The sequence below is a fragment of the Marmota monax genome, unplaced genomic scaffold (genome assembly GCF_021218885.2).
Source record: "Marmota monax isolate L192 unplaced genomic scaffold, Marmota_monax_Labrador192_F-V1.1 WCK01_AAM20220418_F8-fsc00016, whole genome shotgun sequence".
Classification (NCBI taxonomy): Eukaryota; Metazoa; Chordata; class Mammalia; order Rodentia; family Sciuridae; genus Marmota; species Marmota monax.
Window position 1 is genome coordinate 1,404,578 of NW_026695209.1, and position 144,179 is coordinate 1,548,756.

Consider the following 144,179-nt stretch of genomic DNA (forward strand, 5'->3'; position numbering starts at 1 on the left):
AGTGAAAAGTAGGGGCACGGTGGGCTGATCCAACTCTGATGGAGACTGGATATAACCACAGAATTGAGCCTGCAGGTTTTATTTAGATGGGCAGGAACACCAGTGGGATTCAGAGTGAAGGACTTTCTGAGGAAAACTGGAAGAAGATGGCAAAGACAACTTGACTGGGGCTTAGCAGGTTAAGTCTACCTCCTCTACTTCTGGGCTGCTGTGGACCTAGGGCTGTCTGAGCCCTAGGGCAATGGGCAGGGTGTCAGCATAGTCTGAGCAGTCTCCAATTGGTGGAATTTCACCAAGAGTTCTCAGAAAAGCAACCCTCCCCCTCCCCCCCACCCCCGCCTTGAGATGGCTCCAAACCCATAATTCATTCATTGTGCCTGACAGTACCTGATGAAAATAATCAATTTCAAATGAGGGACAAACATAGAATACAGTTATATTTTCAGAGTTCTATCTGTGACAGGAAATGGGAATGAAATTATCTAGGCATTTTTAAGTAAAATGACAGTAAAATAGAAAGATAAAATTTGATCATCATCATATCACAAAATGCAAGGGTTGTGTCTTTATTTAGGTTCATTTTGATTCCAACAGGATATTCTTTTTCAAAGTCTGTAAATATTGTTAATAGAAGCATACATGTAGACTAGGAAATTTACAGAAGATTTGAAAAACTCCTATAGGGTTTGAAAAACATAGATAAGCAGTGTTATTTTGGGGGAACTGTTTCCTCAAACCATTTGAAATATTGACCTCAAAAAAAGGCAGATGAATAAAATTAGTTAAAAGATTTGGTTCTGTAAAATGGGGGCGGAGATTAGTTACCTAGATAATAAAATATGATGAAATATATTTTAAAGGTATAATAAGAATATTTTAAACCATGCTTTGTCTAACTTTCTTAAAACTAGAAATATTTTGGAGTATTTTGGAAGTTATATAAAATATTAATTATATATATGTCTTTGTAGTTGATAGAGGCTTTCTTTTTTCAAATTTCTACCCAATTTAGGGGAAATCAAAAATGTCAGTTTGTACTTACTCTTTTTATTCTAATTCCTTATAGATAGTGGAACTAAATGTACCAAAGACACATTTATAAAAATGTCCACTTTGTGAACAAAATATAGTAGAACTGGATTGGTGTGATTTACTTTCTAATATATCTCATAATGGAGAAGTTGCAATAGATCTTTCTGGAGTGCAAATGGAAATATTGTTTAGTACATTATAGGAAAGAAAGATAAAAGATAAGACAATCTTGAGGTTTGTTTATGTACATGTTTTGGTGGTTCTGATAAATTGGCAGAAAGGCAATTAAATACAAATCTTGGGGCAGGGAAGAGAGAAAAATCTATGGATGATGATTCAGAAACAAATTAGAAAGCAACAAATTTATTTTTCTTCCAAATCAAGCAAATTCAGTAGTAGCTTAGAGCTAATAAGAATAACAGGTGTCTATGTTTAAAGAAGTGCATTTCCAATGAGTTTCCCATTCAGGCTTCTATTACTTTTCATCCTGGTTTAGGACATCTGCAACCACTTATTTCATGTCACCCAGAAAACATCATAACAATATTTTCTCAAAGCAATGGTTTAATTACTCAGATTAGTTATTTACTCACTGCTTCAGCTTTTCACAGATTTTATTTTGTTTCAGAACATTTATTTCAATATGAAACCTACCTATTCTTTGGTATGGCACTTGAAAAGAAACTTCAGTCACCTTGAATGTGGTACCAAATTTTCTGGAGCAGTCACACATTCAAAGCAGCAATCTGAGCCCAGGTCTTGTCCACTGCAATAACTGGATTCTTTTTCACTCAGGAACTCCTTACTTCTCCACTGGCTGGCTGCCACACAGATTTCTTAAAATGTAAATATAATCATGTTACTCACTTTCAGAAGATTTTTAGTGAGTCTTTATGATTCACAATAGATTCAAACAACTAAGCATGTGGACCAGGCCATGGCTACCTGCTGAACTTCATCTCCTTAGTTTGCTCTGCACTGTACTAAGAAGTCTGGCATTCCCCAAAGATACTGTGATGGGCACCTTGGCTGGGGCGGGTCTTCCCATTGCTGCTCAGTGAAGTCCCACTCTCCCTTCAAACAAATACGTGAACTCTCCTTGTTGACTGAGAAATGTGATTAAGTACTCCTTGTATTCAATTCTTTGATATCTGGTGTATAACTCTGTTAGAATATCGGATAATATAATTTGAGGTTCTTTCTAATTCAGCACTTTTGCATACAGGTATTTCAATAATTGCTTGCTAAAAGACAGAATATATATATATATATATATATATATATATATATATATATATATATATATATATATATATATACATGGATGCTCAGTAAATATTAAAAATACCATACTGTTTTATCACTGTCACCAACCAGGCTGCTGGATGGCTTTGAGATCATGCACATAATGTAGTTGAAATCTGCATAAGGCCCCAAATTCTACAACTAGGCTATCATCCTACAGTAGAAAGTCCTCTGAAGAAAAATGATTATGGAAGGTGTGAGACCATTTTAAAATGTGAGTAATACAACCCCTTTATTATGGTCAGAAGAAAAAAAAATCAAACCAGAGAGGTGAAGGAAATTAGCTGTAACAAAGCTGAAATAAAGTGGGAAGAACTAAACCAAGGTATACAGATACCATATTATTATAAAGTGTTGGAGTGCCTATTTTATAATAATACAGCAAAATCTTTACTATGAAAATATATTTAAAAACCACAAGTGCTTCTTACATTATTTTTATTAAACTTACCTATTTAGTCACTAAGTAATATGAAGTATCTGTTTTCATTATGTTTAAGATACTATGCTAAAGTGATATGGATATAAAAATAAACATAACATGGATCCTGCCCCTCAAGTGTTTGTGCTTGGTCTCCAGCCTGTCTCTTTTCTCTCCCCTTGGATTGCCCTTCCTCTTTGCCCAAATAGACTCTATTGGGTCTTGAGATAGGTATCAGCTAAGTTTCTGTCAAGTGAATGGAGTGATAGAGGAAAATGGGCACAAGATTGGAAATTCCTAGAATCAGGTTGTGGATCAAACTCTGTCTCATCTAACTTTTGAGGTCTTAATAATCTTTATTTTTATAAGTTTTGGTTCCCAGCTGAAAGGAAGTCACAGTGATCTGTACTTGTCTCTGTGATGGACAGCTTTAAGAAGAAATAATGAGTGTTTCATTATGAAGCATTGGATTTAAAGTCCTGACTTTGAATCTCTGCTGTTACCTGTTAGTTGAGGGACTTTGCTCTCTCTCAGAGTGGGGCTACAGTTTTATTATCATTAGGATTCACATGATTATAAGCAAAGATTATGGTCCGACATGTAGAACATTCTCCATCAATGTAAATCTTAGTCATTATTTTGAGGTGTGTTGGGAGTAGTTCATCAGTTCTATATTTCTGTAGATACCTTAAAACACCCTTTCTCTCCAGACATTTGTTATCTGGAGCCTGTCATTTCCAAAATGACTGGCCAAGCTTCCTTACCTGAACACTGATGGTAATAGGATTTTTTTCCCATAATTCCACACCTTTGTTACAAAGCCCAGCAGCAAGGTTCACTGCACAGCAATGGGCTAGGAGCCTGAGGCTCTGTGAAATGAGGACTCTCTGGATTAAATTGTTGTGTTCAAAAAAATAAAGAGTGAGTCAGACCATGCCTAATTCCACAGGAAAGAGATTCGTTGCAGCAGAAAACATGTGGAGTTAATTTGGTTAGAAAGGAAATATTAACATCTTGAATTCCACACAAAGACTCCTACTCCTTAGAGTGTGTTGGATCACTTACAGAGCCCTGTTCTAACTCGGCATGAATGTAGTAGGTGCAATTATAAAAGGGCAAATCAAGGATGACTATTGTTACAGTGAATGTTTGTGTTTTTTAAATCTTCCAAACCTCACCCCTCATGTGGAGCCTCTACTGATATGGGACCTAGGGATTTTGAGGGAATTGAAGCAAGAAGTGATATTTACATAATGTTCTCTCAAGTTCCATTTTGGCTGAATTTTGAAGCATGATTTTAGAATAATGTATACTTGGAATGAGTCAGAAAAATATACTTGTTTCAGCAATATGCAAGTCAGCTGTAGTTTGCGCAGAAGGGATCTTTTGTTAATTTAGTGTCTCCATTGACTGTAATTTTTTTTGTCATTCAGAACTTGAAATTTCTTTGAAGTTTGCTTTCTGTGATAGTTCCTGCAATTGCTATGAATTTTCATAGTTATGTAGATCCTTGCCTTTATTACTTTTATTTTCTTTTGTATTGGACACAGGAAGAATAGAATTTGCTTCTGTCCGGTACTCTTTGTAGACTTGTCCCTACAACTCTCTCCTTTGTCATATGTTTTGGGACTTTTCTTTTTCCTCATTCTCAGACACAATTTATCCTTCCCCAGGCATGAAATTCATTGTTGTGTGCTTGTGTATATATGTATGTTTTAAAGAACCTACTGTAGATGTACAGGGGTATTTATAGACCCAATAGTGAAACAGATAAAGGATTCAGGATGTCCAAATCAGGATTAGTATGCATTAATTTAGCTCATCTAGAAAAAGTACATAAAAAGTTTGCCTAATTTATATTTACCCAAATTTTACCAAAATTTACCCAAATTTTCAGCATATCTGAAGCTTCTAAGGTTATGGTAGATCCAAAATAGTAAAATCTTTATTTTTTGAGATCTTTTGGTGTTTTTCAAGAACACACTTTATATTTGTAAAATGCTCTTTTGTGAGTACTTTGAAATTAGTTTTGTTATAAACAAGAATTTGAAACTGCCTAAGTGTCCATTGACTGATGAATCGAGAGAGAAAATGTGCAGTACACACAATGGAATACTATTTAGCCATAGAAAGATTGGAAAACTGTCATTTATGCCAACATAGTTGGATTGAAGTTAATTATATTAAGTGAAATAAACCAAATATAGAAAATAAGTTCTGTGTGGTCTTATTCATATGTGGAATCTATACAATTTGGTCTCATAGAAGTTGGGAATAGAACACTGGTTACCAGAGCCTGGGGAGAGTGGGAGAAAATGGAGAAAGTTTGGTCAGTGGGTACTAAGTTACATTTAGGAGCAAGGAGTTCTGGTGTACTTGTTACACAATATGGTAATATAATAATAGTGGACTGTACAGCTAAACCTGGAAGAAAGGATTTTGAAATATCAACCAAAAATTGGGGCCTGGGAAGGAACTAGAGCCACAGAACCAGCAACTATAACCTGGGACACTCAAGGAAGCAGGAAGGAGGGAATGGTCCAGTCACTGGTTCCAGCCACCCATTTCTGACCCCAGCTGGTAGTTAACAGAGCAAAGGCTCCTAAAAATTGTGATTTCATCTAAAATGTGAAAGAGACCTGAAAATAAGATAGAATATAGATCTCAGAGAGTAATGTCCAGCTATCTTCTTTCCACCCCAGCCCACCGAAACCTAACAAGATAATTTTGGAGAGATCATTGAACTGCTGTGAAATTGTTTCCTTACATAGAAAAGAAAAAAAAATATTCCACGCTATTTCTGGCCACAAGAGTTTGGAAAGAAGCAAATGAAATGGTAAGTATGAATGTTATATCTATATGGTAAGGTCCAATATAAATATAAATGTCTAGTATACTTATGTGCAAAAAACCATAAAAGTTCTTGCTCTTTGGTTACTGGATATGAATATTTTTACAAATACATCTGTATTTGTGTTTATTCATTCTATTATAAAATGGAATAAATCTATATGATATTGACTAAGCACTTCACTGATGTATTCACACAAAGTGAAGGGTTTAAAATCTTACTTTTCTAAAAAGTGGGATTTCCTGAATAGTAGAAAGAGTCTACTGAATCATGAATCTTATCACATTATTACCAAGTAGAAAAGTAAGTTTTCCTCAGAGCAGTTATTCCCCAAGGCACTTTTTTAATATGAATATGTAAAAGGTAAATGTAAAAATTCTTATTATCAGCCCCCCCCCAAATAAACTTACTACCTATTATTTAATTCGTATTCCTCACTTACCTCACCCCCTAACACACATTATGGAATTGCCTAATCTGAACAATTCATACACACACAATCATACAATGGGTGGTCTTTCAGGACTGAATTCTTAGACTTAGCATAACATTTATTAGTTTCACCCATATTAAAAGATGTATCAGTCTTTCAGCCTTTATTGCTAAATAACAGTTTGTCATGGGATATCACGTTTTGTTTACCCATTCATCACTTGATAAGCATTTGATGAATTATTTCCACTGTTTGGCTATTATGAGTAATGCAGCTATGCACATTAGTGCACAAGTGTCATGGACATATGGACATATTTTTATTTCTTTTGGGTATGTACTTATGAGAATTGCTGGGCCATATGGTAACTGTAAGTTTAGCTCTTGAAGAGTGGCCAAACTTCCCCAAAGTTATTGCACCATTTTATATTGTCATCAGTAATATACACTTGTTTTAGTTTCTTTGCATGCTTGCTAACCGTTGCTATTTTGGGTCATTTTATTAGAGCCATTTCACTTGGTCAAGATGTGCAATCCTTTATATTTATTGTGGTATTTAGTTTGTTAATATTACTTAGAATTTTTTAAATCTACATTCTGAAGACTATAAGCATTATTTTTAGATGTCTGTCTGGCTTTGTTATCAAGGTATTATAGGCTGCACAGCATGATTTGGGAAGTAACTTTATATATTCTGGAATGCAAATTATTTGCTAATATTTTATAACATTCTGTGGCATGTGTGTATGTATTTATTTTTTGCCACATCGGGGATTGAACTCAGGGCTTCGTACTTTCTAGGCTAGGACTGAGATATATTTCAGTTCTTCCCTACTTAAAAAAATTTTTATTTTGATACCCAGTCTTGCTAAGTTGCCAAGGCTGGCTGTAACTTGGAATTCTCCTGTCTTATCTTCCTGAATAGCCAGATTACAGGCATACACCATGGCGCTCAACTCTTTTAATTTTCTTGATGATATTCTTTTACACTAAAATCTTTAATTTTGATTGTTTTAAAATTATAATTTTTTCATTTGTTTTCATACTGTTGGTGTCATATCTAGGAATACGGCCCTATTCAAAGTCATGAAGATCTATGCCTAATGTTTTTCTCTAATAATTTTATAGTTTCTGCTTTTATATTTAGATATGAGTCATTTGAACTAATTTTTGTGTGTGGTATTTGGCAGGTGTACAACTTCATTCTTTGGCATATGCATATTCAGTTATTCCAGAATTTTGTTAGTACTTGCTGAAAATCAATGGACCATAATGTAAGGGTTTACATCTGTGCTCTAACTTCGATTCTATTATAGAGTAATTGTTTATTCTTCTGCCAGTACCACACTGTCACATACTGTAGCTTTGCAGTAAGTTTTAAATTTATAAAGTGAAACTTTTTCAACAATCTTCTTCCTTTTAAAGATTGTTTTGAATAATTTTAAGTTTCCATATGAATTTTCATATCAGGTTGTCATTTTTGCAAAAAAGCCATCTGCAATTTTGGTAGACATTGTTGAATTTGAAGATCATTTGGAGAGTAGTATTATTTTCATAATATTGTCTCAAGAACAAAGGTTGCCTTTTTCAGTTATAGCCCTTTCTCAATTTCCTTCATCAATAGAATAGTAGTTTTTACAATATACATTTCAAACTTCTATTTTGCTTATATTTCTAAGTATTTTATGCTTTCTGATGCTAATGTAAATAAAATTATTTTTGAAGTCTCATTAATATTATATTTTTCTTGTGTATAGAAAAAATTGATTTTACTATACCAATGTTCAATTTTTTTGATCAAATTAATTCCTAGAGATTTTATTGTATTTATACTATTTTAAATGGAATTGTTCATTTAATTTCATTTTTATTTTTCATTAGTAATATATAGAAATAAAATTCAGTTCATGGATGTTATATTTGCAACTTAGCTGGAGTTACTTTTAGTTTTAGTGGTGTTTATAGTGAATTCCTAAATATATACCTGTTCAAGATCTAGTATGGAGGTAGCGACTGCTAGTGTATATGAATGTCTGTTTTCCTTTCTCTGCCTGAATCCATGTCTAAACTGGGTTTCTCAGGACTTTTACATTAAATGAGGTCATAAGATTGAATTATAAGACCATGGAATTTGGATAGAAGTAATACACAATACTGTTAGATAGGATCTAGATTTTTATAACCATCCTATACTACTTCATTTTCCTTGTCTATAGTTGATGATGAGCATGCAGAAGAATTTTCAGGTCTGAAGAAAGTGTAGATGGCACACACATTGAAGATACAGAATCTAAACTGAATAAGTAGACTCTTCAGAAGGGAATTGTGCTCCCTCCAGATTCACATATTGAGGCCCTGCCCTCCAGTGTGACTGTTTTAGGAGATAGTTCAAGTGAGGTCTAAAGGTGAGGCTCTTGTCTGATAGGGTTGGTTGCCTAATAGGAAAAAAAATGAATCTCAGGATAGTTTTAGTTTGCATTTCTATAGTTGCTAGAAATGTTGAACATTTTTTCATATATTTGTTGGCTGTTTGTATGTCTTCTGTGAAGTGCCTTTTCAGTTTCTTTACCCATTTATTTATTGGGTTTTTTGGTTTTTTTGGGGGGGGATGTTAAGTTTTTTGAGTTCTTTGTAAGTCTTGGAGATTAAGGCTCTATCTGAGGCATAAGAGGCAAAAATTTTCTCCCATTCTGTAGGCTTTCTCTTCACATTCTGGTTTATTTCCTTTGCTGTGAAAAAGCTTTTTCGTTTGAACCCATCCCATTTATTGATTCTTGATTTTACTTCTTGTGCTATAGAAAGTCTGTCAAAATGGCAATTATCAAAAATACAAGTAACAGTAAATGTTGGTGAGGATGTGAGGGAAAAATGTACACTCATACATTACTGGTGGGACTGCAAATTGGTGTAATTATCCTGGAAAGCAGTATGGAGATTCCTTAGAAAACTTGGAATGGAACCACAATTGAACCCAGTTATCCTACTCCTGGGTTTATACCCAAAGGACTTAAAATCAGCATACTACAGTGAATCAGCCACAATTATATTTATAGCAGCTCAATTCATAAGCTATGGAACTAAACCTAAGTGCCCTTCAATGGATGAATGGATCAAGGAAATGTGGCATATATACACAATGGAGTATTGCTCAGACATAAAGAAGAATGAAATTATGGCATTTGCTAGTAAATGGATGGAACTGGAGAATATCATGCTAAGTGAAATAAGCCAATACCAAAAAACCAAAGGCAGAATGTTCTCTCTGATATGAAGATGTTAACACATAATAAGGGTGGGGGAGGAAAGAATAGAAAGTCATTAGATTGGACAAAGGTGAATGAAGGAAAGGAAGAGGAGATGGGAATAGAAAAGACAGCAGAATTAGTTGGACATAACTTTCCTATGTTCATAGATGAATACATGACTAGTGAAACTCCACATCATGTACAACCTCAAGAATGGTATCTTAATTAGAATAAATTATACTCTATGTGTATATAATATGTCAAAATATACTATACATTCATGTACATCTAAAAAGAACTAATTAAAAATAAATTAATAGCATCTATTTCTATTGCTTATGACATACAGTATAATTTGAAAAACTACAGATGGTATATATTCATTTCTGCCTTTATTTGGTTAAAATAGATTGTTATTGAGAATTTAAAGAAAAATAATAAGAAAAGTAGAAGGACTTCAATGTCCAACCCCGAGGGCATAAAATGATGGCAGCCATCTATTATCCAGGAGGAGTAATCCTACACCAAAAATTGAATTTGCCAAACTGGTTTTGGAAAACTAACACCTAGAGCTGTGAGAAAGCCAAGCGACTATTGATTATTGTTTGAGTACTCACACTGTTAATCTGCTTTAAAAAAGAACATCAATGAACACTATTGTAAAAAACAGAGGCAGTAAAAATTGGAGTTGTTTGTTAAAGCACTTAACCTGCTGTGATTAATATAACATAAGACAATATGTGGGAAGATAACGAATACAGGTTTTCCTAAAAACTGCCATAGATGTCAGTATTTTAACTATAAAAAGAACCCCTTCAATGAAGCTAGAGTTTTACCACAGCGTTTAAACATGCAGAATATTATCATTTAGTTTCCTGGACCAACTATAATAAAATTAAATAATTATTATGTTGTCTCATAAACCTGAGAGGAAATAATGATCTCTCTCTCTCTTTTTTTTTTAATTTAGAAATTCTTTGAGAAGAATGTCCTAACCATATGAAAGGCTGAACCTGATTTAGCAACTATGGGGACAGAAAAGCACAAGTTTTGTTTGTTTTCTAACAGTTGTTAAAACAAGAAAATCAGTGAACTATGAACAGAAGGATGTAGTCTAGTAAGTACACTCATGTTTTGGAAACTGAAACAAAAGCAGAAAAAAAAAATTGTCTCACGTATTACACACAAATTCTTCAATGTGAAGTCCTTGTCTGCTAAAGAAAGTTTAAACCATGCTGTCATTTTGACTTGGCAAATCTCTTTATTTTTCAAATACGAGTATGTGTTCAACTGTTTTATTTTGAAATATGTATAAGTATGACACATTTGACCCATAACACATCTGTCAAGGTCTTCTTCACATTAACGTTTTGGTAAAGAAAAACTTGGTTAGCTTATTAGTTACAATTAGGAAAAAAAGTCTTAGAGGTTGCACAAATCCATGTTTGTTATAAAACATTGTACCCCAAAGGTGTCTGTGTCCTAATCCCAGGACCCATGAAGATGTAACCCTGAAAAAAAAGAGATTTACAGATGATATTAAATCTAGAGTCTTGAGACGGGGAGATTTTTCTGACGTGCCTGGGTGGGCCCACTGTAAACACCAGGGTCCTTGTAAGAAGGAGGCAGTGAGTCAAATCAAGCAGGAGATGAGACCTGGAAACAGAGGTCCAGGTGAAGCAGCTGTGAAATAGAAGAGCAGTCCACCTCTGGAAGGTGAAAGGAGTGAGCAGCATGTTGCCCCCACAGTCCTCAGAGAGTCTGTGGGTGGGCCTGCATCTTGATTTTAGCCCTGTATGTTTTCTAGAACTGTTAGCCAATACATGATTTTAAGTCCAGAGACTTATGATAATTTCTCATAGCAGCAATAGGAAATGAACACAAGAAGTTTACTCTTATTAAATCACAAAATAAGTATAGAGATGGTTGTTTTTCTCTTGGTGGTCATTCTTGTCTTAAAACAATCTCCGTTCCCCTACCTATTGTACTATTGAAGCCAGAATTAGAGAGGAAATCAGTGTAGATAGGTAAATCAAGTCAGGTCGGATCTAGGAGGCCAATTTTGAGTGAATCTGGGAAGTTGGCGACTGTTCCCTGAGGGATCTTAATCAAGAACCTGTCTCTGCTCCAACCTGTTGCCAAGATAACCTCCTCCCTACAGGGAGCTATAAGGTTGTTAATATGTCTTTGGCTACTCCTTCCTGCCCATCCCACTGAGCATTCCTGGGCCTAGTCACTGTATACAGGAAGGAGAAAGATGAGCCAGAAAAGGCAGGAGAACAAAGGAAGCCTAGGACATATGAAAAGGGTAGAACACCTCCCCTCTTGGGATACCAGGATACCAGCTATGGCCCCCTTCTCCCTTGCGGGAGAAGTCTATGTTACCCCTTTTTAAATAAGCCCTGCTTTCTATGCTTGCCTGGGCTTGCTTCTCTAATGTTCAAACTTCAACATGTGGGGAAGCGGTATCACTATCTCTTGTAATTTGATCTTTGCTATGTCTTTTCTCTACTTTCTGAGAAATTACCTCAACTTGATCATAAGAATTATTTAAAACTAGGTTTCCACATTGTCAATTATATTGTTTTTAATAATATAAGTATTAAATTCATTAGGTTTAATCTAAGCACATACAGAATAGTGATGTTTAACTGATCTCATTATAAATAACTAGCAAAAAATAAATAATTCATTCTTTTTATATGAAGATAAAATTAAGTAATATATGTAAAGTACTCTGAAAAGAAACTTACATCTCAGAATTGGTTGTTTATTTAAGTTCTTTGCACCTGGGATTGTAGCAATATTGAAATTTTTCTAGGGATGGTGAGGCAAAGATTAATTGGACACTTTTCTATCTTTGAAGTGCAAAGTTATATGAGAAAAAATGGCATTTAAATTGATAGTTGCAAGACATAATGTAGGGTATGAATTTGAAGAACTTACACACACACACACACACGGCACAAGCACACATATACCCTACCAAAAATGTTAATGTCTAAGTCAGCTAGATTTAAAGTAAGGTTGCTAATGGTTTGGTTTGGTTTTCAAAAGTTTTTAGCTGAAAACTTTATTCAGTGAGATCAGCATTTAAATGTAGCTGAAGAATTTCCATTTGAGTAAACACTGAACATAAAACTTACAATTCATTATTCAATATCCAGTGTTGTTACTTCAACATTTGTGGGTATTTTGATTTTGCCAAAACATTAAAGCATTTTATTTTCACTAATTATGATTTAATACAATTGGCAAACTGTAAAGTGGAGTCTAGTTGAGCCTATATATAAATTGGGTGACCCTGTTCCACTGATTCTAATGAATGTGCCACTTTATTCTCTGAAGCACATGGATAAACATTGAAACCTGATTGCAAAAGTGTCATCTAGCAGTCACCTCTTGAGAAGAATTTTAGTTTTGACACATCCTATTTTCTCATGTGGTATATATTACAGAATTTAAAACTAGCATTATTCTGATTATTATGTCTTGTGACCAAGGAAGTATTTATATAACACAATGTTAAGGTTTTAATATAATAAAATAACATTTTAAAGAAGAAATGTCCTAAAGCATTTAAATAAATCAGATTTTTCTATGATCTTTGCAGATTTATTTTATATAGAATTATTATTTTTGATGAATGAAATTAAACACATTTTTATAATCACGTGTAAGATCTATGTCTTTTCTATTTTTTCAGATTAAACTACAGCCATTATGATGTCTGCTACGTGGACATTAATTAACAATAGCAAATGGCAGAAATCAGGTTTTAACACATCAGACCTTTAACTTTCATAATAATGATAAAAATGAAGTTGATAAAATTAATAGTTTTTGAAAATAACAGTTAACATTTGATCATCATTTTTAAATTTTCAAAGAAATTACATATCAATCATATCATTTTCTCTTTACAACTACTCTAAGAGAAAGGAAAGGTGTTAAACTGCTGTTTTATACAACAGGAAAGTTAAGCAACTTCACAGATTATAAACATGCTAGTTACAGATTTTGGAATAGAACTACTTTTGTTTATTTCAATATATAAAATAAATCCATTAGTCTTTGGCAAAAGTTAGCTCTGAAGAATGATGAAGATGTAACTTTCTATGCAAGTTATGGTTCTGTCATGTTTGTCTCAAAGCAGTATTCTTAATTCATCTCCTTCTGATTTCATTGTTCCTGCCACATCATAAGATATAGTCCTCTTCCAGCTGAGTTCCTCACAACTGATTCTTCCGTAAGACACCTAGAATGTTCACATCAGTTCAGATTCAAGTATATATTTCCTATACTGCACATTTAGCTTTATAAAAAACTACAAAGCTCTTTTTTCAAAGCTCTTTTTTACATTTTTACCAGCAATGTGTAAAAACTGAGTGTTTTCAAATCTTTAATTATAGTATTGTTAATATTTTAAATTTTAACCATCTTATATGTTTGTAGTGTTCTCTGATTTATGTTTTGAGTTTTTTATTTATTGTTTTTACATATAAATGACAGTGGGGTATATTTTGACATATTATACATTCATGGGTTGCAACTCATTACATTTTGATCCCATTCTTGTGGTTGAACATGATGTGGAGTTACACTGGTCATGTATTTATATATGAATATGGGGAAGTAATGTCCAATTCATTCTACTATCTTTCTTATTCCCATCCCCCCTCCCTTCCTTTATTCCTCTATGTCTAATCCAGTGAACTTCTATTCTTCCCCTCTCTTCCCTCCCCTGTTATGGGTTACCATCCACTTAACAGGGAAAACATTTGACCTCTGTTTTTGGGGGACTGGGTTATTTTACTTAGCATGATATTCTCCAGTTCCATCCATATACCAGCAAATACTATAATTTCATTTCACCCATAAAAATACTGAATATTTCTTCACATGCTTTTCCCCAATTGTATATTATCTTAGTGCACAATCTTTATAAGCACTTTGTCCATTTTTTTGCTTTTATTATTGAATTTAAGGACTCTTTATATATTATAGATACAAATTCATTGCCAGATACATATGACAAATACTAAAAATAGTTTATGCAAGTCTGTGGCTTTTCTTTTCATTTTGTTAACAAAGAGTAAACATCTATAATTTTGACCAAGTCTAATTTATCTTCTTGATGATGTTGTCTTCTTTTATTTGTGTGTGTGTGTGTGTGTGAGAGAGAGAGAGAGAGAGAGAGAGAGAGAGAGAGAGAGTTTTCCCTAAGGAATTCTTGCTCCAAAAATTTGTGCAAAAAGAAAAACTTTCAAATATTACAAAACAATTAAATTGATGAATCTTTGAACCTGGGTTTCTTGGTGTAGATTAAAAGAAATAAAAATATATGGATAGTAGTAACTACTTAATCTGAAAATAAGTTAATCCTTTCTTTATTCTACTCAAGTTAAGCCATTTTGATGAACAACTTATACTGCTATAAAAATCTGTGTTAGTTTATGTAGGCAGTGTTTATTTTTCTTAGAAATTGAACTTTCTCTTTTTCTCATATGTGTTGAGAAGAATTTGAAGGAACAAAGAAATTACAAAAATCCAAAGAAAAGCAAATAAAATGACTGTAGTAAGTGTAAGTCCTTATCAAGCAAGAAATACACATTCTTCTCAAGTGCACATGAAACATTTTCTAGGATAGATCGTGTTAGCCACAAGATAAGTTTTAACAAATTTAAGACTGGAACTATATCACATATCTCTCTTGACCACAATGGTGTGAAGTAAGACATTAATAATGGGAGAAAAACTAGAAAATTCACATATACATAGGAATTAAATAGCATATTCTTGAACAATTGAAAATTCAAAGATATCAAAAGGGAGGTAAAGATATACCTAGATAAAACAAAAATGGAAACACAACATAGCAAAACCAGTTCTAAATAAGAAATTTATATTAATGAACACCTACACTAAGGAAAGGAAAGATCTCAAACAATCCAAATTTACAACTCCAGGACCAAGAAAAAAGAATGAAAGAGCCCAAAGTGATTAGAAGAAAGAAAATTAGGAAGATCAGACTAAATATAAATTATATAAAGAACAGAAAAATGATGGAAATGATCAATGAAAGTGAAAAACTTAAGCAAAACTGACAAGTGTTTAACCAAGTAAAAACAAGAAAAGACACAAAGAAATAAAATTAGAAATCTAAGTGGGTACATGTGAATAAAACCATAGAAATACAAAGCATCATGAGACAGCTATGAGCAATTATATGCCAACCAATTGAAAGATCTAGAAAAATGGGAAAAAATCCTGGAAATATACAAACCGTCACAACTGAATAATATAGAAATCTGAACAGATCAATCATGAAACAGGACACTGAACCAGTAATCATAAATCTCCCAATAAAGCAAAACCCAGGACAAGAAGCCTTCACTAGTGAACTCTACAAAACCTTTAAAGAATTAGTATCAATCCTTTTTACACTCTTCCAAAGAGTTGAAGTCATTTTTGGACGCCTTGATTTACAGAGACAGCTTTGCTTCAGCTACACTCCTTGCTTATACTGGGCACCAAGAGAAATCATGTCTGTAATACTTGGAGTTCTTTTTTAATTAAAAAAAGTTAAATTTTTTATTTGTTCTAATTGATTCCATGACAGCAGAATGCATTTCTATTTACTGTACACAAATGGAGCACAACTTTGCATTTCTCTGGTTGTATGTGATGCAGAGCCACACCATTCATATAATCATACATATACCTAGGGTACTGATGCCTGTCTCATTCCACCATCTTTCCTATCCCACGCCCCCTTCCTTCCCCTCACTCTCCTCTGTTCAGTTCAAATTTCCGATATTGTTCCCATGCCCTGCCCCCCCCCCCATTATGGATTAGCTTCCACTTATCAGAGAAAACATTTGGTCTTTGGTTTGTTGGAATTGACTTACTTCACTTAACATGGTATTCTCCAACTTCATCCATTTACTTGCAAATGCCATAATTTTATTCTTTTAGTGGTGAGTAATATTTCACTGTGTATATATGCCATGGTTTCTTTATCTACTCATCCATTGAAGGGCATCTAGGTTGCTTCCACACTTTAGCTATTGTGAATTGCGCTAACATCGATATGGCTGCCTCACTGTAGTATGCCAATTTAAAGTCCTTTGGGTATGTACCAAGGAATGGGATAAATGGGTCAAATGGTGGTTCCATTCCAAGTTTTCCAAGGAATCTCCATACTGCTTTCCAGAGTGGTTGCACCAATTTGTAATCCCACCAGAATTATATGAATGTACCTGTTTTCCCACATCATCAACAACACTTATTGTTGCTTATATTCTTGATAACTGCCATTTTGACTTGGAGTTCTCAAAGGAAATTCAGACTTGATAGGTTAAAACAAAACCCATTATCCTGTCTAACTTGCTCAGATATGGTCCATGTGCAGCCCTCCTTTTCTCAAATAAGACATATATCATCAAATTATGCAAACTAAAATGCTTAATAAGTTTTTTCTCTTTTCCCACTATATTCAAACTACACCATTCTCTGCTGACTTATTGCTCCTAAACCATGCATGATAAAGGAGATATATATATATATGTGTGTGTGTGTGTGTGTGTGTGTGTGTGTGTGTGTCCTCAAGTTGGTTAATTTTTTTGTCATGGTGAAAAGCACAATTTTTAATGTATGAAGAATGGACAGGCATATGGTTCATAAAGGGATGTCCTCTTACCTCTGTATTAAAGTCACACAGAGGAGGGGTTATTCAAAATGTCCAAGTGGTGATTAAAATGAAGTTGAGAAATACTGTCTGCATCAAAATGCAGAAGTTATTCTCTAATATTTTCTGGTCAAGGTTACTATTATTTCATGTCTTTAATCTGGTAGTAGTGTTTCCATCCTATTTTCCTTTTATCTGATCTAATTGCCTTACAATCTCCTAAGCACATGTCATCAGGGCAGCATTTCACATCTGATCATCTCACCCACTGTTTTAAATCTTTCAAGTGCTTCTCATTTCCCTTAGGGTATAAACAGGGACTTAGATGGCATTACAGGACTTACATGGCATTATCATGGTTTTAGTTTTGTTTATTTCTACAGTGCATCTCACATTACAAAGACCCAACATTCTGCAGTCAGGTCTCTCTTTCCTTCTTCTAGCATCCTGTCTTTTCTGCACTCTCCATGCAGCAGTGGAACTATGTACCTTTCCTCTCCCATCTTTGCCTTTGAGTTCCTCCCATCCACCAGATCTCAGCTGATCCAGTTCTTCCTCTGAGAAACATTTCCTGACTTTCAACCTATGTCAGATTCTATGTTAGAACTCTTTGAAATCATATTCCTCCTTCAGAGCAAATAATCAGTTTGAGTTTAAATGCTCATATTGGATTAATAATTCCAGTCGTCATTAGATTATAAATGAGCAAGGTGGTGTCTTTGTTAGTTTACATCACATTCCCAGGAGTTAGCACTGTGCTAGACACATAGTAGGCATACTCCAAATATCCTGAACAAATGAACAACTAAATACATGAATGCATCCTGTTGCTGATCTGTATTCTTTAATCCTTTTAATATCTTTCTATTGCGTTTGGAACAAAATCATGTTGTTTCATGTTCTTTCAATTCTTTCATGATCTCAGCTTCTAACTTTGCAATTTCTCAGCACTCTTCTTCGTGCGTTTTTTTTTTCCTTTTCTTACTTTTGGCTTGGTTGCACCTTATATTATCTTACCTTAGTGCTATTGCTCATACTCTCCATTGCTTATAATTCTCCTGAGTCTGTGCCATATGAGTATCTTATAATCTTGGCCCTGGTATTAAGTGACAATTCTTTATAACCATATTTCAAAAAGTCCAGTATATCCTCATCATTCTGTTTCTCTTTAATTTGTTTGTTTCTACATTTTTTTATTTGTTTATTTTTCAGGAAGTGAATTGGTCTAGTAGGGAACTGGCTACATGAGTTTGAACACCAGGTAAGAGATCTGAGATATAATTCCAAAATGGAAAAAAGAAGTCTCCATTCCAAATGAAACTTTGATTAAGAATTATCCACAAATAAGAAAAATAAAGAGCTACTCAAGAGAAGATAAAGCAAAATAATACGTTCTTATAAGATCCCCTCAAGAGTTCTGCATAGTGTTCAAACTTAGTGCTCCACCCTAGAACATGACAGTCACAACAAAGTACCATCAACCATTAGATTAAGTACATTCCCAAGTTAAATGTCACTATGGCGTCTTTTAGGCATTGCTCATTCAATTGTGCATATCATGTTTGCTATTTTACTTTTTCATTAATGTTTTCTGCAAATGGATATTTCTCAGTGTGAATACAATTTATGCATGTAACAAACCTTGTGGAAGTATATCTTATGCTATTGTTCAGATAATAAAAATACGTATAAATATACAAGAAATTTTCTATTATCATTTGCCTTAGAAGTAAAATTATAATAGATATAATATTCTTGTTTGAAAAATTTAAATTTTACATGAATTATGTAAACACATGTTCAAGAATTTAAGTGCAGTAATATATTAGTAAAAAGTAAATAACTTCAATTTAGTGGTATTTTTATGTTTATATTAATTTCTTCTTTTATCTGACCAACTAAATTTTGAAAATTTGATCTTGAGTGAAATGTTTATCATAATGAAACCAAAGGTTCAATTTTATGAAATTTGAATTGAACTGTTTTGATTATTGCTGCATTTGTTGATTTTTCCCCCCTTTCTTATTTCATTGATAGCACAACAGCAGTTATGGACCTATATTTTTAGGACCAGAAATAAAGTTTTATAATTGTAATTGAAAATTTCAGGAGTTACATATCTTTTCATGGCCACACAAACCACTTGGTAAATTAAAACTTAAATCCTGTCATGAAAGCTAATGTTCCTACAGCTTCTTGGAGATAAAATTGCCACAAAAAAATGGTTTCATAATTTTTTTTGTGTGTGTGCTCATTAATACAAATAAGGCCAAAGATTTAAGACTTTGAGTTTCATTTTAAATGTGACTTAAACATAAAAACACAGTATTTTTGATAAACATCCTACAAAAATACAACAGGACCATCACCACTAATTAGTTTGAAAACTAGGTTTGATCTCATATTTTTGGTACTCATGGAAATAATAACCATGCCAGGTTAAACTGTGGCAGCTCTATATTATTTGTTTTTCATTTAAACTTACAAGGTGTTAAGTGGAGTTGAAGGACACGACCATGGCAAATGAGTGAAAGAGGATCTTAGAAAACCCACATATTATTATTACAAAAGAAACTTGGTTACCTAAGACCTCCATCATCAATAATTTAGTCCTCAATATGTGCCTCTTTAATCTTCTTCATTGCTAGAGCCAGAGTTTGTAACTTTACCATGTGTTTTGCATTTCTCTTCATTTCTTCTTAGCAGGAACAAGTAATATACATAGAACACCAGCATTCTGAGAATATTAATTATAAAATGGAAATAAGGTAAGTTAATCCTCCCAGCTCTGCTTAACTTCAAGACAAAGAAACTTGAAACTTTCCAACTGTGGAAACTTCTAGACCATTCTCTTTAGATTTCTGAATGGGTTCCAGAAAGAAGGCTGGTAAGAGATTTCCTTCTACTTGACATATCATGGTAGTGAGCTTAGGTAATAAGCTCTCTGAAAATATTTGAGGAGTCATCGTGTTTGCCGCAGAGTGCCTAAGCAGCCTGGCTTGATAACTTTCTTGGTTACAGTACATTTTCAATCCTGTGGATTTGTAGTGCTGGTGGATTAAACCTATGATCATGTTTTCCCCCTCAGTGTTGAAAGACTGGAATGAGGTGCACTGTTAATATGTACTCATAATTTTTTCTCCCCAAACTGGAGGGTATATGCTGAGCGATGCCAAGCTAGTCACCCTCCTTGAAGAGCTGCATTTTCTAGAAATGAAAATCATGGTTAATTAAGCCTCATTGTCCTGTAATTTACTTAAACCCACAAGCAAATTATTTAAGGATCATTCTCATATTTCATAAGGCCAGTATCAATCCACTGGAAAAAAGAGAGGCTTTGTGATTGATGCTTTCCAAAACCAAAATAACATTTATATAATCAGGCATAGCTAATTCTAACAATGTGAATGGAAATATCAACTGAATTATTTTAAGGACAACATATCCGTGTGTATATCACTAAAATGGTTTGAAACAAAAAGAAATCTGTTATACTTGTTCTGTTGCTGTTAGCAAATAGAAACATGTCTTAGAATTTTAAGGAAATTTTAAAGTATCCTTGAAGTTGTCATCAGTTTTTCAACATTCGATATGTCTTTTTAGAAAATAGTTTTTTTCTGCTTTCTCACATACATGTCTTCCAAAGCTGTCGTTATAATTTTGCAAACTTGTACTTAAATGACTAGAAAGGATCCCATGCTACTGATTAACTACATAGAAGCTTTAATTTGTATCTTACATTATACACTGAATAAAAGTAACACAAATAAGATGGTTTTTCATTTCATTTCACAGTATACTTGTGTTATAATTAGGCAAAGTTCAAAGTTTAGTTGTTAACACCCCTGACTTTTTCATTTTAATTTTTAAATCCCATAATCTTATAATGCTTCTATTTTAAAGCAGGAGAAATCTCTCTAAACTGGACAGCTCTTACAATTTAATACACATGACTTAAGAAAATCATTTACTTCTTAAGTTGTGAAAGTCATTTGTAATTTCCAATTGCACTACTCGGATCATTAACAGATAATGATACATAAACACACATTGTGTACTTTCCAAACACTTGAACCAGTTTATTTTTTCATTAGTAAAATGCCAACGTGTATCATATCTGCCAAGTCACCATCTCTGGAAATATCGGTGTTAGGCCAACTTCACCTCACAAAACTTTAACAAGAAATTGCAGAACTTGGCTGATTCGAAATACCTTAGTGCTTTCTGGTTCCTTTTGCTGTAGCTTTCTGCTTTTGAATTATTTCTTGAAGATAGAATATGGATATTAATCATTCAACTTTAAAGATTTAGTAACAAATTTTATTATCACGTTTGTAACTTTCAAAGATTGTTTTATCTTACTACTAAATAATGGATACTGGACTGCAAAAGAATTTAAAATTGCACCCCATTCCTTGTAAGTGACAGATATAAAAATTTCAGCCTTCATTTAGGTGCTTGACATCAGAGTGGGTGCTATCATATGAAAAACTCTTGGGATAGGTTTAGATTAAATGGCAATAAAATGTAACAAAGTGTAACAACCCTTCCATATAAGATCCTTATGTAGTATGTTTTCCAGTTTAATAATGTAACTGAAGTAAATAAAGCTTAATACTTTCAGTATAATTCTTCCAAATGAAATTAGATTTATTTCTACTGTAGTTCCTTCCAGACGCTTAAGCTAAGGGACACTGCTTTTATTTAAAATAAAATTTTCTGAAGAGAGGGAATAACCCACCTGCTCTAATTCTCCTATTCCTCATGGATGTCTATCCTCAGGAATAATATGATTCTTCTCCTTGAATTGGTGGGATATATTGATAGAAATAATCAACCTGTCCTTCAAACCTGTCAAAGCTGCTTATTATTATTTTTTTCTTTCTCAAACAAAAACTCAGTGAGCTTTTGTGGAAGTGGGGTTAAATAATGCAGAAGGATAAATGACATTTTACTAAAAGACTGAAATAGCAACATAAAACTGTAACTTCCTCTCCCTAGGAAAAAGGTAAATATTCTGAAAAGTGGTCTCAACCTACACTTCTAGAGACACTATCAATAATTCCATAGAAGAGTGGCTTTGCTGACTTCATTATCCTCTTTCTCACTTTCCTTTTTTTAAAAAAATAGAACCCAAAGAATTAACCCAAACACATGTCCACTCAGCTTAAGATCATATCTACCAGCCTTTCCCACATGTAAGCGTGAGTGTATGACTAAGTTTGTCTTATAAAAAGAAATAGCCTGTGATACTGAAGGGACATGTACTTGAAAAGGAGGTGCTTCCTCTTTCTTCCTTTCCTCCTTCCTGTTGCCAGAAGCCCACCTTTGAAGAGGTAGACAAGTGCTAGCCACTAATCAAACTGAAGGGGCTGTGACCCTGGGTAATGCAGGCACACGGAGGAATGTCTTTTAGATCTATTAGAGATGAGTACACATTCTAATTTGCACAGTCAATATTTTTAATAGTGAAAAATGTCAAACCCAAAGTAAAGAGAAAACCTAACAAACACCAAGGTGTGCACCACACAAAATTAGCAAAAATTAACTTATTTTTCTTCTTAGAAGTAATGGTTGTTTTGAATTTGGTGTGTATTTTTCCCATTTGTTTTTGTAAGTGTACTATAAATGCATACGTTTGATGCAAATGATATGTTTATTGCATTCAGTAGTTTTATATGACTTGTATTATATTATACTTTAGATATTTCAAATGTCCTCTTTCCAACTATTGGTGTGTTTAATTCTCGTTTACTTTCATTATGTTTATGAATACAGTATGAATATTGTCACATTTTTATTTATTTATTTTATTTAATTTTGGAATGGAACCCAGGGATGTTTAACCACTGAGCTACATCAGCAGGCCCTTTTTATATTTTATTTAGAAACATGGTCTTGTTGAGTTGTAAGGGCCTCACTAAATTGCTGAGGTTGGGTTTGAACTTGCGATCCTACTACTTCACCCTTCGAGCTGTTATGATTACATGCGAGTGCCACTGCACGGGACCTATGATTTGATTTTTATTTCAGTGTACATCTTTTCTTTATTCATTTACAAGTTATGCCTTTAATATTCATTCTTTAGAGTTCAATTTCAAGTAAGATTTTAAAAAATCTCTATTAGACTCTTTTTTATTTAATTAACTTTATTTTTTTAAATACATGACAGCGGAATGCATTACAATTCTTATTACACATATAGAGCACAATTATTCATATCTGTGTATATAGAGTATGTACACGCCAATTCATGTCTTTATACATGTACTTTTTTTTGCATTACAATTCTTACTACACATATATGCCACAATTTTTTATATCTGTTTGTATATAAAGTAGGTTGACATCCAATTCGTGTCTTCATACATGAACTTTGAAAAAATCTTTATTAGACTCTTGAATGATAAGAAAATTACCAATTAAATATGGATTGTATAAGATTTACCTTTTTATCTTCTTTTTATGAATAATACCTGATTAGTTTCCTTAAAAGGCTTTTAAAATTACTTTCTTTACCATTAATTATTAGAGTGAACATCTTTCTGAGTTAAATCTAATTTTTGCCTGAGTACACAGTTTGTACTTATTGCCCCGGTCCAGTAGAGTTCAGAGACGAGACACACTCTTTACTTAGTCTCTCTCACTAAATGACATGCATGTGCACACACTCACACAAATTAAAAATAAGGTATTTCCTGAAAAATCAATGTGTCTACTAAGGAAGTGCCCCTTAAAATCAATAATTTTATAGAAAATCTAAGTGATTTAATTTATTGGTATAATTTTTTATTGGGTAATCATAAAGTTTATAAAGAGGGGTTTTTTTGGAGAGTTAAACTCATATGAACCAAATTTATCACATTAGATAGAAAAGGATTGCTAGAATATGTTTATAATAACAGAAATATGTCTCTAATAAAAGAGGAACAATGGAAAAATAGAGAAAGCATCAAAAAATTGATTCCAAAGAACAATTTTCTGTTTCTTGTTTTCTTACAAATTAAGCTAAAATTCCTCAGCAGCATGTACCTAAATTTTCCACATTGCACTTTCATTTCATTGACTTCTTTTGACGATCCCTTCCTTTTATTTTAACATAAATGTTTATCCCACAAGTGCATCTCCCCTCTACATGCCTGAATTTCAGAAATGCCTAATATTGTTCTGATGTCAACTTAATTCTGTAATTGTGTTTTTACTCATTTTTAGCATAGACCTTGTTAATGAATCATTCTGCATTCATTTGAATTGAAATTAATATAATTTTGTAGCAAATGTCATTCAAGCATTTCTGTTTGGTGACAACGACATGAATTCAAAGAGGTTTTAAATATTTTTAGCTTTAAGATTACAATCAAGAGAGAAGAAAACTTTATTAATAATTTCAGATGAAAGATATAGAGTTATTAATGAAAAACAAATAAACACGGCTTTCTGTCTGATTTTCAATATCCATGTTATGCAAAGCACACACAGTAGATATTACTTCCCATATGTCTGTTTACCTTACCAAAGCTGCTGAGTTCACTGATTTTTCAATTTGTGAACTTTGAGAGCTTGCTTCTGTGATGATTTTTAGCTTCATCTTTTTCAAAATCAAGTAATAGTTATATAAACTAGTAACCTGGGATCATTCTTGCTACTCTGTATTATTTACCACTTTTATCTAAATGGTCCCTAGATCAGATCTACGGTAGAATGCATTCCAATACTTTTTTTGGGGGGGTTGAGGGGTACCAGGGAATGAACTTAACCTCTGAGCCACATCCTCAGCCCTATTTTATGTTTTATTTAGAAACAGGGTCTCACTGAGTTGCTTAGTGCCTGACCGTTGTTGAGGCTGGCTTTGAACTTGAGAGCCTCCTATCTCAGCCAAGGAGTCATTGCTCCCAGCTCTAAAACATTTTAAAAATTGACTTGGTACTAACCTGCATGGCAAGTGAAACATCATCTTCTTCCAATTCAGTATCAGTTATTCCAAGGATTTTTTCACTGACTTTTGCATTGCTATCTTCTTTATTCTATTCTTGATACTTAAAATCATGATACTTAAATTTAACTATTTCCCTTTCTTGCTCTCAAGACACAATATGTTCTTTCAAAAACATTTCTCATACTAGATTCTAACCTCCTATTTACTGTCATTCCAGTTAAAGTATCCCCTCTTTGGCTGACACTTTATACCCTGAAGACAGCATACTGGCTTCATATTGTAGTTCTCAATAAACAATTTTGAATTACTGAGCATGTTAATTATTTGGCAATAAGGAATATAGCAAAGATTTGTGCCTTGCATTGTTGCCTTGATAGAGTCCTAATGTATCCCCAGAAAACCCAAGTCCACTGCCTTAGCTAAGGTGAGATAATGGGCCCATTATTCCAATGTTTCTCATAGTTTTACAGCAAATCAAGTCTGTTAAATTTCAGTAGTTTTCCACGCTTGCATTGGGTTAATCCAAGGCTGAGCTTAGAGATACATTCAAGCACTATATAGCACCTATGATTTTTTCCCCCTTTGAATGACTGCAATTCCTTATGAAGAAGGGCTTATTTTAAATAGGCTTTTATCAGTAAGGTTGTGAATTTTCCTGGAACCTCCTTAGTTTCTAATGACAACAGGATAGGCTTGTCTCTTTGATTCAGTAAAGATGATGATAATTTAAGTTCATATGAAGCCAGATGTGAATGCTGAATTTAGGTAAAGATAAAAATGATGATTTCATAGATGATTCTCAGATACAAAAAGGTTAGTTCCCCAAGCCATAGAGATAACAGCAACCAAGCAGCCTCATTTTCCTCATCTATAATCACTTGTTCCACTAACATTTTTTTTTTCTCCAAAACACCAAATTCCAAATTATTCTACTTATGAATCATGGAAGTCAGAAGTTATGGCATTAAGGTTTAAAGAAGGAAAGAAATTGTTCCTTGAGTTGGTGCTAAATAGAGAATTCCTTTTCTTTATTTTTTTCCCTTTTAAATAATTTATTTTCATTTTTTATTTTTTTGCTTTTGCCTATAAGGGTAACCAAGATAAAACCCATGTCTTTGTATGTGTAGAAGCCTATCAGATGATGGAAAAAAATGATCTCATCATGTAATTTTTATAATTTTTTATAATTTAAATTATAAAATATTTAAAAATTTATAAGCAACACACTTCATTATAACCCATAAAATAATGTAATTGCTAAGAGCACAAACCACGTAGAAACACCGCTTGAGTATGAATTTTCTGTGTGTCATTTATTCATTAGTGACCTCTGAAAAGCTTTCTAACCTTTCTAGTTGGTAGTTAACTCATCTGTAAAGGTGAGATCACTATAGTAAATTTCACATAGTTTGGTTTTGAATATCCACATATTTCATTTTTGCAAGCCATGTAGAACAATGAATGGCACACAGTTTAGTTCAACTTAAGGGTTGAATAAGCAAGTTGTTATACATGTAATTATCATCTACCCTGAGTGACACTATATTCACCATTTCTTTTAGATTTTCTGGATATAAAATATTACAGATGTTGAATTATTTATCAGTTGCTGCCTGATAAATTGCTCCCAATATTAGTGGCTTAAAACCATAAACATTTATCACAGTTTCTGTGGTTCAGGAATTAGGGAGTAGCCTTGCTGGGTGGTTCTGGCTTGAGGTCTCTCATAAGGTTTCTGCCAGAGCTGCAGTCATCTGAAACTTTCCCTGAGGCTGTAGAAGTGAGTTCCAAGGTTGCTCACTCATATGGCTGGGAGAGAGGGCCTATCTGTTCCTCTCCACATGTATCTTTCTGCAAGGCCACTTGGTTGTCCTCCCAGGTCAGTTGACCTCCTCTCTCAGACAGTGACCTGAGATAATGAGCAAGATAAAAACTGCAAATGTCTTTGCTGGTCTACCTTCTCTGGGTCACACCTGTCATTTCCATTGTATTTTATTCACTAGGAGGAAGTGCTAGCTCTACCTGTTAATGAGAAGATGATCAAATAATTTGTGAACGTGTTTCAAATCAGTACCAATGCAATTGAGCCTCCTATTCCATTCCTTGTAGTATTTTCCTCTTTACTCCTTCTCTCATGTAATTACTATCCTGAAATTGACAGGTCCAAAATCTCCCAAATCAAGTTGCAATTGAGCCCCTAATGCTGATCCCCTAACATGTGAATGTGAGTGCCTGAGCTACCAGAATTACTGTCCAGCCTCTTATGACAGTCTGAATATTAAGTATAAAATGATGAAGTGCCTTATAAAAGATTAAGACTTTTCATATGTATCATGACATAAAGCACTAGGTACTTCCCCTATGGTGATCTCTGAAGCTCAGGCTCCTTGAGTGCATGTTGGTGCTGTATGGCTAACTTCTGACCAGTGGATATGGAGATGTTAAAGATGATGTCAGACACTGCCATTATACAGCCTTTAACAATAACTGATGGGGTGCTGTAATTCTCTTTTCTCATCCCTCACTGCCTCTTGGCTCAGATCACACAACTGTAAATTGGAAGCAGCTTGTTGTCTGAGTAATTGCTTAGGGAGGATGTGTTGAGGAAAACTCAGAGACCCTGCATCCGTATTGGGCTTGACATGAACTAGAAATTAACTTTTATTACCTTAATCCAGTGAAATGTCGAAGTATATTTGTTATTGCAATACAGTCTGTCCTATCCTGACTAATACGGAAAACATAAAACAAAAATGAAAACATGTGGCATTAGTTGAGAGATCACAGCAAATACAGAAGGCTCATGTATTAGAAATTAGAAAGATGGTCATCAGTGTTACAAGGTCAGAAGACATTTAGTAATACTAGATCGGTAGTTACTTGGGAGGAATCCTATAAAACTAAGAAATGTAAATGAGTAAAATAAAAGCATAGATATGTGGGTGTGGATATTAACTACACTTAACAAATCATTAAAAGAAAAAGAAGTTTGGAAATGGATTGGCTGGTTTACAAGTATAAATTTTACCTTTGCAACATTAGATTTTAAACAGTAAGGGCTAGGTTTACAAAAACTTTGAAGAACAAAGTCATGTAATGTTCATGAGTTGGATAAACTTGCATGGAGCAAAGGACAGACTGGAACTGTGGTGTTTGATACAAGTCCCAGTTGGATAAAGGATCTTAGGGAAAGAAAATTAAAGTCTCTTTCCCATCTGCTTATTGTACCACCATATATAGTTATACATATATATATATATATATATATGGATATATGGATATATGGATATATATGTACATATATATATATATATATATATATATATATATATATATATATATATAGTGGGGATATATATATATATTTAAAAAAATAAAAAATGAAAATAAATGCACTATATATATATATATATATATATATAACTATATAACTATATATAACTATATATATGGATATATATGTACCACTATATATATTTATGTACATATATATATATATATATATATATATATATATATAGTGGGGATATATATATATATTTAAAAAAATGAAAATAAATGCACTATATATAACTCTCTCTCTCTCTCTCTCTATATATATATATATATATATATATATATATATATATATGGTGGTACATATATATGTTATAGTGGTACACATATATATGTACACACACATATATATATCTAATAGTGGTACATATATATGTATATATGTATATATATACACACACACATACACACACGTGTGTGTGTGTATAGTGATATATATATATATATATATATATATATATATATATGGGGGCAGACATAGGAATGATGATGGAAAATCAGCTGTCATATTAAAACTAAGGAGAGAAATGTGATTTCTGACACAAGGAACTGACTAGAAATACATAGATCAGAAACCTACTAAAGTTTCAGCAGTAGTACATTTTCAAAGATATCTGACCATTTAACATCAAAACAAGGCATGGGTTTCCATTGCCAATAGGCAGGGATGACCTAAGAAACTCCCATTCTCCAAGTAGAGCATTCATGGGCAGGGGATTCCATATGCATGGTAGATTCATGGACACAGAGAAGAGTACCTGGAGTTTATGAGAACATTCATATAATCTTTTTTTTTCTCCCCAATCCTAAAGCAAAGTGCTATCAAAATGGTGTGCGGTGAGATTTCAGAGTTTCTACCAATCAGTGCTGCTCATGTCTTTCATTTTTCTCCTCTTTATTTGGTATATTTATTGTGGGTGTTCTCCCTATGTCAGGAATGTTTTGGCAGACAATTCCCAGGGTTACCAGCACCCCAGAAAAACAGATTCCCTCTTGGAGGTGAGCTGCCCAGGAAAATAAAAAGTCTGAATAATCAGTAAGGAATAAAAGACAAAGCCAAAAATTAGATTCAAAAGGGGAAGTATATCAAAGGTTTCAGTGAGGGAGGAATCTTGAGGTAAATTGGCAGGTTATGCCTATGTCTGGATGGCTGTTTGAACCTAAGGCTGTGAGCTAAGGCAGGGTGGCAGTGAATGGGACTTTCTCAAGTGGGGGATTTCACTCAGGAATTCACAGCAAAGCAACTTTCCTGCCTCAATGGCTCAAAGTTCATACAGGGCTCCCAACAGGCAATGGGACATTTTCATTGACAGGTTCTTGGGTCAACAATGGCAATATCTAGATCACCACACATTTCCTATGATCCTCGTTTTTAATCATATAGTCAATGGTGAGAAAGGACTGGATAGAAGTGACTCCTTTGGCGAGGTAAAAATATACTAAACACATGGAAAGAATCAAACAATTTGATGACCAGAATAGTGGACTGTTTTTCAGTATATCATATACTTAAGTCATGCCAATGGAGGGAGGAGATGTCCATGCCTAGAGCTTAAAACATTTCTCATGACCGTTTCCTTTATGTGGAGTACTAGGAAGCTTCAAGTTCCAGATTGTAGAACTAAAAGATCATCAGAGAATTTTAGGTCTTATGCACATTGATGTTTCTTACACAGAGATCAACTGACAAACACACACATATGTACTTACAGATACATGCATACAGTGTTTGCAACTTAAGTACTTTCCTATGTTACATTGGGAAATGCTCCTTAGAGCAAGAAGGGTGGGCTTGTTGACTTTCCTGTCTGTGAACCGTGGGGAACAAGATATAATTTTCCTGCTATTTGGAGTTCAGCAAATCATATGTTTAAAACACCAAGCAGAAAGTGACATTTGTAATGTTGATAATTGTTAGGTAGGAGTGGTAATGCCATTTCATTTTCAGCATATGGAGAAATCATGAGGAATATATTGTTCTTCAAGTGGTAAAAATGGTCTTTCATCAAATGAGATATAAAGTTCAGATTGTCCTTATAGAATGTGTCATTTGACAAATGTCTTTCCTGAATTTTAATGTAACATGCCACTTGAATCCAAAAATAGAATAAGAAAATACAAATCTCAAATTATTGAATAGGTTTCCTTTCAACATTGTGTAGCTAAAAGAAAACTAATAAGCATATTTTTAAAAATAATGGATATCAAACTCTTACAAAACAACATTTTTGTCAGCTAATCGTAAATGAATGAGAAACATATGGATTAAGTTTCCATCAAAAACCCACACATTTAAAAATTCAAGTAAAACTTGTTTGGCAGAAATCTTTTTGCATTTTGCCAATTTCAAAATATTTGAAAATAATTTGAGTGTTTTTAACATAAAAAGTCATAAGATCCTCGTTTTTTATAAATTATAAAAAAGATGAAAAAAATCATGAAGTGATTTCTACAGCAATAATTATCATGCAAAAATTATTGTCATCTTGATAGCCCCATGGATTATTTCAAATGTAATTACCTGAAGGAAAAGAACAGCATGTTCTAAAAATCAACAGCATGTTGGAAAACTTAGGAAAATATTATGAACTAAAGATATGAAACTGTGTTGCTCACTTTCAAATATAAAATGGGCAGGATCTTCCAAGTAAAAATACACTTCATATTACCAGTGGCATGCTTTGAGGTTAGTATAAGAGAATACAATGTACTGTATATTGTTGGTTTCAAATAGTAGCTAAACAATTTGACTTTAGCTCTTGTTAAATTAAATGAGATTCTTTTGGAACTTGACAGGAAGTAATAATGATGGTATCAGGAAAATTTGGGATAGTGATAGAAACTCCACCAGTCTTAGATGAAAACAAATATATTTCAAAAACTGAAAAGAAACATGTTGGATCATGCATTCGAGAAGTCTAGGTCTTGGGCTGATTTTTGTTATGGCAAAATCCAGGGCTTACTCTCTTATTTCCTTTCTCTGTGTTGGTATTTCCTGAAACCTCCTGGCTCCTATGTTCCCAATATTACAGTATAGAAGAAAGCAGACAATTTCTTTATACCTAGTTCCAGCAAAGAGCCTAAGAAGACTGTGATGGTGCTGTGTGATATGTTCATCTGCTTAGTGGTGCCTCAGTCTTGAAAAACCCACCAAGCCACAGGGAATAAGGGTCAGGCACAGTATCTTCCAAACCAGATGGGTGGGGGTGAGGGTCCTTGGTTTTTTAATAAGTAGGGCTAATATTTCCAAAAGGAATGAGAAAGATGACTGGACAGAAGTCACTTCAGAGATTACACTCTCCTTATATCATCACTTGGGGTAGGATTTTAACAAGTGATTGGGAAGGGACATAAATATGCAGAACTTTGTAAGCAGTGAAATTTGTCCTGTGTTTATCTTTTTGTCTCACCAATTCTGCCTGCAGAACAAACTGGCTAAGGATTTTGAGGTCAAGCTTGCCATCTTTATATCCTTTTAATGATGGAAAAATTAGACAGATAAGCCATATTCTTTGTGGTTTTACATGAGAAGATCTTCATATAAAGAGGTAGGATATATGAAAAGATCCTGACACTTGATTTCTGTGTCACTGTGTTCCATGAGAATGATTATCAAAACAAGTATTTTTTTTTCTCCACTTGGAACAGAGAAATGTGATCTCAAAACATGAGTGTTTTATAGGTCTTGAGTATTTCCATGCACTTTGAATATTAGGTCACAGGGAAAAAACTAAAACACAATTCAAATTTCTAATAAACAGACCAAGCTATCAACACCATTTCTATTATAATCAGGTTAAAGAGTTAAAAGTTTTATAAATTTAGTGTTATTTAAAAACAAATGACCAAAATGATGTATTAAAAAAAAGAAGAAACTCAAAGCTTACTACTTAAGGGTAAAAAGAGAAGTTGGGGAGGCAATTTTCTTATGTATGGAAAGGTATTTTAGTAAGTATTTAAAAAATCAAGACGTATGTTAATTTTTCAATTTGCTTTGTGACTTCCTGAACAATTATAAAGGAAGCATTTTTCTTGAATTAGTGATTTCTAACAAATAATATTTAAAGGATATTTTCATAGATTTTTGCCGCAGTCCGGCTGCAGCAAAATAACTTGTGTACATTGATACAGCAGGAGTGGGAGCCCTTTATTGTAGGACAGGAGGGGTATATATACATTCCACACAGCTTATCTAATTAACATAAACTAGATACAGCAGTCAACCAATAAGGAATCTCCACACTTAATGGCTCGCTGGCATTACTTCACAAACCACTCCCCCTGGCAAAATGCCAGGCGCTATCTTGACTTGTTTACAGACCCTAACAACTGGTCTCAAAACTCTGTTACCCCACTTCAGAGCACATGTTGAATAGGAGCAGTACATCACATAATCAGTATCTGCTTTACTGAGAAGTGCAATAATATAGCCCTAGTATTAATTAGCTTCAAAATGAGGTCATCTGACACAGATATGTTGGTGAGAAGGAGTGGATGAAAAATATCTAACTGAAACAACACCAGAATTCTGCTGAAAAAATCCTCTGAAGTGTGAGCATGTAGACTAGATATATAAATGCAAATTGTTATGGTTTGGATGTGAGGTGTTCCCCAGAAGCTCACATGTGAGACAATGCTGGAAGGATCAGAGGTGAAATAATTGGAATGTAAGAGTCTTAACCCAATCAGTGAAATAATCCCTGGTGGGATTAAGAGGTGGTAGGAATTGGGGAGTGGTTATGGGAATTCATTTTGTATCTAGAGAATGGAGTCTGTCTTTCCCTCGCTCTCTCTCTGCTTCCTAATCATGGTGATGTGAGTTGCTTCCCTCTGCCACCCTCTCCCACCATGATGTTCATCCTCACCTTGAACCCCCCAAAATGGAGCTGGCCTTCTATGGACTAAGACCTCTGATACCGTGAGTTCTCAAGGAAAGCTTTCCTCCCCTACAATTTTTTTCTGGTTGGGTCCTTTAGTCATAGCTGTGAAAAAGCTTACAAAAACAGAAATCAAGCAAAATTCACTTTCTATTCCTCAAATATCATTGCTACTATACATGAGTGTGTGCATATTTACCTGTCCTCCTGAAAATAAGGAAAGTAAATATTAGTTTTAATCATTAAGAGCCTTTTAGTTGAAGAACTAGAATCTCAGCTCAACCCGGTTCTACTTAAGGGGCCTGCTCTTTATACCTGGTTTGCAACAGCAGCTCAACTGTCTCTGCAGGACCCTCCTGTTCTCCCTAACTATTACTCATCATTTCCTGTTTATGCATCTCTTTATGAGCTGAACTCCTTTGGGTCTTCTTTATCTGGCTGTCTTCTTTGCAGAACCGAAACCACAGGGAAGAGGGGGCTTCACAAAAGAAGTCCTGGGAAGGAGCTATCAATCTGCATGCTGCTGTGACTGCTGGGTAAATGGGTGTGTTAGAGACATTCCTGTTGTGTAGGGTCGGGAGGAGCTTGCTGAGGAAAATGGAGGCACAGTGTATTAATTTGCAAGGTTGCTGTAACAGTACTATAGATTGGGTGGCTTAAATAACAGAAATGTGCTTTCTCATGGTTCTGGAGACCAGGAGTTCAAAAATCAATATGTCAACAAGTGTGGTTCTGAGAGCTGTGAAGAAAGGATCTGTTTCGGGACCCTCTTCTTGACCTATAGATGACTATCTTCTCCCTATGTCCCTTCATTTTTTTCTCACCTCTATGTGTCTCTCTCTGTGTCCAGATGTGCCCCAGTCATTTTTGTGTTTTTGTTTGCTTGGGGGAACTGGGGATGGAACCTAGGGCCTCACCCATGCTAAACAAATGCTCTACCACTGAGCTACACCCCCAGCTCCTACTTTTGTTATAAATCACCAGTCATATTAGATTAGGACCTACCTTAATAATCTCATCTTTAATTTGATTTCACCATAAAGACCCTACCTTCAAATGAAATCGTTTTCTGAGGTACCAGATTTTAGAACTCCAGCAAACCTTTCTCAGGGGGACACAGATCAACTCATAGCATATTGCTTGTTAAAACAAGGGAGTCAGAATTAACCCTGAGAAGACAAATCTCAACTACTACATTCTAGTCTACACACTTTTGCTATATGGATATGCAAATGATATGCAAATGAAGGATACTAAAGAAGATATAATCACCCTTCCTCTTTTCCCTCAAATATAAAAAGACCAGATTTTTTTTGTATTAGCATTTATAACATATATCTGAGCTCCTTTCACTAGGTCATTCAAGGTCCTAAGAAAATTATTATTTGGTAGTTTTCTATGTATGTATTTCTAAAAATTTTGCTTCATTTTACTTTAAAATCTCTCTTTCAGACTTTTAGAAAAAGAAAATATTAAAGACAAAGATCTGTTGTAATCATTTGTAGAATTAAGTAATCCTACATCATCTAGTCCAATCAGAAACATGATTTATAAATGAAACATCCTTATGCATTTCTTTCTTATATCTATCTAAACGTTTATATGAGTTTCTAATTTAGAGATGAATTGTTACCTCATCTGAAGAATGCATTTACTTCAATAAAATCAGAGGCTTCACAGAAATTTTATAAAGCATGTTGAATAGTGTCATCTAGATGCTAACATGTTATTCCTTCGTAGTAGCTACTTCACTATAACTACTTCACAAGCCTCCTTTATCAGTGATAACACATGATCTTGACTTTGCCCTTAATAGATGTCTTAAAAATATGTTTCATGAATCAATGAAAAAAATGTCATTTGTTAAGTAAAACAAAGCACCACATTATCTTTATTTTCCCCAATGAAAAACATAGAAGGTAATTAAGTGAAACTTTAGAAGCACGCACATGCCATATGCAGACATTTACAACCTAATTTCCATAAATCACTGTTTATACTCAAGGAGGTTTTGTTTTTATTTTTTGTTATTTGTTCGTTTAGTGTTATTGAGTGAGGAACTCAAACAGTATGTGTTAAATTAAAACAAATTGCATAGGGGTAAGTGTAAAATATAATTTAAATATAATATATATAGAATGACTTGTTTTTAAATTTACAATTGTACATCTATGTAATTCTTAAAAATTTATTGTTGGAAACTGTCTTCCCAAATGATACTCTTTCGAACACAGTTCCCTCTTAGGCTGATATGAATTATTTGGTGCTAGAAGATGTGCCCTCTCTGCGTACTGTGATGATCATCTTTCTTCCAGATGTTCACACCATCCCTCCTTACACAAAACAGCCCCAGGACAAGAACCTTGTCAGAGATTTGGAAAGCTAATAAAATATCCAGGCTCTGGTGCTTTCTACCAATAGACTAAACCAAGTTGAAATGGATGGTCCCCAGGTCCCTTTTGTCTCTAGGAGCCTATGCTTCTCTTTAACTCCATCATTAAAATCTGTGCCTCGCAATTTATTGCCAACCCAAAATTTGCAATATTGTCATAGTCTGGGATTCATGAATGGTCATTGTAAAAGACAAAATGTCTGATGTCATGATTCAGCAGTTTACATGTATCTCAAATTTAATTTTCTGGAGTGAGTTTTATCATTTTAATGTGGCAGAGAATTACATTGTAGGAAATATAAAACCAGTATTGTTCACCTCCTTGGGGAGAACACAATCAAAAATAGGAAATCAAGCCTACCTCTGAAACATTTCATTTGTTCATTGAAGGTAATATATTAAAAAAAAAAAAAAAAAAAAAAAACATACAAGCCTAGAATTCATAGAGATCTGAGGCCTTAGCTCCTGGCATACTATCTTCTTTGTTTTCACATTTGGGGACAGGACAATTTATATTTTGCAGGTCCAATTTTACCTTTGGAAGATGGAGAGTATAATAACCATTCACTTTTGTGATGTGAAGAATGATACAAAACGTCAGTGTGTGTCTGGCTCATAAGAGGTTCTTAAAATTTCATCTTCTTTCTTTCATTTGCATTACAAAACAAAAAAATTGATTAAGACTAAGAAAACTTAGTATAGGTGTTTGAATAGACTTCCATTTATTCCTAACTCCTTAAATGATGCTTAAATTTTTAATCACATTTACAAAGTCTTGCATAACTCATAGTATTATGGAAGAGTAGAGAATGGATTAAATGTGGGCAAAAATAGTTAAGAATCTCAGGTGCAATGCATATTGAAAATTTAGAAGAAATCTATTCTCTATATCATAAAACACAATTTTGTAATAGTCCTATTTATACTAATTAGCAATACAGCATTTGACTGGATCTGAGTGTCAGTGACATTCTCAATTTACCATATAAATTCAAAGTATATTACTGACGCATAATTTATTATATTTCTCATATATAGTTGGTTTTTGGATTTACCATTAGGTATTTATAGTCTGTGAAACTCTTTCTGGAAAAAGGTATAAAAATTATCTATGTATCTTCATAAATCTAAAAAAGATGTTAAAAAATTTTTAAAGAGATTTAACTATATTATTTAAAAAACATTGATTCAATACTTTTATTTATGGTTTCAATGTTCCAAAACATGGAATGCTCATTGCCCAAAACACATAATTAACATTACTCTAGTAAATTGGATATCTGTGCCTCCCTCCAAATCCATATGTTAACACCTAGTCCCATCCTGATGGTTTGGAGGTGGTACCTTTGGAAGGTGATTGGATCATGAAGGTGGAACACTCATTAATGGTATTGGTATCTGTGCTGGCTTGTGGTTGTGATCAAAATACTTGATGAGAACAATTTAAAGGAAGAAACCTTTGGATCACAGTTTTAGAAGTTCATTCCATGGTCAGGTGACTCCATTGCTCTGGGGCCAAGGTAAGGCAGAACAGCATGGTGGAAGAGTGTGGCAGAGGAGTCTTGCTTAATTTATGATAGCAGGAAGCCAAGAGAGAAAGAAAAGGGGGAGGGATGGGTTGGGGGGAGGGACCACATAGAAGATAATGCCTTCTAAGGTACATCTTAGAGATCTACCTCCTCCAGCCACACCCTCTCTGCCCACAGTTATCACCAGTCTTTGCATTCAAATGAGGATGGATAGATCAGTTTACAGCTCTCATACTCTAATCATTTTACTTTTTAATATTTCTGCATTAATGCAGGAGTTTTGGGGAGACACCTCATATGTAAACTATAACAGTGTCTTTATAAAAGCAACTCCAGAGAGCTCCCTTCCCCTTCTATTATGTGTACACATACTGAGAAGGTGCCACCGGTGCACCCTCTCCAGACACAGAATCTGCTGGCACCTTGATCTTTGATTTCCTAACTTCTATAATTATGAGAAATAAATTGTTGTTTCTATGCTCACCAGTCTATAGCATCCTGAGTAGACTAAGATAATTACTATATTAAATATCTATTGTTTCTACATAGCTAAATATATTATTATATTGAATATGGTACCAGCAAGCCAATAAATAAACAGCCCTCACCTGATCAATATTTTGAAATTGTTTAAAAGTAAAAATATTATTTTGAAATCTTTTTGATCTATGGTACTGATTTTGTGGTGATCTTTTGGAAAGAACAGTATTGGGATGCTTTTATGCAAAAAGCACCCTACAAAGTAACAATAATTTGTAGCTGTCTTGTAAATTATAATATTTAAGGCAGAAAATGACTAAGACATTTATTTTCTATTAACTATGCAAAGAGATACTGGGACAAAAATCATCTATTTTCCTAGTAATACCATCTATTTGACCCACCCCCACAGATCCTTCTTTGTAAAATCCTTCCAGTAAAATTTATTTTCCTCTATTTAACTAAATTTTTGCCAATTTCTCAATTCTCTTAAAAATGAGAGAAACACTACAAATGAATGCTTCTAAAGAGTGGAAATGAGTTAAATTCTTGTGCTGATAGTGATGGAAGTATTCTAGAATGTCAAATATGTGACATTGGGATTTAAGCAATACTTTGAAACACAAATGCTATAATTGGTGCAGAATGAAAAATGAACAAAAAATAGAATTGATAAGATGACTGAGTCCATGTCAACTACTATAATTCACTACATTAATTTTAAAATTAGAAAAATCAGTAACTAAATAATTAAAAATCCATTTCTACACAGAGACATATCTTTAATAATAGATTTTCTGGTAAATATCTCATTCTTCCTGGTTGTAACTGAAGAAATGATTAATAATTAGTATCAGTTCCTGTTTACAGCCCAACCCTTATGATGATTTCATGACAAATTGTGTACTGGGCCAAAGAAATGGCTTGTCTCACCAAGTATTTTGTTTCAGAATAACACCAAAGGACATTTAATGAAGATGGTAACAAAACTGGCAATAGCACCTGTCCCTGGAGAATCCTACTGTTTATATTTTTTTATCCAAAACCAAATCTGCCTTTAGTTCACTTGCCTTTAAGCCAGTTCTTTAATTATATCAATATATTATTCATAACCTTGTGATTTTGTTGTAAAAACACGTGTGTGCACACGACCTACCCTCATAGATCCTTCTTTGTCACATTTTTTTACCCTCTAAAAAATAGAGATAAGCATGAGTTTTTCCTGCCTAAATGACCATGATTTATATAATTGGTGGAAATAAAGGATGACTAAAAAATAGAATTGATAAGATCACTGAGTCCATGTCAACTGTTGTAATTAACTACATTAGTTTAGAAAATATTTTAAAAATCCTTTTTTTTTTAATCTGGCAGTTTGAGAAATGCCATGGAGGTTGAGGCATGTTCAGGAAAGTACAAAACTTTTATGAGTAATATGATTGAAATATAAAGTACATTTGTCATGTGTAACTAGATGCACAAACTAGATGATAATGTTGGTCAATGGCCATCTTTACCAGTGGTTCTCTTTTTATTTTAAATTGACAATTCCAATATAAAACTAAGTTTTACATTATAAACCAGGACATATTTCCATATAGTTTTTTGCATAGTTCTTATAGGCACAGATTCCAATCTACCAGGGTTTTCTTTAGTTAAAAAAATCAGTTAACCAGTAGCAATTGTTCAAATGCCAATAACCAAAATAAATTTGAGAAATTGCACAAAGAACAAACTTAACTGTTAGGTGTTTTGCATAAGTTACTCTGTACATTATGACCAATAACCGATCATTATGTTATTTCTTACAATGTCCATCATTGATTGGTCAATGCAGATGTAATTCAGTTTACCCATATACAGGAAGGCAGATGGTTGCATTTCTACCTTTTCTCCTTATCTTCTAGTGATGGAGCCTGGTAATAGTTTATAGAAAAAAGATAAAACAATATGAGTCATACAAAAATGAAGGTGCAGCAATGAAATAAATAGCGTCAACACTTGAAATGAAATTCCAATGAAATGTAATCAGCAGAGAAGCCATAGCCATAGTGGGAATGTTGGCCCTGCCACTATTCACTGGAGAGAATCTAGACAGGTAGGCAGAAGTACTGAGCAAAGGTGACCTTGTCTATGCAATGATGCAATGAGGGAAGTGATGTCAAAGGAAATAATGAGTATGTTGTAGAGGGAGAGATGTTTGCAAAAACCTGCCTGTTAAAGGAGTGCTGAGGATTCCTTTTCAGATACAGAGAGCACAAAAGATAACATGTTGGGCATTAATCTAAACATCAAAAAGGATGTGACAGTTTGCCAAAGTATAGGAAAGAATCTCTCTTTGTACCATAAGTTATATGGTGACATCTGGAATTACAATAGTACAACACCAAAATCTGGATCATTGATATAATTCCCACAGGAGTATTCATAATTTCCCAGGTTTGCAACACTCCTGTGGTGCCTTGTGCTTGTGTGTGTACATGCACATGAGCTTCTGTACATGCACATGAGGTTCTGTGCCACTGCACTTGGGAAGCATCCTATAGCCATCTCCACAACCCGGCTGTTCCATCACCACAGGACTTGCTATTCCTTTATAATCACACCTGCCTCCTCCCCTGACAACACCTAATCCTTTTGACTTCCTATCTTTTCTCCACCTCTGTGATTTGGCGATTGTGGAACTATTTTATTATGAAACATATACTATTTTAACCTGTTAATATTGGCTTTCATTCCATGCCACATAATCTCTATCATCCCCCAACATAATCCCAACACTTCCAGAGCAAGTGTTGAGTGCATCAGTTGTTTATACTAAGTGCTTTACGAGAAACAAAGTACTTTCACTCTCAATGATTCAAAATACTTTAAATAAAGCAGTATTAAATAATATCAGTTTTATTATTTCAATTCTCTGTATATGTATAAGACATAAACAGAGATAATGACATTTTAACTAAAACTTTAACAGACTGAGGGGTAAATTATAATTTTACATTAATTTTTGAAATACTTTTCAGTTTGTAAAGTATTTTTATTCTTCCACACTACTGTGCAAAGAATACTGCTTGTGTATAGTGTGTGTGTGTCTGTGTGTGTGTGTGTGTATCCATATGTGTCTGAAACTAGCATTTCATGGGCAAAATTTTCACATGTATTAACTTCTATTGAAAATATTAATAAAAATAACACAAATATATGATCTTATCATTCTATAGGTCAAGAATCTGACAAAGATCTCACAGGGCTAATATAAAGTTATTGACACAATTGTATTTTTTTTCTTGACTTTTCTTCATTTTAGAAAAATATTTTACTCTTTTTCACTGTGCTGTGAATTGAAGCCAGGGCCTTACCATTTTGCAAGCACTTTGCCATAGAGCTATACCCAAAACCCAAGACTGCCTTCCTTTCTGAAGATTGAGACAATCCTCCTCTTTTCCAGATTATAGAGACCATTCATATTTTTCACATATGTCCCATATTTGCATCTTCAAAGAACACCCATGATGGATAAAGCCCTTCACACACCAGTATCTCTCTAGCTACAGGAAAATTTGTCTCCTTATAATAACTCATGTGATTAGATTAGCCTCATCTAAATAATAATCTATCCATATCAAATTCTCTATGTATCTCCAGAAATTATATTGGCCAATTTATATTGTTATATTGTGTGCCTAAATGAGTATGTAACAACACATCCCACCATTATGTATAACTACAATGCACCATTAAAAATATGGGAAAATATTCTCTAACCTTAACCACATTGGCACAATATTTTAAATTGATTTTTTTAAAAAAAATTCTGTAAAATTCTTTCTGCATTGTAAGGTAATCTATTTATAGATTCAATGAACTAGGGCATGAACATTATTGGGGGCTATGATTTTGCCCAGCATGGTCCATTTTTGGTCCCCAAAATATTTATGTCTGTGCTAGCTATAAAACTGAGGAACCTAACTTTCCTCAAAAGTCTCAACTCACTACAGTCTCAACACAGTGTCCAAAATTTTATCAAAACACCACCAGTTCAGAATTCCCAAATTTCATCATCTAAGTCATCCAATTAAAGTATGACTGAGGCTTCTGCAATAATCCGTTCTAAAGCATAAGTCTTATCCATTAGTGGATCTGTGAAAGTGAAGAAATTAATTATATGTTCCTGAAATATAATGTTGAAACAAGCATAAAATAATAGTTTTAAAAATTCCAGTTTAGGGCTGGGGTTGTAGCACAGTGGTAGAATGCTTGCCTAGCATGGTTTTAATCCTTAGCACTGCATAAAAATAAAATAAAGGTATTGTGTCCATCTACAACTAAAAAATAAATTTAAAAAATTCCAGTTAACAAAAAAGAAGAAAATTGATAGAAGGAAGGAAACAGTACCAAAAAATATCTAAAATCAGCTGGGCAAACTCTATAGATTTCAAGACCTGGGCTGAGGATCATCCTCAGTGGTTTCCAGACCTTGTCTACAGACTGTGGATTCCTCCTGTGAATCACGTTTACTTTGTCATGAAATGTGGCAGATGTTTTTGGTGAGTAGTTTTATAAGCTCACTTCCTGCTAGTAGAGCTTTTGGGGTCCAATAATTTTGCTTTCATTTCCTACTTTACTCTCTCCATCCACATTGGCAGTATTTTTGCTGGCATAACATTCTTAATAACCTTGTGGGTCTCCCATAGATATCACAGGGATTCACCTTAGACAAGAAACTCTTCTATAGATCTTTCTTACATAATCATTTTTCTATTTTTGTTTCTACTGAGATGTCCAAGGGGTAACGCCCTTGAGCTTCTGGATACTGTGTAGATTAAGGGGCTCTGAGAGGCATACTCTTAGCCTCTTCAAAAAGACTTTGGTTTCTGAATACTCTAGGTTTTTAATGTTCCTGAGGTTTTAGCAAGAGGTGTTATAACCTCATCTTAGATGTTTTCTTTAGATTGTATTTCCCTGCCAGTGAATCTCTCAATTTTAGCATCTTCTGCAAACTAGATAGACTGAAAATGCCCACAAAGGTTATATCTTGAATCCTTACTTTTTTAATGTTCATTTCTTAATTTGTCGCTATTGTTTATATTTATTATAAGTAGCAAAAAGAAATAAGGTTACTTCTTCAAACCTTTGCATGAAAATCTTGGCCTCATATTTAATTCAATATTGTTTATGAGTTTCACTTTTCACATAATTTTAGGACACAAGTCTGTGAAGTTTCTGCCATTCTTTAAGAAACTCTCTTCTCCATGGGTCCACCTAAAACAGGTTTATGTGCATATTTTTACTAAAAGTCTGTGTGCTGGGACGAAGACTTATTCCAAGGATGTCTCTATTTTCTCCCACCTGGCTCTGCACCTCCTTCTGAGTTGTCATCAGCAGAGTCATTGACACCCACATTTCTACAATGATATTTTCAGGGCAATCTGAGTTTATTCTAACCTGCTCCTAAAAGTTCTCTCACCCTTGCTCACTGCCAAATTCTAAAGCTACTTTGCTCTTAGGTAAAACAAAACATTACAAAGAAACAACAATACCTTACTCTTATGTATCAAAATCTGTTAGCTTTTCTTTTTTTTGTACTGATAAATTATCAATATACATGCAGTGGCTTAAACAGTAAATTTATTATCCTACATATTATGACACCTTTCCTAGAAATATCCCCTAAGAAACAGAGACTCTATTACTTCAAGTATAAGCTCAAGGTCCTATTTCTCTAAAGAAGCAGAATCACAGTGCTTTTCTCTTCTCAGAATTCTTCAGATGTTCACTGACTATACTAGTCAGTGCTGTTTGCCCTATGTTCTGCTGCATCTTTATTTATTTTCATAAAACATGTCAAGTTATCTTAAGAATACGATTAGATATACAAAGACAGGAACTTTTGTTATTTCTCACATTTATTATATTGTTTTTATCTGGTAGCAACTCTGTTTCCGTTTGTGAATGAACATGCAAAGCATGACAGATAATAACTGGAGATTTAATGAAGGGAAGTTTGCAAAGTTTATTAAGCAAATTTTTTAGAAAGCCAAATGTTTTATTTTCATGAGTGTACTTATGCATGTTTTGCTTAGAAACTTATCATTACTTCCTAAATTTTTAATAGGCACCACTATTATATACAAAACATTTGTGTTTATAAATATTCTTAACATATACAAGTTCATACACAAAAGTATACATTGTGTTATCACACAAAAAAGTATAATTGGGTCATCATTTAATGTTAGTTAATTTTTTGAGCTGTACAAGGTCAAAGTCCACTTTAGTACCAAAACTGAAATGTAAATACAAGACACATGATTCTAAAATCTCTTTTCCCTACTTTCTTTTCCTTCTCCTTTTATGCAGATTTGAGAAGAATTAATAACTGACACATAACTTTTGTACCATTACATTAGTTTCATTCTTTTTCCTTCCTCCTTTTCTTCCTTTCTCTCTCTCTTTCTTTCTTTCCTGCTTTTTGGTGGGGAGGTATTATGGAGGATTGAAGCCAAAGGCAGTTTATCACTGAGCCATATACCCTCTTTATTTTGCATTTTGTGACAGGGTCTAAATTGTTTAGGGCCTCCCTCCATTGCCAAGGCTAGCAAAATTATGATCTTGTTGGCTCAGCCTCCTGAGTTGCTGGGTTTATAGGTGTGTGCCATTGTGCCTAGTTACATTAATGAGAATGACACAAGAAAATAATCTATGGAAATATGATAGTATTATATTTATCAAAGAGAGCAATCATTCTAATTAAAAACAAGGAGGTGAGGACATGAGTAGCTGAGATAAATCACTACACTAATTTTAATAGTTCAATTTTCTAAATATCTGATACTTTTTGGTGATCTATTGTTACATTATCTCAGATTAGTTTTTAAAATTTTAATAAAAGCTGATAATCAACTATAGATTCAGCCTAATAGTTATCAAAGTTAACCTCGGGACAGGATCTTTATTGAAGAGTGTACTATGGAAAAACAATGATTAAGTGGATGATTTTGGAACCTTTTGCAAGGTTTTTATTATCACTTTGGAAACAGCAAAGTCTGACATTGAAATGTATTGGAATATATCATCATGGTGTAGTATCATCTTGAAATACGGAAAACAAAGAATCAGAGAAGTGACTTAACTCATCCAAAATACTTTTAGAGGTTTAAAGAAAGCCAAAATTTCTTCTCCACTTTTTTTTGTTTTTATAGCATGAGAGACCTGCTAATGAGAATAAAGATATATCAGCGTTCCAATGTTTGATCCCGTGGCCAATTGTAACCAGATGTGTCTGATATAAAATTATCATCTCATAGATTCCCTGTTCCCCAAATACTCAGTTTATAATAAAGATTGCCATATAAACTTCTCTTGAAAGGGAATGTGTTAGCCATAAAACATAAAAGCATACCCCTTGCAGTTTTACATGTAAATTAATACATTTGTAATATCTTTTGTAAGAGGATCTCCTCACTTTGCAGAATCAACTTATTGACTTCAGTCAACGGAAATTTCTGGTTTATTCGTTGCAACAAAGAATCACATGGAGAAACAAAACATTTTTATGAAGCTGGGAACCAGATTTATAATATGGTCAAGGATGAAGGGAATCTAGTTAGGACACTTTTTAATTTTGATTGGCACTACAAAACTCAATATTGTCAAAGCTGCTGTGTTGTGCTATGAATAATTTCTTAACTTCTCCTGTTCCCTCTGGTTCCTATTCCAGATTCAACATTCTGTACAGGAACATCTGATTGGCCAAGTGTGTGTGGAGGTGAAGAGAGATGTTATCATAGAAATAAGAGGTTTGTTGGATTCTGAGCAGCCCCCAAATGACCATAGACCATCAAACCATATAGATTTGCAGTAAAGTGATGGTAACCCTCAAGTGTGTGTACTTAAAGGATGGAATCAAATCTAATTTTCCTTCCTTCCTTCCTTGTCTTTTTTTTTTTGCATATAACAACCAGTGGGCAAAAATGTGGGGGCTTTAAAACATTGTGTAATCTGATATTTCTCTGAGCTTCAACTGAACATGGAAAATGTAACAATGACAAGGAATTTCCATGACAGTCCTTTTTAAAAATTTTTAGGTGAGGATCGGATTCCTTTGTGAGAAAAATATTTCTCAGTTGAACATTTATCCTTAATACCATTTCCACCTCTGAAAGCTACAGATGCAATTTCTCTAAACCAATCATTCCCTTAAATTGAATATATGCTCACCTTTCATATCATTTTTCCAGTTTAATAGGTTCTACTGTGTTTTGCCGTCTTCTTCACATGATGAATGATTGACTCAGTATTCCTTCTTTGCTGCTTCTGCTGCAACTTTCTCAAAAACATTCATGCACATAAATACACAACACTGCACACACACAGGTTCACACACTTCCCTACACACACACACCACCACACAGTATACACATATAGAAACCACGACACACACAGACATCCACACAGTACCCGATACACACACATATCCCACTACACGCAGCACACTCCCCACACAAACATACCATCACAGAAAATACATGCATCAACACAAACCTTTGTGATACCAAAAAATGAAAATAAAACTAGAAAACATCTGAGAAGCACATAGTGTGGAATGGTAGCATTCTATATTTCTATCATTTCCTTTGGTTATTTGGGATGTCTTTGTGGTTGTATAACACTCTTCACTCCTATTGAGCTATTTGTTCTCTACTTGAATCTTGTTTTCCCTTTCATGTAATATCGTCTTTATCTCAGTCCATGGTGTGGGCTGAAATTTCAAACAAGACCTCTTATGTGGATAACACCCTGTACATAGATACTGAACCTAGATTGGAGGTATTTCCCCCAAAATGCTGGTTATAAATTTGTTAAGCAAATCATCAATGTCTTTATAAGCTTCTGATTTTTTTTTCAATGAGCATGAAAAAAAATCAAGCATAAAGCCTTAAGATATGTCCTTAAAACTCTCTCTCATGTGATATTATGAAATAGTCCAGTGGATTTCTTTTGTAAATTAAGATTCATCATGTTTTGCATAGTGTTAGCTGGTGGAAAAGGTTCAATATTCCAGCAGGGATTTAAAATATGCACATTTCTTTCACAACTTTGAAGTCAGCGAGCCTCCCTCAGAATCCACATGATTTATGTAATGTGAGAAATGGGTTGGTCCCAAGTCTTTTTCTGCTTAAATCTATTCATTCTTCCACCCATCCATCCACCCATCTAAATGGTTGAACACTTACTATGTCAAATCCAATCCCAAGGTCAATATTGTGTGATTGGATGAGGGTTGTATTTTCACCAAATTATATTTCATTATGAAAGACCAAAGAGGAATGAGGATTTTCCCCTGATTTAGGGCCAAGCATAGAATGTAAATTACATAGGATTAAATGTGAATTATTCTTCACCTGGACTAGGAAATATTTTTCTATTTTTTTTTCAACTCGAGAACATCTCCTTCTATGTGTTTTATTCTGCTTTTAAAAAATCTTATACAGAAAAATATTTCTCTACACTGTGAAAAATGTACCACAGGTAAATGTGATAAATGGCAAGTGATTCTCAGGTTCAGGATTGGTGGGTATTTGGGAGTGGTGGGGACTATGGTGAATAGAACATATTCTCTTCTTGTTGGAGCACAGCTACATGGACTTAGCCAATTGATATCACATGGGAATGTGAACCCCATATTGCCAGATCACTTTTTTTTAGCAGAAGCCAGAAATCTGGATTTTTATGTAAAATTTCCCAGTTCTAAATGTTGGTAACATTTTTCTAAAACAGCATAGGAGCCAAATAAAACATATCTTAGGCCAGGTTGAGCTCACAAGTTGCCAGTATGCAAACACTGTTCTAGAGATAGAGAGCCAGAGTCCAGCTCTCCTAGCAATCTGCCCAGTAATTGCTGTTCCCTGAAGACTTGTGGCTCCTAACTGGAATAAAACCTTGATAAACTTGCCTTGGCAGCATGCCCTCGACTGCCTAGATTCCAGTGGTGGTGAGCCAGAGAGTCTCCCAGTGAGCCTCCTACCACATGGGACCTAAACCATCACCTTCCCCAATAGACCAGAGATTCTTAGAAAGGAGAAAGTTTCTTTGTTTCAAGAACCAATTGCATAGCAACTGGGGAACTTGTCAACAACTTACCATATTTTCACTCCTCATCAGCATTAGGTCTATGGTAATAACTATTGTTTCTTTCCCTGTGCTCTAAAAGATGACCCTCAAGAACTTACTTTATTGTTGCTGCTTGTTTTGTCTTGGTTTTGTGATGTTGGAGATCAAACCAACAGCCATGCATATGCTAGGTGAGTGCTCTGCCTGTGATCTCAACTGTTTTGTTCTTTTTTCATGCAAAAGGTGAAAGGTAACTTTCAATTCTGCCATTGAATAGGTCTTCTGGCTAAGAAAGAACTAGTTCTTCACTATTAAAGGCACAGCTGGATGGCGATCAGAATCAGATGGATGAGATGCTTCAAAGTCTGTGAGTAGTTACTGAGTGTATACTAGAGTGTACTCCAAAGCTATAAATGCAAAAGCCAGCATCATCTTGTGAGCAATGTGTATCTGTTAAATGCACCATCATGCATAAAGGAACAAGTACCTGTCAAAACTGGGACAGAGTTTTCTCCACAAGGATCTCAGTGCCTGATACTCTTAAGCTGAAGTAGCATATACGCTCCAATATCTGAAGCCACCCTGGCTCCTGGACAAGGCCACTGTGATATGTCACAACTGAACCATGCTCCCACAACCTCCTCTGAGGGTGCTCAGAGACCACTCTGCCTGTCTACACCCCTGCCATTCCTGAATCCTCACATCTGTCCCCTGCTGCCTCTTCCGTATATCACACTGGGACCTTGCCCCACATATATGTATTTTACAAGAAAATTGAAAGAGAAAAGATCATGCATGGAAAGTGATCATTTATACAAAGCAGGCTCTTCAACTCTGAAAATAAAATTTTGGACTACTATGAATTCATAAAACAATTTTAGATATATGAATAATATTTACTATTTACATAGAGTAGGGACTAAACATGTTAAATGTTATTTATGTGTTACTTTGTTGACTCCCCCCCAAAAATAGCCAAGGAATCAATATATATACTGGAATTATTATTATTATTATTATTATTATTATTATTATTATTATTATTATTATTTTGGTACTGAGGATTGAATTCAGGGATACTCAACCACTGAGCCATGTCCCCAGCCCTATTTTGTATCTTATTTGAGACAGAGTCTCACCAAGTTGCTTAGAGACTCACTTTTTGCTGAGGCTGGATTTGAATTTATAATCCTCCTGTCTTTGCCTCCTGAGCCACTGGGATTACAGGCATGCACCACCATGCCCAGCTCAAGTATTATCTTTTTATCATTCACCAAAATTAATTAAAACAATAAGAAGGTCATTATTTGTCTACTTAAAATTAAAAAGATTTACAGAAGATTAAATATTTTGCTTAACTTTACCTGGGTGGAACGTGACCAGGCCTGGACATGAATCCAATATCCAAAATATGCTGTGGGTTTTCCACCACATGGCAAACTCTCTTCTTTTGGAGTTAGTTTTACCAGTTGCTGTTTCAGCAGCATGTCACCCACTTGGCTCTTACACTTATGTATACATTAGGAATAATTCTGGCCACAATAACAATAGTCCACTTTATCTACGGTTTTGCATTCTGTAATATCAGTTACTCAAATTCAACTGTGTTTCAAAAATACTGAATGGAAAATTCCAGAAATAATCAATCTACAAGTTTTGAACTGCCTGCTGATTTGATAGTGTGATGAAATTTTGTGCCATCCTTCTTCCTCACACCTGGGATGTGGATCATCTTATTGCCCAGTGTATCCACATTCTATATGCTACCCCTTTGTTAGTTGCTTGGTACCTGTCTCACTCTCAGACTAACTATGGTGGCAAGGCAGTGCTTGCATTCAGGTAACTCTACTCCAAAGCACAGGGGTAATCCAGCTGGCAATTCACATGTGCTAAAGAGAAGTCAAAATATTTCTTTCAAGTAAAGAGAAGGAGTTTTTGATTTAACCAGAAAGGGGGAAAAATGGTAATCTGATGTCCCTAAGAATTACAGTCACAATGAGATTATGAAGGACAAAGAAATTTGTACTATTTTTTACTGTCACTTTAAACTTTGAAAGCTCTAGCCACAGTGTATACTTGCTTCATCAAAAAGGAAAAAAAAAACATTGAATTATAGAGTTTAGTACATCCATTGAGATATATCCCCCATAGATAAGGAAACCACTGTATCAGAATACCTAAGAGTCCACTAAACAATATTGTAAATTGGTTTCTGACAGAGCCTGTTTGAGATGAACTATTTCATTGGGAGTTTTTTCAGGAGCATCACCTTAGAGATAGTGAAGGGTAGATGAACATATAAAATATATATATTTTAACACTATACACACACACACACACACACACACGGACAATACCAAGGATGTGTGGTAGCACTTCAGATGAGATAGCCCTTGAGAGTTAGCCATTTTGAGAAATGACACTCAGGTTTTCAATTAGTCATTGGATGCAACTTTCCTCAGGAAAGGGGGCATATTTTTGAGGAGGCTGTCTTCAACTAATGCAATTCTGGAAGAGGAATTGACAGCTCAGAGATGTCGCTCAAGATCTTCTTAGGACTTGGGAGAGTAAATATCTCCATCCTGGATAGAGATTCAGCCAGCATAGCACTGTGTTCACCGAAACAAACACCTTGGTTTTATCTATGACAAGAAATCTATATTTTAATAGTTGCTAAGGATTTTGGTTCAGCCAGTCAATGACATCAGTTCTGCGGTATTACTGTCTTGTTCTTGGTCGGTCTTTCTTTCTTTCTTTTTAATTTTTTTTAGTTGTATATGGACATAATGCCTTTATTTTATTTATTTATTTTTATGTGGTGTTGAGGATGGAACCCAGTACCTCATACATGAGAGACAAGTGCTCTGCCACTGAGCCACAATCCCAGCCCCTCTTGGTCTTTATTTATAAAAAACATAATGTTGATCCAATTTCATTAATCAAAATTTGGAAAAGGGAAAAACAAGGTGGTATCAATCATTATGGCTCTCTTTATTAAGCAACCTAAAGTTGGCCTTAAAGTCCTAGGAGAGGCTTACTCTTTATTCTTATTGTCAATGATTGGGTCACAGGACAAGAGATATTGGCAAATTTGATCCTTTTTTTTTCTTTTGAAGATCAAAGATTGTCTTGATTCACTTACATTATTTTTCCTGACGCTTGAAATATAGTTCCCTGATGAGGCTTGTTAATAAAAGAAAAGCCAGGATAGATAACATGGAAAGCCAAGGAGCAGGATTAGTCACCGGTCGTTTTATTCTTGTTTTGTAACCACATTGACCTCTAAAAAGTGTATACTTTAATGCCATCCTAATGGTTGCTTAGGATATTGGTTGCTTAGGATCTGGGGCATCTGAGGAGGGAGGATCTGAGGTTTGGCACAGAGCAAATATCACTTCTTCTAAACTAGAGCTTATCTTAACTCAATCAATACCTTTGAATCTGCAGATGGACAAAGAAGAAGAAAGTGTGAGTGCAAAGAACAGGGATAATGCTCTGGATTTAGGTGGGAATTCCACCCTTGTGTGTAATAGGTTACAAAAGAATGACTAAAGATATCCAGTTCTACTTAATGAGAACTAGCCTATCCTTTCATTTAGATCAAATCTCTTTACCACCAAACGCATTTCGAGTCCTAGTAGCTTTGTCTCAGTGCTGCTGTGTATTGGCATTGATTTTGGACTATATTGCGTCTGCAGTAAATTAGCTTAGTGAGTCTTGAAAAATGGGGTCATAGAGTCCTTAGAAATTTAGGGCTGGAGAGATTTTGGAAATCATCTCATGCAAAGCTCATAATTTTATACACAGGAAACTGTATAAACTGAGGTCAAGAAAGGGCAAGTAGCCCCAAAGAAATATAGGTATGAACTTTTGAAAAATCTGTTTGTTTTTTTTCCTTTTTCTTTCTTATTAAGCACTAGTTAGTCATTTTACTGATCTTGGACTTCTCTTTGGATTGATTTGAGCAGAATATGATTGTGATTGTCACCAAAAGTTGAAAAAAAATGTTTATATTCAGGGAAAAGAAATGACATCAAAAAAAAAGATAGCTTAAATAATTTTTGTAAGATTGAAGTCTACTTTGTGAGCCAAAGTAAGTCAAACATTAGAAGTACCACCTTTTGACAAAGTAATTATTTTAAAAATAATACTTGATGATTGTTATTAAATTCACAGAACAATTAACATGTTTCTGAATCAGCAAAATAAAATAGATATTTCAGCAAACAGCTATTTAACTTGGTGATGTCCCAGCAGTCCAAATCTAAACATAGATTTCAATGGCTCAAGTTTGTTTAATGGGAAAACCTATCCAAAGAGAAACATTTGTTTCATCTGTAGTGAGGAAATATTCATCTGCTATTAGGTTGGTACAGAAAGCCAAGAGTTTGCAAAAATTTCCACCGCCTGCTTGTTGCTTGTGATCCAATTGATGAAAATATTTGAATAAAAAAGAAAAGAAAAAAAAGGAAAAGAAAATCAATGGGGTGGGTGGTCAATCACTTTTTAAAATGCAGCTTTGGCAAAACATTATGTGGGGATTGGGCATTTCAACAACTGAATAACATTTTTTTTCTGTTATTGGATGTGCTACCTTTGGGAGTACAAATAGAATTCCAGCACCAATGAACTGGCAAAGGTGAATTTAAATAGCAAAGTCATCTGCAATAGTGACTATTGTGAGAGGGACTTTCAAGATACTGGATGCTTCTTTAATGTTCTGTTTTAGCCCATAATAATTAGAAAACCATCCAAACTATTCTTTTGTTTCTGCATTCAATGTTTTAATAATGTGTATCAATTCATTTTGCTGATGATATTTGGATTGAACCCAGGGCTTCCTATATACTATATAAGTTTTTTACCACTGAGCTGTACCTGTAGCCAAATAATATGCATTAGATGGAAATTTGCTTGATAAAATTTTACCTTATAATAAGAGGGGACATTGGAGAGATTTCTGGTTAAAATGTTTCATTTTGTAATCAAAGACATCAAGGCAAGATAGGACAACTAACTTTGTCACAATCTCAGAGCTAGTTGTGACAGGCTTCAGGGTTCTTCCATTATATTCTATTATTCTAGAAAGAATGATGGGTGGCAGGTATCTCTCAGTCTCTACTGTCTTAACACAGTCTATAAAATTAGGCTGTACATTGAACCAGCATATCTTTTTTCACTGTTTTCACAACAGGACAAGATATAAAGGATGGTTAAAGGCATAGTTTTTAAGAAGTAACAAATAAGAGGAAATAAATGCTATAAAACACAGAAGCATATTATGCTTATCATAAGGGAAAATAGTTTTACATGTTTTAACAGATCTTGAGAACTTGTATGTACATGAAACACACTTCAATATTTGAGGTTCATTTGGACTGTTTAGAATTCCCAAGGCATTTTAGGAAACATATATGTTATTTTGTATATGCTTAAAATCTTAAGAAGAGAAAAACTATATGGAGACTTAAAATTTGAATAAGGCAAATTTTCACACAACCTCTAACAATCAGAAACAAAATGTAATTTCAGTGATATTTATTGAACTTCTGATAGAAAAATCACATATTGATATAATTAAAATCAATGCCTCATATAACCTATCATTGAACTATGTATTGGGCATTGTCAACTCCGGAAATCTCACTATTTTTTAAAATTTGAAGGCACATTTTTTGGGATTATATTTTATATATAATTTAAGACCCTTGACCTTTTAAGTTTAGCTTATTTCGATTAATATAATGTTTTCAAGTTCCATCCATTTTCCTGCAAATGACATAATTTCATTTTTCTTTATGGTGGCATCAAACTCCATTGTGTATATGTACCACATTATTTTTTATCCACTCATCCATTGATAGACACCAAGGCTGGTGCCATAGTAGGGCTATTTGAATTGTGCTTCTATAAACATGAATATGTTTGTGTTGCTATCATATGCTGACTTTAATTCTTTAGGATAATATGAATGAGTGCTACAGCTAGTAGCTGTAGACTCCTAGTCTTTGGAGGAAAGGAACCTCCATACACTCTTTCAATTATTATAAATATATAATCCCAAAAATATGCCTTCAAATTTTAAAAAATAGTGAGGCTTCCAGAGTTGACAATGTCAGTGTTTGGAAAAAAAGATTTTTGGTACTGATCATGAATTTCTTGCCAGATGTAAACAAATGGTGTTTTGCTTTGGCATACACATAAAGATAATTTTTAAGTTCAATTTGCATTTCTAAATGCTAATCTGGAAAGACACATGCCCCTTTTTGCATTATAAAACAAAACACACCAGTGCCATTCTATGTCATTTTTCCATTAAACTTCTTCCTTTGACTATGGCCCTTCATGGTAACAAATGGGCCATAACAAAGAGCAGGGAGATATTACTTGTCCCATAAGTTCTTTGTCATTGATCTCTACTATTATTAGGATAAGACACTGGTACCTCAAACAATGCCCACCCCTGATATGAAAATAGATCTTTTGTTATGTGTCTATTGTTACAATTCTCCAATATTACAATTAAAACCTAGAGATTATTTTAATCAAGTGTTAGTCACAGAAAGTGATGTTGCAAAAAAATGTAATAGTCCAGGAACAACCTGAAATGAGACAAACCCTGTGCAAAAATTCTACAAGGCTTTCAATGAAGAATTAACACCAATACTCCTTAAATTATTCCATGAAATAGAAAAGGAGGGAACTCTTCCAAACTCATTCTATGATGTTAGTATCACACTGTTACCAAAAGCGGGCAAAGACACATAAAGGAAAGAAAATTTCAGACCAATACCCCTAATTAATAGAGATGCAAGAATTCTCAATAAAATTCTGGCAAACTGCATGCAAATCATATTAAAAAGATAGTGCGCCATAATCAAGTGGAGTTTATCACAGGGATGCAAGGTTGGTTCAAGATACAGAAATCAGTTAGCATAATTTATCACATCAAGAATCATATGATCATCTCAACAGATGCAGAAAAAGCACTAGTCAAAATAGAGCTCCCCTTCATGTTCAAAACTCTAGAAAAACTAGGGATAATAGGAACATATCTCAACATTGTAAAAGCTAAATATGCTAAGCCCAAGGCCTAAATCATTCTAAATGGAGAAAAATTGAAAGCATACCCTCTAAAAACTGGAAGAAGAATTTCAAGAATTCTGGTTAGAATTCTTGAAATTCTAGCCAGGGAAATTAGACAGGAGAAAGAAATTAAAGAGATATAAATAGGGAAGGAAGAACTCACACTATCACTATTTGCCAATCACATGATTCTGTATTTAGAAGACTCAAACATTCCACCAGAAATCTTCTATAACTAATAATAAATGAATTCAGCAAAGTAGCAGGATAGAAAATCAACACCCATAAATCAAACATGTTCCTATACATCACTGATGTATCCACTAAAAGAGAAATTAGAAAAACTACCCCATTCATAATAACCTTAAAAAAATAAAATACTTGGGAATCACTCTAACAAAAGAAGTAAAGAACTCTATAATGAAAACTATGGAACATAAAAGACATAAGTTGAAGAAGACCTTAGAAGATGGAAAGGTTGCCCTTGCTCCTGGATAGGCAGAATTAATATTGTCAAAATAGACATTCTACCAAAAGAATTATACATATGTAATGCAATGCCTACTAAAATCATAATGACATTCTTTATAGAACTAGAAGAAGTAATCATGAAATTCATTTGGAAAAATAAGAGACCCAGAATAACAGAAGTAATCCTTAGCAAGAAGAGTGAAATATGAGGCATAATACCAGATTTTAAACTATATTACTGAGCCATAGTAACAAAAATGACATGATATTGGCACCAAAACAAAACATAAACCAATGGTACAGAACAGAAGACACAGATATAAACCTAGATAAATATGATTATCTCATAGTAGAAAAAGTTGCCACAAACATTCATTGGAGGAAAGAAAGCCTCTTCAATAAATGGTGCTGGGAAAACTGGAAATCGATCTGTATCAAAATGAAATTAAACCCCTGTCTCTCACCCTGCGCAAAACTCAACCCAAAGTGAATCAAAGGTTTAGGTACTAAACAAAAGCCCAGCACCTAATACAAGAAAAAGTAGGCCCAAAGCTTCACGATGTTTGGCTTAGGATCTGACTTCCTTAACAAGACTCCTAAAGCACAAGAAGTAAAATCAAAAATGAATGAATGAGATAGATTCAAATTTAAAAAAAAAAGCAGTCTTCTCGGCAAAGAAAACAATCAATATGGTGAAAAGAGAGTCTACAGAATGGGATAAAATCTTTACTAGAGGCCCCTCAGATAAAGCATTAATCTCAAGAACTCAAAAATCTTATCACTGAAAACAAAATAACCCAGTTAATAAAAGGGCTAAGGAACTGAAGAGACACTTCACAGAAGAAGAAATTCAATTGATCAACAAATATATAAAAAATGTTCAACATTTGTAGCAATTAGAGAAAAGCAAATCAAAACTACTCTAATATTTCATCTCACTCCAGTCAAAATGGCAATTATTAAGAATACAGGAAACAATAAATGTTGCAAGGATGTGGGGGAAAAGGTACACGCATACACTGCTGGTGGGACTGCAAATTGATGCAACCACTATGGAAAGCAGTATGGAGATTCCTTAGAACACTTGGAATGGAATCACCATTTGACCCATCTATCTTGGGTCAAATCCTTGATTTATACCCAAAGGTCTTTAGTCAGCATACTACAGTGACACAGTCACATCAATGTTTATAGCAGCTCAACTCACAATAGCTAAAATATGGAACCAAACTTGATGCCCTTCAATAGATGAATGTTTAAAGAAAATATGGTGTATATACACACAATGGAGTATTAGTCAGCCTTAAAGAAGAATAAAGTTATGGCATTTTCTGGTAAATGGATGCAGCTAGAGAACATTATGCTAAGTGAAATAAGCCAATCCCAAAAATGTTTTCTCTGATATACTGATGCTACTTCACAATAAGGGTGTGTGTGTTAAGGAACAATAGAGCCATCCTGGACTAGGCAGAGGGAAGTAAAGTGAGGTGAGTGGGTATGGGAATAGGAAGGACAGTAGAATGAATTGGACATTATTACACTATATGCATATATGACCACACTGCCAGCGTGATTCTGCGTAACGTACCAACAGAAGAATGAGAAGTTTTGATGTGTCAAAATACATTCTACTATCGTGTCTCTGTATTTTTAAAGGGATAGTAACAAAAATATGAATATGTGAAATTTGTGACAGAGACCATTATGTGTCTTACTTAGTCTAGAAACTTACCATTTCGATTTTTAGAGAAAAACTTTGCTGACACCTATGTTAAGTATGGTATGTATATAGTTGATGTTTAATTTAAACTCCTCACACTCGGAGGAGCACTATACTAATATTGACAAAGGGAATGGGTGAATCAAAAAGTGTGAAGAGGTACAGGTTAAAGGTAGCATTTATAAGGTGTAAACATCTCAAGCTCACGATAATTTTTTATATATTATTCTCAATTCTGGTTAGAAGGAATGATCTTTTCCCATCATGTTATATTTTTGTATGGAGAATAGGCCAAATTGTCCTATGTCACTCATTTGTAGTGATATAGGCAATTGTAATTCACAAACATGAACTAAAAAATTTCTAGCAGTGGTAAGAATTTTTAAAATGGGAATTTTAAAAAAGACTATTTAAATCACAAAGCAGTAGAAAATACTTGAGTAATTGAAGGTATAGTTTATGATAGAAAATTAAAATTTCTCAATAACCATTATATGTATTAATGATAACAATAATATATTTAATCTTGTGATCAGAAAGCAATAATTTTGGCCTTTCCCTTTCAGTTCTAAAAAGATTGGAATTAGGTTTATGAAGCAAATTTAACCTAATTTGCAACTTGAAAAATGAGAACACTGCCTTCCATAGTTTTGTTTAATAGAATCGAGGTTAGCAAAATTTGTGGGGAATGGAATGTTGCTGGGATTGACTCAGTTTCCCCCTTACACATGCCTCTTGAATGAAAATACTTTTAATAATCATCCGTCAGAAACTTTATTCAGTTAGCTAGCTGTTATATTTTGAAGTTTTGTTCTAATGAAGGAGAGTTAGCAATAATAGATTGATTTCTGATTTTGCTTTTTTAAAAAAAAATAGAAGAAAATTATTGGTGTTAAAATATCAATTTAGAATCATTTTTAAATGAATAAATATTTCAGTGAATTCATCACAAAATAATTTACTGAGTATGATGTAAGTTTGTAAAACTGGATATAGCCAGTATTCAATTATTGAGGGATTATATCGAAATTTTCAAGTTGACCAACAGAGATAGAGAAAGAGACAGAGGGTGGGGAGAGAGAGAGAAAGGAAAGAGGAAAAGAGAGAAATTGAGAGTGGTGGGGAGATGGAGAGAGAGAGACATAGGAGTTCTATTAAAAATAAACAAAAACAAAAAGAAGCAGATTGTAGATGTGATTGACCTCTGAAAAGTCATGGGATCCCATGGGAAAAAAACAAAAACAAAAAAATCTTAATTCTTTAAATATAAGACTAACCAGCCCCAATGTACCCACTATCAATTTTTACTAAAGCAAAATACACCAAGAATCGGGATCACATTTTGTTTAATGCCATTCATAGTTTAACTTCATGGTACGTATATGAAAATCTTACATTATTAACCACCCAAGCCCATCTCTTTTAAAATCATGTCAAAATATTTCTAGTAGGAGTTGATTTTGAATAACCAGAATACCACACTAATTATTTTTCAAACAAAAAGCTCCATAGACTGCAAACTGTAATAAAATTTGCTGCCTCAATGACCCAAGTATTTATTGAATTCACTGTGGATCAACATTTAAGCTGGGATTTGCTAGAAGAATCAATTTCATCTTCTCACATGACAGGGGTTATCTGGCTATTATCCAGAATGACTAAGAAAAGATAACTGTGTTATGTTTTTCTCCCCTCCATCCAGTATTCGGGTGTAAAGAAGTTTTCTTGTATAATGCAGACCTACAAGAGTAAGTCCAGCCAAATAAAAATGCCAGGGCAGAAATGTCCTCATGCTCCAGAAACTTGAGCTAGCATCAATCACAGTGACTGCTTAAACATCGGATAAAGAAAGTCACATGACCAAACTCAAAATTAAACAGGAGAAGCACTGCAAGGCTAAGAGTCCAAAGAACATGCATAAGGAGCATATTAATTGTGTCTGTGAATACAAACAGTTTGCCACAAAGAACTTGTTTTCTTCATGTTCTTAATATATTTACATGTACATTTTCTCTACCTAATGACCCCCTGATGAAATATCATTTTAAAAATTATTCCTAATCAAGTTCATTTGGGATATAATTTACATACACTAAAATTCATCTACTTTGAGTATGCATTTGCATGAATTTTGGAAAATAAATATACTCATGTAACCACTACTCCAATCAGGTTGTAAAATATTTTCAAATTCTTAAACAGTTCGTTCATGGTTCTTTGTTGAAACGACCAATGCCTGAATCAGACAACCTTGATAAGATTTTTTTTTCATGCTAACTAGACATTTGTTTGTTTGTAGAAATTATATGTTCACAGCAAAATTGAGCATAAGAAATTTTACAAATATCTCCTGTCCCCCCAACACAAATAGCCTCCCCAGTTGTCAGTGTCTCTAACCACTGTTATATTTGTTCTAATGGAAAAACCTACCTAGACACATCATTAGGACCCCAAATCCACAGTTTACATTAGGGTTCACTCTTGGTGTTGTACATTATGTAAGTCTTGACATGAATGAATCCACCATTATAGTATAGAGAGTAGGTTTCATGCCCTAAAAATCCTCTGTGCTCCACTCCATCATCTGCTCCCCCTGGACAATCCCTGACTATCTTGTTTTTTTTTTTTTCTTCTTTTTTAAAAAATATTTTCATAGTTTTGCTGTATAGAATGCAAGAATGCCAAATATTTAGAATTTTATAATACATAATCTTCAGATTGAGTTGTTCCACTTGGCAATATGCATTTAAGTTTCTTCTATGTATTTTCAGGATTGATAACTCATTCCACCGTAATGTTGAAAAATATTTCTTTGTTTGGATGTGGAACAATTTCTTTAGTCATTCACCCACTATAGTACATTTTGACTGCTTCTGAATTTTGGAAATTAGAAATAAAATTGAGTATTCCTGTGCATGTTTTTGTGTGGATTTGATGTGATTTTTATTGCTAAAGATTTTTCTGTTATAGAATTATATATACATGGAATTAGATTTTTCTTCTTTTCCATTTTGCTCTTTTGTTCAGCATAATTTTTTTTGGTACTAGGGATTAAACTCAGGGGTATTCAACCACTGAGCCACATCCCCAGCCCAATTTTGTATTTTTTATTAGAGACAGCGCCTTATCATTGCTGAGGCTGGCTTTGAACTTGTGATCCTCCTGTGTCAGCCTCCCACATCAGCATAATATTTATGATACATTTATGCAACAGATACATACATCAGCACCCCTTTTCTTTTTCTGTTAAGAAATATTCCGTCATATGAATATGCTCTAATTTTCTTATTCAGCTGTTATTAGACATTGGGCTTTTCCAGTTTTGGGATGTAATAAATACAGATGCTATAAACATTTTTGTACAAGCCTTTTAATAGATACATTTTTATTTCTCTTAATTAAACACTTTAGAATGATAGTATGAACTCATATAGTTTAGGTGTTTTTAATTTTATAGAAAGTTGGAAACCTATTTTCCAAAATAGCTATAATATTTTATACTTTCAATAGGAATGTATAAAATGATGCATTGCTACACATTCTTTCCAATAGAAAGGAAAAGGACTTATGATTGATTCACATATGGTCAATATTTTGAAAAATATAGCCATTCTGTTTGCATGTAGTACATTTTGTGGAATTTTAAAGGAAAACAACCTTTTTGAAGTATAACCCTCAATAAATGACCACATTAGAGTGCATTTTTATGAGTTTTGTTAAATGTACACATCAGTGTAACCATCACAGTCAATAAATCAAAAATTTATCTTCCAAAGGGTTGTCTTTTGCAGTTGATCGTCCCCATTCCTGGACTCTGGAAGTCATGGATCTTTATTTCCACAGCTTTCCATTGTTTTTTGCCTTCATTGTGTCATTTAAATGCAGTCATATTATATGTACATCTTTGTGTGTTACTCAGCATGATACTTTTGAGATTTTTCTTTGTCACTTTGAGAATCCATTTCTTTTTATGTTCAATTGATATGCATAATTATATTACAAGTTCTTTTGCAAAGTCATGGTTCTGTTTAGCATGCTACCAGCAGTGTATGAGAATTGCTTTTGTTCTTATTCTATCACTTGATTTTGCTGGACTTTTCATTTTTAGATACTTTAGTATTTGTGTATCTCACTGCAGTTCTATTTGTTTCCTTGACAAGTGATGATTTTGAACATCTCCACCTTATTTGCCAGTTCATATTTTCTTTTGTATGATACCCATTCAAAGTTTGTGCCTGATTTCTGAACTTCCTCATTTATCTTCTCATTATTGGATTATGTGAATTTTTTGTTAATTCTGAATACAAATGTTTATATAAATTCAAGCCATTAATTTTTCTTCCATGGTATAGAAGTTTTTCTTGTATTAGTATAGTGCTTACATTAAGGCATAGCAAATTTGTCTTAACATTTTGTTTTCAAAATTTTACATTACAGTATACATATTAAACCTATAATCTGATTTGAGTTCATTTGAGTATGTACTTTGAGTGAGGTAAAAATAGACACTTGTTGGAGTCTATAAACAAGTCAGGATGGCGCCTGGCAAATGTTAGAGTCTGTAAACAAGTCTGGATGGCGCCTGGCAAAATGCCAGAGGGAGTGGTTTGTGAAGTAACCCCAGCGAGCCATTATGTGTGGAGATTTCTTATTGGTTGACTGCTGTATCAAGTTTATGTTAATTAAGATAAGCTGTGTGGTATGTATCCCTCCGGTCCTACAATAAACGGCTCCTACTCCTGCTGTATCAACATACACAAGTTATTCGTCACCCCCCGGTTATTTTGCTTCAGCCAGCGGGACTGCGGCAGACACTCATTACATATATGGAAATTACATAAGCCTGATATAATATATATTTCTATATGTTGATTAGATATATCATTACATATGTTTTATATGTAACTACATATTTATTTTATAAAAAATATATAAATACATATTCAGTTGTTCTAGCACTCTTTCTTGTAGATAATTTTCTCCTTCCATTAAATGTTTTTGGATGTTTTTGGAAAACAACTGACACCAATATGAATATTTGGGTATATTCTCTTCGATCTTTATCTGCATGATTTCCTGCACTGTTTTATTGCAGTTTCATTAAAAAGAAAGAAAGAAAAAAAATCTTGACCTCAGGTCCTATAAATCCTCAAAAGTTTTTTTTTTTTCTTCTTCTAATTGCTTTGGCTATTGGCAGACCTTCGTATATATTTGAGAATCACCTGGTTGAATTCTTCAAAAATTATTCTGAGTTTTCTTTTTTTTCACTAGAATTTAATTGAGTCTTTATATCAACAGTTCTGAAGGGTCAAGGTGCTGGCAGGGCTCTGAGGCTCTCAAGAGAAGTCTGTTCCATGCCTTGCTCCAAGCTTCTAGCCAGCGCAGTCCCTGTGGTGTTCCTTGGCTTGTTAATGCATCCCTCAAATCTCAACCTCTGTCTTAATATGCCATTCTTCCCTTCCTATGTCAAATGTATCTAGGTTGTGACCAGATTTCTCTTGTTTTGTAAAGGAGACCAATCATTGTCTTAAGGGAATAACCTAATCTAATATGGTCAAATCTTGGTTTTATCTTCGAAGACCCTATTTCCAAGTGAGATTGTATGTATAAGTTCTAAGTAGACATGGATTTGGGGAACAGTATTCAGTTTAGTGTAGTATGATTGTAATGAACATATTTTTCAGTTTGATTTTTATATTGAAATAAATAAAACTTTTATGTTTACCATACACCCTGTACTATTGCTAAATTTATTTATGAGTTGTAGAAGATATTTGAAGATTATTTAAGATTTTCTACACACATGATTTTTCCATTTATAAACAAATACAAATTGCTTTTATTTGTTTTTTCTTACATTATTTATTCTATTGGCCAGAGGCAATCCTGAATAAAAATGACAAAAATGTACATCATTGGATTGTTCCTGTTTTCAGTAGAATGTGTTGAGTCATTTACCATTAAGTGTGTTAAGCATAAAGGTTTTTTTTTTTTTTTTTTTTTTTGTGTGTGTGTGTGAATTTTGTTTGTTGCTTTTCCTGTAAATAAAATTTAAGATTGAGGACATTTTCTTCTATTCTTATTTGCTATCAATGCATTCCATTTCCACAAACAATTTGTTTTCTTCAAATGAGATTTTTATTTTAACTTGTTTCTTAACTGCAAAGCATTTTAGCACTCTTATACTACTGTAACAGAACAGAGACTGGGTAAATTATTAATAATAGAAGTTTTTTTGACTTATGATCCTAGAGGCCAGAAAGTCCAAAACTGAGGGGCCATATTTTGTGAGATTTCTCTTGCTTCATCATTGCATAGTGGAAGAGCAAGGAAGCACACACACTAGAGGAAGAGAATGGAGAAGATCCCATCCCTTTTATCAAGAACTCGTCGATCCATTCATGAGGGCAGAGCTTTTGTGAACATATCACCTGTTAAAGACCCTACCTCATGTTATAACCATGGAGATTAAATTTTGGTATAAGTTTTGCAGGGGACATTCCAACCTTACAATGAAGTCAACTCTTCATATGATTCTTTGCTTGGTTTCACTTGGGTTTCCATGAAGTTGCATCCACAAATTGACAGTTATGACTGGCTCAACTGGAATGTTACATCAATTGTGTCTCTCTCCAGTGGTGTAATTGGACAACCTTCATGGTGGCTTGGGTTACCCAGATCTCCCCACTGCAAGACAACAGGCACTCTTAAAATTTAGGTTCAGAATTGGCTAACCATTTTCGATGGGTAGAGACTGCACAAATTCTGGAAGGTTGGTTCCCTGAGGATCCAGGATTTTGGGAAGCAACTTGTTTGTGTGCATTTAGCTAGACTCTGAAGTGCATTTCTTAGTGATTTCTATGATGTGACTCCAGATAGCACCCTGCCCATGTGACAGAACAACAGTAGGTTTTGTAGGTCACAGTTACATTTCCTACTTAAGCACACCCCTTTGCTTTTTCTGAAGTATTTTGAAGTAAATTAAATTATCAAAACTGTAAGTGTGGATTTATATGCTTAACAATTTTACACATTAACATTTAGTAGTAAAACTCTAATGTTAAAAAAAGTAGAAAAATATTTAAAACAAATGTCAAATTAGTGACATTTATATACAAAAATCAAGGTAAATTGAAAAATACTAAGCCCCAAATAAAAATAAAAGGGCTGAGGATAAAATGCAGTGTTAAAGTACTTGTGAAATATGCAATATGTCCCTTGGTTTCATCCCCAGCACCCCCTCAACACAAACACACGCAAAAGGAAAGAAAGAAATAAAAAAGAAAAACTAGGAAAATAATTTTAAATTGTCCAAAGAGTTAATATAAATGGATACCAATATGAATAAGAAAACCATGCTTAATTTAAAAAATAACACTGTATTTATAAAAACTGAAATACCTCCCCAAAACAAAACAAAAATAACAAAAACATACAAGCAAACACTTCTAAAGCAAAACTTTGGACCTAATCTTGTACTACAGATAGGTTTATGAAAAATGTTTGTCTTTAGCAAATGTGTGTAAAATGCACACAGCGAGCCCCCAAATAAATTATCCCTAGTTGGAAATTTGATTTCTATTGAAATAAACATAAAAAATTGTATAGATTAATAAGCTAATATAATCAAAGCTAGCATATTCATAGAACTAAAATCTCCTACAAAATGTTGTAACTAAATTCATTTCTTGATAAAAAATCAATTATCTTATTGTGAGTGAGTTCTCCTGAGACTTTATTCTGCTCTCCACCTCTTAGCCCCAGTTCACCTCCTTTGACTTCTCAGCCTCCACTTATTGTACCTTCTCAATCCTTCCCTAGATATGTATAAAATAAATAGTGGCACATACAACTCATAATTCCTCAAAAAAATTATCTCTGAGGAAGTCAATTTAGAATCAGCTCTGCCTTTTGGCAAGTGTTGGTAAGGACCACTCACTCTGTAAGCTTAGCCATCTTGTAGTATCATTTGTTATTTTCTATTGAGCTCTCCTCAAGTTTCTTAATCCCTTATGACTAGAAACTAAGCATTGCAACCATGTCTCCTGCATTTCAAACCATGCTAGCACATTTTAAGACTCTATAGATATTGTTAAATCCAGCAGAATGCAATCTCAACTTCCATTGATCTTTTCTGTTACTCTAATTTGGCAGTGTATTTTGCTTAATTTTTGGCAGTATATTTTCCCATAAGTCAGTATTGGAAAAAAAAAAAGATCTGCAAAATAATTTGAACATATAATGTGGTACTATGTCTTCAATAATTCACATCCTGAAGAGTGTAAACATGCATGCTCCCCAAACCATGTTCTGATTCTTTGTGCTGAAAAATAATGAAACACACTCTATGCATTATTTAATCAACCCATACATCATGCTCATTTTTAGCTGTCTCCAACAAAAGGCCCTGTTTTAAATACTCATCAAAATAATATACACTAGTAGTTTTTAAAAATTCAACTTCAGCTCCAATTACTTCATAAATTCAGAGGTTTAACTGGAAAGAGCACACAATTCCACTAGGATTAGTGGTAATCTCTGGGAGAGCAGAGAGCATGTCTAAGTAGTACTGTAGTCTTAGCAGTTCACAGGGACATTATGGAAGAGCGCCCTGGAGAACATGAATGACAGTCAATTGCATTCAAGGGACAGTTGGAATATTTGTAACCATTATTAAACTATTTTCTCCACAATCTTCATGTATGCTTGCCTATAAGTCAATAAATATATTCATATAATGGATAAAATCTGCCTGAAAAAAGCCCACATAACTTACTTCTCATTATACATGCAAAATTTTACATATACAAGACTTCAAATAACTTTTTAATCACTGAATGAAAAAAAAAGAAACAAAACTCCAGACACTCTTATTAACAATAAATATTTCTTGTTAAAAATATGAGAGAAGAATGTCAAATGTAAACTATCATTAAAGAGGTGCCATGCTAGTTTAATGATTCCGGTAGCAACCAATAAGGTCAAACAAGAAAATTCTTGCAAACATTCAAGTTTTGAAGTTCAGCCATGAGATAGTTGCAGTTCCTTACCCTCAGGCAATATAAAAAGAAACACCCAATAAAAGCAAAGCTTAGTTCACATGAAGCCAGAAAATTAACATTGTTAAATGCAGCCTTACTCTTGCTGTGGAAAATAATTATGCATTGCTGTTGATCACAGGCTTCCATTGAGTAGCTTCCGTTTTTATTGACCAGTAACCTGTGCTTGAGTTCAATCTTTGTCCTAAAATTGAAAATCTGCATCACATGCTAGCTAACTGTTTTTGCTGCTGAGGACATTAGAAAGTCTTTGGATGTGTGCATATGTGTGTGTGTGTGTGTGTGTGTGTGTGTGTGTGTGTGTGTGTAGTATGTTTTAACCAGAACTTCAAAATATTGATTTTGGTGTGTGGAATCCAAGTTTGGGGAAATATTATATTTCTGAATATATGCTTGATTATGTTTTAGGTAAATTAAAGAAACAGTAAGAAATCTTCAAAATGCCTCTCTGGTACTTTTTGCCCTGCTGTATTACTTGCAACTCTCAAGACATTCTAACCTTTTCAATTTGGTTTTGTTTTCTTTTGAATGGATAGTGTGGTACAGGTAATCCATAAATTGCATTATTGCACACTAAATTCTTTTAAAAAAGCATGGTAGGAACTAGCTATTGCAAGAACTATTATTTATCCTAATTGATCCCAGCTGAGCTTGGAAGGGAGCCTGGCCTGAGAGCCTTCAAAGATTTGCCAAAAGGCTGTCAGATTTGATAACTCACACCACTCTGAACTTGGCTCAGTGAGGTCAGTAACAGAGTGAACACTAAGCCTCCCCCCTCCAAATCCAAGCCTGCTTAAAAATGCAGAAACACTGCCAGCTGACTAGCAAGCCACTAGGTTTTCAACTTTGTTTTAAGAGGCTCATGTTTTCTTGGAACTGGGGATGAGCTGGTAAGCAATGAGAAGACATTCCCATGTGGAGCTACAGAGCAGATGTCACCATCCTGTGTGCTGAGAAGCATCTGTTTTTGTTAAAACATGGTTTATGCATTGGCCTAAAGATTTAGAATGAACTGGGTACAAAACAAAACTTTAAATTATGCTTATTTGACTGAGTAATTGAATGCATTCATGAATTTGTATTTGATTGTTTTATGTATATCAATCTTTTTCACATAAAATTCCTTATTTACAAATTTTACAAAGCCTATTGTTTTCCATTATCAAAACTTCAGTTGAATGATCTTTAGAGTGTGAATAATTTGCAATATTAAGTTGTAAGCAGCTTGAAGAAAATAAAACAATGCTTCTCTCCTCATTGTTACAGCCTCTTTGCTGAACAAAATTCTTTGGCTCATGACAGAACACCAAGAAATATTTGTTGGATGAATGAACAAATGAAGAAATAATTGCATGAATGAAGACAATAGACCACCTATTTTAAGACTTATTTTTTCTCTTAGTTCAATAAATTTCCTTGCTACTGCTGCTTTTAAAGACATTTTTGTAGGAATGTTATTAAACTATATTTTCATAGTATTATCTTAGAATTCTACTGCAACATCCTGACATTTTTACATTGTTCCTGGAAAACTTTAAAAGTAGCCTTGAAATTTAAATGGGAATTTAAGATTAAAAGTTTTTACTCTATTTTATATTTTATGAACATATGTAACTTCTTTATATTTTTGTCATCATAATGGGTTAAAGATGGACACTTCACTGAGAGGAGGGATAACTTTCCCTTCTAGTTGAATCTGAACAGTTGCTATGACTGAGTCTGATGGATAGGGTGCAGCAGAAACAAAATGGTGCACTTCCCAAGGTGAGACTAAAGAATTCTGTTGGTGTGCTCCCTCTTGGAAGCCAGCTCTTGGAAGTAAGACTTCCATACAACCACTGTCTTGTGAGGAAGCCCCAATCTTCCCAGGTGGAGAGGAATAAAACACATGAAGGATACTGGTGTCAGACATGGGGATGAAATTCATGTTATCTTATAGCAGAGTGAAGGGAGGGAGTGAATGACATTAATGCCACACGACCCAGACTGCCCACTTTTCTGAATTTCTGATCTTTGAAAATGTGAATAAATAAAGAGAATATTGTTTTATGACATGAAGATTTGAGGTAATTTCTAGCCACAGAACCATATAACAAATGTATATTTTCATTATCAAGTATTATTTTGAAACATAATAAGTGTGCTTATATACTTTGAGAAAATTGAGAAATAATTCTATATTATGTTAAGACTCGATTTTCATGTGATCCCTCTGGAGATAAATAATTCCTTCCAATATGCATCTATCATGTTAAATTTTTATGGTCATAGTTAAAAATCAAATGGATTGAAGCCTTATCATGACATTAAAATACTTAATAGTCAAAAATGCAAATTTAGTGTTTATTTTATGAACATCTTAAAATGAGTAATCATCTTACCATCTTTATCATCTTAAAATTAGCATATTCATACACCTCAGATGAAGCATTAATCTTCAGGATATTGCATCAGTTTTGAACCAATTACATTCTCTTTACCATAAGAAGATATCTCACATGTCAAGGTCATGTGTAATTTCAAGTGGTGTTCCACCTGTGAACCATTAAATATAATTGTTCCATTTATTTGTTACAAAATACATTTAGTGATGAACTGATCTATTTATTCATTCAATAATATTTAAGGATCCATGGTAGATTGTGGTCTATACTTAGAGAGTTCTTTATTAATATAAACATTAGGCTTGAAATAGCTGTTCTGAGCATATTAATCACTTAGCTCGTTTGCCACTCATCAAGTTTAGAAATAGATTGTCCATTTTACCAGTTCAATCACATTTAGCCATGTTGCAAGCTATTAGAGTTCCATTAAAAGATCATCAAAGGAAGAAGAAAATGACAAATTTCAAATTTTTGACTATTCAAATCACACCTGAAGTGCACTTTGGATCAAATCATGTAGATAGATACACTCATTAATTACTTGAAAAGCAAAAAAAAAAAGTGCTAGTGAGGCGTGTGGTTTCCGTACAATTGGAAAACACTGTCCATTATTGCCTCCTGGCTGTGCTGGGAATGATTCAGCCAGCTAGTGATTTTGCAATTACTACCATATAAACAGGTCAGGCTGGAGCTATAAGAACGTGAAACCTCACCATGCTGTCTTCCTTTCTGCATTCAGCAGGACATGAGTTTGAGTATGAGAAGGATCTCAAACATGAGTTAACAAAATAGAAGTTTATTTTTCTCTCTTTTATAAAATGCCAAGCAGCTAAGATGGCTTCAATCTGGAATGTCTAATGGAGACCCTTTTCTCTATTCTTCTCTCTAGTGACCCTGTTACCTCCTTGGATACAGTACTTCCTTTCTGGCTTCAAGATGGACATGTGAACCGAACCAGGCAAGGTGATGTACACCTGTAATCCCAGCGTCTCAGGAGGCTGAGACAGGAGGATCACAAGTTCAAAGCCAGCCTCTGCAAAAGTGAGGTGGTAAGCAACTCAGGGAGACCCTGTCTCTAAATGAAGTACAATAAAATAGGGCTGGGGATGTGACTCAGTGGTTGAGTACCCCTGAGTTCAATACCCAGTACCAAAAAAAAAAAAAAATGGACATGTGAGAAGAGGGTGGCTACTTTTTCTCTAAGAGTACTTCACATAAAGGCAGATGTGGGCTGGAAATATAGCTCAAGCGATAGCGCAGGCGCTGGGTTCGATCCTCAGCACCACATAAAAATAAAGATGTTGTGTCCACCGAAAACTAAAAAATAAATATTAAAAAAATTCTCTCTCTCTCTCTCTCTCTCTCTCTCTCTCTCTCTCAAAAGAAAAAGGCAGATGTATGGCTTTTACCCATATCCCAGTACTTTAAAGAGTTAGTTGCATAGCCATGCCCAGGTGGAAATATTTGGACTGTGTTTTCTATTCAAAGTATCTGTGTGTAGAGATGAAATTTCTATTGCTGTGGATAAAGTAGAATATGGATATTTAGAGACAGTTAACAATGTTTGGCACATTTTTTCATCACTAATTCAATCCTTTGTGAGCATCTAGTACAGAATTGTCATTTTCTGCCTTCGTTGCTGTCTTAGATGGGGCTACTGTAACAGAATGCCAGGACTGAGTGGTTCAGAAATAATAGAAACTGGTTTTTCATGGTACTGGATGCTGGAGTCTGAGATGGAAAGCAGCAACATGGCCGATTTCTGGTGAGGGCTTGTTCTGGGTTGTAGACTCCTGCTTCCTCACCATCTTGTCTTGTAGAAAGAAAGAACTCTGACATCTTCAGCTCCCCCTTAAGGGCACTAATTCCATAATGAAGGTTCTGCTCTCATAATGTAAGTATGTTCCCTTAGAGAAATCGCCATACTGTTTTCTTCACAGATGTACTAATTTACTTTCCCACCAACAGTGTACAAGAGATACACTTTCCCCACATTCTTCACAACATTGATTATATTTTTGTCTTTTTTCATGATAACCATTGCTACTGGAATAAGAGAAGGCCCCACTGTAGTTTCCCTTTGCATTTCTCTGAGGATTAGTTATGCTAAGCATTTCTCATATGCCTGTTAGCCATTTGTGTGTCTTTTGAAAATTGTCTATGTAGGTTTTAATTGTGTTATTTATTTTTTTGCTATCAATATCTTGAGGATATTTTTATGTAAAAATACATATTTTGACTATTAACACTTTGCCAGATATATAATTTACAAATATCTCCTCCCATTCCATAGGCTGTCTCTGCACTCTGTTGACTGTTTCCTTTATTATGCAGAAAGTTTTTAGTTTGGTGTTATGGTTTGGATGTAAGGTGTCCCCCAAAAGCTTATGTGTGAGACAATACATTAAGGCTTAGAGGTTAAGTGATTGAGTTACGAAAACATTAACTCAGTTATGAAAACATTAACTCAGTAAGTGAATTAATCCCATGACAGGGATTAACTGAGTGGTCACTGCAAGCTGGTAGGGTGTGACTGGAAGAGGTGGGGCATTGGGGGCGTGCCTTTGGGGTCAATATCTGGTCAGCTGAGCTTGATCTCTCTGTTTTCTTATCATCATGAGAGCCACTTCCCTCCACCATGATGTTCTGCCTCACCTCTAGTCCCAAGGAAGGGAGCTAGCTGTCTATGTATGCACTGAGACTTCTAAAACTGTGAGCCCCCAAATAAACTTATCCTCCTTAAAATTATTTTTGTCAGGTCTTTTTATCACAGCAGCAAAAATAGCTAACACATTTGATGCAATCCTATTTTTGCAGTTCTGCTTTTGTTTCCTGTACTTTTGGAGTCACCTCCAAAATCTTTGCCAATTCCAGGATCCTGAAGTACTTTCCTTGTTTTCTTCCAGTAGTTTTATAGTTTCAGCTCTTACATTTAAGTCCTTAGCCCATTTTGATTTGATATTTGTAATAGTAAATGATAAGGTTTTAGTATCATTTCTTTGCATGTGAAAATCCATCTGTACTCCCATGTTTACTGAAGCACTATTCAAAATAAACAAGAAATTAAAATAACCTGAGTGTCCATCAGCTAATGAATGTTTAGAGAAAATGTGGTACATAGACAGAATGGGATATTACTCAGGTAGGAAAAAAATAAAACCCTGTCATTTGTGACAACATTGATGGAAATAGAGATCATTATGTTAAGTATGCCAGGCATAGAAGGCAAATGTCTCATGATGTCACTCATCTGTGAAATACATGAAAGGTTGATCTCATAGGAATATAGAGCAGAAAGGTGACTACCAGAGGCTTGTGATAATAGGGTAGAAGGGATTGACAGGGAGATGTTTTCAATAGGTACTGTGTTCATCAGCTTTGCATTGCTGTGAGCAAAATACCTGACAAGAACAACTTAGAGGAGGAAAAGTTATTTGGGGGCAAATTGTTCCAGATTTCTCAGTACCCAGACAGCTAACTCCGTTGCTCTGAGCCTGAGATAAGGCAGAATATCAAGGTACAAGGATGTGGCAGAGGAAATCTCAGCTCTTGGTGGAGAGGAAGGAGAGTGAGGGATGGGAAAGGGGTCACCGAGAAGATGAACCCTTCCAGAGCATACCCCCATTAACCCACATGCCTATAGTTACATTCTGTCCATCCAAACTAGGATGGACTGATTAGGTTATGGCTCTCACAATCCAATCATCTTCACCTCTGAACATTCCTACATGAACACAGGAGTTTTAGAGGATACCTCATATCCAAATTATAACAGGTACTAATTTATAACTACATATAAGCAATAAGTTCTAGAGTGATATTACAAAGCAGGATGCATATAGACAGTAAAAATCTATTGTATGTTTTAGAAATCTAGAAGGAAGTATTTTGAATGTTTTCATCATACAGAAATGATAAATGTTTGAGAAGACAGATTATAAGTTGATTTAAGCATTATGTAATGTATACACGTATGAAAAAATCAGCTGGTACCTCTAGGTATCAATTTTTTTTGTTTTTAATTTATCATTTAATAAATTTAACCTATTAAAAAGAGAAAACCAGAATCAGAAATATTGAGGGAAGATTAGTGAAAATTATACAATCTGAACAACACAGAGAAAATCGGGGAAAAAAATGGACCCTGAAAGTTCTGGGGCAATAATTGTGTATCTGATGTTTCTGTCACTGAAGTCCTAGAATGAGAGGAAAAAGAATGGAGACCTGAAAATATTTGAAGAGATTAAAACTGAAAATCTCCCAACTTTGGAGCAAGTTAAAGATACAGACTCAAAAACTGAGTGAGTCCTAAGCAGGATAAAACCAAAGAACTCTATGCCTAGATATACTGTCAATTATATGCAAATTAAGGAGTAATTTCTTTTGTTAGTAGTCTAATTTGACCAGAAATAATCCTAGAAAAGGCTGTCACACTGCATTTAGTGTGCTACAGCTCCCGCCAAAGCCAAAGGAGCAAAGCCACAGTTTACAAGCAGCACAAATAATCCTTAATAATTAAGAAAAGCTGCCTTTCAGCCCCTTTGGCTTACCTCTGACCCAGCTCAGCAAGGCAACCAACGAACAAAAATTAAGCATTCTATTTTAACAGTTGCTCTCATATGAACATAATTATTTGTATTTTGTGTTATTTTCTGCTGAGATAATTTTGTCTTTATGTTTGACACTCTGTTTTTACTTTTTCTTATTAATATGTTTTCTTTGAACGTGACAGATACATGTTTAGTGTTGGACACACCTCCAATTCCAATCTATTCCCACATTTTGATATAGGAGCTGTTGTCTTAAGTTTTAGATGAACCGATAATTTTCTATAAACTGTGGATGACATTCTAAGGCATTTGTGGTCCTTTTTCAAAAATATTTTAATTCCTTAATAAGTTTTACAGACACTAAAACAGGTCATAGTTTTTAAAATAATTATAAATCATGGTATTAAAGAAATAAGAACCTTGAGACCTAATGAGTTTTAACCTCAGAAGTAAAGTATTTTGATAATAATAGGCAAAATAGTGACAGTCTTGTGAAAGGACTAGGCTTATTATGTTGTTTTTAAACCAACAGTTGTTTTTTTCTGGCTTAAGGAATCATAGAAGTAAAAAGAAAGAGCTTCTCTATTTTATATTATCTGCTCTCTCTCATAGACAACTGGGAATAGTTAAATTTTCACTGCCACTCCAGTTGTTCTTCCACCTAGGTAAGGAAGAGATTCCAAGATTATTTACTCATAGCCATCATAGTCAACTCTTCTTTCCTCCCACAGTCTTGCTTTTTATGTTTTATCATAACATATATTCCCTAAATATTGGGAGTCATCAGCCTACAATCTTCTAGCATTCCCATTTCTTGAGGACTGCACACTTTCCTCTCCTCTCCAATTCCATTATTTACTCTATTGTGCAAGTAGATGACCCTTCAGCATTCTGGCTCTGAGTCCCTCACCCCAGGCAAGAGCAAGCCATCTTTGTTCTGTTCGTTACTCAAAAACATCATTGCGACACTGCTGGAAATAATCACATCTTTCCCTACAATTTTGAGAGCTGACATTTCTCCTTGAAAATTAAGGATCACAGGAAGAGTATTTCTTTTTTAATATGCATTGCATCTCTTGCTTCTATGATCCTACCAAGATTGTTTTTGTGAACTCTTAATCCTGATCTCTGCAGTTTCTCTATTCTTTAAATCCATGATGTCACTTTCCTCTATTGACAGCTAGAATGTCAGAGGCATCCAGGTTGTCTGCCATCAGAGCTTCCAAGTCACTGATACACAGGCCACAGCACTGTGACTACCTTGACTGTTCTTTATTATCTCCACATTTCTGGTTTTTCCCCATGGGCTCTCCAAATTGAAGTTGTAGATAAAACAAGTTTCCAAACACGCTGACCACATCCCCTTCAACTTAATATCCTTCTCATCCTTCTTCACCTTTTTGTAGCATGATCCTTTCAACAGGTGTTCCAAATAGACTCTCAGCTAGCTGCCAAGTGTATTCCCAGAGAAGCTGATTTCCTCTGTCTTCAAGAGAGTAAAATCCCATAACAAGAATTAATTTACCTCCAATTATTTTTTCCATAAACATGTATGGAGGCACCTGTCATGTGCCAGGTCCTAGACATAGAAGGATCGTAAGCCAGCTTTATTTATTATAAATTTCATGCCTGGAAGAAGAAATTCAGGAACAGTAATTTTGATTTAGTGTGTTAAAAATTATACCTGTAGGCCCTTCTTTCCCATTTGTTTTCTTCATTCCCACGCTTTCTCCCTGATAAACACACATGTTATAGTCAAACAATGCTCCACTAGTTTAATGCACTGTCTTATAAGGCCTCTCATCTTTACTGGGACTTTGTGCTTCAATATACAAAATTATAGGCCTAACATTAAAATTGTCTCAATTAGCTCTAGATACTTCTGGGTGACTTTAAAATTTTCTGCACTCCGAGCATAATTTGTAAAATGAACAATTGTACACTTAAAAGCCATCCACTTCTTTCTGAAGCTTGCCTCCCAGACTTCTAATTTGAGTGTTTTTTTCATTCCTTATCTTCTCTATCTTAGTGAAATTCCTTTCTTTTATTGTTTTTTGACAGGAAAAAATTTTTCATCTTTTTGCATACTATTTTAATTGTTGTTCTTTTCCAAAAACCTGCAACCTCTCAGAATTAATATGTCTCATTTCACTTCCTGATTATTCACACTGCTGTCGTAGATAACTCAAAGTTTATATTTTAGAAAAAAAATAGGAGCAAATTGATTAAAAACTTTTAGACATTAATTAGTTATTATAATCTGTTGGATTTTATATTTTGAGTCACAAGGGGAATCTGGGAAATACAGATCAATGGCGGTTCACAGCCCAACTGAGAGGGCCCTAGAAAGCCAGGCTTACTCTGGACTCTCTTCCTTACAATTCCCTATAGTGAATGTACCTGACCCATTTCCCACCTGACTCTTCAGCAAATTTTGGTAGAAGCAAAGATGGGATGGATAGTTATTGATCCTATGTTGAGGAAATAGCCTCTGAGACAGTTGGCATTTTTATGAAATTTATAACATTTTTACGCCATATTCTGATCCAGAATTCTGTCCATGGAAACTACTGCTTCAGATCCATGCTGCTAGATAGGTAGACACACAAACAATATGAAAAAGCAAGGGAACAAATTGCCCCAAATAAACCAAGATACTCCAATAACAGAATCCATTGATAACACAGTGGAAGAAATTTCAGAAAAGAAATTTAGAAACTACATAGTTAAATTGATCTGCAAAGTAAAGGATGGTTTAAGGAGTAAAATCAGAAAGAAAAATACAGAAAAGGAAAGATAATTTCAATAAAGAGGTAGAGATTCTGAAAAACAAACAAACAAACAGAAATCCTAAAAATGAAGGAATCAGTAAACTAAATTAAAAATTTAATTCAAAGCGTCACCAACAGAACAGATCACTTGGAAGACAGAGATTCAGGAAATGAAGACAATATATATAATCTTGAAAACAAAAGTGATCATAGAGAAAGATGTTCAGAGACCATACAAAGAACTTTCAAGAATATAGGATAACCCCCAAAAGACTAAATCTAAGATTTATTGGGAAAGAATAACTTTGGAGATGCAAATGAAAGAAATGCACATTCTTTTCAAGGAAACAATATCAGAAAAATTCTTGAGCCTAAAGAAGGAAATAGAAAATCAAACATAGGAGACTTACAAGACCCCAAATATACAAAACTATAGCAGACACCCACCATGGAACACTATTAGCAAAATGCCTAACATACAGAATAATGATAGAGTTTAAAAGGCTAACAGAGAATAAGGACAGATAAAATTTAGAGGGAAACTAATCCAGATCTCAGATACTCTCCCAACTCAGACCCTCAAAGCTAGGAGTTCATGGAGTAATATATACAAAGCTCTGAAAGAAAATAAATGCCAGCCAAGAATATTATACCCAATAAAATTCAGGTTCAGAATTGATAATAATGTAAAAACCTTCAATTGTAAACAAAAGTTAAAAGAATTCAAGCTTAGAGAGCCTGCAGTGGAAAACATACTCAGTACAATAATTTCATAAAGAATAAATGAAAAATAAAAGTGAAAACCAGAAAAGGGAAGAACCACACTAAGAGAATACAGAATCAATGGAGAAACAAAGTTGAATTAAAAACTAGAAATAAATCAAAATGAAAGGGAATAAAAATCATATTTCAAGAATAACAGTGAATGTAAATGGCCTAAACTCATTAATCAAAAGACACAGACTGGCAGATTGGATTAAAAAACAAGACCCAACAATATGCTTTCTCAAAGAGATTCACCTCATAGGTGAAGACATTCACAGACTGAAGGTAAAAGGATGGGAAAAACATATCATTCATATAGATCTCATAAACAAGCTAGGGTTTCTATCCTCATATCAGATAAAGTGGAATTCAAGCTAGACTTAATTAGAAGGGACAAAGAAGGACATTTCGTGTTATATTTCATATAATATAGGAAATTTGCATCAACAAGACATAATAATCATAAATATTTATGCCCCAAACTATGGAGCAGCTATGTGTATCAAGCAAACCTTTCTCAATTTCAAAAGTCAAATAGACCACAGCACAATAATACTGGGTGACTTTAACACACCTCTTTCACCATTGGATAGAACCACCAAACAAAATGTAAATAAAGAAGCTATAGAACTAAAAATATAATTAAAAATTTAGACTTGACACACATATGGAATATTTCATTTGTCAATGATTTAATACACTTTCTTCTCAAAGCACACAAATCCTCCTCTAAAATAAATCATATCTTAGGAGACAAACCAACTCTTTTCAAAACAACAACAACAAAAAATAGAGTTTATACATTGTATCCCATCACATCTTAATGTAATAAAATTAGAAATCAATGATAAAATAAAACATAGAAGCTATTCTAATACCTGGAGACTAAATAATACACTATTAAATTAAAAATGATGGCAGAGGAAATCAGGGATGAAATTGAAAAATACCTAGAGGTAAATAAGAATAGTGATGCAGCATATCAAAATCTCAGGGACCCTATGAAGGCAGTGCTGAGGATAATTCATTGCATTGAACTCATTCACTAAAAGAAGAGAATTCTACAAATAAATAACCTAATGTTACATTCTCTAAAGAAGAAAACATCAACACTAAAAGCAGAAGACAGTAAATAATTAAAATCAGAGCTGAAATCAATGAAATTGAAACAAAGGAAACAATCTCCAAAATCAACAAAATGAAAAGTTGGTTCTTTTAAAAAAAGCAATAAAACTGATACAGACTTAGCCAAGTTAACAAATAAAAAGAGAGAGAAAACACAAATTGCTAAAATTTATAATGAAAAAGGAAATATCACAGTAGATACTTTACTGAAATACAGATGATAATCAGAACCTATTTTGAAAATTTATATTCTAATAAAATAGAAATGTTACTCAATGTCATAAAAGCAATATATGCTAAAGCCAAGGCAAATATCCTTCTAAATGGAGACAAAATGAAAGAATTCCTTCAAAAACTACAAGACAGGGATACCCTCTTTTACCACTTCTATTCAACATAACCCTCTAGCCAGAGCAATTAGAAGAAAGAAATTAAATAAAAAAATAATTGCTCACACTATCCCTATTTGCTGTTGACATGATTCTATAATTAGAAGACCCCAAAAGTTCCAACAGAAAACTTCTAGAACTCATGAATGAATTCAGCAAGGTAGAAGGATATAAAATAAACACATATAAATTGATTGTATTCCTATATATCAGTGATGAATCAATTGAAAAAGAAAACAGGACAACTCTTCTATCCACAATAACCTAAAAGAAAATAAAATATTTTTGAATTAGTCTAACATAAACGAAAAAGACCTCTACAATGAATATAACAGAACACTAAAGAAAGAAATTAAAGAAGACTTTAGAAGATGGAAATATTTCCCATGTTCTTGGATAGACAGAATTATTGTTGTCAAAATGGCCATACTACAAAAAGCGCTATATAGATTTAATGCAATTTCTATTAAGATTCCAATGATGTTCTTCATAGAAATGGAAAAAGCAGTCATGAACTTCATTTGTTAATAGAAGAGGCCCATTACCATGATAGCCAAGGTAATCTTCAGCAAGAAAAGTGAAGCACAAGACATCACAATACAAGACCTAAAATTATACTTCAGAGCAACAGTAACAAAAACAATATTATATGGGCAACAAAATAGAAATGAAGAGCAATGGTACAGAATAAAAGACACAGAGACAAACACACATAAATATAGTTATCTCATTCTAGATAAAGATACCATAAACATACATTAGAGAAAAGATATGCTATTAAACAAATGGTGCTGGTAATAGGAATTCCATCTATAAAAATGAAATTAGACCTCTGTCTCTCACCCTTCACAAAACTCAACTCAAAGTGGTTCAAGAACCTAAGCATTAGATCAGAGACACATGCCTAATATAAAAAAAAAAGTAGGTCCAAATCTTCATCATGTTGGCTTAGAAACTGAATTCCTCAAAAAGATTCCTAAAGTGAAAAAAATAAAATCAGGAATCAGTAAATGGATGGTATCATACTCTAACACTCTTCATAGCAAAAGAAGTAAGAACACGAAAGGCCTACAAAATGGGAGAAATACTTTGCCAACTGCACGTCAGAGCATTAACCTCCAGGATATATAAAGAACTCAAAAAATTTAAACACCATGCCAGGCATGGTGGTGCACTCCTGAAATCAAACAACTTGGGAGGCAGATACAGAAGGATCTCAAGTTCAAAGCCAACCTCAGTAATTTAACAAGGCTCTGAGCAACTCAGTGAGACCCTATCTCTAAGTAAAACATAAAAAGTTGCTACGGATGTGGTTTGGTGGTTAAGTGCCCCTGAGTTCAATTCCCAGAACAAAAAACAAAAACAAAACCAAAAACCCTTAACACCAAAAAAACAGACAACCCATTTAAAAAAATGGGCTAAGGAACTGAAGATACACATCATAGAAGAAGAAATATAAATGGTCAACAAATATATAAAAAAATGTTCAACATCACTAGCAATTAGAGAAATGCAAATTAAACTACACTGAGATTTGTCTCACTCCAGTATCAAGAATATAATAAAAATAAATATTGGTGAGGACATGGGGAAAAGGTACACTAATACATTGCTGGTGAGATTGAAAAATTGGTGCAACCACTATGGAAATCAGTATGGATATTCCTCAGAATGGAACCACCATTTGACCCATTTATCCCACTTCTCAGCATATACCCACAAGACTTAAAATCAGCATACTACAGTGATGCTGCCACATCAATATTCATAGCAGTTCAAGTAACAATAGCTATGCTATGGAACCAAACTAAATGCAATTCAGTAGAGAAATGGATAAAGAAAATGTGGTACACACAATGTAATATTACTCAGCCATAAAGAAGAATGAAATTATGGCATTTGCTGGTAAATGACTATCATGCTAAGTGAAATAAGCCAATCCTTAAAAGTTAAAGTCTGAATTTCTATCTGATATGTGGATGTTGATTCACAATAGGCAGGAGGCGAGGGAGAAGTGGAAGTTCACTGGATTGGACCAGGGTGTGGTGGAGAGGGAGGGGTGATGGTAATGAAAAAAACACTAAAATGAATCAGCCATAACTTTCCTATATTCACATATGAATACAGGATCAGTGTAATTTGACACGTACAGCCACAAGAATGAGCAGTTATATTCCATGTATGTATGTTATGTCAAAATACATTCTATTGTCACATAAACTAAAAAGGACAAATAAAAAATATAGATTTTATAAGCCTCTACTACTACATACCCGAGCAATAGTACGTCCTATGTTCTGGATCACCAAAGACAACTAGAAAGAAAAATTAAAACTTATTTCAGCAAAATTAGCAATATAATTTCATAAGATGCTTTCAGATGAACTCAGTTAAAGCTACGAAGTTCAAATCTCCACATTACCTTAGCAAATATTCTTTAGAAGTGGGAGTAAGTGAGTCACAAAATAATTCCCTGGGAGGCTTTGAGGTGACATAGATACAGGTTTGGAGGTTTTATACAGTGTGCTTTGGCTTCTGAAACATGATAAATAGAAATATTTGTCTATACTGGTGACTAACAGCACTGCTTACTTGAGCTTACGTTGTAGAATGTTCCACCTGTATCTTGCATAGTCAAGGATTTTCAGATTCTATTTCATACATTCCTGAAAACTGAAGCTCTTCTTCCACCAGAATTGTTCCTATTTTGTATAATTTAAGGACCTTGATAGAAATTTTTAAAAATTACTTTCAATCTATAGGTAAAATAATCATTTAATAGTAAGAAAGATGTTTCTGAAGAAAAGATTGAAAGTCATTAAATTCATTTTTGAGGTTATCCTAAGTCTAAATACACAAAACCACATACAGACACATGCAAACAAAACATGACCCAAAGACCCAATCTGCAAAATTGTAATCAAAATGCTAGGAAAACAAATTTGACAAAACATTTGAAGAGTTAACCATTATTGCTAAGGAATACTCATCTTCTAGTAGATGACTTTATTTCAGTCTGGGTCTTCTCTAGACATTCTTCCTTGTCCTTATGAAGTTTCCTGAAGATGCTCCTGTCTCATAATCACAAAGCAACTTGTCCTGCCATTCTATGCCTGTTTGAATGTCTGAAGCCAAAATGACAAAGAATTCCAAGTATTGACTAGGATGTGGAGCAACAGGAACTTCCATGTATAGCTTGAGGAAGGGTGAAATATAAACTATTTTTGAAAGATGTATCTATTTCTTATAAAGTTAAACATATGCATGCCCTGTGACTCTATGACTCTACCAAAAGACTTGAATAAAAAGGTTCATAGCTTTCATAGTTCATAGTTTCACTCAAAAACTGAAAGAGTACATGTAACCCTATGTTTATCAACTGTAGAGTTAAAAATCAGATCACAGAGTAATGCTTCTTATTAATAAAGAACTACTAAAGCATGTAATGACATGGATAAATTTTGTTAGCATTATGCTGACTGAAGGAAGATATCTCCAAGAGGATTCATTCAGTCTGATTCCCTTTGTATGACATTTTAAAATAGACTAGTGCTGGAAATGACAGTGAGGAGTAAATTCAAAGGCTCAAGGCTTAGTAGGTAAAAGAATACATGCATCCATCAAGCCGAATCAGAACTTATATCTAAAACATTCATTTTGTACATAAATTACACCTGAAATTTTTATTGAAGATAGCAGGTCACTTACTACTATAACACATTAATAATTATAAATACACAATTCCTAAACATGATGGAGACCACAGTGTTCCATTCCATCGTCCTCGGGCTGTCAATGGATCTAACTGGTATAGAACAGACCACTTTGTCATTGATTGCTGTTCTAGTTTAGTTGCAAGTGATCGTTTGTTTGCTTTGACAGATGATTGTAATATTCCTTATAAGAACTATCAGAAGGCTGGAAGGAATTTTGCCACATGGAACATCACCCCAGATTCATCCACCCAGCCATACTGGAAATGGTTTGTCTGTCACTTCAGAACAAAGCTGGAAGAAAAATATCAGCTAAAATTTGCAAATAGAGGTCAAATCCCTGATGAATGGGCAAAAATCACAAAGCAGTATGTGCTTGATGAGTTGAAAAAGCAATAATCCCCAATGAACACATAAGAATATTAGCATCTGAACAAAAATCAGAGTACATAACCAATCTTAAAACACATCCTCCTTATAACTAGAACTTTGAATAGTCAACTTTGTGAATAAAGTATGTAAAAATGGATGCTTAACATTTGGGGAGTTTGAGTGTCTATAAAATGACTTTATTTTTCTCTGCCTCAATTCCATCTGGATGAGAAAAAAAAATTACTAAAATAGGATCATATGACAAAATAAAATAAAATGTACTTAAAAAAAAAACAATCTATAGGATCATTTTAAGATGCCCAAAGTAAAACATACATAAATAAATAAATAAATAAAATTTCAATGCTTGTTTTGACTGAAAAGCAAAGCAAAATAAAATTAATTAAAATAAAACTAGAAAATTGTTTTTAAATTACTATTAGGGATGAACTCATATCAGGTGTGGTGCTGCATGACTATAATCCTGGCAGCTTGGGAGCCTGAGGCAGGAGGATCTTTAGTTCAATGCCAGCCTCAGCAAGAGTAAGGCTGCTAAGGAACTTGGTGCAACCCTGTCTCTAATAAAATACAGAATACGGCTGGGGATGTGATTTAGTCTTGGAGTATCCCTGAGTTCAATTCCCAGTACTGTGCCCCTATAACAAAGAATGAATTCATAAGGGCTAGGGGTTTATCTTAGTGGTGGAACACTTGCTAGCATGTGTAATATACTGGTGTAATCCCCAGTACCAAAAAAAAAATCATGAAATGAACAACTATTGACAAATGCAATTATGAAATGGTAAAAAATTTCCGACGGAAATTTCTTAAAAATGAATGAAGAAGTGTTTTAACTAATAAGATTTTAAGTATTGCAAGATCATTACATGAGAATAATTTTGATTAAATGTTTTTATTAGAAAACTCAAGAGAGCTAAATAAAAGCAATAAGAATTACCAAGAGATAAATTAGAAAGTAGGAGACTAAAAGTAGATACAGAAAATGCTGTAAAGTTTTTCTCATCTAAGTTATCAGGGTTACTGTATCAGGTATACAGTTTCCTATATACAAGCGATGCATTAAGAAGAAAATATCTATACATAAATCAAATGAATAAAATAAACAAATGTTGTAGTACATGTTTTAGTCAGCTTTTTTGTTTCTGTGACCATAATACAAATTAGAGGAGGAAAAGATTATTTGGGGCTCATTGTTTCAGAGGTCTCAGTTCCTAGATGGCTGACTCCATTGCTCTGGGCCCAAGGCCAGGCAGTGCATAATGGTGGAAGGGCCCAGCAGAGGAAAGATGTTTAGCTTATTGTAGGGTTAGGAAGCAGAGGGAAGGGCAAGAACCACAAGTAAGATGTACCCTTCTAAGGTTCGATCCCATTGAGCTGCATTTTCTAGTCACAGCCCTCTTGACCCTAGTTGCCACCCAATTAGTCCATTCAAATTAGGTAGGACTAAGGTTACAGGTTGAATAATCTAATCATTTTACCTCTGAATATTTCTGCATTAACAGGAACTTTTTAGGAATACCTCATATCCAAATCATAATGGAACATATAAAAAACTCATACAAAAATATTTATAACCATTATGGATATATATATATATATATATATATATATATATATATATATGCATATATATGTGTGTGTGAATATATATATGTGTGTGTGTAATTTTGTATAAATTAAGATATTTTTGTTTAAACTATTAAGTTACTTAGGTTTGTGTAGCTGTGACCAGTATACCTGATAACTTAGATGAGAAAAAGTTTATTTTGAGCTCATAGTTTCAGAGGTTCAGTCCATAGATGACATACTTTCTAGTCCTGGGCCATGGTGATGCAGAACATAATAGTGAAAACATAACATGGAAGAAAGCTGCTCAATTATGACAGTCTTAGCAGAGAGAATTTGAGTGCAAGGATCCAGGAATAATATAATTCCCACTGGAATGCCCCACAGTCCTCTAGCCCACACCTACCTGCCTACAATTATGACCTATTAGTCTATTCAAATTATTAATCCATCAAATAGATTAACCCACTGGTTAGGTTACAGCTCTCATAAGTAGTCATTTCACCTCCAAACATTACTGCATTGTCTCACACATGAACTTTGGGGGACACCTCATATTCAAACCATAACAACTACTTATTGGAGGTTCAAATATTGTTAAAATGTCTAACCTTCTAGATTAAATTACACCATAATCGTAGGCATTCCACAAGAAAAATGAGGACTTTAGTATGGTAGCTGTAAGGAACTGATATTGCCAAGAACAGAATTGAGCTTGGGAAAGAATTCCTCAGGCCAAAAGAAAGCTCAGCCAGCTGTGACACTGACTTTAGTCTGAACAGGGATCCTAACCACACTGTGCTAAACTTCTGACCTAGAGAACTATGAGTGACCCAGTTTGTAGTAATTAATTACACAGCAGTAGAAAAGTGATATGACATATAAATATTACCAATCACAGTTCTGAGGAAACATATTTTATCTTAACATGATACAGCTATTCATCTGGAAGGATGAACAGTTATTGAAAAAGTTGAGAACATCATGAATAAATGTTTGAATAAGAAAAAAGTGCACCTCAAGACCTTGCACACATAATTAAATGTGCCCTAGCTTCTCAGTAATTTATAGATGTATTGTGAAAGACATCAGAAAGCCCAAAGACAATTTCTACCTTTCTAAATTCTTAGCATATGATTTTTAAAAATCATAAAAGCCCATGAGTCAGACATTTAAACAAAATGTGTTTGAAAAATTACCTAGGAAATAAAATAATATGAGATTGGAACCACACACTAACAATAAAAATTATGGTCAGATTACTTTGTGTGACATTTAAAACAACTGGAACTGAAAGAATCTAAGAGACAATACAAGCTTTTGGTTTGCAATGACTTTCTACATATAAAACAATGTAAGAAAATGAGGGAAAAAAACTTCCTGCATTAAAAGAACAAAACTTAAAAGATAGATAAATATAAAATATGTAAGAAACATACATTATTGAATTAAAAAGAAAAAATATTAGAGGATGGGAATAGGATTCTCTGAACAGTAGTAATGGAAATGGATAAAAGTTAGTTAATAAAATAAATAAAAAAAACTAGTTTTCATATATAAAAGTCACTGTTCTAAAAGTAATAATTGGGAGATAGTTATTGTGAATGCAGTTTGACTCAAGAGTGTTGCTATGTTCATCTCCTTTGACAGAATGTTTCAATTTTTATGAAATCTATTATAAGAAGATATTTAGAATTGTGAAAATTATTTATGCATGTAGTATGTATAGTAATTAGACACTGGAAGGAATCCAAATATGACACTGTGTAGAAACTGGGCAACTATGTTGTTGAATGATTGAATGGCAGTATATTCCAAAGGCCTTAAGGTATTCTATGAAAAAACATTAAAAAGAAGAAAATGCAAATAGTCAACAAAGTTAAATGTAGAAGCCGGTAGCTATCAGATAACTGTTCAAACAAAAATAACTGAAAGTAAATACCCACAGATATGAATAATTATATCAGGGTTTGAAGACTATAGAAAAATTTTTTAAAAGTTTATATTTAAAGTTTTTCTCTTTTGTTTGTTTGTTTTGTTTTTTGCTTAGCATTCACCATCATTAACTTTTCAATCTGAAAGAGATCTATGTGAATTATTATTTTTAGGTGATGCCTATACTCTTGCTATTGAGAGTATGATGCAATCTATCAACACTAGCATCATCTGAGTGCTTGCTAGGAAACCAAAGCCTAACTGGGAGAAAATGCTATTGAAAGATGTGATGGTCCTCAGGGATCCTGTTGAAATTCCTCTGCCATCAAAGAGCTAATTTTTTATTCCCTGCTTCCTACCATTTCAGAGAGTTCATTCATTTCTTCCTTGTGTTTTATTTTATTATCTTTGTGTCTTAATTGTTTCCATGTCTGAGCATAGGAAAATACTTTTTTAAAGAAAAACTTATTTTTATTTGGCCATGCCTTTTAGATAATGGTGGTCTTTAAGAGTCCCCTTCTTTTTTTTTTTAAATAATTGGTGATGAAATTATTAGTGAGCATAATATTTAAAAAAATGATTTTGCTTTCAATGAAAACAATATTTTCTTACTAGGGCCTCACATAATTCAATTGGCAAGGAATTAAATAAAAGGTTATATTCTCCAAAACTTAATCTTCTTCATTAAAAAATTACAATCAGAGATTTTTCAAAATCCTCTGTTATTTATCTATTACTTGAGATTCCATAATTTTAATGTGTTAAAATTAATGCTTTAAATTATCAATTACATACTGCATCCTTGGCTTTTAAAGAGAAATGTTAAAAAACATTAAAAATGAATTAATATCATGATATTGACTATGAAATTATGTAATCTTGCATAAATTAAATTCCAAAGAAAAAAGGTTACAAAAAAATGAGGTCTCCTTTTCCTTTATATCAAACTAAAAAAATAGCATACCTTGTGTATGGAAATATACTTTATTCTGCAGATTTCTTTTTTTCTTTTTCTTTCTTTCTTTTTTTTTTCATAAGAACTACGGATTGAACACTCTCAGGTGCTTTATCACTGAGTTATAATCTCAGTTCTTTTATTTTTTTTTTTTATTTTGAGTCAGGGTCTTGCTAGGTTGCTGTGCTTGGTATTGAATTTGAGATCCTCATCCCTCAGGTTCCAGAATCACTGGGATAACAGGTGTGCACTACCACACCAGGCTCTTCACTTTATATCTTTGAACCAAGGGATAAGGCAATACTAAAAATCCAGTAATTTGCTCATCTTGGATGTCTTTACACACACTTCTCTTTTTTATTAGCATGTCTTTTGGCATTTTTCACCAACTTATGCAGATTTCTCATCTGTAATATGAGAGGATCAGTACTCGACATGGTGGGTTGTAAGAATTAAATGAAATAAAACATTCCTCAAAATTCAACTGACTTTCAATACATGGTGATGTTCTGTAAATAGTAGCTGCTGTTACAATAAATTTGCTTACAATTCTTAATACAATTGTAATGCAAAAAAAGAGAGAGCGAGCTCATGTATAATGACAATTTGGCATGAACATACTTTATATACAGAGTTATGAAAAATTGTGCTGTGGATGGATAATTATGAATGTAATGCATTCCATTATTGTCATGTATGCAAGAAATAAAAATAAATAAATAAATAAAAGTTATGGAAAAAATTTAAAAAAACCAATAAATTTGCGATTTTCAAATGTTTTAAAATATAAGCCAACACAGTTTTAAAGATGAATATGAATATAATAAATAGTTATTTTTAAAAAAATTGTTAATAAGCTAATTTAAAATATTCTTTTAAATTTTCCAATGTTTTCAGCATGAGCAGCATTTTAAGATTCTTAAATAGTAATTAAATGAGAGAGATTACTTTCCTGACCATTTTTCTTAAGGTAAATTGTCTGCAAGTTATCATTCACCATAAATTCAATTTTAACAATGTGTCTGCTTTTAGACCTGGTCTCAGTTTCAACTATTTTCTTAGGATATGTTTGGTTTGGGTACAAATGGATTCCAACTGGGGGGATTTAATCAAAACCATAGGAAGTCTTTAGCTGGAGGTAGAATAAATTTACAACCAAAGGTTTGGCTTTATCACTCCCTGCATCTAACATCTATGTGACTTAATATACTATCTAGTTTACTACACAACAAGCTAGCTAGCACATTCTAAAGAGGTAAATTAGGTTCAAGGAGATAACAGATGCTTCTATTTTCCTGAAATAGTAACATGGAGATTGCTATCAAGGCAATTAGAGCAAAGCAACAGTGAGTAGTATTTGTTGGAAATCAGATATACATGAACTTGAAAATGAAGTTCTAATTGCTACACCAGTGTTTTATTTTGGACTTACTAAATAGCTACAAATTGAATTCCTTTGTAAATGAATGAATTTAGTATAAGCTCTAGACCATGAAGTACATAATACTAGGATGGTGATTATATTTGGACTAGATGGAGTGGTCTTCAAAGTGTAGGCCCAGTGTAGGGTCTACTGCAGCAAGGTAATTTGAAAGGTTTTGTAAAAGCCATGACTAAATATTGTGTGGTCTAATAACACTGAAAAAAAAAAACCTTCATATTTTATAGGGATAACTAATAAAATTATTATTACTTGGCATGCAGAAACCTGCTTATAAAATCCATTAATGAACTTCTTTGAAGTATTTCAAACTATGAATTTAATCAATCAGGCTTTACTTGGATTAATATCACTTGAATGGATATAAAAACTTAATTTTTAAATTAGGAATAAATTAGGTGTTCTCCGTCAGATTTGTTCTTATTTCTCTCAGGCAGCAAAATTGATGTAACAATTTTCAAACTTTTGTTCTACACTCCCCTTTCCTTAATATGAATTTCATGAGATCAAGCCCATAGAAGTAAAAATAAATAATATCACCAGAGAAGACTTATTTTAATAAGTATATACTCACACAATAACTTTTAAGTATAAATAATGGTAGACTAAGAGTGCATCATCATTATTAGCTTTGGGAGAAGTTCTTAAACCATGAAGGAGAATGTCACCCAGAAGTGGTATATTGCATTTTTCAACTGAAGTTCTCCTTTCAATTGACATTTATGAGAGCCTTTCTATGGTATGATCAAGAAGCTCTTTAACTGTAGTTATAAACTTTTTTCGTTATTATTTCCAACATATTCACCTTGCATAGAAACATAGCTATTGTGTTGCAAGTAAAATTGCAGATTGAGCAATATAGTCTGCCAGGAATTACATGCCTATATATAGAGAAAAACAGAATTGGTTCTTATGATCTCAAATTCCTTGCTTTTTCAATCAAACTATAGATTTTACTCTCAGTATCCTCTCATATTTATGCAGCTAATTTTAGATAGAAATCATTGATATACTTTCATATTTAATTTTCAAAGAAACCTCAGATTTCAGTTTGATTAAACACCTTTATTGGTAGCAACATCTTTCCTCAATTTACCTGCCATTTTCAAAGTTATGAAGTTGTATTTTCACATATGAACTAAACATGGGTATGTATGTGTTCAATAACTGGTAAGTATTAATAAAAGCACAAATCATTCAAGTGTTTTGGATACTTTGTACCATATGTAAAGATAAGGCATTGTTTCCTGGCTATTTTATATTCTTGTCAATATTTATTCTTTCTTTGAGAAGTACACAGCTTGTTCAAAGTTCTTTAAGTTCAGGATTGATTGATTTTTAGTTTTATATTTATTTTTGATGTTAGGGATTGATCTAAGAGTGCTTTATTATACAGCAACATCTTCAGTCCTTTTTATTTTTCATTTTTTAAAAAAAATTTAAGACAAGTTCTTTTTAAGTTGCTGAGGTTGGCCTTAAACTTGTGATTCTCCTGCTTTGGCCTCCCGAGTTGCTGGGATTCAGGTATCTACTACTGTTTCCAGTTCCCAGGAGTAGAGTATTTAATGAACAATAATAAAGATTATAATCTTCCCATTTTAATTGCATAAAGCTTTTAAAAATATAAGTTAATAATAGGCTTTGATGAAAAATAATTTTTGAAACATGTTATTCTTTCCCAAATCTTAACCTATACTTGATGAATGATGTTTTAACATCAAATGTTAAGTTATAGTCCCTGAAAACTAACCTACTTTTCACAAAATTGTGCTTTAAACTTCTGTTTTAGTATATTTCATTGCCAACATATTTATTCTGTAGGATAATTTTCAATGCATATTATATTTCTTAAATCTATTATGTATAATACATACAAGTATAATAATGTAAGTAATCTTTTAGGACTGAAAGTCATTTTATCATCATCAACTAATCTAGAATGTCTGGTTTATGGAGCCAAGAAATTTCTGCCTGACAGCGGCTACTATACTAAGCAGAATTTAAGGAGAACTAATTAGCTCCAAGATGAATCTATTAAATTTTAAGTTATCAAAATTCTCTCATTCTACATGCATCTGTGCTGCTTATTTTATATTCCATTTTTGCCAAGAAACATAGTCAATTTGAATTAACTTTTATATAATAACTTCAATAAGGCCTTTAAAACAGTTGGTTACTTAACACAGACCATTTAAGTGAGCTCCTTTCTACTTAGCAACGTGAGCCTTAATGCAAAGAACAGAAATGGTCTGTCTTAAGCAGTAATAGAGCAATTTACCAGTTAAACCAAACTCATTATTTCACTCAGTTCATGATGAATATTTTAATACAGCTTAAACTAAAACACTTGAAAGCACATATACACAAAAATGTAAAGATATTTAACAATAGAATCATTCATATAGAAGATGTTTAATTTCTGCCAAACGATGTTGACCTAACAACTCATTCAAATTAAAAATATTAGATATTGATTTAATATGTTTAAACAATAAATTTTAGTAAATTTTTAATCTGTTCATTCACTAAATATTTGTAATGAAAGAATTTGGGAAAATTCATATCAAATCATTAATCTGTGAGAATTAAAGCAACATTTAAAGGTGGAGGAAAAGTTGAGGGATATTTATTTTCTTCCTGAATATTTATATTTTCCTATATTTAATAAGGATGACATTATTTTATTACAGTAACTTAATTATATAATATTTTAACATATAAAAAATGTAAAACATTTTACTCTGGTTCTTTACACTTAGAAACTACATTGATAATCTGGGGCAGAATAGAATGAGGAGAAAAGGAAAGGTTTAGGCAGCAATCCGACATGCCCCAGAACACTCCCTGCAGTCCTGGAGGCTTTTGTTTACTTAGATCCCCATAGTTACCCAGGAAGCTTGATATTAAAAAAAAAAAAAAAAAAAAAAACATAATCCAAATGATCCTGACTTGACAATTTCACCCTTTGTGTTTTCACCAAAAAAGAACAGATAATTCACTAAAGAAAAAAAAAATCTCATTTAGCATAGGAGAGGAAAAAAAAAAAGGTCAATTCACAGATAATCAGGAAGATGCCACTATACAAATAGGAGAAAGCATTTCTTAAAATTTAAAAATGGAATTGTGTCAGAGGAAGATATAAATGTGGGAAAGCAAAAAATCTACCACATGCCTGATGGGAGTATATACTGCTATCAACAAAGAAGAAGGCAGTCCAGCAGTATAAATAAAAGAAAGGCTCCACACACCCTGGAAGTCAAAAAATTACTTGTCTCCGTGTGTGTGCGTGTGCGTGTGTGTGTGTGTGTGTGTAAGCATATACAACCTGGTGAATCTATTGAACTTTTTTGTAAGATATAAGCAAATATTTTTCTTATTACACATTTTCATATAATGCAAGATTAAAAATTACTAAAGTAACTGCCAACTAATGATCGGATTGACACATTTTAGTATTTTTCATACAGTAGGCCACTGAAATTTAGCAGATTTTTCACTATATTTGAATAGAGGCTCATGAACCAAATTGATAAATTATATCAAAAATGTCAAGTAAAAAGAAAATAACAATGCAAATAAACTTTACCACTACAATAAAGTACAGTGCTTTGTATTACAGATTTATGTAGTGCATAAAATTACAAAAATTGCAATTGTGAACTTAAATTTAGGGAGGTAACTACCTCTGGCAGGAGGAAGAGAACTGAAATTGGCAAAAGAGAGAGAGAGAGATAGAGATGAGGGAGAGAGAGAGAGAGAGAGAGAGAGAGAGAGAGAGAGAGAGAGAGAGAGAGATTTAAGTGTGTATATAGTGCTATTGGCAAAATACTTGCAATTATTTTTAACTAAATAAATCCAAGTGGTTAGACTGTCCCTTGGAAGTCACTGAGAAAAACATTAGTGGCATTCTCATTATTCTGGAGAGAAGGCCCAACTTCTTCTGAGTTTAGACTTCATCAAGAATTTCCAGAAAATTTGTCCTAATCTTTGATCCTTTGCAGTAATATGCTGGCAAATGCTAAACATTAGTCTTTCTGGTGTGTGGGAGGTGGGGGTGGGGGAGGAGTATGGGAATTGGAGATGGATATTGGGAAAGTCCTAATTGGTTGCATCTGATGATTATGGTGATGTATATTTCCCTAACATGACCATTTTCAATTCACCAATATATTGCTGAATGCAGAATACAAAAAAGTTGCATAGCACACACTATACATAAAGCCTCAAGAGCAAAGCTAAACCTGGAATACATAAAAAATGAATAGGAATGATGAGTATTTATTAAGCCTTAAAAATATAATTCATTAATTTTAAGTTTATATAACTGATTTTTTAAAGGATGCACTTAACAGTCAGTACTTGAAATTTCTAGAAATATAATAATTGATTTTGTTAAGACAGTGCTAGGTATCTACAGATCATTGTTTGTTCTTTTTTCTCTTTCTTTCCCATGATAGCCATGTTATCCCCCCAAAGCATGATTAGCATCCTGGCTGGATCAAGGTCAAACCACAACATATAAAAATGTATACTTTCAGGCAAAAGATTGCGTCTGTTTTTTCCATTCTAATTGCCATGAGTATGATCATTTTGATAGAAAGGAAATTAGAAGTATATACATGACTGCATAATTATCTTCATAATATAAGCTGGGCAAAACAAAGCCTACCTCCAACCCACTCTTATCTATAAATGTTGCTGATGTTGGAACTTAGTATCATCTTTAATGTTTTGATTCTGTGTAGAATCATGGAAACTCAAATTAAGTTTCAGAAAAATGATGGAAATTAGCATGTTAAGTGATCTTCAACTCACTGTACGTATTCTTCCTAAGCAGTGTGCAGAGTGCAGGATTATGCATCTAAAATGTGCTTATTGACAGATAAAATAGAGACAGCTTATACCTCCCACAAGAAAGCTTTGCATGAATGAGAGCAGGTGTATGTCACATTCCAGAATTCAGATGATGCTAATGTGCCTTCTAAATTCATTTGGCTTACAATGTCTCCTCAGATTGCACACAAGTGTAAGTAAATGTTTTCTTCTGTTTTGATTTGAATACTTTCATAATCTATTTATATTTATGGCTATAAAGTGATGAATGGTCATGAAAATTGCTAGGTTTAGAATAATGAATGTATATATTGTGCCACGCAATAATTTAGAATAGGTACAATATCTATAAATGATTTAATTTATGCAAAGGCATATACAAACTTAAAAATACTTAGCAACATCAATATAGAAAAGAGCCTGGTTTAACATTTATACAGATTTTTTTCATTCAAAGGGATGTGTTTATCCTACAATAAACCATAAATGAATGAATCTTGAAAATAACAGTTTTGGGTTCTTATAATTTTCTGTCCCCACAGAGAATGTAAAACATCAGAAGGACAGAATCATAAAAACAATTCCTCTGATACAAAGCAGGCAATTCCATCCCTCCCTATTTCTAACTTGAGAGGAACATGAAGCATACAACCAGCAAGGGAAAAAGTGAGTGTGGGGAACGTCTGGGTTCTTTGCCTCCTTTATAAAATGGCCAAATGTTTGCTAATTATAACATACCCTGGGAATTTGCTTGGTATCAATTCTTTATATAAAAAAAATAATGAAACTTTAAAAAAATACAAATGGAAATGGAGTGTCATCTTTATTTCAATGAGAAAGGTTGGTCAAAGAGTTCCTTCAGAGAAATTCATTGTCACCTCATTTCAAGTAAATGGAGATATAATTCAAATGGTGGCTTAAGTTTTTCCACCATAACTCTAAGAATGGATGCTATTCCTGTTGGAATGTGGGCTTTGATGTTACCTAGACTAAAAAGTATTGTTACAAATCAGCAGTTTTTAAACTTCAGCATACATTACAGTTATGATAATGATGGGCTCTAATCCAAATTTCTATTTGGTATATCTTGACATGAGGTCTGAGAATTTGGATTTTTAATTATAATGCACATATTCTGCTGTTCCTTCTGTAATATAGATGATACATTGGGACCCTAACTCTAAGCAATATTATATATTGAAAGGAAATATGACCATATCACAGTGGTAAAGAAATTTATAAATGTGAAAATTGCCAGATTCAACATAATGTGTGTAATGTTGAGAAAACTGATGTGAAGAGACTACACAGAACTCTGTAATGTATTAGAATAAAATATTTCAAATAAACTCAGCAGGTAGATATTTTAATCAGCTTTTCATCACTGTGATCAAAATACCTGATATAAACAACTTAAAGGAGGAAAGATTTATTTCAGCTCACAGTTTCAGTCCATGGTCAGCAAGATCCGTTGCCTTGGGCCTGAGATGAAGCAGAACAGCTGGAAGGGCATGGCTGAAGAAAGAACGCTGTTCAGCTTATGGCAGCTAAGAGAAAGAAAGAAAGGGACAAGATGTAATACCAGAGGGCACACCCCCAGTGACCTGCTTCCTCCAACCATGTCCACCTGTCTACAGTTTCCACCACTTTCCAGCAGTCTATTCAAATCATCACTCCAGCAAATAGAATTGACCAATAAGGTTAGTGTCTGCATTACCCACTCATTTCCTAAAATCCCCAGCTGTGACCATTACTGCATTGGGGACTGAGCCTTCAACACATGAGCTCTTGAGGACACACCAGGTCCAAACCACACTTGTAGATGAGTTTTTGCTGCACCATCGTTTATAGATTTCATATGTCTTGAACGGTTTGTAATCTACTTGTTAAATAGAGAAGTTCTAAATGCTCAACTAAGATTGGTATAAAGGTAATTAGCACTGATCAGAAATATTTTAATAGCTAAAAGATACAGAAACCATGACTTTTACATATATTTTAATCAACTAATCTAAGTAATACAATCTGAAAAACTTGGAAATCCTTTAAAATAAAATAATAAAGCATCGGTAATGATTTTGCTCTTTTTTATTCATTTCTTTTTACTCAACAAATATTTATTGAGTAAATTATATGCTAGAAACTGTTCTAAGCAGTGGGAATGCAAAACTGATCAGAGCAGACAAAACTGCTGTCATCATGGAGTCTACATCTTATGAAAGTCATTTTATTGTGTGTTCAAAAACTAAAAAGACAAGCAGATAAATCACTGAAGTTGAAGTTAGTAAAAGGAAAGACAGCTGAATCTGAATTAAAAAATTATCCAGCCTTAATATATAAAAATAGTAGTATACAAATAAAGGTAATTTCTAATAAGAAATTTGTGCAGGATATACAGTTAAGGAAAAGTGAGTTTCAAGGCCAATATACCAAGTTACAGTTACAAGTATAAGTTTAACATAATTTTCATAGGAAAATGATAGGATAACTATAATAAAAAATCCTCTTCCCACAATTTTTCTTCTAAATGTCTACATGCCATATATATATATGTCTAAACTCCTTACACATACAATACAGTGTTTGGGTACACATACAATACAGTGTTTGGGTAGCATCTCTGAATGGAGACAGTGATTTAAGGGGATGGTAAAGTAGTTAGGTGTCTCTTCTCCTAAGTGAGAAAACATTGTTTCCCAGAAATAATGCTCCCTTTTCATCTGGGAGTTAATGAACTGACTCAGTAATAAAATATGACTTTTATATATTTCTTTATTGCTTCACTAATTTATTTACTTGATAAGAACGTTTTGGATGTCTAATAAGTTACCAGCATGGGACCCAGTGCTGAAGTTAAAAGGCTAATCAGACAGGGGCCTGTTTTCACACACAGAGAAAACATAAAAAATGAGTAAGTACATATAGTCAGAAAAGGACCCTGATAAGAGTACGCAGTGGAACAATGTTTGAGCAACATTGAATGACCCTAGATGAACTACATAGTTTTGAGCTGAGGCTTGAAGGGTGAATAAAATTACCTAAGCAAAGAAAGTAAGCAGAAACTAAGAGGCAAAGATAGCAATATGGAAATTACTGCAACATTTTCCTTCATCATGTTTCAAGAAACTTGGGGTAAAATGATTGAATAGTGACATTTGCCTTTCTGTGATACAGCGTGTGTGTGTGTGTGTGTGTGTGTGTGTGTGTGTGTATTATAATGCTATTGGAACCCAATTAAAAATACCTGAGTAATCAGTGAATACATTTGTTCTTTTCTTGCAAGCTAAGTACTTCCTTATGCATGCATTAAGTTCACCTATTAAATGATTTTGGATAAAGTTTTAGTGGACTTTTAGAACACTGTCTTAGTTGGATAGTGCCCAAGGAGAAATTAAAAAATCAAACCAAAGCAAAATAAAAAATAAAAACCATTTTCCTCCAACCATGAAATCTAAGAGCAATTTCGCTTTCTTTCAAATATAAAATTGTATTTAATGATATATCTTAAAGGCTGTCTGCTAGCTATTGCTTGGGATAATTCATAACTCCTTGTATGTTAACAGATAATGGTATATGAGTAAAAGCATATCTTCTTTTAAATTTTTATTTAATTTAATATAGCTGAAATTGTAGCAACTTGAGAGGTCATCACCTAAATATATCATAAAATTGTTCATGTAAATTACATAAAACAATCCATGGACATGTTCTAGAACCCACCTTTCTCCTCCTCAGTTGCATGCTGCTGGGTCCTTCAGTTCACAGAAAACATGAGCTTCATTGTAAATTTTTGTGTTCTAAAATGGATCATGTTGTACTCTACATTGAATTCTTCAAAACTTGTTTATTTTTTCTTGGTTAGAAATATTAAAAGGAATAGCATGCATAATTTTTCTTAGTTACACTTTAAATCCAATGAAGCCAGGAGCTATGTTTGGCATTCTTTAAAAATTTTGCCCTGAGCTGTCAACTAGTTATGGTTATCAGTATGAAAAGTAATTGCAGTTTTCTTTGTAATTCCTTGTAAAGTTCAGTTATGAAATATGACTTTAATTGTGTACAACAAATTTCAAAAGCATGATTAGAGCCATACTGATGTCGCAATTTCACGTATAATGCCCTCATGAGAAATGTTCTATTTAAAATAAGAGTTTTGATGGACTAATAAAGGAGCAGAGATAATAACACATGTTCCTTTACTTACAAATATTTATATTTTGTTCTAATGAGCAAGTAGAGGTATCACGAAGAAATTTTTAAGTTATACCATTATTTATTTAGTAGTGATACTTTAGATATGGCAGATCCATTTAAAAGGAAATATTCAAAGCTCCAGGCATAAAATGCTCAAAAATAAAAGTTATTATAATGTATAACTCCTCACAGAAGTCATTATTAGCACCAACACTTCTCATACACAGTAAAATAGTAGCTTTTTAACACATCTTTTCATGTATTGTCATGTTTATAAGGCACACAGCTCACTTTTAGTTCTAAATCATTGACTCAAACTTGTGCAGTTCAAATAAATTAATTTACTTAGAAACGATTTTTTAAAATCATATCTTTTTAGACTGCTATGACAGATACTTCCTGTAAAATCCATCATGAATATACTCAAAGGCATTCTGATTAATATCAAGAAAAAATGTGCAACAATTTGCTAGAGAGCCATGATACCTCTCAGAGCCTTCACCCATCCTTGTTCTAAAGTAAATAAGCTGGTGAGGAGATGTGTTTGCTGTCTAGACCTTTCCAGTAGGTTCCAAGGGAGATGCCCCTCTCAGCCACCTTCTGGTACCTGTACTTAAATATGCATGTTGGCTACTTCTATAAACACGACAAGAAGAGAATCCCTGCTTCATTTTCTCTCCCTCTAATGGAGTTTTCTTCACTTCTGCTCTGGTTTGCATTCACTATTCCTTAGATCACCGTCAAGGCACTGCTGAGTAATTATTAGTTCAGTTGTCTTCTAAGAGGTTTACCTGTAATTTCATGATGATTTCTGTTTCTTAATAAAACTGGTAAATTGCATTCTTGTAGCAACTTTGAATTCCAGGCTGCCAGTCACAGTAGAAGAATAAGAATTTAGTTTTGTCAAAGAATCATCTATTTCCCTTCCCATTCTTAAACAGGATGGCAGAGATTCTAAAATAAACCAGCATTTCCTTCTAGCTCTTTGCATTTATAGTTAACACTTAAAATGTAATCTGTCTTATGTAAGTGCAAACATTTGGAAATCCTGTTTAATTTATGTTTTAAATTTAATTTTTGTTTCCTCAAACAACAAAATAGATTATTGGAACCTACTTGAACGATTGTGATTTAGGCAAAATCCAAAGCAACTTTAATATTTGTCTCTTAGAACTAGCCCTTCAGCATGTTTTAACTTCAAAATTTTAATTGGTAAGTTTGGCAGAAAATGCAGAACCATGTGCACAGACATCTAAATTGAACTTCATTCATACCCTCCAGATCCTTCCCTGGCTGGGCTCCCTGCTTTCCAAAATGAGCTTCATTTCTTCTCTCTCTGCTCTCTAGTAGTTTACCATTTCTTATTCTTCATTTACCTAAAGCATGGAAATAAACTCATTCAAAACAAAATTCTACATACATGTAAGAAGAAATCATATTTGGGCGGGGTTGTTTGTGCTCTGAATGTCAATGAAATATATTAGTGATTTGGAGATCAACTAATGTGAGAATTTACATGGTACAAGATTCTGTATGGAAGTAGTGGACTTAAGAATAAATACTTCAACTAATAATATAACACTCTTTTGGAATCTAATTTACCTTCTCTCTGTTCCTCTTTCTTTTTTACTGTTTTCTTTTTAATTTTCATTTTGTGGATTTTTCTGACCATGACATAGGCTATATATCTGTGTTAATAAGGGCTCCAATTATAATTATAGCCAATAATTTCTAAACTTGCATCATGGCAAATTAGTAGGTAGCAAGTAAGTTATTTATCTGTTAAAAATGATACAAGTATTTTTTTTCAAAAATTTAGAATCGGTGTGAAAACTAATTTTAGATTATTCTTTTTACCTTATCTCTTTACAGTTCTTATATAACATTCATTTGACACAGTATATGTAATTTTTTTTTTTAAAGAGAAAACTTTTGAAACCCACAGAATACTTTGGGGTAATAATATACTGTCATTATATTTTGACAAATTTCAAGAAGAAAAGTAACAATATAAGGAATAGATTTATTTTCACACTGACTCAATGTTTTGCATTCATTGTGGAGTAGGGCTAAAGTAATTTTCAAGGATTTTAGTTATTTATTTTGTGTAATTTCCCTAGACCAAACTATATCCCCTTTGAATTTGGTGCTTTATAACAGGAAACAATTTTGAAGCAAAGTGAACTATTTGGATTTTATAGTTCGTCTCTAGGACATCTTCTTCCCCACCCCCCAACTTTTCTTTCATCAAACAGCAATTAGCCAGAGTCTGTACACCATGTTACTTGATTTTTCTTTTTATGAGGTCTTCTAGTGACACAGAAAACAATAACGCTCCTCCTAAATGTTCTATTGTAGAATTTTCCTTTCACAAAACATCTATCTATGTCCCCTATTACAGTGATTAAAATCAGTTTCATGTAGTGCCAGCAGAAGGATCATCTCTCTCCCTCAAAGGACTATTGTAAACACTTTGTCTCCTTTATTTATATTCTTCCTACTGTAGAAGGCCTTGGCTATGATATCTCATCCCAGGGTCACATTGTCATGTCCCTGATCTTTATAGGTGCACAGGTTCTTTCATCTGAGTCCAGTATTTGCTTTAGACATAGGCGAGATTTGATTTTGATTTAGATGGTCTGTACTGCAGCCGCAACTGACCTTTCTGGATCCAAACATGCTCCTTGCCATCGGTGGGGAGGTGACATATCCAAGTTAGAGAGAAGATCAGCCTATGAAATCTCTGACCACATGACTTCAAAATAAAATCCTAGTTTCCTTCCTAACCTTCACCATATTAGTGAAATTGAGAATACACTACCTTCTCATTTTTTTTCTCTCTCCCCTATAAGTAGTATTTAAGCAAATACTTTAAAAACATTTTTTTTTAAATAGACTTTATTGAACTTTCCTCTTCGGGCATAACAGCATGAGCAGACCCCATGCATGGCCATGTTTGCCAGTTTACCAGTGTAACTAGCAGTGAGTACCTTTCCCCATCACTCCTGCCAACAAGATCCATTCTTTAGAAGATAAAGTCCTATATCAGAAATTTGTATTCTCACTATTTAGAGCCAAGCTATGTTTCTGTGTTAAACTCTACTTTAAAAGGACAGATCTACACAAATAGAGAGGGAATCTCCCCTTTCAATAGTTGGAAATGCTGAAATTCTAAATAAATAGGCCTTCATAACCAGAATACCAGAGTTCAAATAGGCTTTACCATGAATTACTATGTGACTTTGGACAATTTTACTACATAATCTCCTTGGGTGTCCTCATCTTTAAAATGGTGCTACTACTGATATATTACTTATGTCATGAAGTTGTTATAAAAAATAAATACAAGGTATATATAGCAAGACCTGTGAAAAACAAGCAGTCAGCATTATTAGCTATTATCATCTTTTTAGCAACAATGTGTCTCAGTTGTTCACTCTTGATGAGAAAAGGATTAAATAATAATATCATTTCTGGAAAATCGATGGCTGAAATATACATTGATAAAGATCCAAACCTACATTTATCTTTAACATATTTTTTATTTACATCTTCAGAGATGTTTTTACAGTACAGAAGTAGAATTTAATTAATATCCAATATCAAAAAATAGTTTTGCATAACATGCTCAAACATACTTCCAATGGTTTAATTATACACTAATTATTAATTAATTAACACATTAATTTTATATTATGCAGGTGTTTTGCTAGGTTGATTTTGATGCTGATGTTTTGTGGTATTTGGGTGTGGGCTAGAACGTGGCATTATTTTTTCCCCAAACAAAAATACAAAATGAACTAAATATTCAATATGCAACTGTTAAGGTTTGAATACTAAATGTTCCCTAAAATTTCCTGTGTTGATGGAGGAATGTTCAGAGGAAAAGTGATTGGACTGTGAGAGCTTTAACCTAATCAGTCCATCCTAGTTTGAATGACTAGGTAGTAACTGTAGGCAAGTAGAGTATAGCTGATGGTTTCAAACTCTGTATGTGCAAGTGCTCCTTGATTTATGATGGCATTCCACTCAATATACCCATTATAACTGGAAAATATCATAAGTTGAGAACACATTTAATATTAGTGTTAAACCATCATGCATATCACTGAATATTCTATACACATATGCATATGTTTATATGTAATACATTAAATGATAAGTTAATAATTAGTTGAAGTGGTTTATCTGGTGCCAAATTTGCTTCATTTTTGAATTCTTGTATTGGGCTTCATTGTTTATTGAATGTCCATCTCTGCATAATATCTGAAAAACCTTCTCAGCTAAAAATAGCACAATGTGGGAAAGAATTCAGCTGCTGGTACCCAGCCATATACGTTATTCATCTTACATGTCTGATGCATTTATAATGTACTGATTCAAATACATGTGGCTTTTAAAATTTTTTCAGAATATAGAAGGTCATACATTATAAACTGATATATTTCTCATGTCCTGCCCCTACCTTCACACTCAAAAATCACTTGTGGTTAGTGACGTTCAGCCATTCCTGTGGTTTCACAGTCAAAAGGAATATAGTGCAGTGTGCCTCCTGGTTGAAAACAAAAAGGCTTACCGTGTTCTTTGGCTTTATGTTCCCCCAGTTTTCTCCAGAGATCAGCATCCATGAGTGGAATCTGCTTTGTTTTTCTAATTATCAGCAGCTGGATGAAATAGCATCCAAAAGAGAGGAAATAGAATGGAGAGAACTTCAAGCCATGTTACTAACAGGTGTGTCTAAGGATCAAGTTCTTAAACAACTCTGGGAAGATGGGATGTACTTTGCAGCTGACCTGTCCCTGTTGATGGAGAAAAAACATCAGGAATTTGCATACAATGACTGACTTGCTTTCCTTCCCATTATATTAAAGGAGACCCTCATTGTTACACAAAATTACATATAAGAGGTTGTGAGGGGAATGGGGAAAAAAACAAGGAGAGAAATCAATTGTAGTAGATGGGGTAGAGAGAGAAGATGGGAGGGGAGGGGGGATAATAGAGGATAGGAAAGGTAGCAGAATACAACAGTCACAAATATGGCATCATGTAAAAATGTGGATGTGTAACTGATGTGATTCTGCAATCTGTAATTGGGGTAAAAATGGGAGTTCATAACCCACTGGAATCTAATGTATGAAATATGATATGTCAAGAGCTTTGTAATGTTTTGAACAACCAATAAAAAATATTAAATGAATTTAACATTTTCATCTTCTAGTAGGCAATTTTGCATATGTAGAGTAAAAGGAGTGCTAACATGTAATTCCTACACAGAATATTTTCATTTTGACTTGATTTACTACTCCTATCTCCATCCCCAGCACACACACATGCTCATTCATGTGTGTATACAAGCACAAATATGCACACACCCATACTCATTGATAACTTTACCTGAGCTCTTATGATAATGCAGAGTCATTCATCTGAAATTTATGTTCTAAATTAGATAGAGCTCATAAAGAATGCAAGAACACATTGCAAAATAGTTCCCTGAGTTGATCCTAAGTTGCAAAACTCACCCAATCATTTAGAAACTTATTTTGAGTTCTTAAGAGCTTGTATAAATCTTACTGCAATAGATCGAAGCAGTGAAAAGTAGATACTATGAAATCTAACTACATGGAAATATTCCTAAGTAAATACAAGCATATATCAAATTTATGGCAAAGTCATGATTCCAGAGGTTATTCCTCACATAAAGTGTTAAGGTGAATGTTTTAACAATCTACACAGGTTACAAAAACTTTTAGGAATTGGGTGAACAAGCTCCAACCACTAGAAGGGTTCTTGAACCAACAAGGAAACATCAGCCACTTCCTGGTGACCTGGAGTGTTTCAAGGACCAGTCAGTGCTGGAGAAACAGAGACAGAGAGGAGACAGAGGCTATAGGAGCAGAGTGTCAAGTGCAGACACTTATGTCTGCATAACTCTCTCCCTTCCAGCACGCTGGAGGACTATGCCTGCAGAAAGCAAGAAAGAGAGAGCTCAGAGCCAGACTTGCCTCACTCAGTCCAGCAAAGGAGGACATCTGGGTCTCAGCTCAACAGACCAGTTGAGAAGAGAAGCTGATTTGTACATTGAATTCATTTGCAAGGGTACATATTTCAGTAATTGAAATTTGCCATAGCATTTTGGAATCTGCTTAAATGTCACTAAAGAATGAGAAAGGAATATTAATGAGGTATAGTTAGAATTAGTGTTTGTTGAAAAATAAAACCTCCAAGTTGAAGTTCTTTACCACCTCCCTAATATGTGAGTGACACTGAACTGACTTTACTGATGAAGCCGGTAAATCTTAAAAAAATTCCTAAAATGAGTTTTTTTCTCCTCTTTTTGCCTCTTTAACATAAATGCAAAAGAAAGAAAAATGAATGTTTTACGGGAAAAAATACGTATTTAAGAATTATTATGCAATGACTATCTCTGCATTCCGTATGTTTTCTTATTGCCAAAAGTTATGCTAAATTCTTATTACTTTGCCATTTTTTTCTCTTTATAATTCACTTCAGAGGAAAAGGTGGTTACTCCTGGTAACATGGTATTGCAGCTGTTTCTGCTAACATCTTCATATTCAGTGTTTAACCAAAATTTCTGCTTATAAAAATGTTTAAATAATAACTTTTTCAATAAATATATTTTCTACATATAATGAATTAAATCTTTGTGTATAGGTGTCATCATTAGGCAACATTAATATTAACAAAATATCAGTAATTATCGTTTCTCATGGAAAATATTCTTTAAACTTTTTTTTAGTTGTTGATGCACACAATATCTATATTTATTCATTTATTTTTATGTGGTACTGAAGATCGAACCTAATGCCTCATATGTGTGAGGCAAGTACTCTACCACTGAGCCACAGCCCCAGCCCGTGGGAAGAAAATATTTTTTATATAGATTAGACTAACATGTCTTCCAAAAGAAAGTGTTTATTCATATAATAAGTAGGAAAAAATATTTCTGAAAAACACACTGAACATTTAGTTCAATTGCCTTAGAGTAATGGCAGAGAGAGCATGAGTTTACTTTTACCCTAAGCCAGAGACGAAATGAAACCAACCAACCAAACTTTTCTTTACTCTCTGGTTATCTTTTTTCTCTCTTTATACTACAGATTTTTCTCTATCCGGAATGTAGTTCCTCTGAGATCTCCCAATTCAAATTTTTCACTCCACCCATGCTTTGAACATATCTAAAAATAAATGTATCTGTGGAAGTAAATCATGCAACAAATAAGGTTGAGTGCATCTGTCTGTACTTTAAAGTACTCTAACGTGAGCAGTTCATAAGTATGTGAGTAGTAGTGGGGCCTCTATTCTGGGAAGTTTGGTAGACCAGCAACTCCCACTTATATCCATTGCATATCCATGATCATAGTGGGGCTTTGGCTCTGAATACTCTCATTTGCACTGCTTTTCCTGTCTCTAGATTTCAAATTCTTATGCACCAGCTTCATTTTGGCCATTTCCATCTTCCACTTCAAGTTCTTCAGCCTTTCCCATTTCACTTTCCTTCTGTCATCCATTTCCTGTGTCTCAGGTCTTCCTTTCACAATGCAGATTTCACCACTGAATTCAGCTTTTATTTTCCTCTGAACTCTGGCCCTTGGCTGGCTGTTTTTTTAGCCTTAGTTCAGTGGTTAGTTAACTAGGCTCAGCACTCCTTTGGATTTAGGATCTTCTTGGGTAATGAACTAAATGATCACTGTGTTTTCTTATCATGGCTCTAATGAACTTTATTTGAACTATAGTTCTTAGATTTTCCTTTGGCTGCTACTTCTGTCCTTGAGAAGACAACCATTACTGGAGGGTTCTGGTTAATCAAAGCACTGCTGTACTTAAAAAGTGCTCTAACATAAATGAATCTGGCACCCAGAAAGAAACATAATTATACCTTCAACCTGACATTTTCAGAATTAAAACATAAACAAATAAAAGCAACAGCAGTGTTTTTTTAATTCAGTCAACCAAATCAAGGATGGTTTCTTTTTCTTTTTTTTTTCCTCCAAAGGCTTCAGCTCAATAAAATGCACACACGTTTTCGCCAAGTAATTCTTTTTTTTTTCTTTTCTTTTTTTTTTCCTTAATTTTTAAGCCCATGGGTATTTCAAGGGAAATTCAAGCCACATGTTTCTGATTCATTTACACTTAATTCATTAAAATGTTGTTTTGTAAGAGTTATTTGATGTCCAAGGGCCTTATGAGTCTTTTTATATGACTTTTTATGCCATTTTTCCCTTCAAAAACAGGAAGTGGTATTTCGTTAAGAACTCAAAACTCCAAAAGGGTTGAATTGCATATGAATCATATAAAGCACACCGAGATGATTGTATCTCTCCTGGGTCATCTTTGCCATGAGGGAGCACCTGAGACAGTTATCTTGATGACTATGCTTTGTTGATGAAATTTCAAATTTCTTCAACAGGATTCCAAAAAAAAAAAAAAAAAAAAAAAACCTCCCAAGGGAAGGAGATTTCCAAAGCTGAGCTTTTTTAAAAAAAAAGATATCCAAAAGAAATGCATTTAACTCAGTATTCATATGAATGCGATGTTATTAATTAAGACAAATAAAGTGTTATAGTATAGACAGCTAATGTGTGACAGACTCAGGAAACCACTGGAGTCTGTTTATTTAAATATAAACCTTCATTCTTTCCCTCATCTCACCCTAAGAAAGGAAAATTGTATAAAAAGGGAAGGGGGGAGGGGCAGGGAGAGAGATTAATTGTAGCATATTAACAGAAAGTATGTGTTTAATGACAAAGAGGAACACTCTACTATATCTTAAGCATGCTTTCTAAATTGAAAAGAAGACTTTTTAATGAGTGGACTTTTTGCTAGTATTTTCTTTATGACAAAGAAACACTGGAAACCTTGTATAGTGGGTCTGCATTTTTTTGGATATTCTGGTTTTACTAGTACAACACTGAAAGCTGTCCTGTGGAACCCTTGAATTCAAGAACAGCTTTGCAGTTCCCAAATGAAATCAACATCTAAAGCATGTCAGAGTACTCTTCTGATGATTGGTTTGGTTCCTAGTGCAGGCAAGTCCCCCAAAGATATTCAAACACCACTGAAAATAACCTATTTGGAATCAGATCATCTGCAGTCAAAATCAAAACTGTTAGAAATGTGAAAATCATAGGATATTCATTCCTCATTAAATGACTTACTTTATTTATCCAATGAAGACCCAAATCCAGGTAGCACACATGACATCTTTATGAACCTCTAGTGTTTTCATTAGCCTTTAAAGGATTTCCAAGGTAGTTACTTTGACTTCTACTTTGGATAGTCTAACAGTTATTAGACAATGACAAAATAATGATCCTAATTAGGTATGATTAATATTTTTTTGTACACAAACTTTGAAAATAAATAAAATATGACCCTAATCCTAAACTCACAAGTGATTTAAAAAAGTAATTAAAAGGCTCTAATATAGAGATCCAGTTAAACAGTGCTGAGACTATATCTAACACATGAGTTGAAAGAAAATCTCTTCCTCCACGCAGCAAAAGAAAGGTGAGGTGACTATCCTTTTTAGAACCCATCACCTCTGTGAGAAATGGTGTCTCGCACAATGGATACCACCCAATTTTATCCAGAATGCATGCTTGTGCATAATTAGGTATGTTTTTCGTATGGCATCATTTGGAAATTCCTTGTAAGAAACACTCTGAAATGTAGTGGTTAAAATAATATGACTTTCTCAGTTTTTCACAAATCTGAAGTTGGCTGCGTGGTTCTGCTAGTACAGGACACTTCTGCTGGGTTTGTGCCTATTTTTGAAGTCAGCTGGCAGTTGACTGAGGGCTGGCAGTGATAATCTTGGCTACCATGACTGGGGCTCCTCCATGTGCTCCCTCAGCCTCCAGCAGGCTAGCTGGGGCTCGACCTCCTGGCACTAGCAGAGGGCTAAGAGAGGAAAGGAACTCCAGAGTGCACTCTCAAGCTTATGCTTGCATCACATTTACTAACAAGAAAGTAAATGTCCAAAGGAAGTCTCATGGTCAAGGCTGGAGATGGAATGAAAGGAAGGTACAAAAAAAATGAATTCTGAGAAACTAATCTGGCTGATTTATCATAATTATCACAAACAAGTCCTGAAGTATTTTTCATGAACAGATTTTTGCTTCTATTGCTCAGTGTGAGCTAGTGTGCTATAAGATGCATATCATCAGCATAGATGCATTACATTTTCACTTTCATTGTTAGCAATTTCTGAATTTTCTTTCTTTCCCAGTCAATACTGCAAAGTCATCCCATCTTGTATCATTTTTTTTTCCCTCCAGGAGTCCTTCTCTGATCCTATAGATAATTTTATATTTTTGTATGCTCTCTCTCTCTTATTCTTTGCTTCCCCATTCTGAAAACTTACCCCTGCCGCAGTCTGGCTGGGCACAGATGCCGCAGTCTGGCTGGGCACACAATCAGGAGCCACCACACAGCTTGTAGATTCAAACAGCAACTCTTTATTTCCGAACTCACACCAGCCGTCTACAATCACGTTCTGGGGAAATCCACATTCTCTGCCCAAATCCACATGCACTGGGCTTCTGTCTCCCAAAAAATACTGTCTGAATCCCGTGAGAACTCAAGGGGAACTCAGGCAGCAGGATACGCCCTATTCCCAGCAGGAATAATCTTAAACCTGGAATGCCCTAAACCCGATTATCCTAAACCGGGAACACCCTAATCCCGGATCCGCCCTGGTCCTTGAGCAAGGTCACCTAACTGCAATGTCACTGCAAAATGTCCTATTTCCACGAGTCCTTCCACTAAGCAACATGGGGTACGCTGGCAAGGAAATTGTCATACCTACTTGGCTAATGGCTCCCAGCATACCCCTTTATTTGAATAATCTTATTGAAGGAGTGTGTTAAGCAGACTGTCAACTACTCTGTAAAAGGGAACATGGCTTTCACGTTTACTCCTGTTTCCTCAGCACTTAGGTCAATTTATAGTGTAGAGTAGGTACTCAGTCAGGAACTGAATTGATATTAGAGAACATAGTGAAGTTGAAAGTTATGGAGCCCACGACAGGAAAGTTATAGAGAATACCTAAGAAGAACCAGCTAGGAGAGAAAGGAATAAGATCAGATATAAAATCCCTTTGTGACAGGACAGATTGATGGAGAGAATGAGCAGAGGGAGACCAAATCCTATTAGCAGAGTGGGCAAAGTGCCTGAAGTAGAAGAGCAAGGTGTAAGAGAAAAGAAACACAATAAACTGGTGGATAGAAAGCAAAGACGAATAGTAGAGCTGAAGTTATATTTTCCTTAACCAAAACACTTGGCTTACTCACTGGAAATTTAAGAATTTCTAAGGAAAACAAATGCATGAATTATAATTAGAGCATCCACCATGTGCCACACGTAATTGTTCAGTGTGGAACCACTAGACAGATACCTATGCCAAACATTTGATGCAACTTCACATAACAAGCACTGGAATTAATGTTTTACAGAACACTCAAGCTCAGCAATTCTACAGAAAACTAGTAACAATAGTATAGATACCTAAACACAGAAAGATCACATATCTCCATCCACCTTGTTTATTCTGACGTTAGTATAGTGCTCACATTCTGCAAATCATAAATTCAATGTATAAACATCAGTATTAATGTGTGCTCTTTTTCTCCACAGCATCTTATGATGTGTACCTCTAACATTGGTTCAAAAATCTAATTTCTGTGGAGAAAGTAAATCTTGAGTGAAGAGAGAAAACAAGTACCATATGATTGGTTAAAATGTCATAATTTTCATAATGCCTTAGAAACATTTATTAAAGTTGAACTATGACCAAATTTTCTTTTTAAACATTTTCAAAATTAAGACTGCATTTAAGGGAAGTCTTATTTCTTCAAGAAGGTTGTGACTTATTGGAGGCGAGAGGCATGAAAAGAATTACAAACCAAGACTGTATGCTAAATTTTATAAAAGAGATACAAATATATTTCAATCCCTGCCATAATAATTAGAGCTATTCAAATCAGATCTATTAGGGATGGTTTCACATAGAGTTAGTAAATGTGTCAGGAATGAATTTAATAGGTGTCGGTGGAAAAGAAGGATGAACAAAAGCGTAGAGGTGAACTAGAAAGAGCAGAAAAAACAACTGTCCAGGGAAATATACAGGAAGTTGAATTGAAGCCATGCTGAGGACCAAGGATGCCAGACCAACTAATCTCCCTGACTACAGAGTTTGTTAGATGATGGGAAATTTGTAAATCCTTTAAAAGGGGGGTGGGGCAAGGTTGCATTTGTGTTTTAAATCTCTGCGGGAAAATGTAGAAATTCTTTAACCAAAATGCATCATTGAGTTGTATAACTTCAAAAACCTTCATAAAATTGATATACATTTTCAAATATTTTATGTCTTTTTGCATTTTCTCTGAAGAAACACGATGATTCAACAGTGTAACAATCATTGGGTTCTGCTGTGAGAAAATTCTACATGACGAATCCCATTTTTGCACAGTCAGAGCTTTCTGAGCAAAGAATACAGGCACTGGGGAGCTAAAGGAAAATTGAACACCAAAACACCAATGGAAGTCAAAAACTACTCCTGAGAGATATAGAGACTTATCTCTAAGGAACCATTTGTTTTTATATGTCCGGGTGGTAAAGCAGTGACCTTGTTTCTGGTCCCAAAGACAATTCCTTTGCATTCTGGAACTTTTCCCTTCTTTCTCACAGAGGATGGCAGTTTGCTAGTAGCTCTTACATAAATGCCAATTTTCAGAATTTGTGGGCCCTTTTTCTGTGGTGCAACACACATTACATGACAGGCAACAGCTGGGTTTCACGGCATTCACTTGTAGCAGCATGAGGAATGAACACAAAGTGCTTTGTGAGAAAATTACCTTTTCCCCAATCCAGAATGAAATCACTCACATGCACACACACACTCACACTTGCGTGCACACACATACACACAAACAGACACATACCCCAGAAGAACAGACGTGAGTATTTAATCATTTTAGCTCAAATTTCTTGAAGGCAACTATTGCAGTGATTTTAGACTCTTTTCAGTTTTGAATAGAATCAAATGCAAATTAAATTACATACAAGAGTAATAGTAAGAGTGTCACAACCAACTCAGATTGTTCTCATCAATGCCAAGATGTTTCAACATTATTAACTGAATTCATGAGCTTCGTCACATAAAAATATTGAAAGAATAAAAAGAATGACATAATCATATTATCTAAATTCAAAACAATTTGATAAAATTACGTGTCTATTTCTAATAAAACAAACCATAACAAACTAAACCATGCAATATTTTATTACTATTACCATAAACCACTAGTAGAAATCCACCACAAAGATTATGCTTATTAAAAGAAAAACAAACATTTTAGATTCCAAGGAAAGAGAGCAGAGTAACCAACATCAGAGGAACCCTACTGCACACACACACAATGGAATAGTAGAAACATTATCATACTGAGTAATAAAACATGAGCATCATTACCATTTGGCTTTCAATGTTCTACTAAGATACTAATTCTAATGATGATACTCTCATTATTTGCAGATGAAGTAGTTATTATATAAAAAAGTAGTCTTTAAATTGTAGTCCCTAGACCAGAGATATAAACACATCTTGGCAACATATATTAGTGATGCACTCCATCTTTCAGATTTTATCGCAGATCTACTGAGCCCAGCACTGGATGTTTTAGTAAGCACTGTAGGTAAATCTGATGCATGTTGACATCTAAGAACCCCTGATATAGAAAATTCAAGAAATTTTAAGAAAAATCATGAAATTAAGGATAACAAACTGAAACAGTATTGGAGTAAGAGAAATGAGAGAAGTGATCAAACATTTAATTAAAATACATAAAGTTTTCTTACATACAACAATTTATTAAATATAAAATACAAAATTCTATATAATAGTGTAGAAATAAAACTCATGAAATACATCTGAAAAAAGACAAATATCTAGAATCTTGAAGTCTTACTGTTAGAAAGATCTATAGGGTAAAATTTGTAAAATCTATGACATTAAAAAACTATGAGATAATATATCAATATAAATAATAGATAAAAACCATCCCCCCCAAAAAAAAACACCAAAAAGGAGCAAATATATGATCTAAATAAGTAAAAGTATAAATGATCAGTAAATGTATAAAAATATTCACATTCAAACACAAATCATGGAAATTAGTGCAACAATAAAATATTTTTCCATTACATGGATAGTGCTGACAGACCCAATACCCAATATCACCCAGATTGTAAAAACCATAGACTCTTGGAAGTCATTATTGAGATTGTTGATGGTTACAGTCTTGGGGACGAAAAGGGACAATTGCATACATAGCTCTTATTAAAATTAAAGCTATGTTTCTTCTTCAAGCCAGAGTTTACACTGCTAGTATTCTACTCTATAACAGTTATTGCACATATGCAGAAAGATAAAATTACAGGTGCATTCAAGGCACTATTTACTGATAGCAAAATATGACAACCACCTCAGTGATCTTTATTAGGGAAACCATATAATGAATTTGTGTTTGTGTGTGTGTGTGCGCACATGTTGAAAAGGATATTAGAAGGAATGACTTCTGACAAAGGACATTGAGTTGGTAGAAGGAAAGGAGAAATAGCAGAAACAATTTGAGACAGGGAGTGACTCTGCCCCAGTGTCATTGATGAATTTTCGGACCTTGGATTTGCTGAGGGGCTTGTAGGAAAGGAAATGCCAGAGACAGGTACAGGATAAGGCTGAGGAGCTCTTCTGATAAACTCAGAAAGAGTTAACAGGCAGAAAATTACAGATCTCAGCCAATCACAGCCTGAGATGTGGTTCCTACATTTGCAGGGAATGTAGACAAAATAGAAAGCCAATTTAAGTGGGGTTCAGCTAACAGTGGAAAGGGAAAGGAGCTAATAAGATTGAGTTTGAAATGATGCCACTTAAGAAAGGGCCTTTGTAGTGAAAGAAGATGTTCCAATTTAGGTATAGGATAAGGCCATTTTAAGAGGTAACTTTTCCATCTTCTTACTCCTTAATGCATTTACAGATCTCATTAATAGATTGAATATTTTATATATGAATTTGGTAAAACCAGACCAAACTGAATCAGTTATATACTATCCTTATTTTATCTAAAATGATTTTGAGTTATTATAATCAAGTAATTAAACATTAATTTTGAGCATTGGATAAAATATATAGCTATTGAATTTATAAAGAAAGGTCAGAAATTTCAAACATGAAAGATATAGAAAAATAGAACAAAACTTTTTGTTTTAAAGATACTGGAATTTTAGATTACTTTGTATCATGAAAATAGTGACAGATAGATTGTATTTTTTTTAAAAATCAGTAATACATTTGGCAGTTGTATTCAGAGACCTAAACAACCTAAACTGGTATCCAAAATAATTGGAAGATTTATCATTACTAACATGTTACCATGAAGTTCATAGAGAGAGTTGGGTTTCTGAAAGTTTACATTACCCACTGCCCATGTTTATGTTCCCATCTATTTATTTATCCCTCAGTTATTTATTAAACTCATGTTTTGTGAATATCATTATGCCAACTACACAGTGTCTGTCATCCATGGGTACATACTGAGCTGAAAAGATGAGACATGGCTGCCGGGGCTGAGTGACCTCAGAGACAAAATTAATTTTTAGGTCACTTTCAAAATAGCTTGAGTTGAAATGCATTAATTTTCAAAGAAAAATGGGAATAGAACAATTGTACTTTCCTTATCACTCTGTTTAGTGTCTTGTACATGAGCCAGTAATGAAATGAGATAGATTAACAAAAAGAAAGAAGTCATTGTAAAGCTGCCCCTTACATGGGAGAATTATAGAGTTTAAGGTGAAAATATTATGCTTATATTTGATTACCTAGTTTTTCCACTTTTATTTAAAATTCTAATAACTGGATATTAAGGACAAAACATTTGAGAATAAATAAAATTGTGCATTTGAAACATACATAAATTTTATTAGAGTCTCAAAGTGATTTGGAGGATATTTTTTCCATATAAGGTGAATAAATTCACTTCGTCTGTTGATCTGCTCTATTGCATAAGAGTAGGTCAGGCCCTCTAATGATTGTTTGCTTTATAGAATGTCCTCTGTTTTTCTGCTCTTCAACTTGAAGTCAGTTTCATTCTGTCTTTCCCATAATTCAGTCTGTAGAGATGTGTTACTGGCCTGCAGAATGTTATTCCTTGACATATGCAGCCAATTGTATAGGGTCTGTATCTCTGTTGCTTTGATCTTTCTGAGCTAGAAGAATGCAAATGTCATTCTTGGAGATCAATCTGGAAAGATCTTAAATCATGGGTAATTCCATCATTTTGTATGAGAAATGATAGTCCACAGAAACCAGGAAAGTGAGAACACATAAAACCCCTGGGCTCAAGTATGTTTATCATATGAAGGTTGCAGGGCCTGGATGTCCATATTGATTTATGTCTGTAGATAACAATGAGCAAAGATCACTTTGTAGCTTCTCAAATGGGTTCCAGAAACTTAATTTTATATAGTATCCACAGTCCTCATGTAAGGAAAAAAATATAGTTGCAAAACTTCTCCCATAACTCTGATGAACCCTCACTCACAACATTCTAAAAACAATTGCTAGAACATCCATTCAGGACTTACCATTGTATGGCTCAAAATCTGTTCTGTTGACTTTCACATATTATCCATTATGTAAGAAAGAGGATGGGAGAAGATGGGGTTACTCTGATGGAATACTTAGTCTGACTGGCATTTCCTCCATTAGCATGTGTGGACAAAAGGGAAAAGACCTTTCCTCTTTAGCTTAAATTAAGGGAAGGGGGATGTTTCAGAAAAAAGATAGAAATAAGGAGAGAGGGAGGGAGAAATGCAGGCAGATGCAGCAAAACAGAATAAAATTTCTGGAACTTTGATTTGATCTCTGGATTTCACACAGGAGACACTAAGTATGTGCATCTAGCTGAAAAATGATAAGTTAAACTATATGTATTTTTTTTTTAATTAAGAGAAAAGAAAAGAATAGAGTCCCCAAGGACTCCATATGCCTGTTGGAGCATCCTGAGGTTAGGTCATTGTAAAAGGGACTTTGAACAATAGGACCATCAAGAGGGACAATGTAACTCCAAGAAGGGGAGAGATGACCTGAATTCTAAAGGCCTATTTTATAGAGTAGTACTGAAAGACCACAGAAGGACCTCTGAGGACCCTCCAATAACATCTCACTGGAGGACAAGTCAAGAGAACACCAAGACCATCTTTTGACTGTATCATCCACTGAAGCCTGTACCTGGTACTCCAAGGTCAAACAAGCTGGGTCCTCTTGGACAGCCAAACCAACTGAAGGGAATGGGAATTGAAGAGAAGGAAAGGAAAGGAAGCCATTGGACATCTTCTGCTGTAGTTTCCCAAGGCTGGACAAACCTGATAAAAAGGGGAAAGATATGTTTCATAGCTGTTTGCAATTTTTTTTCCAGTTGATTTGACTTTGCAATTGAATAAGTTGAAATTGTTACTATGGCCAAACAGGTATTAATCAATGACCTGTTATGTTCCAGTAGAGATGTTTATTTAGTGGAACAGAAAAATAAAAAAAAATAAAATTGCCTTTACACAATTACACAGGAGTATTATATTTAATTTTTTAAATAATATATTCTGTATAACTATAATGCACTAATAAAAACATTTTTAAAAACACATGTACATCCAGGTGTTTTGACTAACTTATATAAATCCACCTTTCACAGAACAAAATGTGTGTTCTGGCATTTACAAACACTGAGAAGAAGCAATTTTCTTTTCCCCCCCTTCATTACATTTTTATTGCCACACCAATCTATCCCTAATCAAATTTTCTATATCAAAAATGTCAAACATAAACAGTAGTTCAGCCCAGGTTTATTGTCACTGAATTATTCTACAAGTTGAATACATTGTGAGATGGGCACCTTAAACAAAAAAGGTGACCATGTGCAAAAGTACATGTCATTAAAAATGTTAGAGATTTAAGTTTTTAATATATAATATATTTTAAAATTAAAATTTTATCACAAATGCAAAGAGGAAGTGGAACAGGTACAATAAGAAACTGGCAAAGAGAAAGCTTTGTACAAAGTATCAAGATACTAAAGGACTATAATACAGTACTGAATGTGTTGATAAATGATCCGACTAAGTGCTATGTATTGTTTTTAAGAATTTCAGAGCTCAAAATGCTAGTGGCTTCTCCTGCAGGTCGCTGGTACTGGATATTCACAAATCTGACTCTGATTATTTAAGAGAAGTAAAACAGAAAATGGCAGTAATTAAAAAGAAAAGAAAGCTAAATACCCAGGGAACACAAAGATAAACTCTCCTTTAATATTATTTGGTTCAGATTTAAAATTATATTACATATTACTTCCCAATCTGTTAATCACCCAACAACAAACATATTCCCCTTTTTAGGCTTATTCATCAAAAGTATTTTTGAGAAACTGTCATAAGCCAGACAGTGTGTTCAGGTTATAATTCTTCCACTATTTGAAATAAGGCTTAACCTGAAAGTTTACGTGGAGTTAACAAGTGACCAAATATTTAAAATGACTCAAACTGAACATGCTTTGTTTAGTTCAGGTCTGTTAAATATCAAGGGTGGACATGCCAAACTTGCATAAGTTCAGCATTTAAATTGGTCAGCTATCTTATGTTGGTCAATGACAAAGAGGCAAAGATGACATTTTAAAACTAAATGAGCCTGAGAAAGCACGTCCATAAACATACACACAGTTCTCTGTCTCACTTTGTCTGTCTCTCATGAGTGCAAGTCTGCACACACACACGTGCGCACACACACACACACACACACACACGCCTCAAGTCACATCTCACAAAATAATTTCATCTACCAGCATGCACAGTTTGGCAAAACAAGTGTGGAGGGAGATAGGTAACAGTCTGTTTTTATGATAATGAAAAAATACCTCTTCTCTGTGGCTTTTTAAGTTGGATACTTGGGTTAAGAACAAAGACTGCTGAAAAAGAGCTTAATAATCATCAACCTTCTCAAAGCAGGGATAAAACAACCACTGTGGGATTTCAGATCCGTCAGCAATATCTCTTGTAGTTCACTCATCACAAGGCCCCTGGATTTAACAAGCACCCACTTCAAAGACCATGGAGAAACAAATCTCTTAAACAAAAGTCTCCTTTGAGCCTATGTGGAGTGATTGTTTTTCTTACTCTTCATCCTAGAGGTTAATTCCAGGGTTTGCTGATACCAGAATCTTGACCAACAGTCTCTGCAAATCGAAACACTTGTTGACTGACTTTTTCCCATTTAAAATGCATGGATTGTTACGGTGATTCAAGTTGTGTTTTAAACATTGATTTTTACAAAAGCCTAAAATTCAGGAGATGCAATGCTTCATGTGGTTCATGTCATGGTAAAAAGAGTATCTCATGGAAACAGAAAATGAAAAGTAATATTCATTAGTAATGGCCAGATATCAAGCACTTCTGATCTACCTACATGCCATGAATCCTGAGAATTCATAGGGTTTCAAATGGATTGCCATAAAATATATATAATCGATTTTCAAATTTTCTTGTAGTTGCTTTGGTGTCTGGATTAGAATATTTATTTACTATTACTTCTTTTTATCTTGGTTCATTTCCCTTTGTGCATTCTCTGGGAACATTATTGGACCTGAATATTATTCTTTTTTATTTGTTTGTAATAGAAATGACTGATAATTTGAAACATGATGGGCATTATGCTGATATTCACCACATGAAGTAGATCTGTGAGTTACAGTTCAAAAGACTATAAGGTTGGGTGGCTTGCATAGGTCACACTGGCAGAGCCAGGAGTCAGATGAGGCTCAGTTATATCCATCCTCCTCTATGTGCAGTCTCTAACCTCTTGGACTCCAAATCCCTTATTACATCCCAAAGACACTGGCTGTGTCATTTATTTGGACATGTGAATATCATGTACCATTTTCCATTGTCAATCATCTAAGCTGACTAAAAGTTTCTGGTAAGTGGATCCCAAATCTTGTATCATCAAGGACCTAAAGCCAGTGTCGTTCCTGTGACTCAAAGTTTAGCAGCTGCTTGCTTTTATAAACTTTTCAGAAGAATCAAAACTGATGCATATAAAAATGTTTTTAGATAAAAAGAGTCATAGATTTTAATATCATTATATTAAATATTTGTGCACATTCAGAGTGCTTATTGTCACACAGAAAATGAGAAAGAAGACTGAAAGGTTTTATTTGCTTTTTCATCTGATAATGATTACTCAATCATGTCTATCAAATTAGGCACTGAGTGCAGACGAATAATGTTTCACAAGCCCCAGTGAGCATAGATTGCTTAATGCGACACATATTGTTATTCTCTGACCCATAAACTAAGAAATGAAAATAATAAGAAAGCCCTCTCCCCACTTTGGAAGTGAAAGATTTCTATGTCATTTTTCCTTTGATGTTAGGACCAAGGACTCCAGACCAACATCTAGTGTTCCTCTACCCCTCAGCTCTAATCATATTTTGCTCAACTTTTCCCATCCAAGCCACTAGATGTCATGCACAGATCACAAAGTAAAATATCTTGAATTATTTTTCACGTCAGTCATTAACAACTTTGTGAACTTCAAGATTTAAGGTGGTTTTGGGAAAATATGTGCCAGGCATTAAAGATGCAGGTCAGCACAATTTATTTCACAGGATGTAATAAAAACGTAAAGAATGAAAGGTACCCACTTCATCTGCTGCAAAGTGTTAATTTGGCAATTTGAAATATTGATGCAAGTGGATTCAAGAGAAAGAAATCCTAAAGCTTTTTTTGTATCAGCAATCCTGTACTTTACCCTGGTGGGGGAAACCTGGAATTCAAGCAAATGGAAAGAAAGTGTTATAGAATAGTAGAAACTTTTGGATTAAATACTAGTCTGGCCATGTGCTAATTGAGTAAAGCTGGTATAATATTTAACTTCTATGGGTAAAATGAGAAGAATTCCTAAAGGGCAGTAATCATAAAAATTCAATAATTACTGTATATACATATTTTGGAAGAGTTGTTGGCATATTGTAAGTGTTCAATTAATCTAACCAAATGTTCCCATTGTGTCATCATCATAAGAAAATTGTGGTGTAAAAATGTCATAATAAAATTGGAGAACCCTAAATTATAAGTTCACTCAGTTAAAGATAGTTAAAATCTAAAGTGGGTGCAATCTTAAAAGATGGATAGAAGATCTTCAGGATGAGAAAGAAGAGGGTTCTAGACCCTGGGAGTGTTGAAGGCTTTCCTTGAGAAGGAAAAACAAGCATGGCTCTTTTGTTAAGTAGCAAGACAGGTTTGCTAAGCTGGAATGGGGGTGGATGGTAGATGAATACTATGATTACAGCAATAGGAAATTTTTGCCTTGCAGGCAGAAAATCATAAAATTTCATATAGGTCATTCTAAGGAATTTAGGGAATGCTTTTGTATAACAATAGTGTGTTTTCAAAGACTTTCAAGTGAGATGAGTCACCAAATTAAATGCATATTTTATAAAGCTTCCTCTGCTTTCAGTGTATAAGTTATATTTAGGAACTGAGAAGTTAGTCAATTGCATCAATGAGTTCAGGTCTAACATAGGACACTGTCAACGATGATAAAGACACAGAGGGAATTCAAAGAGTTGCAACAGTAGAAGAGAATTTGAAACATATTTTAAAGATTTTAAAGGAGATATATTAATTGAGATGGTGAAGAGAACACTTTTATAGTTTAAAGGTGAATAGGATCAAATAATCTATTAGGATTTGTCCATATGAAAGGATTTCAAAAGAAGGCTAAAGAGAGTTATAGGTTTAGGAGTGAGAAGATTATAAGTGAGAATTGAAGCCATTAGAATTAAACAAGTTTGTCCAAAAGGATTGCATCAGATTAAGAATAGAACAATTCTCTCTACCCAATCTAAGGTGACGCTATTCTTTTTTTTTTTTCTCATGTCTTCATACAGGTATTTTGTATAACAATGAGGGTCTCCTTCCACTTTCCATGCTGGGAGGGGAGGGGAGGGGATGGGGGAAAGGAAGGATAGTAGAATGAAATAGACATTATTATTACTGTGTGTATATACGTGACTGCATGACCAATGTGATTCTGCAACCTGTACACTCAGAAAAATGAGACATTATATCCCATCTGACTCAAATGTATGATATGTCAAGGTCATTGTACTGTCATGTGTAACTAATTAAAACAAATAAAAATTTTTTGAAAAAAAAGAATAGAACAGTATCTGGCTTTAGATACAGTACCACTTCATTCATAGAAAGTGAAAGAGGAAGAAGTATCCTCAATGCCAGTTTTGGTTTTGAAGGAGAGAAAATTTCAAAATCATTTCTTTGTTGTTTATAATTGGATAAACCTGCCTAAGTGGGCAGGGAGAGTGAGAAGATGCAAAATGAAGAAGGAAACCTAAAAAAATTCTCAAGGAGATAAAGGAGATGGGATCCAGACACAGACAGAGCTGATAGAAAAAGTAAGGATCTTTCCCAACATATAATTCAAAAATAAAACATAATATAACAAAATAAGTACAAGGAAGACAAAAACGGGTTTGCAGAAGTAAAAAAGTAAGCGTCTCCATTCACCACTCCACCAAGTCAGTATTGAAGCAAGAGAAAATTTACCAAGTAAAAGTCATAGACTTTATTATTAAGAACCACACTAAATATAAAATCCTCTTTGTAAAATAGTATATATGGAAATAGGTACACATATGTCTGTGTGTTTGTATATGTGTAACTTTTAAAAAATATAAAGTCATAAAGAATTTCCCTTTTTTATACATTTTTTGCTTACATCAATAAAACCTGCAAAGCTAAGTTTTTAAAGGTCAGTTTTTCTCAAACACTTAAATAATTTATTTGAAAGCTTTGAATTAAATTTTGTTGTCCTAAAGACAATTAAAATAATGTTTATGTTCAAGTAATTTTAAATTCTCTATATTTAAAAATATTACTGAGATCATTACTCCAGAAAACAAAATCCCAATGCGAAAGCCGACTTTTGAATAATATATGCTTATCATCAAACAGGGGGCTAAACTATGAATCCTTGTGATTTGCAGATTGTGATATATGGTGTAAGCTAGGACAAGGAATCCTTTTAAATATGAAAGAAGAAAGCGGGATAACCAAAAACTTCATTGATAAGGAAAATATTAAACTCTGCAATTTACTTTTTAAGTCTTTAGACATTCTTAATTCATGAGACTCTTCCAACTCTTAGTTTATGAGATTGTCAGTTTTGAGACACAAACATGTTTGGTATTTTTCATAACTTGTTGAAATAACTAAATAATTTGATAGAATTATTTACAATGACCACACTGACCATTCCTTTAACAGTGTTTTACTTTCTAAAAGGTACACGTTTGCACCTTAAATTCCTGTTAATAAGGATTTTTGTGACAGATTCTTAAAAAGTTGGAGGAAAGAAAGAGAGAACGGACTTTATTTCTACTCAGAGTTTGATTTGAAATACATATGCCCCAACTACGTAATCCTGTACACAGGGATTCCAGTGTTTATTTTCATAGTTGCTGCTTTATTTAAAATTGTGTCTTTAAAGTTCATATTTGGCAAGAGAAATAATGAAAATAAGCTGTTTAATGTTTTTCTTACTCCAAGGTATGTGTGTGCTTGTGTGTGTGTGTTAATTTCCAGTGGCCCATCTAGATGGAGGTATCAGCCTTGGCAATGTGGAAATCCTTGGGGCAATGTTTATATACACCCAGGTGGAGAAGACCAACCATGCCCAACTCCTAATTTAAATCACTTTCACCTTGGTAATGTTAAAATGGCATGACTCTTCAATTTCTCAACTTGTTCCTTTTCTCCTCATTCTTGATCAGAAAAGTACTCAAGTTCAACTCAGGTGTATTTATTAATAAAATTCTTCAATTTCAGGTTCTTGAAAGCCATTGGAAGCAGATCCCTTTTCCTTGTAAATTTTCATAATAAAACAGCTACTTTTGTAAGCTGTGTGTATCTACATGGTGATGTTATTATTAGGGGAAAAAAATGAGAGCATTTGGTAACTATAGCAACAGAGATGTTTCAAAAGAAATAGGAACTCTTTTTCCTTGAAGAAATTAGATATTTTCCTTGACTGGCCTTTACCGATCCAAGTCTAGAGGAGAAAAGTTCTTTTTTTTTTCCTATTTTTTTTAAGGCTCACTATTTTAGTCTTATTTTTTTGGAAATTGTTCTCATAGCTACATCTGGGAAAACAAAAGTTTGTATTTGAAGCTGAAGGAAAAAAAAAAACTGCTATTGTAATTTGCCAGCACATAAGCCATGTTAGCAAGCCAACAGAGTTGGTGTCCATTTGTGTAAAATTTAAGCAATGACAGTGCTTTTTTCCTCTAATATATGATAAATATTCTTATTATATATTTATTCAAAAAAAGTTACTTTTGATATCAGTCATTACAGAATAATTCAGTTCCTCTTCTGTCAATAGTTTTGAGCAAATTCTTTTACCACAAAGTTTCTGGGATACTCTATGTCTATTAATTATTATCTAAGTCAGACTAATGTTTTGGGATAACTTTAAGGTGAATATTCATTATTTGTGTATAGAGTATTTGAAAATGATAATAATAAGATGCATCTCACCATCAGCCTGTGACAGGAGATCCACGTGAGCTCAGGTGAGAGGTGAAAACACTAATCTCTCTGTGGGTATTGGGTGATGCCAGATGCAAGAAAGAGCTTACGCAGAACAGTGGGATAAAACTAAACTTGAGAAAAAAGTTCTCAGAGTCAGAACAAACATATTTCATTAATATAGAACAAGGCATCAAATCCAAGCTTGTGTGTGAAGGAAGTACAGAGATAGTCAATGAATCAATACATGGTCTTGTAGAAGTGATTATAGATGTAAAGTGAGTAGAGAAGAGTGGATATGCCAGTACTTTTGTGGGATTGCTATGACTTTTTTTGAAGGTGTGATTTAAAAAAAATATCTCATAGGATGTGTGAAATATTAAATTCATTAGAATATTAACACTGACACAAAACACTTATAGATGGCCTAAATTTTAATCTATGTAAGTACTGTGTAAATCAATGAATATATGTGTACCCATGCATACAAACATGGAGATGAAAATTAAAAGAGAGGGAAAATAAGGGGGAGAGAGAGAGAGAGAGAGAGAGAGAGAGAGAGAGAGAGAGAGAGAGAGAGAGAGAGAGAGAAGAAATGGGGGGAGGAAGAGAGAGATAAATTGAGAGGAGAAAATATATCATTGGTATTGCATCTTCTTGCAAGAAAACAAGAAAAAAGATCTGCCCTGATATCTCTCTACAATTGAATTTAAGATGATGGAACTCTATAATATTTGCTGTTGTGATTAAGTTTATGTAACATTTTGTTCACAATTGCAGAAAATGAGCAATCACTGGATATATAGGTAGTGTACCATTCTTTTCAACAGGTAAGTGTGTGCTTTGATGTTGTATTATCTTGCTTTGAGTCTTTTTCATAACTTAGCTTCCATTACTTGAATAAGAAATATAGATGACAGACACCAGACATATAGGTAAATTAGATAAGATGATGATAAATGATAAATCTTCAGGAAATACATAAACACTGTGCTACTATACTAGAAACTACTGAATAAAGCAACACTATCCCATTATATTTTTCTTGAAGTTAAGTAATTGTCAATGTATTTTTTATAAGGAAGCAAAAATATTGTGTATGCATGTGTGTGTGTGTGTGTGTGTGTGTGCTTATAGATGTATCAGACAGTACTTTTAGGATTTTGTACCTATCATCTCATTTAAAAGTTTCAATGACTTGAAGATATATACATACATCTCCCCATTTTGAACATAAAGAAACAAAAATTTGTGTAAATTTCCTACCATACAGCTTATAACTAGCTGGGATAGAATTTTGAAATGCTAGGCATCTGACTGTATATCTAGTAGTCTAAAATGTCTCAAATTCTTCCTGATATTGGAGGAATATTATTCTTGTATATTTAATGAAAAATATATAATGAATAAAACTATCTCAAAGTAAGCATGTCTAATTTGATAATAATTATAATTCTCAACTGAAAATGCAATTCAGTTAAACAAATATATGTATATAAAGTCATATTTGATTACCTTTTGATCAATTTTGGAACATAATGTATTTCCTCTTCTTTCCACTTAGGGTTGCATGATTGGGGAAATATTTATTCCTATTTAATGTTTACAATCTATCTATTAAATAAAGCACACATAAGTGACACTAAATTAAAAATAAAAGTGACTATTTGATCAGTGTCTAAATTTGTATTCAGTGCCTTAGGGCATTTAGGTTTTGGGGATGAATGTACAAAATCATGGATAGTTTTCCCAAAAGCAAAGTCTAACAACTCATTTGCTATCTGTATGCTGCACTTTGTGTCATTGAATCATTTTTTTAAGTAAACTTTATTTTTAGAACAATTTTAGAGTTATAGAAATGTTGCGACAATAGTACAGAGAGCTCCAGCTGTGGCTTGGGTACATCTCCTAAAATTTCATGTTCCCCAGTGTATTTTGTTGAAGTCATGGAACCTTTTAAAGATGATAAGGTCATGGGTACTAGGAAAGAAAATAATGCAATGCTTACAAAACCTGGTTAGTTCCCACTGAGAACATATTGTTATAAAAAGAACAAGCCTACCTCCCCCCACCCACCCACTCTCTTGCTTCCTTTCTCACCATGTGATCACTTCAATAGCATCCTGCTATATGAGGCCATCTGCATGCTGTGACACAGCAGAGGCTCTCACCAGATGGGTCATCTGTTCTAACCTCCAGACCTGTAAGGCAAAGTATATATATATATTCCAGCCTCATGTATTTAGTTACAGCATATACAATGAACTTTTTCCATAAACTCTAACCACCAATTCCCCTATGATCAACAACTTACATTTTTATGATACGTTGGTTACAGTCCAATATTGATAACAGTACATCATTGTTAATTGAAGTTCATTGTTTCAGTCAGCTTTTTTCAACCTCGTGACCAAAAGATCAGACAAGAAGAATTTTAGATTTGGGAAAGCTTATTTGGTATCCATCCATAGTTGACTCCGTTGCTCTGGGCCCAAAGTGAAGCAGAATATCATGGCAGAAGAGTGTGGTGGAGGAAAACAGGACATAGTCACCAGGAAGCAGAAAGGAAGAACTTCACTCACCAGGGACAAAAAATATTCCCTGAGAGCAGTCCCTCAATGATGTGCTTTCTTCAGCCACACCCCACCTCTACAGTTACCACCCAGTCAATCCATTCAAGTGGATTAATGCACGGATTGGTTTAAGGTTCTCATAACCCAAACATTTCGCCTTCTTACATTATCTTACACTTTCAGGAGACATCTTATATTCAAACATAACATTCATACTTTATACAGATTGCCTCAGGTTTGTTTTAAATCTAATATTCTATTTCTTTTAAGGATTCCACTCAGGATATAACTTTCCACTTAGCTGTCAAACTTTCTTAGACTCCATCTGGGATCTGGCAGTTATCAGACTTTCCCTGTTTTGGGCCTTAACAATTTTGAGAAGTACATGCCATGTATGTTTGTAAGATGTTATTTTCTTGTAACTGATGTGATGTTTTTCATATATATATATATATACATATGCATACGTGTGTGTGCATGTGTGTGTGTGTGTGTGTGTGTGTGTGTGTATCCTGGCTATAACTTTAGAGGCAGAAGGCCACAGAGCTACAGTGCCATTTTTTATTGCATTATGTCTAAGTTATATACTATCAGCATGACATTTCCAAAGATATTGACCATGATCAGCTGCCTAAGGTAGCATTTTTCAGGTTTCTGTGTTGTAAAGTATTCTTTATTACTACCCTTTCCATATCATAATGTTTAGAAGAAAGTCACCATGTGAGTCCACATGTAACTAGGGAAAATGCCTTTGCAAACATTTCTGACTGTTTTGAAGGAAGATTTGTGTCTTCTTCCCCATTTGTATGTTTATTCAATCATTTATTTATACCAATGTGTACTCATGGATATTTATTTTATACTTTGGTTTATAATTCAATATTACTTTATTTTATTGCCCTAATAGGGAGTTTGGGCCATTGAAAGCCTTTTTAGTTGGCTTCTTTGCTCTTTGACAGTTATTTTAGTTTGCAATTCCCTAGTAACAAATGATGCCAAACATCTTTTCACATGTTTTTTTCCTTGCTTTCCTAACTTATTCAATGCAGTATCTGTTTAGATCTTTTGAGAACATTTAAATTGTGTTGTTTTCTTATTGTTGGGTTTTAAAAGTTTACTATATGTTTTGAATATAAGCCTTTTAGCAGATATAATCTGGAAATCTTGTGCGTGCTAGGAAAGCACTCTACCAAATGAGCTATGTCCCCAGCCACTGTGACTTATCTTTTAATTATCATAATGGTGACTTTCACAGGGGTGAAATTTTTATTTTATCATTTCAGATAATTTTTGAGGGGATTTATCTGAAATCTCTTTCACAAATGGAAGGTAACCTAGACATTCTCCATACTTATAGTTTCACATTTAGATCTGCGCTCTTTTTGAATTGATTTTTAGAAAGATGTAAAATTATGTCTAGATTTATTTTTTGTGTGTATGTATGTGTATACACATGGACCTACAATTATACAGCAATATTTGTGGCAAAAATATTCTTTCTCCATTGTACCACCTAATGAGTAATTGGCTGTATTTATATGAGTTTATTTCTGGACTCTTTACTCTGTTTCACTGATCTATGTATGTATACAGTAGTGAATATCACACTGTCTTAATAATGTAGCTTTTTAGTAGTTTCTTGACGTTGGGCAATTTGAGTCTTCCAACTTTATTTTTCTTAAAATTCAAGTTGACTATTTTGGGTCTTTTGTTTTTCCTCATGAACTTTAGATATTAATTTGTTGATATCTATAAAATAGCTTTCTAGTATTTAATTGGGACTACATTCAACCTGTACATTAATGAAAGAACGATTAACATTTTAAAATATTAAGATTTCTAAAAGATTAATGTAAAATATCTTGGTATTTTTTAAATACCTAATTCTTTTTCATTATAGTTTTGCTACTTTCTGTATATATTTTTTTAGATTTATACCTCTTCTTTGTATGCTTTTGTGATGATATATTTTTAAAAAATATTGTTAATTTAAAAACATCACCTTTATAAAAAGCAATTAACATGTATGTATATAAACTGTTTCTTGAGACCTTGGTATACCTTAGGAGTTTCAAGAGGCTTCTTCTTGTAGATTCTTTGGAATTTGTTATATATACAATTATGTCATGTGATGACAATTCTTTCTTTCTTTTCTACTTTAAATCTTTTACTTGCTTTTCTTATCTTATTTCAATGTCTAAGACTTCCAGTATGATGTTAAAAATGAATTGTGAGAGAAGGTTTCTTTGTTTTGTTCTCAGTCTTCAGGGAAATCTTCTAGTTTCTCAATACTAAATATAATATGTGAGATTTTCATATATGTCTTTATCAAGTAGAGTCTCTATTCTTTGTTTTCTAGCAATTTTTATTATGAAGAGGTGCTGAAATTCATAAATGTTTTCTTTGTCAATTGATATAACATTGATTTTTAATATTTAAAAAAATCTTCTCATGCCTGGAGTAAACCCCACTTGCACATTGTTTTAATCAGCTCATTCCCTACTGGGACCAGAAGACCTGATCAGAACAATTTTAGAACTGGAAAAGATTTGGGAGGTTTCATGGTTTCAGATGTCTCATCCATAGACGGTCAGCTCCATTGCTCTGTGTCTGAAGAGATGCAGAACTTCTTGGTGGAAGGGCATGTTGAAGGAGGGCAGCACAGGACACTATGACCGGGAAGTAGAGGGAGAGCTCTTCTCAAGAAGGACACAATATAAGCCCCAAAGGCACAACTTCAGTGAACCCCCTCCTTCAGCCACACCCTACCTGCCTACATTTACCATCCAGTTAATAAATTAAATTAATTAATGTAATGATTAGATTAAGACTCTCATAAATCCATCATTTCACCTCCGAGCTTTCTTGCATTGTTTCACAAATGTGCTTTTGGGGGACACCTCATATCTCAACCATAATAATAATTTATATTTTTCTTACTGTTAGGATTGGTTTAGTAGTTTTTTATTGAGAAATTTTGTGTCTGTGTTTAGAACACATGTATGTCTTTAGTTTTCCTTTTCATATTGCCTTTATCTGGTTTTAGTACTAAGGTAGTGCTGGCTTTTTGGAATGAGCTAGCCATTTTATAAAATGTATTGTGCAGTATTGATATTTTTTCCTTAAACGGAGCAGGAACTTTCTTGTTTTGAAGATTACTAATAATAGATTGTGGTAATTAATTATATGTGTTCACTTGACTTCATCACAGGATTCAGATATTTGGTCATATAATATTGCTGTGGGTATCAATGAGGATGATTATGGGGAAGATTAGTATTTTAATCAATAGACTGTATAAAGCCACTTCCCTTCCCAATGTTGATAGGCATCATCCAATCTGGTAAGAACCTAAATAGAAGAAAAAATAAATAAAGAAAGGAGAATTTATTTTCTGCCTGCCTGCTTGAACTGGGGTATTTATTTTTTTCTCCTATTCTTGGTGCACTTAAGTCTTCAAACTTGGGCTGAATTCTATGTCATCGGTTGTTTGGCTCTTAGACCTTTGAATTACTCTCCTGACTCTCTAGTGTGAAGACCTTGTTGGTTTTATTTTTCTGAAGTACCACAACTACTACAGACATTAGTATTTGGAGTGAGTCTAGAAGAACCTAATTACAAGGGTGCATTTTCTGAATTGGTTCAGTGGTTTCCATGACCGGTTAGACTATATTGATTAAATATAAAGATGTCAATGAATCTATTTCCAGAAGAAATACCTAATAGTGATTGGCAAAAGAGAGATGCAATATATCTGTATGGAATAATCCTGACCAACCACTTAGGAGAAGCATTAAATTCAGCAAGTATGTATATGACACTTTTAAACACTTTTACAAAATTAGTAAAGATAAATGATTGACTGGTTGTTGCTAATGTCACTGAATAAAGTGGTGAAAGAAAAAAAATGAACTAGATAATTTAAATTCCCAGTTCAAGCTTGGTACAGATGACTTGAAGTTTTCCACATGTGTTCTGAAGGAGATTCTTTATCTCCTGGAGTCACAGGGTTGAGATTGCAGAATATGAAACACGGATTTTTGTACTGTGACTAGCTTATTACAGCATCAGTTATGTTCCAAGACACTTAGGTTATCTACTGTGGGAGCACAGCCATAATGAGAGGAGAATGGGGAAAGGAGCACCTTATGCATGGCGCGGCTTCTTGCGTAGCTGAAAATTCATGAGTATATAAATCAATAGGTAGAAATAAGAATGAAAAGCTTCATTTCTAGACCACAGTGACTTACCAGGAGAACATTTGCATTCTGTTCCTGAGGTCTTCTGCTGTGATCTTCTCTAAAATGTGAGGGATGCTTCCACCAGAAGACATAACAAAGATTTCATTAGATTGGAAGTTAAGACTGCTCCTGGCCACTTTTGACTCTTCTACTCGCTCAATCACTAGGCCAAAATGGATTTACTGTACTGTTTGGGGTGATGATCCCCACCACCCAAAGAAGATTGGACTGTTAGTCCATAATGGAAATAAGGAAGAATATGTCTTAGGTACAGGTGACCCTGAGCAGTCTCTTGTCATTACTACATCCTATGATTAAGGTTAATGTAAAACTACAAAACCCCAATTCCATCAGGGCAGCCAATGATTCAGACCTTTCAGAAATGAAGAATTTGTTCATTCTACAGGTAAAGGGCCATGACCATCTGAGATGCTTACTGAAGACAAAGAGAATAAAGAAGGGTTAGTGAAAGAACATAGTTAGAATTACTAGTTATAACTGCATGGCCAGTTATATAATTGAGGGCAATAATTGTGATGAGTATTTTTCCTTATTTTTTATGAATATTTTGTTTGTGTATCCATGTATATAGTATGTTTTTTTTTCCTTTCTTCTCTTATTCCTTGATCATATAACATAAGATGCACTGACTTGATACCATAGGACTTAGTATTATTAATTTCACATCATACTATTTGAATTATCCAAAATAAAGAAAAGTATACATCACTTAAGACTTTTACCTACTCTTTTAGAGAAATAGCTCATGTATTTTAAGTTCTATATAGGGTCACAATAACACTTTGGGTGGAATTGTTATTATGTTTATTTAGAGATTGCATATGGATTACAAAGATGTATGATTTCCACATTGGCAGTGAGTTAGTTAAAGTTAATTTCATGTCAATACAGTATGTCACTTTTAATTATAAATTCCATCTTTAAATCATTTCTCTCTTCTCTCATTTTACTGTAAGTGGTCAAAATAAGCCATATAGCCCTTAAATATTTTACTGTTGGTTATTGCTTCTCCCAGATATCTTAGAAACCCCAGATTGCTCTTAAATTCTGTCTTCCACAAATTCTTAAGATACACATGCAATTCCACCAAGTTCTTTGCATTTGGTATGATTTCTTTTCTTTCCTTTTTAAATTTATTATTATTATTATTATTATTATTATTATTATTATTTGTGGGGGGGGGTACTGAGGATTGAATTCAGGGATGCTTAATCACAGAGCCATGACCCCGGCCCGTTTTATAATTTATTTCAGTTTTTTTGAGAGAAAGACTAACTAAGTTGCTGAGGCTGGCTTTGAACTTGTGATCCTCCTGCCTCCTGAGCCTCTGGGATTACAGGCATGCACCATGTCGCCTGGCCTTTGATATGATTTCTAATTGCTTATTCCTAAAGGCTGTGTAAATCCTTAACAGAATTGCCTTTTATATCTGTCTTTCCATTAATATTCTGTTAGTGACTGCTAGAGTAATCCATAAGAAGATATAAGCTCTCCCTATAGTCTATACATTGTTCTGAGCCCTCAAGGCAATGTAGGTTTTGTCTAGCCTACTTTTTTCAATTCTTCCAGTCACCTACACATTTCACCTCTCAATCACTGCATGAGATTAAATTTAAAGTACATGAAATTTGGGAAACATTTTCACACCATGCTACAGTTATTAATAGCATTCTTCTAATTTTATTTTAATGTCTATAGAATAAGTAGTGATGAAGCTTCTTTCATTTCTAATATTCATAATTTGTGTCTTTTATTCTTGGCTAGCCTGGCTATAATATTATAAATTTGATTATTCTTTCAAATGATCAGCTTTTGGTTTTGTTTATTTTTATCTGCTTATTCTCTATTTTCAATTTCACTGGTAATATTATCAAGTTGGATCCTAGTACTATTCAGGTGAACACTGTCTTCACTAATTTTGTCTGCATGATTGAATTATTGAAAGAGGAATCCCGAAGCCTAAAACCACAATAGTAAATAACATTTATTTCACCATGCTGCTCTTTAGTTTTTATAGTAATCAGTATAATGCTAAAACATACCCTATCAACTCTAAGAATAAAGTCTTTTTTAAAAAAAAATATTTATTTTATTAGTTGTTGATGGACCTTTATTTATTTACATGTGGTGCTGAGAATTGAACCCAGTGCCTCACACATCCTAGGTAAACACTTTACCACTGAGTCACAACCCTAGCCCCAGTAATAAAGTCTTAAGGAGGAGTCTAAAGGCTTCAGGAGCAATAAAATATACCATCTTTGTATTAGAGCAAATTAAGGGTCTAAGTAAAGCCACATTAAACATATGTTTATTTAAACATGTAGTATTTGACATGTTATGGCAATTATGCAAATATTATTGCAAAAATAAAGGCATGCACAAAGCACAAAAAATAAATAATTTTAAAAGAAAATATAACCTAAAAGAACAAAAAAGTTTCCACAAATGTTTCATGCTATAAAAATCTAAAGAGCATGTGATTTTTCTTTTTTTTTCTTTTTTTAATTGGTTGTTCAAAACATTACAAAGCACTTGACATATCATATTTCATACATATGATTCAAGTGGGTTATTAACTCCCATTTTTACCCCATATACAGATTGCAGAATCACATCGGTTACACATCCACGTTTTTACATACTGCCATACTAGTGACTGTTGTATTCTGCTGTCTTTCCTATCCTCTACTATCCCCCCTCCCTTCCCCTCCCATCTTCTCTCTCTACCCCATCTACTGTAATTCATTTCTTTCCCTTGATTTTTTTCCCTTTCCCAAAGCAACACTGTTGCAGAGCTAATAAAATAAAAACCATAGGAAGCAGATCAGACAGCACAGGAAATAAAATTAGAATCAAAGATAGCTATGGGTTAGTCTTAGCAAAATGAAAGAGATGCAAATCAAACAATGCAATTACAAAGAAGCTCATGTTCATAGGAGGCCCCATTGCACACACTTATAGTCCCAGCCAGTTATCTCAAAAAAGAGAAAAAGATATATAAAATGTCCATTGTATATTAGGAAATACTCCTCCAAAATAAAAATAAATGGTACACTTGAAGTGAAAACCTGACAAATATAATTAAAAACATTTATGTAATAGTAGAAAATATTTTTGAATTTAAAAATAATAGCCATAAATCTAAAGGCATAACAGTTCTCAAAAAATTCATTAGAAGAACCAATTTCAAGACATTCTGGTAAAGTGATTGAATTTCAAGGATAAAGAAAGAATTCATCAGGTATCCAAGAACTTAAAAATGGGATAAATCTGGTGGGGATCAAATGCTTCCATGGAAAAATGAAATGCCAGAAGATAATAGAACAATATTTACAAAATTCTAAGGTAAAAAGTATGTCTCAAGAATATTATAACCAGGCAAGTTGTTATCCAAGTACAAAATTGTAATACTGGCATATGTAATCATGCAAAATCTCAGGGAATATGTCTTTCTGTATCTTGTCTTAGAATGAAACTATGTAAGATACAAAGATTGAATGGTGAACAAGTCTGTGCATAGAAAAAATAAAGAGTAATTAATAGAGATATTTATAATAGAAGGTAAATAAATCAATTCATCAATATAAAAGCAATATATTAAAAAGAATAAATTTAGTTACTATGTTTTACATTAGTACTGCATGCAATGTCTTTTAAGTTTTCTTAATACATGGTTTGTACTAGGGCTCTATTTTTTTTTTTTTTTGGTACTGAGGATTACACCCAAGGATGCTCAACTACTGAGCCACGTCCTCAGCCCTTTTTTATATTTTGTTTAGAGACAGAGTCTCACTGAGTTGTTAAGTGCCTCACTAAGTTGCTGAGGCTGCCTTTTAACTCATGGTCCTCGTGAATCAGCCTCCCGAGCCGCTGGAATTACAGGTGTGTGCCACACCACCTAGGCACTGCTCAATTTTTGTTAAAATATAGCAATTATACTTCTTTATATTTTGGCAAAATAAGTATTACTTTATTTTTTGAATGTGCAAAATTAGTGAAGTTTAGTGAGCATCTTGATTTTCAGGAGAAATCTGCTTTAATGCCCTGGTATGTTGACTTTCAGATTCTCAAATAGTTTTTTTAGAAAGAGACAGAAGCAAAACACTTAAAAATGATTAGCGTAATGTGGTGATCATCCTACCCACAGGACTAGGCATAAATTCAGACGGTAATTTTTGGGCTTCAAAAATACAAGATTATATGTTATTTTTACACTCTCCTCTAAAAGCCTGAAACTCACATTGGACTGTTGGACTTTCACATAAATAATTTCCACCCAAGGCACACTGTTATTTCCTTAAAGGTAGCAGAGGTATGTTGTGCTGTTAAATTCCTATGAAGTGTCAAATCTCTTTTTGGTATAGTGATTTGGTCAAACATCAAAGAAGAGATGGGATTGCGTTGCATTTGGATGCTTGATTGGAGTTTGCAGAGTCAAAGGTGACTGTAAAGGCCATTATAAATTTGGAAACAAGTAAGGGTACAGAGAAAATCTAGATCCTTTCAAGTGCTAGAGCAAGGGCCTCACAAAAGAAGGGTAGAATAAAATCATGGAGAAGTGGATGGAGTGGAGCCCAGTTGTCAAGAGTCTTGAGTGCCTGTGGAATAATCTGGACTCCAGTGCTCACTGAGTATTTGTGTGATCATTTACATTATTTCTCACAGTTCACGGAGGCTGAAAATTCTCAGGTTAAGGGTCTGAAATATTGGTATCTGGTGAGAATTGCTTCCAGCATGCAGCCTTGTCACTGCCTCTTCTAGTGGGTTACTTCTAACAAGGCAGAAGAACATCAGGGAGCATATCCATTTCCTCAAGCTTTTAGTTAAGAGCCCTAATCCAAACTATGGGCTCTCTGTCCTTAGAACTTAATTGCCTCCCAAATGAAATACCACTAATACTATCACAGTGGCCATTAAGTCTCAACACATGAATTTGGGTGGACACATTTAAACCATAGCACTCAATTTGTTGTGATCATTGCAATAGTAATAAATCTGAAGAACATAAAAAATTCATGAATATGGAGACCGAACACTAACAAAGATTTTTTCTATGTAATTCCCCAAACAACTTAACGTTCCCAAACATGTAAAAGCAGAGACTGGAGCAACTAAGTAACTAATAAGATTGAATTCTGGGTTTGGAACTGTAAATTTTAAAAGAGTTCTGATGCATAATGAGAATAACTATCTGGTACTAAACCGGAAGTTTAAATGATTACTTCATAGAAGGTGTGCTGAAAACAACATAAAATAATATATTTAGAAAACAATGCCTGGTTTCTCTGCAAATTTTATAATATATTGCAAAGCGGTAACAATAAATAGACTTTAAGATAAACCACCAACTTATTAAGAAATCAACCTCTGTTGAATTTGTAGCTGTTTAGAGAACTTCAGTATTTCTATACAGTATGAGCAGCGTTCAAGGTGTAGGAGACAGGGAAATAAATTTAATGTTAACTTTACTTAAAATATTTGTTAGAAATGCTAACTGTTCTCTTCTCCTGTTTACATACTTGCTCAAAGCAAAATTCCAAACAAATTTGTTAGAATAGTAAGTATATACTCCATAAAGCAGTAGTTCTGAGGTGGGACACATGTATTTTGTAAATTTAAAGATGTTCTCAATTTTAAAACCTATTGATTCCATATTAAATTTGGATAACCACTTCACTGAATGCTTGCTTAAAGTTTAAGATGTCTTCCATGATCAGAGCAATTATAAAAAATTATCTACAGAAATTTATTCAATTACAGGCATGAACATGATAAAGCCATCCAAGAATACATTTGCTCTTTGTGGAGAACTCTCTGCCATTTGTTCATTTTGGTGCACCATTGACACAGCACTTCCAGGGCTCAATAAAGGCATCAATGGATATCACTGTCATGGTTGCACAAATTGATTCCGTATGTGGAAATAAATCTCCAAGCAGTTGATGGATAATTCAATATCATAGTTCCAGTGCTATTATCTGGAATCCAAAGTTGACTTAGCTAAGTCCTGTTAATTGTTAGATATGACTGAGGGTTTTACTATACCATTTCCTCATTGAATGAATATATTACTCAGAAACCATGAACATAAATGACAGTATGGAAATTATCAGCAGAGAGATCTTCAGCTTCAAGTATTGAATCGAAGTCCCCAAATAGACGTTTAGAGAACACAAAGTACAAATGCAGGGTGGTTCCATGGCAGGTTCAACAGCTCAATGATACAATCCATGTGCTTAATGTTATCCATCAGTGCACTCTGCCAGACTTAGCATATCATCCAACCATAAGTCTATATTTCCAAAAAAGCATGCAGTCTTCTGGTACTGTAGGGAGACATGATCATGACCTCATTCCTCTGAAAGAGAAGAAGGGAGCTTTCTCCCTCAAATCTCATTTGTTGAAGAAGAAAATTTCTCTATGTACTTGGTCCTCATGCATTTACATTTACATTTCTTCTTTCTCTATAACAACCAATTTAGTTTGCTTAGAAATTATTTATGATTGGCAAACAATATAGTTCAGGAAACTATTAACATACGTTAAGGAAAATATCAAAATGATGCCTAGCTCGAATATTGAATACCTCAAGGCAGTTTCATCAACTAATTTATGAAGAGCTAACAAAGATAATCTCCCCACATCTATCTAATTTTATCCACGGAGTGAAGAAACTATAAATTATGATGTACTTGCTATGAATCAATATTTAGTGAAGAAATGCCAAAATACTTTTTCCCCTGTGAGAATTAATTTCAAGAGCATTTAGATAGATTTAATGTTGACACAAGAAACAGTTTTCTATAATCATTTAGGAACATAATTGTAAAATGAGAACTGATTTTAATTCATTTTACTCTGTGTATTTGGTTCTTGTTGCCTGTGTAACAATTACCAAAATTTTAGTAGGTTGAGCAACAGATATTTATTCTCTCAAAGTTCTGGAGGCCAGAAATCCAAAATCAATATAACTGGACCAAAACTCAAGGGGTCCGGAGGGTTGTGCTCACTGGGGAGGCTCTTAAGGAAAATACCTTCTTTGCCTCTTTTGTCTTCTGGAAGCTGCAAGCATTCCTTGGCCTGTGTCCCCACCATGCATCTCTGCCTCTATGGTCATAGTGCCCCTGCTCTTCTGACTCTTTCTCTCTGTCTACCTCTCATAAGGATACATTTGATTGTATTTGGGGCTGATCTAGCTGATTCTAGATAATCTCTCATGTCAAGATTTTTAAACTTAATTACATATGCAATGACTCTTTTTGGTTTTCCATATAAGGTGAAGTTTGAAAGTTCAACGGATAATTTGTGAGATACTTTTGGCCCACCTCACACTTGTTCATTCATTGATTTATGCATCAAGAATGAATGAATGAATGAATGAATAAATAAATAAATAAATAAATAAATAAATAAATAAAATCATGTACCTGATGACCCACAATGATCAGGTTATGTTCTCATGCTGAGGATTTAACAGGAAACAATGAGACAGTCTTTATTCTCCAAGTTTAGGTTCTAGTGCAAGAACTGGCAAACTTTTTCTGTAAAGGCTTAGATAAAGAATATTGCTTGCTGCTCATACAGCTGGTCAGTTGCAATCATTAAACTTTGCTATTGAAAATAGCACCATTCAGATACAGAAATGAGTGAGTGTCAACATATTCTAATAGAAAGGTATGATTAAAAATAGAAAATATATTAGATTTTGGCCATGATTATAGTTGGATGACCATTATTCTAGACAGCAGAAACAGGAAAAAAAATGACAGGCAAATAGAGAGTATGTCAGATGGTGAGAAATGATGTGAATGTAAAGAAAGCACATTTGGAAGAATAGCGTATTCTAATGGGAAGGTTATCGCTATCTGATATTCAAATTTAAATCATAATATTTCAGTGGCTTCACAAGGAGACATTTTGTGGCTGTTTATATGGAATCCAATATGAGCATTTCTGATTAATGGGAAGCCTTCCATATATTCATTCTGGAATCAACTCTCCTGCTCTTGCATCTGTCTTCCTGATAATTTTAGAATCCTGTGTATGGTTGGTGGGAGAGGAATGGGAGTAGAGGACGACAGCACGTCATTTTATTTATTTATTTATTATTTATTTATTAGCACTTTATGGTTATACATAGAAGTTGGGTTTATCCAGACAAACTCATACATATATGGAAATTGGTTTCAGTTCATGACCCCCACTTTTCCCTCCTGCCCTCTCCCCTTCTATTCTTTCTCTACTAGACTTACTGACTTCCTTTTGCTTGCCACAGTCTGGCTGGGCACACAATCACTAGCCACCACACAGCTTGTAGATTCAAACAGCAACTCTTTATTCCCGAACTCACACCAGCCGTCTACAATCACGTTCTGGGGAAATCCACGTTCTCTGCCCAAATCCACATCCACTGGGCTTCTATCTCCCAAAAAATACTGTCTGAACCACCTGAGAACTCAAGGGGAACTCAGGCAGCAGGATACGCCCTATTCCCAGCAGGAATAATCTTAAACCTGGAACGCCCTAAACCGATTATCTTAAACCGGGAACACCCTAATCCGCCCTGGTCCTTGAGCAAGGTCACCTACATTCAATGTCACTGCAAAATGTCAGCAACATGGGGTACACTGGCAAGGAAATTGTCATACCTACTTGGCTAATGGCTCCCAGCATCTCCCCCCTTCTGATTAATTAAACAACAAGCAATGTGGCTTAAGGACCGTGCCTGGTAGGTTGTCCAATTCAACATATGGTTCTTACCTGTCATAGGAAAACTGACCTTTAGGCGTCAGCCTCCTGTCTTAGGTTGATACCACTGCAAATGAATCATACCCGTCACTGACTACCGGTCCAGCATAAGCCATTGGCCCCCAAATTTTAGACCATCACTAGCAGAAGGGAGGAGGATACAGAAATGCCACGACACCAAGCCAATTGACGGCTCCTTGGTTAAAATTGCATCACTGGTGACACCATCAGCAAAGATATGCCAGCATTACCACAATTCGCTGCACCAAACGATAGTTACATAGTCCAGGCAAGTTCTGCAAGCAGTTCAAAGCGGAGGAATCTATCAATATGTCCATTTCCTCCCAAAATACGTTTCCTCCCAAAGTAAGTTAACTCCTTGATTGAGCATTACTTGTTGAGTTATAGTCATTGATGCATCAGTTTATACAGTTTACTGTGATAGCTATCATAGAAGCTGTAGTCTGGTTGTATCTTTGTCTTCACCGGCACTGGGATGAAGATAGGAATTCTGGCAATGATGCTAAAGAGACATTATCCTGAAAAGGATTATTAAATATGATGAAAAGGAAAGGTGAAAGTAAACAAACAGATCTGTTAACCTACTTTAAAACAATCCTTAACAGCTGTTTACCTAATTTAAATTAGTAAACAAACAGATCTGTTAACCACCTTTAAAAACAATCCTTAACAGCTGTTTACCTAATTTAAATTAAACCATTTAAATCATGTGAATAAAAAAAATAATAATAGTAAATCGGATCCATTTTTTCATGAGCGCTCCTCATATAAGAAATATGGACATACGCACATATAGACATACAACACAAAACACAAATGCGCACACAAATGTACAACACATAAGAAAATAGTAAAGGCCTTGTAGCTTTACCTAGGTGAAATCTCCATTGCAATGTTTAAAAACTCCACAGTCAAAAAATAAAACTGATCAGAAAAACATTAACCTAGGTTTGTATGAGCTCAAAAAATAAAAATAGAACCTTATGATGTGGAAAAATGCAATAATAAAATAGCTATTGAAAAAAGCATCCTGGTTAATCACTGTCGCAGATGTAAGAATGGCCAAGCTGGAGTTCTGGATATCAGCTGTTATGGATTTGAGTCAAATCATCTTCTTTTCGATCTGTAGAAATTGTTTTAGTTAATCTCTCTGGAATCCAAATCGCCTGCTGTTCTCCCTGTTGAAAAACACAAACAGACCCCCGACTCCAGACAATCACTGGGTCAGGACCTTTCCATTGTCCTGTTAGAATATCTTTCCAAAGTACTTTAGGCTTATGTACATTTTTTGGATACATATGCCTTTCCGCAGCACTAAGTCCTGATGAATCCAAATTTAAAAAGTTTAGAGTAAAAAGCATTATTTTAAGTTTATCTTTGGGGGATATATACCCCCTTCCAATTCCCTCTTTTTGCTTTAATAAGTATGTTTTAATAGTTTGATGAGCTCTTTCAACTATGCCTTGACCCTGTGGATTGTATGGGATTCCTGTTATATGAGTAATACCAAATGATGAGCAAAATTGTTTAAAAGAGGTAGAGGTATAGCCAGGACCATTATCGGTTTTTAACTGTTTAGGAATGCCCACAGTGGCAAAATTTTGTAAGCAATGAGCTATAACATCTTTAGTTTTTTCTCTGGCATGAAGGGAGCCCATCAAAAATCCGGAAGAAGTATCAACTGTAACATGTAAATATTTTAATTTTCCAAATTCTGGCAAGTGTGTGATGTCCATCTGCCAAATATGGTTAGGTATCAGTCCTCTAGGATTGACTCCAAGATTAACTTGTGGTAAAAATGTCACACAATTTTGACATTGTTTTATTATATGTCTGGCTTGTTCCTTAGTTATTTTAAAACGCTTTTTAAAGTATTAGCATTAACATGAAACCTTTTATGAAAATTTGTAGCTTCTTCAAATGTAGAGAAAATATGTATGTCATGTGTAATTTTATCTGCTAAATCATTGCCTAAACTAAGGGCTCCAGGCAATCCTGTATGTGCCCTAATATGTCCTATAAAGAATGGATCTTTTCTGTCCCAGATTAGACTTTGTATAGTGGAAAACAAAGAGAAATCAGTAGAAGAAGGGGAAATCCTACCAGCATCTTCAGGAGATACTATAGCATTAACTACATACTGACTATCAGAAAATAAATTAAATACAGAATCTTTAAACATCAAAAAAGCTTGTAAAACTGTGCTGGGAGCCATTAGCCAAGTAGGTATGACAATTTCCTTGCCAGCGTACCCCATGTTGCAGTGACATTGAATGTAGGTGACCTTGCTCAAGGACCAAGGCGGATTAGGGTGTTCCCTGTTTAAGATAATCAGGTTTAGGGCGTTCCCGGTTTAGGTTCCAGGTTTAAGGTTTAAGATTATTCCTGCTGGGAATAGGGCGTATCCTGCTGCCTGAGTTCCCCTTGAGTTCTCATGGGATTCAGACAGTATATTTTTGGGAGACAGAAGCCCAGTGGATGTAGATTTGGGCAGAGAACGTGCATTTCCCCAGAATGTGTTTGTAGAAGGCTGGTGTGAGTTCCGGAATAGAGAGTTGCTGTTTGAATCTACAAGCTGTGCGGTGGCTCCTGATTGTGTGCCCAGCCAGACTGTGGCATTTGTGCCCAGCCAGACTGCGGCAAAACTGCATTAAGCTCTACCTTTTGAGCTGATTGTTTGCGTACTAAAAATGTAAAAGTTCGATCTGGGGTAACTACTGCTGCTGTGCCATTATTAGACCCATCAATGAATATATTTGGAGCATTCATGATAGGTGTTTTTCTTGTCATTTTACGAAAAACTACAGGATGCTTAGACCAAAAAGACAACAAAGGATTAGATGGTAAATGATTATCAAATGTAACATTAGATTTACACATGATTATTGCCCAAGTATTTAACTCATTAGCTAACTCATCAATTTGATCCATAGTATATGGAGTAATAATTTTATTGGGAGAAATTCCAAACACTCCCTTCGCTGCTTTTATTCCTTTGAGTATTAATTGTCCTACAGCCTCAGGATACTTAGTAAGAATAGTATTAGGAGAATAAGATAAATGTATCCACAATAATGGACCTTCTTGCCAAAATACTCCTGTAGGAATATTTTTTGTTGGTAGTACAATAAATAATAAAGGCAAACTTATATCAATTCTATCCAAATGCATATTTTCCATATATTTTAATAATTTTTAATGCCTTTCTTGCTTTAGGAGTTAACATGCAGGGTGAATTTGGATCTGATGGACCTTTTAGAATATCAAATAAAGGTCCCAACTCTCCTGTTGGTATACCTAGATAAGGCCTTATCCAATTTATGTCTCCCAATAACTTTTGAAAGTCGTTAAGTGATTTGAGTTGATCTACTCGTATTTGAATTTTTGGTGGACGGACCATGGTTGAGGATAATAGAACTCCTAAATAATTAATTGGAAAATTTAATTGTACTTTATCTATTGCTATCTCTAGATTATAATTTTTTAATAAGTTTGTAAGTGTGGCATAACATTCCAGCAATATGTTTTTATCTTTATGTGCCAATAATACATCATCCATATAGTGAAATATTTGTAGTTCAGGATTTTGATTTCTAAGTGGCTGGGTTGCTTTGTTAACATATATTTGACACATAGTTGGACTGTTAGCCATCCCTTGAGGGAGTACTTTCCATTCATATCTCTGATCAGGACCTTCATGATTTAATGCAGGGATAGTAAATGCAAAACGTGGACTATCCTCGGGATGAATTGGAATTGAAAAAAAAACAATCTTTAATATCTATAGCTAAAACATGCCAAGTTTTTGGCAAAGCAGACAATTGAGGAATCCCTGATTGAGCAGGTCCCATAATAACCATCTCATTATTAATGGCTCTTAAATCTTGCAATAATCTCCATTTACCAGATTTCTTTTTGATGACAAAAATGGGAGTATTATGGGGAGATATGGAAGGTTGTATATGTCCTTCCACTAATTGTTGTTTGACCAGATCATGGGCTACTTGTATATTTTCTTTAGTCAGGGGCCACTGAGGAACCCACACTGGTCTTTCTGATTTCCAAGTAATTTTGATTGTCTCAGTGGCCCTTTCTGAAAATCCAACCCATGTCTGTCTGTTCCTTGATCTATTTGTATTGGTGCTGCTATACCTTGCCCTTGTTTTCCTAATCTTTTTTCTTTCCTAAAGCCTTGTCTAGCCCTAGTAGTGGGCGCATTAGGATTGATGTTATTTGTTAATGTCAAACCTAATTGATCTAGGACATTTGCTCATTTATCAATTTGTATTTGTTTGTTCTTTGTTATATTATCCTTCTATCCTCCTTTCATTTATTTTATTCTATCTTCCAAATATGAGAGAAAACATTTAACCTTTGAGTTTCTGAGCCTAGCTAATTTCACTGTGCCTGAGATTCTTCATTTTCATCCATTTACCAACAAATGCCAAAATTTCATTCTATTTTTATTGCTGAGTGATACTCCATACTGTATATATACTGCAATCTCTTAATACATTCATCTATTGATGGGTACCTGGGTCAATTCCATAATTTAGCTATTGTGATTTGTCCTGCTATAAACATTTATGCATCTGCGTCTTTGTACTATGCTAATTTTAGATATTTTATGAAAATACCCAGGAGTGGGATAGCTGGGTCATATGGTGGTTCCATCCCCACGTTCTTGAGGAATCTCCATCTTGTTGTCTATAGTGGTTGTACTAGTCTGTAGTCCCACCAAAAATGTAAAAATATTCCTTTTGCTCTACAACTGGCCTTTTTTCCCTACAACCTCACCAGCATTTATTGTTATTCATATTCTTGATCATTGCCATTCTTACTGGAGTGAGATGAAATGTCAGTGTAGTTTTGATTTGCATTTCCTTGGGTGCTAGAGATGTTGAACTTGTTTTCATATATTTGTTGGCCTTTTGTGAGTCCTCTTTTGAAAAGTTTCTATTTAGTTCTTTTCCGCATTTATTCATTGGGTTATTTGTTTCTATGGTGTTAAGTGTTTTAAGTTCTTTGTGTATTCTGGATATTAATCCTCTATTTAAAAGGGTAGCTGGCCAAGATTTTCTCCCATTCTGTGGGCTCTCTCTTCATACTCTTAGTCATTTCCTTTGCTGTGCAGAAGGTTTTCAGTTTGATGGCCTCCCACTTATTGGTTCTTGGTTTTATTTCCTGTGTTTCAGAGGTCTGGTTAAGGAAGTTGGTGCCAGGACGAATATGATAGTGTGTTGCAGCAAGAGTGAAAAATGTGATCAGTTCTAGTCACTTCATACATACTTTCTTGCCCACAACTCATTTGCTTGACTTCACATACATAAAAATAAAAAAAAAAAATGTAGTTGAGCTGGATGTCCAGGATCATGAAGAAAAACTAAAGAGAAAAATAGATTGGTGCCCAGTTACTCAGCAACATTTGATCTAGACTGCATTGCTATTGAAACAAGGTAGTTATGGAAAGTTTTACTCACCTTCCTGAAGGAAGTTGACAGCTGATGTGGCAGAGATGTTGGGGACTGGCCAAATATTTAGGTTTTCTTCCATTGCAGTCAGGTTAGTCACGTGACTGAATGGTATCCAGTGGAATGCTTTATATATAATGGTGGCCAATAACACATACATATACCATTTTTCAGGCCAGACCCATAAACACATTGCATAGTCCTTCTCCTCCCCCAATCAACAGGAGATAATGACAAGGTGCTGGAGTCACTGAATCTTAAATCAAGTGACTTAAATCTTTCCTTCAAGGAGATCTAGGTAGGGATGCTGCTCAATTCTCATTGGACTGCAACCTAAAAAGAAAAGAAAAAAAAAACCCTTGATTTATTGTTTTGAAATACTTAGATGTGGGATACTTTTTAAAAGCAGCAAAGTTAATTACCTTTTCTATATTCAAGCTCTGCAGAGGGAAGATTGTTTCAGGGACAGGTCCTGAGGCTGGATAAAATTCAGTGTGTTCAAGTGTATCAGGAATGGGTAAAGGAGCACAGTAGTAGTAGATGAGGACAGGAGATGGAATTAAAACTGTGTAGAGTTGTTTTATTTGGCTTTTACTCAAGAGGATTAATCTCAAAATTGATATGCAGTCAAAATTTTATTTAAAAATAAGCTTTTTAAGCTTCTGCATTGAGATTCGATGTTGGAGGAACCGAGCACTCCAATGGGAGGTATAAGGGAATGAGGAGGTATCAGGAGATGATGGCTTGAAGCAGGTGGTACAGGGAGGGTTAGATGTGTATTGTGGGAGAGATGGAAAAATCAAGGAAGGGCAAGAGGTCTTCTGCCTTAACATGTAACCGAAAGGATTTGCTATTTTTCAGAAGATGTCTACAATGTCTTACTGAGGCAACAGAGGAATGAAAAAGATCAAATGGGATAGGTTAAACTTGGAAAAACAAATTGGAAAATCATTAGTGCATGCATGATATGAGAGTGACTGCCTTCAGTAGGGTAGTGGGTGTTTTTAAAGAGAATATACCAATGAACTGAGTTGAGGGCATCACAAAGTTCAGAGGCTGGAGAAATCAGGAAGAGTAAGAGAAGAATTCAGAACAGAACATTATAGAGAATGATCAGTATCCAGAAAATGGTGACCTGTAAGTCAACTGAAATAAAACTGTGGACTAGATATCAACTGAAAAACATATTTCAAGACACAGTGATCAGCTAATTTGAATAGCAACATTGATAGGGTAAGTGGGATGAGGACCAGAAACTGGCCTGAATTTAGCAATTCTGAAATCAATGATGGTCTGATTGGGGGTTCTCAAGATGAAACACAGGGGTTGAGATTTACAGGACCAGATTAAAGAGAGAATTGTGGACAAAGATCTGGGAAAAATTTAAAGAGCTTTGATGCAAAGAAAATAAATTAATGGACAGGAAATTGAAGGAGA

The 144,179-nt window shown here is 34.0% G+C and overlaps 1 long non-coding RNA gene across 3 annotated transcripts; it reads left to right on the forward strand.

The window, feature by feature from the left end:
* Positions 1–34,482: 34,482 nt before the first annotated feature.
* Positions 34,483–102,186, forward strand: LOC124083707 (uncharacterized). 3 transcript variants are annotated; one of them, XR_009225537.1, is made up of 8 exons: positions 34,483–39,624; positions 41,879–42,073; positions 45,247–45,325; positions 47,740–47,830; positions 47,917–48,006; positions 69,249–69,408; positions 81,842–94,495; positions 101,594–102,186. It is a non-coding gene; the product is annotated as an uncharacterized LOC124083707 (long non-coding RNA). The 3 variants fall into 3 exon arrangements; XR_009225536.1 differs by having other exon boundaries at positions 34,483–42,073; XR_009225535.1 differs by lacking the exons at positions 34,483–39,624; positions 41,879–42,073 and having other exon boundaries at positions 42,080–45,325.
* Positions 102,187–144,179: the final 41,993 nt, after the last annotated feature.